The sequence below is a fragment of the Siphateles boraxobius genome, unplaced genomic scaffold (assembly GCF_051911475.1).
Source record: "Siphateles boraxobius isolate OS27281-9 unplaced genomic scaffold, OSU_SipBor_1 66, whole genome shotgun sequence".
Lineage (NCBI taxonomy): Eukaryota > Metazoa > Chordata > Actinopteri > Cypriniformes > Leuciscidae > Siphateles > Siphateles boraxobius.
In genome coordinates this window covers 33,653,401-33,777,500 of record NW_027509193.1, presented here as the reverse complement: position 1 = coordinate 33,777,500, position 124,100 = coordinate 33,653,401, and the positions used below count along the sequence as shown (strand labels likewise).

Below are 124,100 nucleotides of genomic sequence, written 5' to 3'. Positions count from 1 at the left end.
ATTTACTCACAGTTGTTCCAATCCTTTATGAATTTCTTTCTTCTGCTGAACAAGAAAAAAGGAAGATATTATGAAGAATGTCAGTAACCAAACAGTTGATGGACCCCATTGACTTCCATTGTATTTTTTATTTTTTTGTTCATCCAATGGAAATCATTTGTTTGGTTACCAATATTGTTGAAAATATGTTCTTTTGTCTTCAGCAGAAGAAAGAAATAAACTTTAAATAAAATAAAATATAAAAAAAATAACTTATTTCAGTTAAAACATTTCTCATTTTAATTTAGATTAACCTGATATACTAAAATAAATAAAACTGAAAATAGAAAAATTAATAAAACCGATTTTTTAAATAATAAAAATAACAAAAAACAAAATTACTAAAACTAACATTAAATTGAAAGCAGAAAATATGAAACAAAAACTAATTCAAAATTGTAACAAAATCTAAAATAGTATCTCAATGATACTAAAATAACACTGGCTACAATGAAGCGATAACTACCAATCGGTGATAGGCTCTTATTTTGAAGGCGGGACTTCCTTTACTGGAGATGCCATATTGCACATTGTAGTTTCGCCCAATTTAAAGTAAAACCAGTGCACCGCCTTAGTATATATACAATCTTTAGGTGCGTCCCGATTTGCATACTATTCACTGACACTTTTGTTTTAAAAAGAGTGAGTAGTGTGTACACACTGAAAATGAAAATGGGTGTGCCATGTTGGATGAAAAAATAACCTTATAAAGTTCATCCTCTAGAGTCGGTAGAGTACATAGAAAGAACATAGAGTATAATGTGTCATTTGGGACACAACTTTTGATTGGACTCATTGATTCCTATATCGTTTCATGTTAGCACCAAAATAAGGCATAACAACACATCTTGCATGCAATATTCGGTAAATTAAAAACTTTTACAACCATCTTGGATTTTTGTCAGATCACAGAGCTCATTGCAATGCATTCTGGGATTGGTTTCTCTGTGAAGGATACCTGAAAGCTGGGGCGCCATCTTAAAGTCGGCATGAAACGGAGGATATGAGAGTCTTCTCTTCCTATTGTGGTGTATATCTAAGGCTTTGTTTACACGGAAACGATCTGAAGAGAAAACGCAAAAGTGGCGTTGCGTTATCACTTTTTATTTGTGCGTTTAGACGAGCGTTATGGGGGGGAAATCTGCGTGCATATGGAGACGCAAAAGTGTGTGAAATTCGATGTAGTATGCACTCCAGACGGCTAGGTGGCAACGTGAACCACTGCCACACAACAACACCAAGTCCGCGCGCCTGCGTACAACCTTCCTTCTACTTCTCTCCCTAGTTGCACGAAATCAAAACATGGCGAAGCGAACAGCAAAAAGACTCTTGTACGTTTATCAGAGCTGCTAGGGCAACTTGAAGGTCCGACGTATGGAAATAATCCGACATTTTGTTTGTTATTTTCCTGTACTGGCGCATGCCACCGTGAGCAGATTTGCGTTTTTACCCTTGAGACGGGAACGCGACGGTGGAGCGTTTTTAAGATTTCCACTCTGGAGGGTGGTTTCACTTCTTTGCGTTTTTATGCCCCAAAAATGCCCTCGCCGTGTAAACGAAAGGCACACCTGATAAAATATTTTTACATTTTCAGCCGCGAGTGTTCTCGTGTAAACAGGGCCTAAGTGAAACGGCCTCTCGAACAAGAACAAATGTAGTGTGGGGCTTGATTTTGTCGTAGGGAATTGATTGGATGGTTATGGTTTGCTATTGGTTGATCTCATGTGAGTGACAGTTTGCCCCGCCCTCACTTCATCCTAGAAAAGAAGAGATGTTGCTGCAAAAGAGAGGGGAAGTTATGAGGGCAAGGATACATCATTTATAATAAATACTGCAATATTCCATGAAAAAATGAGACAAGATGTCATGACGGCTTTAAAAGTGTCGTAAGAAAGTGAGCGTGTCCTCGCTGAACTCACTCATGCACTCATCTGTTGTTTTTCTACCTTTTTGTCTTTCTTTCCCCCACGATGGAAGTATCAGTCCCTTGAACGTGTTCCCGTGTGACTCAGTGACATCAGCGTGGAGTGGGCGTGGGCTGGAGGAGGACGCCCACCCGTGAACCCAGCGCCACCTGTCTCCCAGTCTGGAACAGCTTGAGCCTCCTGTCTGTGGGCCACCGTCCCCCAATGGGCCCCATGGAACCTCTCAAACACTCATTTTACACGCTCAGCATGAATCTGACAGAAATAAACCTATTTAGCAGTCTAAAAATGTTTGTTGTGCATAAATGAATATCCCAAGCATGAATACTTACCGCAGGCGATCCTCGTGGCGGGTTGCACGTAACATGACCGGAACGATGCCTGTTCGACTTATCGATTAATCCTATGATCTACTGATCGTCTCAGTAGGTTGGCGGCGATGCCCGTGACAGCTTTGTGCTCCTTGGGCTTTGTGAAAACCATGTGGGACTCTAAAAGTGAGATGAAATCAATGAGAAGTACCTCCTTTGTTCTCCACTTCTGGTGACTAATAGGTTTAAACAATCAGAGATTAACTAACAATCATCACAAGCACACAAACCATTGGCATGTTTTGACATATAATCAACCTACCGGGTGGAAAATTAATACTCGCTGTGACTAATGCACTGCATCTCTTCTCGCACAATTTGAAAAAATATATTGATATTCTTTTTAGAGAACTACACTGCATCCCATACCCATTCTAGGTATTATTCAAAATTAGAATTAGTAGTTGCCTCTCAAATGACGCACTATTCACTGTAAAAAAAAAGTCGCTGCCTTAAAAAAGTACAATCAAGTTGGATGTTTAAGTCATTTCACCTTAAATGACATTAAACTAACTTAAAAAGGAGTTGAATCTTGTTTAACTTATAAAAAAGTTGAAAATAACTTATTTTGATGAGTTAAAGTAATGTAAAAACATATGTTGTCATAACTTATTGATCATATATTTTTTTTTACAGTGCACACTATGCACTTACACTATGTACTTATGCACTATGAACTCAACCATGTATAGTGTATGAATTTTATACGGTTATTTTGTCATTCACTGTCGGAGTCTGATGCTCCAACATTACACACTTTGTTTTTTCCGTTAATTAAGCGCGTCATCCATGTATTTAAAGTGTACTTTTTTAATGTGGAAGTTTTCAGTGTGAACACACTACTCGCACTATTTATACTACAAAACATCATAGAATAGTGCATAAGTGGGAGAATTGGGACGTAACTAGTGTGTCCCAAATCGTAGTATGTTCAAATGAGTATACCAAAAGATACCGGATGGTCTACTTTTTCCGGTTAGAATTTGAAGTGTAGATCCGTGCAACTTATTACAATATTGCCAACAACCCATTGGACGAGGATTCGATTAGAACTACAAGCACAAATAAAAAGTGTTAAAAACTACAAACATGGCAGATGTTTGAGTCCGACGGTGGAGTAGAGAGGTTTAGATAAAGGGGTTTGAATGATTAATTATCAGCATCAAACCTGCCGAAAAAATATTTATCCAATGTTTTTATACATTATATTTCATCTGCAGCAGCATTGTGGTCTTTTGTATAGATATACGTTTAGTCATTAACGTTTCAATGCATCAGGTGTTTAAATCAGTGTTTAAATAACACTTTACAATAAGGTTAATTGATTAACATTAGTTAATGTATTAAAACTAACATGGACTAACAATGAGCCATACTTTTGTTACAGTATTTATTAATCTTTGTTAGTAACAAAAAATACAGCCGTTCATTGTTTTTCATGTTACTTCACAATGCATTAACTAATGTAAACAAATCTAACCTTTGATTTTAATGACATATTAGTAAATGTTGAAATTAATATTAACTAAGATTAATAAATGCTAAAGGAGTATTGTTCATTCTTAGTTCATGTTAACTACGTTGTTAACTAATGTTAACTAATGCACCTTATATGTTTTCTTCACAGAAATAGTACATACTTTTAGGGAATAGTATAAGTAGGTGAACTGGGAGTCACCACGAGTTTAAGAGGGCATTTGTCTTCATTTTACTTAACTTGATACTTTGACTTTGTTCAGAAAGGCAGCAAAAAATGTATTGGCTGTATCAGACTCAGTTTGTACTCTGAAAAGCAAAACAAACTAAAAATACTAAAATAAAAAAATGCTTAAATTAAATAAATACAATGTGATTTTTACAAACATCTCCAAATAAAAGTACCGAAATAAAAATACTAGGTAACACTTTAGTTTAGGGTTCAATTCTTACTATGAACTAGTTGTTTATTAGCATGCATATTACTAGGCTGTTTATTAGTACTAATAAAGCACATATTAATGCCTTATTCTATGACCATATTCTAAATCCACCCAATACCTAAACTTAAGAGCCTTACTAACTATTAATAAGCAGTGATTATGTGTTTATTGAGGCAAAAGTTGTTGTTAGTTAATAGTGAGAACTGGACACTAATCTAAAGTGTGACCAAATACTACAATAAAATACAAAACAATAATAAAAAAATACGATAAAAATACCCTACATGGAATCTGATTCTTACAGAGATCTATATGTGGTTTGAGCTTACATTAAACAGATTTTTTAAAATACATTTCTGTCTTTTTTTAGGACATAACATTTAGGACATAACGTGATTCTAATGTTATACAATTAGAGCAGTAGTGGCATTCATTACACTTTGAATGGTGAATGAGAAAATAATTTCTGACACATCTTATAACAGCACCGCTGTGAGATGTCATCATGGACATGAACACAGGGAAAATATTGGGTTTTTGCTCTCGTCTATCCACAATAACAGCCACTCTCATAGTCACTATGGCAACTGGTGTAGATATAGATATATACTGCACGGTCTAAAGCAACAGATGCCGTTTCTTTTATTACCTGCAAAATTACAGTCACACCGTCAGATTATATTTGATTGGTTGCATTGTGAACGAAGCCTTTGAAACCAGTCAGTTAAAGGGACAGTTCTCCTGTTACTTTCAACTTCGAATGTCTGAATTTCCTACTTGGAAAAAAAAAATGCAATGAAACAACGCTTAGAGTCAAATGAAATGAATTTTGAATGAATGCAGCAAAAGTGTTTTTGTTTTTTTCATTAATTGGAATATAATAAAAACTAATAACTGTAATTAAAAAAAAATGAAATACGATCAACACATTCGTATGACAATTTGTAAGTTTAAGTTCATAAAAACTGATACAATCTCATTTGTATGATTTATATGATCTGCTTACATCCCCTGAAGGTAAGTAGCAGAATCTTAGCAATGTTGCCAAGTCGGTGCTGTTCTTTTTACTTTTTATTTATCAATTAATCCTGAAAAAAGTATCACAGGTTCCAAAATATATTAAGCAGCACAACTGTTTGAATTATCAGTATCAAATAATAATATAAGGATGATTTCGGAAGGATCATGTGACACTGAAGTAATGATGCTGAAAATTCTGCTTTGATACCAGGAATAAATTACATTTTAAAGTATAATAAAATAGAAATGTTCACAATATTACTGTTTTTTTTTCTGTATTTTTGATCAAAAAAATGTTTCCAAACTTTTGATGGGTTTACATAGACACAAATCAAAACAGTCCTTGCATCAGTAACATCCAGAACACGAGTTCCACCATTAAAATGTGATTTAGACACTTTATAGATCGAAAAACACACATTTTCGAATGTAGGATGGGACTCGGGAATGTCTAGACATCCATTATAAGTGCATTACAGCATAAACACAATCATTGTTTTCTTTCATAAACTGAGGGATGAGTCTAAATTACTTTCAGCCCTAACAGACGTCGTGCCACAGATGCTGTCAACAGGGACTCTGGAAGACGTTCAGGACAGCACTCAGGACACATCACCCTCTGCTGGCAAAACACAACACCACAGGCCCCACGAGAACGCACGGTGTTAGTGTTCAAAAGATGCCGGTGGTTTGGCACGTTGAGGCTCACAGTAATGAATTCCAACAAGAAGAACTCCTCAGAGAGCCAAATAAACTTCTGCCGCACAGTGATAGACGATAATATATGCGGGATGGAGGAGTATGACATGAAATGAAATCCTGACTCATGGATCATGAGAGACGTCAGCTGGAAGCTTTATTCGTGTTTCTTAACAGCAGCTGCACTCGCTCATCACGTCTCCAGTCATGTGACTGATTACAAAAAGCACTTTGTTTGAAATCCGAGGCAAATACACAACAGCGAACACGCTTAGCGCTGAAAACGCAAGCAGTTTCTCTCAGAATAAGAGTTCTGGAGAACAGTTTTGTGTGGAATACTTTCCAGCTGTGCTTCGTAGACTTCAGTGAACTAACCCTGAAATACAGTCTTGTTTTTGCTCAATCTCATTCCGAATCCAAAACCAGAGACGGGAACTGAACGCCTCCCTCCGCCAGAAGCGAGTAAAGACCACGCAGAGCCACGGCACTGGGTCGCTCGGCACCGGAATGAGCGTCCCAGGAAGACACAAGGTTATTGGACATCGCCTGAAAACAGAAAAATAACGTGCTTAATACAATGCAGGTTGTTTCAAAGCAGCTTTACAGTGGTAAACAATCAATTCTGCTGTAGAGAGGCTCTAAAAAGACAATATTATTAAGCTGAAATCAGTTCAACGTTGATTCAGTTTTCAAAGTTTGTTCAGAGTTCAATTCAGATATAAAGCAGCTCTACAGAAAACAATAGTGTCGATATTTAACAATATGATGCCTTATAAGACATATTTTTTTGGCCAAATGAAGAAAAAGGTTATCTACTAGGGGTGTAACGATACCCTCATCGATACATATCACGATACTGAACTCACGATACGATATTGTTTCCGATACTTCAAGACATATGATAAAAGGTTAACAGGAAATTTACTGTTTATTAAAATGCTACATTTGATATTACATTATGGGTGTAAATGAATAGACTTGGACATATTCATGATTCTGAAGCTGAAAATACAGAATTATTTTAGACAAATATGCTTGCACTGTCAATGACTAGACATATTGAAAATAATGTTTTATAGGTAACATAAGACATCTGGCATTATTGGGACCCACAAATATCCCCCCATTGCATTATTATACATTACATTCAACATTATATATAGTAGTTTAATGTATTTAATGTAGTACTGACACTAAAACTCTGAAAATTAGAATTATTTCTCACACAGAAATTTTCATTTTGGGTGAACTATACACAATACATATTGTCACTATCCACGATACATATTGATTCATCTTTGTATTGCGATATATTGTGACACGATATATTGTTACACCCCATAAAGCAGCTCTACAAAAAAACAAAAGTGTCGATATTTAACAATATGATGCCTTATAAGACACCTTTTTTAGGTCAAATGAAGAAAAAGGGTATCTCTTGAATATGAGGCGGCGAGATACCTTCTGAAGACGAAGGGCCTGCTGAAGTTGTTCTACTCTGAGCCTTTGGTTTTCCAGCTCTCTGAGTTCAGTCTCACTGCTGTAGGACAGGATGGGCGGCAGACAGGAACGATCTGGGTCACCCCAATCACCTCTCCGCCGGATGGGACACAAAGCTCCAGAGCTACTCTTATCCCACCTCTCCCAGTCTGAGAAGCACAAGGCAGTTTTGCACTGGATTTAGATCTACGTCCAGATTATCAACCCATAAAATCCAGATCTAGCTGTGTGAACGGGATAGTGAACTGAATTCACAACTGAACTGCACAATCTGTGATAATATCATTTCTTAGTAACATTCTAATGATACCAAATGCAACTGGTATAAGGCAAAACATTGATAATGTGCAAGCGTCGACAGTACATTAATTGCTTTCCCAAGAAGCAAGAACATGGGAACTCTGGTACATGGATCCCTTCGGAGTCGGGGGATTTCTATGGGGTTGTGGTGGATGAAGTTTCAAAATGATGAACCATGTGTGAGGCTTGTTGATGTGTTACCCGTTAAATCCAGAGGGAGCACTTCAAACTTCATGAGAAAAATATAACAGCTAACAACATTGAGAAAGGGGATGTGAGTTTCGACTTCTTGGATAATTGGATGGTATGTCACTTGTAGAAATCGAACATGTGAAACTGAGCACAGAAACTCAACTAGCACTGTTTAATGGAGGGAGAACAGATAAAAGACTACTGACACCAAATTAGACCCAAAATAGACTGGAGAAGTTTTCGATCACTGCAAATACCATGTGAACACTGTTGTGTTCATGAAAAGAAATGTACATTGTTGACTTGTGTAATGACGTAATGTGTGTGAGAACAGAAGTGAAAAGAGTAACGAAGATGGATGAAGGTCGCTAGTCCTGTCTGGTGTGCTTCTTTACATATAAAGTAGAACGGGGCTAGTTGTCACAAAAACTACAATTACACAAATGTGTGGTTTTTCTAGCACTGGTTTCATATGTTGGTTTTAAACACCAACATTTTCTTAAATTAAAATCTGTGTTTATCCTTAAGTAAAATTACAATAAAAAAGAACAATAAAAACACACTGACATATTCAGACAAGAGTCAACTCTACAATAAATGAACTGTCTTCTCAGGACAAGAGGATTGTTAATAAATGTTAAGATGCAAGTTTTTGCATGTGCCAAATAGAATGATGATTAAATAAATAATATTACAATTAAAACAATAATACATTATAATTTAATAATTTAAATAAAGTAAATTGACATTATTAATTAAGCAGATGCTTTTATTCAAAGTGTCTTAAAAATGAGTCACAACATAAGAAACAAACTCTCCTTATGAACCCTGACCTGAAAATCATGACGTCAAAATGCTTGGGCAACTGGAGAGAGATTGTGAAGTACCTTTCTTCCGCTGCTCAGCACATGTAAGAAGATCTGCCGTCATTCTCTCCAAACCCTCCAGCATCCGCAAGGACTCATATTCTCTCTCATGAGACGTCCCTGTAACCCACACACACACAAACACATTTCTCTTGATCTCTATCTACTCCAAATGAGCTGCCCGCCTGCGAAATGTCCTGTGACTCAGAGGAATAAAGACTAGATGACAGTGTTTTCCTTGGACGGATTCTTATTGTCCAGATGCTCATTTCTCAGCCCCCTTCTTCCTCCCACACACTTCTGTCTTCCTGCAGCCCTCTATCTTTCTGCCCTACCTGAGACTGAGTGTGTGAAGCAGTGCGTCAGGTCAAGACAACGCTGTGAGAGCCCGTCCAGCTCCGCTGTGATATCAGCAGGACATCTGGAAGGCCATTCGGATGAAAACTGATACAGCAGCAGATCAAGAACATACAACAACAAGATAATATTTGACCAAAACAAAAGAAAGGGAGAGTAAAAGATGACAGGATTGTACGTTTATCCCACAAAGCTTTATTTTTAAATGGTCGAATTAAATATGCCATCTATCCTGACGAGGCCTTTTGAACAAATAGCAAGTAGAAAAGAGTGGTGAAGGCGGGATGACGTATTTTTCTAGGCTAAAACCCGGACACAAGTTAGGATTTTAGCACTTCCGGTGTCTATGGGATTTTTGAATGTGTTTTTGGTTAAATGCTTGAAATAAGGTCTGTGGTGTGTTCAAGATATTTTCATGGTTTAGCCTCCTGTGATGTTTTTTTTAAAGCTTTTTACTTGTCTTGTAAAAGACGGTTGCTAACAATTGGCTCAACGGGACTACAGAGGTTGTCGGAGACATTAAAGGTAGGGTAGGCAATTTTCGGCAATGTCACGCAACATAAGCTCATTATTTTGGTTCAGGAGGATGTGTAAAAGGCGGCTGCTGTTTCGTTTGCGTTGCTCGGTGACTGACGTCTGTCTAACTCTGCATAGCATGAAACTCACTGATGACGTGTGATGTCTGCGCGAGCAGCTGCGCGGAAGAATGGAAATACATACGTTGACAGGCAAGTAGGTTATCCCTCAAAGCTTCATAAAGTGTTTGTCCAATCATTGCATTCGGTCCGAATGCAATGATTGGATGAACATTTTATGGTCCTACGCCTTCCACAGATGAAATTCTTGCAAACTATTATGACTCGAACTTTCATTGAAAATGTTTTTAATCAACAATGATGGTGACGTTGAAGTCATGCAACCGTGGTGTAGTGCGTTTATAGGATTTAGCTTTTGACTTCTACCGACTGCATTTACGCTTCAAAGTTCATAAAAGTTGTGTTCATTTGTGAATATTTTCACAATGAACAAAACATGTGAGAATCATAGAGTTTTGTTTATCACAGAGTTTATTTTCTGCAATAATCCAATGGAAAAAATACTTTTTTTTTTTTAGGGAACCAAGGTGGCCTACAAAAACACGTCATCCCTGCACCACTCTATAGTGTGCCGTTTAGTCCTGGATCAGGATTAAACCCACCAACAGGAGAAACGATGATTGCATGGATGCATTGATAATGTCTGATCATATGCAACAGGCCAGAAGTGACAGGATTGAACTGAAGGATACAGTCGCCCGCAGTCTCTCCGTAAACTGAGTTCTCTGTGGTACTGGCTTTGATTGCTGGGTTAAAACTTTTTTCCACAATCTGAAAGAACACTTACACTTTAAAAAAAAAAAAACACATTGTTTTCCCCTCCTCACAATAATAAATGTGATTTAATATTTTGCATATATACATTTATAACCATTTGATTTAAATAAATATTCTGTGTTGACTTCCTTTTTAAGGAAAAATCTTAGTTAAAGTAATGCATGTGCAATGGAAGTCAAAGGAGCAAGGTGTTTACATGAAGCACTTCTTAAAAATGTGTTGCTTGAGTTATTGTGATGCTTTCTAAATTATAATTTTGCTCTATAACTACTGTTATAACTACTATAACTATATTAGTCACTCACTGATGATATTTATGTGTTCAGATGTTTCTCTGTGTAAAAGTTTCAGTTCTCTATGTGTGTATTGTGTGAAATTGACAAGATTTACCTGCTTTAAATCTTCATTAATTATATGATGTTTCACAGACAAGGTTAGCAAGCGATTTTTCTTATACTAGTCTCATATTAAAATCTCTAATGCTTAAGTCTTGTTGCTTTAATTACACAACATTATTTCAAGGTTTTACTGCATTGCTCTGTTTACTTCCATTGTACTGTGGCATGGTTTTAAAAAATGAGTCATTCTAATCAATATTATGCCACAAATACAGCTGATAGTGCTTAACCCAAAATATTCCATTTATTTAAAAGACAGTATTAGACTGACCGGATCTGTTTTGTTCTTTGTGCTCGCCAGACTGGTAACAAAGGAGAAGGTATCCTACAGCAACAAACACACGTCATTAAAGCTACATTTGATGGCCAAAAATATGTAAAATATAATAGCCTACATATACATTACCATTCAAACTTTTGGGGTACAGTAGGTAGGATTTTAAAGTTTTTGAAAGAAGTCGCTTCTGCTCACAAAGACTGCATTCATTTGTAAAAACAGTAATATTGTGAAATAACATTTTTATCATATGTTTTCTATTTGAATATATAGTAAAATGTAATTCATTCCTGTGATCAAAGCATTATAAATCATTCTAATATGATGATTTGATGCTCAAGAAACATTTTTGATTATTATTAATGTTGAAAACAGTTTGCTGCTTTATTTTTTAGTGGAAACTGATTTCAGGATTCTTTGACGAATAGAACTTTTTTAAAATGGAAATCTTTTTAACATTTAACTGTCTTTTCTGTCACTTTTGATAAATTCAATGTGTCCTTTCTGAATAAAAGTAATAATTTCTTAATTTATTTCATACTGACCCCAAACTTTTGAAAGGTAGTGTACGTATTCAATTAAAGTTATATTTCATATTTGGCCGCGACAAAGATGAATATCTGATCATATACACACCATTGTGCATTCTGCATATTTCCTGTTGTGAACTTCCCATCTTTACCAGACACTTCTCGGCAGGACACTGATGGGGAAGACTCTTCAGCATTTGTGTCTTTGACACACATCTTCTGCTGGGATGAAGAGATCTTCACTGGAGCGCTCTTCGGGACAGATGGCCTTGCTTTGAACAGTGGATGAGCATTCGGCCGCTTCCGAAGCAGAACGGCCCCGTGGGTCACGTTCCCTCCGGCTGCTCCTCTGTGATGATTAGGTTTTTTGCAAGTCTCTGAAGGGGGGAAATATTTCACTGGTTTCCTTTTATCTTCTTCTTTAACAGTAACATTAATGAGCGGCTTATGTTTGCTCTCATTGGGGTGTTTTCTTTGGTTGCTGTCAGAGTGAAGTTCTTTATGAGCCTCAGATGTGCTGCGGATTCTCAGTGCTTTTTTTAAAACCTGCTCCAACAATTCAATTTCTGTTTTTTCTTCAGCTGGAATATCTGTTTTAGAAAGCAGAGACAAATAAGTATTGTGTAATATATAACATGGGATTATATGACAAATAAATACAAATAAATAAATTATTTTCCTCTGACCATCTTTAGTACCAATGGCTGTGGCAGTTTCCAGTTCACTGGCTTCTGTAACGCGTGTTCTCCTGCATAAATATGATATGATCCGACAAAATTTAACTTTTTACACCCTCTATTTCAAGACAGGTAGGGTACATTGGGGCTAAAGGCGCACAGGGGTAAAAGGTGTCTTTGATTTTATTTTCGTCTAAACCACTAAATGGCACAAAAACCTGCCGAAGCACTTTCCAAAACATCTGCTTTTCAAGATGTGGAAATTTGGAAAAATGCTTATTTGATCTAATATTTGATGTGTTTTTTTAAATATTGTAGATTTAAAAAGCAAATGAGAATTTCTAAAAAATTATTTAATATATTTTAGGACAAAGGCCTTGTTAATGATTTTCAGGTTTGTTCAAGCTAATTAAAGTAACATTTTTTCAATAACGGAAGAATATGTATGAGTATAGTATTTGGGGTAAAAGGCACAATAATTAACATGATAATAAAGAGTTGGCTGACTTTTCCGTTTGTTGACACGACATGGTTAGATTCAGATGGTAAAAATCATAGATTAAGTTGGGTATCCACCAAACCATATTAATAATATCATATAATAAAATATTATTTATTGTTACTAATGTAAATCTAAATTATGCTTTCAGAATCTTTACTTTAATTCATTTTGTAATTTTTATATTAACAATAACCTATCTTTATTAAAGAATATTTACTGAAGAAAAATGAATTATTTTATTCATCAAGATGAACAGAAAATAGTACAAACTTTGCTAAAGTGTTTGTTTAGAACATGTATTAACTTAGACACTATTAAAAACATTATATTATTTCAGCTAAAGTATTTGTATCAATACTCTGTGCCTTTTGTCCTGTGCTGGTTTTACCCCGTGTTTGGGGTAAAAGGCCCCCCTCGCCACCTCATACATTTATAAGATTTTTAAACAAAAATAAACCACTTTTATGATTTATTTTCACCAAAATCTGTTGCTCCATTAATGTTCAATACAAACATAATTTTTTCTGCATACATACACTATGGGAGAAGTGAAAAGCACATTTTTCTTAAAGGGACACTGTGTAGGAATTTCTCCCATCTAGCGGTGAAATTGTATTTTGCATTCAAACGAATTGTGCTCTCCGGCACCTCGCTTTTTCAAATGCGTGTTGCATCTACGTGTTGTAAGCGCCTCTCACTGCTCTGCTCCTCCAATTCTGCTGCTTTCAGTTACGTGACGCTGGCTCTGAACGAAAGCGCGTTGTGGAAACGCGTTGGTCTAGTACTTTTTGACCCTCTCTGCTATTATAGTTTTTCAAAATGACGGAACGACATGAAAGCCTCCGTGGACCTACCCGTAACATGTATATAAAGATAATAGATTCTTCGTTAACGAGGATAAGTCAGATAATTGGCAGAGGTATTTGTACACCATTGAGGACATATTTATGAATAAAAATATTGATTTTAGATAATAAAATACCTAAAAAGCTTCACATTGTCCCTTCAAGGTGTGCCTTTAGCCCCTTGGTTCCCTATGCCATAGCAAACAAACAAAAAACCTTAAAGGGGCAATTCACCCAAAAATATTAATTCTGTCATCATTTACTCACCATCAAGTTGTTCCAAACCTGTATGTGTTTCTTTCTTCTGCTGAACACATAGTATATAACAAAATAATATGGAAGTCAGTTGGGTCCATCAACTGTTTGGTTACAAACATTATTCAAAATATCTTATGTGATCAACAAAGAAATTATTTCATACAGGTTTGGAACAACATGAGGTAGAGTAAATGATGACAGAACTTTCTTTTTTGTGTTGTGAACTATCCCTTTAAATACCTTACATTGAGCGCAATATCTCCTTGCACTGCCTGATGTTTTCAGTGAGTCTTGATTCTTCAGCTTTGCACATCTTGACAGCTTCTTCAACAGCATGAAGAGACATGCTCAATATCTGGAAAATACACAAGAACTGTAAGCCTAGAACAACTGTACTGTGTATAGTAGACAATATAGGTGCGTGTGATTTGAGGTTCAAATGAATATGTATGCAAGCATGCAAGTTATAGATGCTACAGTTATACATTTACACATGCACAAATATTACAGGTGACACTAAGTTCATTAAGACATTAAGTTCAGGCCTCAAACAGCCAGTTATAATGGACATTGCGTACTTAAGTGCATTAAATCAGTAAACTTATACTTTGATTTGGTCAATATGTGTGTCTAACAGTTAAATATTCAAGACTCTTATCATCATGATTCAAGTTACCCGCCCGGAAGCGCACGTTGCTGTCTAAAAAAACAGTTTTCACTTTCCTTTATCCATCCTTTGTGTACCGTCAGCTTGCCGAGGGATTTAAATGAATCGCATGTAACTCAGACTGTCAAAATAATGTCAGAGTCAGACAAACGAAGAAAATTCTGCGTCAAACTTCCGAGCTCAGCGCGACTTCTCACAAACGCCCGCTCGTCTCAACTCTCAAATATCGCGAGACTGACACGAAGCGTCGTTGCTGTGGAAACAAGTGAGCGCTGAGCAACAGTGTCGACTGAGGAGAGAGAAACTCGTTTAGTTTTTCAACATGGAGAATCACAGAGAGTTTGGGAGAGCTGTTCCAGTGCAGATCACTGTTCTCTCTGGAAATAATTTGGTAAGTCACTAAAATCATGTTACAATCACTTAAATGAAAGCCTTAAAATGATTGTGACAAGATATCTCCTGCATTACCGTGGAAACCATAACCGGGGTTAGTTGTCACACGAGGAACTTATATCTCACTTACTGTAGGGTCTTAAATTCTTGTTCTCTTTTGCTATATGGTTTCAGTACCTAGTTCAAACTGTCTTACATTAAAGAAAAAGACTTTCAAATAAACCTACCCTGAGAAATATTCACTGCAGTAAATAGTGTGACAACTAGCCCCGGTCTCCCCCGACTGTTGCGACAATAAAACGATGGAAATTAAATATAGCCTAATGATAAAACAAACATGGCACTAGCCACCACTGACTTGGAGAAATATGAATAAATAAATAAACAAAAATACAGAGGATTCTGAGAGCCTCTTCCTCTTCTTAAATAGCAGTAGTGTGATAGGCTTATTTTGGCACTACTGTCTGTGATTAATTCTTTGTGAGAGGTTGTTATAAGGTTTACTATAATAAGCATGTTCATTTGTGATTATTTCAGAGAGGCAGTAGGACTGATTCGTGTCTCAGTTTTGTTCGGGTGGAGTTCAATGGATCTGTGCTGGGAGACTCACAAAAACTGGACATTGCTGTAGACAAAGATGTGGTTTACAACTTCACCTGTAGTTTTGAATGTTCAGAAGTAGCACATACACTGGATGATGTGGCACATAAACCTGTCATACGTGAGTATCGATCATTCACAACGATGTGTTTGTAGTTTTTGCTGTTTTACCTTTTTTTGATCAGGTGCTGCTGATTATGTTTCTCTAAGCCCCACCACACTGCAAAACAATATTTTCCTACTCAATATTTTTGTCTTGTTTTCCAATAAATATCTAGGTTGATTCAAGATACATTTACTTGAGAAGCAAAATTACTCAAGAAATTAAGTCTCGTTTTCTAAAAAAAAAAAAAAAAAATTAGAAGCGAGTTAAAAAATTATGCTAGTTTATGCTTAAAACAAGAATAAATATCTGCCATTGGGATAATCGTGTCAAAAGTATGTTTTATGTGCCTTATTCCCTACTCCACTGCTGCTGGCAGCCTGTAGTCAGTTTTGATACTTTTGGTGGGCGGAGTTAGTGTAAAATTTTCAGAGTTTTAGTGTAAGTACTACATTAAACTACTACAATATTGAATGTAATGTATAATAATGCAATGTGGGGATATTTGTGTGCCCTGATAATGCCAAATGTCATATGTTACCAGTAAGACATTATTTTAAATATATCTAGTCATTGACAGAGTAAGCATATTCGTCTAAAATAAATGTGTATTGTCTACTTCAGAATCATGAAAATTTTTATTCTGGTGTGACCATTGTCCTGTGTATTGGGTTTCAGCACAAAATCCAAGCCTATTCATTTTTTTACACCCACAATGTAATATCAAATTTAGCATTTTAATAAACAGTTCATTTCCTGTTAACCTTTTATCATATGTCTTGGAGTTTCGGAACAATATTGTATCGTGAGTTCATTATCGTGATATGTATCGAATCGTAACATGAGGGTATCGTTACACCCCATACTACAAATTGTAAGGCCAATTCACACGACTTTGTCTGGTTTTGTCCGATCGGTTTATTACTGTCGGCAGTGTTGGGAAAAGTTACTTTTAAAAGTAATGCATTACGATATTGCGTTCCTTCCTAAAAACTATTTGCATTGGAAAAGTTACTTTTTATGGAAAATAATGCGTTACGTTACATTTGTATTACTTTTTCTAATCTGGGCTGGGCTTGTTTATTTATTTTACTAAAACAAATGGCAAGTGTAAAGGATCTTTCACACCAAAAGTGAAAAGAAAAAGCCTCAGGCTGATGGAAATGCAAATTCACTCCGCTCAAACAAACCTTTCAGATGTTCTGCAGAATAAGACACTCATGGTGCGTTCAAGTCCTCCTGGGAAGTTCGTACGTACGAGGTGGGAAGTCGTGTTTACGACGTCAAGTCCGTTTCGTCGGAGCAAGATGGCAGTGTTTTTAATTAACTTATGAAGCCAATGTAAACTGTTAGCATTTTCTTGTTGTAATTCATTAAATTGCTGCTTATAACAAGATTAATGATGATCATGATAAATGACAGTTTCTAGGACAAGTAAATATTGAAATTCAATTAAAATTTACCAACTACAGATGTTGCATCCATTGATCCCGCCATGTTTCTCACTGACACGCACCCAACTGGTACAGATCGGGGCTTAAAGAAAATCCTGAGCTCCCCACTGGTATTTACGACATTGTGGTGGCGTTCAAGTGCATTCAACTCGTAATTACGATCTATACGAGATGACTTGAACGCACCATCACTGTTCAACACTTATATTTCAGCAATACAAGTAAAAAAAGGAAACACTAATGTCATTTTATCTTTTTGCTCATTGTTATGGTTGGATTGGATCATCGAAGTTCAGCAGCAGATACTGGTTAATAAAGTGAGATTAAATACATAAAGTATATCTGTGTTATTCAACATATTTAACAAACACATATTTTATTATTGCAGGTTTATTTAATATTTTGAGTTCGCATTTCACTGTTTTTATTCATTTAGAGGAATACTGAATCTGTTTTTGTGCAAAATGAGTAAATGCCTGCTCACATTAAGTCTACTACAATATTCATGTTCACATACAACGCCTCTGCCTCTTACTCCCGATCTTTTTCAACATGGGGACAGGAGAGGAGTCTGTACATGGGAAAACAAAATAACTTGAGTTATTTGAAAAAGTATCCATTACTTTACTTTACAAATCCATTACTTTACTACTTACTTGGAAAAAGTGATCAGATTACATAACTCTCGTTACTTGTAATGCGTTACCATCAACACAGCCTGTCGGCATCCGTTGGTCATGTTAAAACGGTGTTTATCGAGTCTTGTCTGAGAAGTGAAGACTGTAATCTGGTGGTGACTGTCAGCATTGGTCGGCATCTGTCAGTGCAGTGTGAATTGGCATTTAAACCTATTTAGACTACATTTCATTAGTTAAATCAGTCATGGTTAAATGTAAGCAGAAATGTATTTGTGCCCTCAGTAACGGTGCTCGAGACCTTACCTAAAGAGAAAAAACAAAAAGAGGAGAAAACCACTGTACTAGGACAAGCCGTTGTGGACCTTCTGCCACTGCTACGAGGTTAAACCATTTCATTTTATTCAAACTTGACACATTTTATGCCACTTTTTATGGATTCTCATATTCTTGAGATTTGAGGCAGTGCTGTTTTTATTCTAGGTCAGTGTAGCTTCTCATCTACTGTGCTTCTTCATGACGTTGCTGTGCATGAGGACGGCGTAAAAGTAAGAAAGTCATTTTTACACCGCTGATTTAGTATGTTTTTAAATACATGTTTTATATTTTGTGTGTGTTCGCATGTACAGTCCACACTAGATGTGACAGTGAGCGTTCTGGAGCCGTTGCTCTCTGATGGCCAGCGCTCTGACTCTAATGTGCTGATGGTCACCGTTGAGACGATGTATTCGGTTCCTGAGGTCTGGAATCCTGCCTCCACTCCTCCCTCCAGCTACGTGGCTGCCCTGCAGATTCCCACCTCAGCCATGGTGAGAAACAAGTGTTTGCATTTATTTGGCATTTCAAGTGAGTAGTGGATTCTCCAAATCATCCAAGAAGCAAGACACTTTAAGCCTCTGGTATTCCTTACTTAGGGGTCACACTTGTGAACCTGTGATCAAAACATACAGGCCTGGTTTCACAGACAGGGCTTAGATTAAGCCAGGATTAGACCTTAGGCAAGGCAAGGCAAGGCAAGTTTATTTATATAGCACATTTCATACACGGTGGTAATTCAAAGTGCTTTACATAGAAGAAATGAAAATAATCAAAAGAAATCAGAGTAATTAAAACAGTTTTGAATAAAAAATAAAATTAAAATAAAAAATATAAAATACAGTAGGACGAACAGTGGCACAGTGCTCATTCAGTAAATGCACAGCTAAACAGATGTGTTTTGAGTCTGGATTTGAATGTGACTACTGTAGGAGCACATCTGATCTCTTCTGGAAGCTGGTTCCAGCTGCGGCTGGCATAGTAGCTAAAGGCTTAGAGTGAACCCTTGGTATTTCAAGCTGATGTGCTCCTAATGATCTGAGTGATCTGTTGGGTTTATATTCAGTGAACATATCTGCAATGTATTGAGGTCATTGAGTGATTTATATACCAGAAATAATACTTTAAAATCAATCCTATATGTAACAGGCAGCCAGTGTAAAGACCTGAGGACTGGTCTGATATGTTAATATTTTCTGGTTCTGCTCAGAATCGTGGCAGCAGCGTTCTGTATGTTTTTGGGAAGGCCAGTGAGGAGTCCATTACAATAATCCACCCTGCTGGTGATGAAAGCATGCACAAGTTTCTCTAAGTCTTGACTGGAAACAAAGCATCTAATTCTTGCAATATTTTTCAGGTGATAGTATGCTGATTTAGTTATTGCTTTGACGTGACTACTGAAACTAAGGTCTGACTCTAGAGACACACCCAGATTCCTGACTTGATTTTTAGTTGTTTGACCCCTAGAGTGAAGGTATGCGTTCACCTTGAGAATGTCACCTTAGTTCAAATAGGACATTTAAGTAGCTTTTATAAACGTGCCTTAGAAAAAAACATTACTGGTGTGGAGACGAAACAATGGCATTGACATATTTTAAGATATATCAGTGCAAGTCTGGGATTATCTTAAACCTGGTCTGTAAAACCAGGGAACAGAAGACAAGAAGCGTACTTATTAGTGTGGTATTTTTAATGAAATTAATGTACTATATTTTGTTTCACTAATATTTTTTCTTTTCTTTTTTGTATTTTCAAGGAGTTTCATGGTACTAGACAATATTCAACCTCTAAATGATGCACCATTTATTTTTAAATATAAAATAATTCAAATGTTAGATAAAATATGTAATATTATTTTCAATAAAATTAATACAGTTTTTAGGTTCTGTTTACGTAGCAAGTTCCACAAAAGCCATAAAGTTTCGCACCATTCCGATGAAGTAAAACATTTAAAAAAAAATTCAAAATGTAAAATTGTCTCAGCCTAAAATGACAGAAGACCACCATAGGGTTAAATATATGTAAGATATTTTTATGTTTAAAGAAATAATTCACCTACGTATAAAAAGTCTGACATTATTTATTGTTTTTCCAGAAAGAGCAAGTGTTGTTGTTCTCCAATGGCATCTTAAAAATGGGTGGTGAGCAGGAGCCAGTGCCAAGACCCAAAAAATGGCCCTTGGGGCCTCTTCTCACACCAGGAGCCGAGGTCATTCAGGGCCTTTATATTGACTCAGAACCCACAGACACGGACCACGGAGACCTTACTGACATAGAGGTGATCTGAGCCATTAATGGACAGTGATGGATGTGAAAGGAATATGGAGCATGTCACCACATTGATTTGTGTGTGGGTTGTAGGACAAGGATTTCAGAGAGAACGCAGAGTGTAACGAGAATAGGGTGAGCTGGGATACGGCACGTCGATGCTTTATTGATGCAGGAGGCGTGGCCTGGTGAGTAAACACCTCTTTTAATCAATGCACTCAAATTTATTTTCTCATTATTTGTCACGTCCTTCAATTATTGCTTCCACTTTTTTTTTTTAGTCTGTCCCACAGGATTGCAGAATGCAGACTGTGGCCTGTTGAGGTCATGAAAGCCAATCAAACGGTACCAACCAAAAGTGGGAGAACAGCCAGAGACAAGCTGGTGAGAAACATCCTGAACTTTAACATCTCAAGATGGCCCTCAAAACCCAAAACATGACAGCAATAACTTATTGATAATAACAATACAATTTTGCCTGTGTGTGCCGTAGGGGGAGGAAGAGGCACAGATCTCATTTCATGGAGTGGTTTACATGGATCTGGTGCCGTTGTTGTACCCTGGAGTACGGCGTATACACGGGGTGTACAGAGTCTACCCGTTTTATGAGTCTGATCTACTAAACAAGGCGAGTGAATAGAAGTCATATGCACATGAAGACAATCATGCATCAAATCAACTATATTCCAAGGGGAAAGAAGTTTATTTTTCTTACCCACTTGGCAGAGTTTTTTTCTTTCTTTTTTTTAAGCAGAAACTAACTGTTTTAAAGTCCCCCTGTAGTCATTTTAATCCCTTAAAACTCATCTTTGATGAAAAAAAAGACATATTTAAGCGTTTTTTCCTTGAAACCCGTCGTGCCTTAAAATAGCTTGAATGTAACTCTACACCCTTGCCTCATTTAGTATATGCGGTTCTATGAATATGTAAATGAGCCCCGCCTCCACTCACTCCAGCTCATAGATCCACTCTTTGATGATCACATGTTTGTCTGATTGGTTACAAGGTAGTTTATGACGTCAGAAACACCAGTGATTTCAAACCGTGTTTTTGAGATTGTCTTTGGTTCACTGCAGTTTTAAGATGAAAATACTCAGTAATGCTGTTGACTTATGAATTTACACATGGTTTGTCTTAAAGCATATTAAAAACACCACATAGACATATAAACAACTTTAAAAGCTTGATTTTCACCACAGGGGGACTTTAATATCTTAAGTAATTTTGCTTATTATGTAAATGCATCTTGATTTAAAAATGTTTAGATATTTGTAATGAAAAACAAGACAAAACTACTGAGTAAGAAAATCATGTTTTGCTGCATCTTAAAGTTGCTTGGTGCTTAAAGTTGCATTAAACTAGTTTTAAATTAGTATAAGTTTTACACCCAAACATTAATTGTACTTTTGGCCAATGCTTTAAAATGGTCCACTTGATATCCCAGCCAGCACAGCCATGTGGGGCCCACATGGGTTTGGTCTGGGCTATCTAACTGGGACCCAGACAGTTTTGCACCCGGTTACCATGTAGGCCCCACATGGGTTTGCCCAGATGAAAGGAACACAGCTCAGTGTGCACACTACAGGCTGTTAAATGTAGCACTGATCAGTGTTGGAGTTAATGAGATAATTAAGTGATTGAATAATGATTGAGCATTATTGATGAACACCTGCTGTTAACAAGCAGAATCACTGAAGAAAAGAGAAACACAACTTACACAAGAGCTACTTCCAGTCACAGCCTTAGATGAAATCAACTGAAGATAAAATACACAAAATCTCCCAAGATCTGATTAAACAACTCCACAAAAGCATTACCAGCTTCACTTATTATAAACTAGGTTTACTTTATTTATGTTAGACGTCTACAGAAGTTCTTATTGAAAATTAACAGAGGTTAAGATGTTGATTATTTATTGAAAATAATAGTTTGGTTTGATGTCACCATTATAGTGATCAGTGTTTGCTTTAGTTGGGATATTGACTTTTTAACATCAGTTTTCTCTGCTCAGTTGTATCAGATTGTTATGTTGAGAACAGCGAGAGAAAATGCAATCAGATGCTATAAACTGATTGATGATACGATTAAAATCATTGTGTGTGAGATTTATACGGGTGATTTGTTATTCATTTTGTTTTGTTGTGATTCTACAGCAAGAGGTCCAGCACATTTTTATCAGAACATCAAATGATTTTTAAAACACCATTTTCACATTTTGGACTTCTGTGGTTTTTACTCACACACAGACATCAAGAATCAGCATATGAATCTCAACAATGGTAACAACCTTCATGGTGCAATGCATTCTGGGTGCATCATACGAAACTTATGCATGGCTCCCAGAATGCATTGCACCATGAAGCATGTCACCATTGTAGCGATTCATATGCTGATTCTTGATGTCTGTGTGTGAGTAAAAATCGCAGAAGTCCAAAATGTGAAAATTATGTTTTAAAAATCAATTGATGTTCTGATAAAAATGTGCTGGATCTCTTGCTGTAGAATCACAACAAGAAAACAAAATGAATAACATATCACCCGTGTACAACGCTCACACAATATTATATTCTAATCATCAATCAGTTTATAGAATCTGATTGCATTTTCTCTTGCTTGCTCAACATAACAATCTGATACAACTGAGCAGAGAAAAAGTGATGTTAAAAAGTCAATAGCCCAACTAAAGCAAACACTGATCACCATAATGGTAACACCAAACCAAACTATTCTTTTCAATAAATAATCAACATCTTAACCTCTGTTAATTTTCAATAAGAATTTCTGTAGATGTCTACCAGACATAAAGTAAACCTGGTTGGTAAGTGAAGCTGGTAATGCTGTTTGTGGAGTTGTTTAATCAGATGTTGAGAGATTTCGTGTATTTTATCTTCAGTTGATTTCATCTAAGGCTGTGACTGGAAGTAGCTTTTGTGTTTCTCTTTTCTTCAGTGATTCTGCTTGTTAACAGCAGGTGTTCATCAATAATGCTCAATCATTATTCAATCACTTAATTATCTCATTAACTCCAACACTGATCCGTGTTACATTTAACAGCCTGTAGTGTGCACACTGAGCTGTGTTCATTTCTTCTAGGCAAACCCATGTGGGCCTACATGGTAACCGGGTGCAAAACTGTCTGGGTCCCAGTTAGATAGCCCAGGTCAAACCCATGTGGGCCCCACATGGCTGTGCTGGCTGGGATGGTATCAAAAAGCTTCTGATGCTGTGTCCAAATCAGTAGATGCCATTATAAAGTCAATGACCACTTTTGAATCAACAAGAGAAACATCTTAAAAATACTAAGTGCATATTAATTTAAGATTGACTCTTTGACAGTGAATCTTAATTGGATGTGCTGTTCCAGACTCAGAGAACCTACAGCGTTCTGAAGGAGCTCAGCAGAGCACCGCCGGCACCGGGACGACCTCGAGACAATTCCTCCGTCGACTCCTTAAGGGCGTTTCAGAGTAAAACCTTGGACAACCAGAGAGGAAACAAAGAGGTTCCCAAAAAAGTATAGAAAAAAATCTGATTTTATTAATATATCAATACCTTGTCCTTTATGTGTTTGAAATTTCACTGCCTCAAAAGTCTGCTCAGATAACAAAAAAGTCAGAGATTTCAATATAAGCTCAAATGTTTCTCATCAAATTCTCCATAATTAAGTAACCTAAGCTGCTGCTATCCACATTCATTTATAGCTCAATACTCTTTCTGGTTGACAACTATTTGAGTTTATTTTGATTTCTCCCGAGAAACTGTAGGAGAAATATCTGAGACAAAGATGATACTTGACAGAACACAACATTAAGTCACTTATGAGCTGTGAAAAACGACTTCAGAGCAGTACAATGTTCCTCAAACTCACAGCTTTCAAATATCACGCACACAAAGCATACGTTTCACCCAAACGAGACATCATAGAGTCGTTTGGAGCAGATGCCATCTCTTCCCCTTTCCGTACGGCATTGGGGCTCGTTTTTGATCCCCCCCTCATTTGATCCCCCCCCCCACCAATTAAATCCGGATCTGTGGCCGAGGCACGCTTCCCAAACCTATTAGCTGTAATGGCAGCAGATTGCCGGCCTCGTCGCGGTGCGGTGAATCATCTCCTTTGCTCATCTACCCATCTCTGACGCCCCGCAGCAGACGGAGAGAGGCGAGCAACACACAGCCACTCCACCAACGCAGCTGCCCGCTAGACAAATAACAGCCGCTCAAACAACACACACAAACACACACACCTTTGATCGTATTCACAGAAGACATGTCATTACTCAGAGGTCTCATTCATGGCTCAATGACGTTTAATCCAGATCTCCAAATGTCGATGGAGAAACGGTATGGAGAAGCGAGACAACGGTGTGACTTTAGAGTTATTAGATGAATAAGTTTTTTGATCTTGATAGAATTTGATGGGAAATTTGTGAGTTTGAATTGAGATCTGAGACTTTTGATTGACTTTGCTAGCTTGGCAAATCTGAGCATGGTTTGAGACGCTGAGATTACTGTAGTTTTTTTTTTTCTAATGAGATTTGAGAATCTGTTTCCATTTACTTTCCATTTTGGGGGGCATTTCACACAACACTGTTTAAAAAAAAAAAATTTAACTATGCGTTTTGGTAACTCATTTGCATGACTACATAATTTTGAGGGCCTAAAAAAGGCAAACTTTCGAAAACAGGTTTCAAAGTGCAAGTTTTTGAAAACGATACCATCTGAGGGTGATGTCACGCGCATGTGTATTACATGTTCAGTCCTTCTTTACAAAGTGACATCGCTAACTACGGGCCTTACAGTAGTGTACACCACATTGCGCAAGTGAAAAAGTTTTTGAATGCCGTTTCATTTTTATATTAATACACAACTTTTCAAATAAGTTTAGATAGTAAGTAATGGGACTACATAGGAAAGAATAATGATTTCCTCTTTTATAGCCAGACTTCCAGGGAAAATCTGCTCAGTCTGAAAGTGTGACTGGACTGGAGCCACCGGTGAACACGGAGGGACAGGTCAGTTCATCTGTCACGTACAGTATCCATCAAAATAAAGCAGTTAAATATGAAAAATAGTCTTGGGAAGGTGCGATCTTCCCTTTTGTTATTGTCTCAGATGTATGCCGATTCAAGATCGTACATCATTATTGAAATTACTGTGGAAAAGCCGCTGGTTCCGAAGAGACCACCGGAGGAGCTGGCCAAACGGTAATAGGAAAGAGTTTCTTTCAAATACAAAGCCTTGTTTTGTCTTCAAAATGTGTTTACAGAGTGCTTCAGATTAATTGATTCTGTCTGATACAGTGTGAAGGAGTTGGTTCCTCCCAGACCTCCTCTGCCTCGACGGCCAGCAGGAGCAGAAAGAGTAAAAAACAACATTTTTTCCTGTTTTCTCACTATTTCTGTCAGATATTTTCCTCTCACAGTCAGATCTATGGGAAATCATTTGTCTATAACAGTTTACACTATCATGGCAAAAGAGAATGGCTGAAACTTGCTATGAAATGCCTGGGTCATATATCAGGAAGAAATATTTTTCAATGTAACAATATTTTCATGACAATCAAGCACTTTGACCCCAGATTTCAAATGTATGAGTTGCATTATTAAACAATGAAGCACTTGCTGCTGTTCTGAATATGTAAGAACAAATAAGCAAATTGGCATTTGAACGAACCAGTTGAGTGATTCAATGACTCGCTCATTCAGACAGTTATTTTTGAGTGTGTTTGACTTGAAGTGGCGCAGACCGAACAGTGTATGACATCAAAGTATTGCGCAGGAGCCGTCAGCTCTCTAATCGCTCTCGCGTTTCTTTAATGTCATACACCGATCAGTCTGTGCAGCGCCGCTTCATCAAACACACCTGTTTTCTTCCTGAATCAATCAGCGTGTTTGAGTGAATCATTAGATTCAGTGCTTGTATATATATACTTGTATCGTTCCTGTGCTTTTGAATGAATCGGTTGAATGAATGAATCAGTGGCTCGCTCACAGAGACGGTCATTTACAACCACCTACTGACGTAAATATTAATATAAAGATAAAGATTTTGGCTGTGAAATATGACCAATTTTTCATAAGAGTCATCCAAATAGCTAATACATCATATGATTAATAATAAATGTGCATGATATTATCAGGCAGTACAGGAATACCAGTCTCAGATAGCGAGTGTGGCCGCCCAGGTGTTGGATCAGTACCAGCAGCTGTTCGGGACGGCGTTTGTGCCTGGAGGGAAACCTCTGGACCCCGTCCTGCAGGAACAGCGCAAAACACAGCTGCTCGGAGAACTCAACTGCTCTGGGAAATACTTTGCCTTCAAGGAACAGATGAAGGTGAATTTTAATCATGTTAAATGTGTCATTTTTAATTGACTCTGTTTAATGTTATTCAAGGTTTCATGCTACAGAAATGATATAATTTAGTGTTTATTAACCATTTCCTCCCTCTTTCCTTTAGATTTTAAGCTGGCTGTTTTCAGTGTTATTTTAATGTAATATAATTACACTATAGCATTTAATATACAGTATATACTGTATATATATATATATATATATTATAGGTTTTATTTTTATATTTTCAGTTTGAATTAATTTCATTTAATTTTATTAATTTTATTAATTTTGTTATGTGCTTTCATCGTTTGTATATGTTTTTTTAATTTATAGTTAAAAATACATTTAAACAAATTTCTATTTCGCTTTAATTTTATTTTGGTTATAGTAATAGTAGGTATTTCGAATGTAGTAATTTTAGTACTTACATTTACTTTATTTCAGTCACAAGCTGCTAATAAAAGTTTTGTATCACCTTTATTTTCAGTTAATGAAAACAATTTTAAATAGTTTTAGTACTGTTGTACTGTAGCATTTGATTAATTTCATTTAATTTGAGTAATTCTTTATGTGCTTTTTTAATGCTCATTCATGTTTTAAATATTTTTCTTTAGTTTTCATTTATTTTTTACCTCAAGGCAACATTTCTATTTTTTTTTTTAGTTAATTTTTTCATCTAATATTTATATTTGATTTTACTTTAATTAACGAAAATAGTTTCTAATGGTTTAAATTAAAAATAACAACACATAAGTGTTTTGGACTTACATGTAAGCAACCTTTGTTATGATTCATGCTGTTGTTTATCAGGGCAGACTGATTAGCATATATGTTGATGAGCTCCTGGTGTTTGTTGTATGTGTCAGTACTCTGTGGTCCGCATCGTAAGAGAGAAGATGTTGAGGACAGAGGCGTTCTCAGACCCCGAACAGCTCCAAGCGTTCCTCAGTCAGCTCTACGTGTTCCTGGTGGATGAGATGCATGCTGCTCTCAACAAGGTGAGGCCTCAAAATATACATTTGTGTTATCTGATAATTCTCACTCATGCTGAGAGTTACTGATCTGAACATTGAACATTGGTGCTTTAGGGTCTGTATTATCAGTTGTGTTTTCATGCACTCCATTGAATCAGAGCCTGTCAGTGGACTCACAGGACACGCATCATGAGCCTCTTCTGAGCTGCGCTCAACTCAAACACTTCGCCAAAGAAGCTCAACTCAACACGGACTACCAGCTGGCAGCACAGTGCTATCAGGAGGTAAAGCATTACAGCGCTTTTGATGCTTCAAAATAACATACTATTATACTATCTTGATCATCTTAACTCATCATACTATACACAGCATTTTTTTTTCAGTAGTTTATAATATTATAGTGTAAAGCAGTGTTATTTTAGTTTCATTGAAATACTATTATTGTCAGGTTTATGTTTTGTTTTCGTTGACTTTTAGGAGCCGTTTACACAACACCGTTTTCAACGAAAAACCTTAAAAATGCGTTTTGGACATTCATTTACACGACGAGAGCGTTTCGGGGGCCTGAAAATGCAAACTTTTGAAAACTGGTTTCAAAGTGCAAGTTTTTGAAAACTACAGGCTACCGTTATCATCTTCATGTAAACTTTCAAAAAAATGTGAATTTTTGAAAACAGTGACATCATGCGAATGCGCATTACGTATTCAGACTATAGGTGCGTAGTGTTTCTTCACAAAGTGAATAATACAGCTTTTTTATTAGCTGGTAATAATAATGCTGTCATAATACTAAAAATCATACATTTTCAAAAGATCAAATGGGCTTTGGAAGCGTTTATGTACGAATGCATTGCAAATCTGAAATATGAGCGCACAATACACAATAAAATGATAAACCATTATTACAGTATATCCTGAACGCTGCTTTTTTCAGTAGTTTAGGATGTTAGTGTAAACTACATAATGGTTTTATACCTAACCAGTAAACAACATGTCCGGTCATATTTCACCCAGAAATCAAAAGAAAGAAAACATTTAATATGTTATCTGTGTCTATATGTGTTCTCTATGTTTCGCTGTCAATTTATTTGTCATTTCTTTGTAAAGCGACCTTGAGTTTGCAGAAAGGATCTATATAAAATAATACACAATGGTTACTGTCTGTATTATGCTGGTTTTAAAAAAAACCCATTGTCTAACAGTAATGAGAATGAGATTAACCATTGAGAATAATGAGTTGACAACAAACCCTGCCAAGTGAAACCCCTTGATGTTAATGAAATGCTAGGAAAAGATCAATTTGGCATTTCAAGCATGAACATTCAAGCACTGTATTTTGTGAAATATGTAGTATATAATTATGTTATCTCATGCATATACAATAAACTCCTTCCAATGACTGTGTGCTATTTCAAACAGAGCTTTAGCAATCATTTGTGATATGACAGTATCATTGGATGTGACTCATGTCTCTCTGTAGTGTTTGATTCGAGAGCGCAGTGACCCGTCCCACTGGTTTGATTATGGAGCGTTCCACATGCTGACCGCTGACCACCTGAAGGCCGAGGAGTGCTTTCAACAGGCCTTGTCCATTGAGCAAACACACATACCCAGGTTAGCAGACAGAAATGACTCCGAATAGGTTTTTTAAAAACTCTTTTCTGACTTCTTCTGTGGTGTTTGGTGCAGTTTGCTCATGTGCGGCGTTCTGTCTGACATGAATGGACGCTATGAGGATGCAGAGACCTTCTTTGAAAGGGCGACCAGTGTGGAGCCAAACAATGTGGTCGCCTGGACTTTATTTGGTGAGAACAGAATTAAACAGCACATACACTACTGCTCAAAAGTTTGGGGTTAGAAAGGTCAAGAAATTAGTTCTTATTGAGCAAGGATGCATTCAATTGATCAAAAGTGACAGTAAAGACATGTTTAATGTTGCAAAAGATTTATAGTTCCAAAAAATGCTGTTCTTTTGAACTTTCTGTACAACAACGAAAAAATATATCAGTTTCCACAAAAATATGAAGCAGCACAACTGTTTTGAACATTGATAATAATCAGAAATATTTTTTGAGCATCAAATCATCATATTAGAATGATTTCTCAAGGATCATGTGACACTGAAGACTGGAGTAATGATGCTGAAAATTCAGGTTTGATCACAGGAATAAATTCTGAACATTTTAACATATTAAAATAGAAAACAGCTATTTTAAATAGTAAAAGTATTTCACAATATTACTGTTTTTACTGTATTTTTTGATCAAATAAATGCACATTAAAAAATCGTACATACCCCAGCTTTTGAACGGTAGCGTTTTCTTTTTAATATTGTGATATCATATTCATTAATTTGAGTTCATTTTGCAACATTATATAGTTAGTCTGCACAATACTTTTGAAGAAACTATGAAAATGTGTGTCAAATTGTTGTCAGGTGTGTTCTGCCAGGCCCAGGAGAAGTTCATCCAGGCAGAAATGACTTTTCGGGAGGCCAATAAGCATTTTATTTCAGTCATGAAAAATGAGCAGACATCTAGAGCAAAAATAACCTCAGAGACTCAGTCTGGTCAGGAGAAGGACCAGAAAGATGAAACGAGTGAGACAGGTGACCACCTCATTTCTGTCTGCTCTGTGACAAATGCCCTTTCATTTATAGCTCATATGGAATTTTTCCCATTTGCTTTTAAGGTGGCGCTGGCGCTTTGCACGAAGAAGACATCCCACAGAACTGCCAGGAGAGAAAACAGGAAGTACAACACCAAAGCACTATCTTCATGGAGACAGTGTGGTTTCTCCTGCAGAACTATGCATTACAGGTCAGCGGATGGTCACGTCAGTAGATCCTGTGCACACATCAGTCTCAAATTACTCACTTTTACATTAAAGGAGCCTTTTTTAACCCAAAAGTCCATTTATAATGTTCGTCAAAGTTTATTTCATCAGAAACAGTTCGATTTTTTTTTTACACTTAAAAGGCTGTTTTGCTGCTGTCTTTAAGTTTTTTAATGTCTTTTTTTTTGTCTCATGCTCACCAAGGCTGCATTTATTTGATCAAAAATACAGTAAAATTGTGAAATATTATTTCATTACTCCAGTCTTCAGTGTCACATGATCCTTCAGAAATTATTCTAATATGCTGATTTGATGCTCTAGATTTTTTTTAATCAATGCTGAAAACTTCATTTTTTTGTGGAAACAAAATTCTTTGATGAATAGAAAGTTTAAAAAGAACATCATTTTTTAAAAGAGAAGGATTTCATGTTTACATTTGTAACATTATAATTGTCCTTACTGTCACTTTTGATCAATTTAATGCATCCTTGCTGAATTTCATTAAAAAAAAATCTTACTGACCGCAAACTTTTGAACAATAGTGTATATGTTTTATAAATACTCTGTACGTTATGATCGATTAACCTCATGCTGTCTCATCTGGACAGTGTTGCAGAATGTGGGCGTGACTTTTTTCTGAATTATCAATTTTTTGCCACTTAGATTCAAAATGTGGACTGAAGATGAGCTTTGAGTTTTGAATTTCCACATAGTACAGCAAACATTTGAATGTGTATGTTAATAGTTAATGCTGAATTGTGTCCATCCAGATGTCCCAGCGGACCCTGGCTCTAGAGCTGCTGTCTCCAGGCCGAGGATCCATCAGCTCGTATCATCTCGCTCTGGCCCGACTTCATCTGCTGAGAGGAGAACATGACAGCGCTGAGGCCAGCCTGAAGGAGGCGCTGATCGACAACTTCCAGGTCTGCACAATCCATTCCCTGTACTGGGTACTGATAGTGATGGGAGACATGTAGCCTCTAGAAACTTTGAATCAACTGAACCAATTGTCCGAAAACGATTCACTGTTTGGAAGTGCTTGAAACACCACGCGCTGGTGACCCCTGCTGCTCAAAATGGTGTAAATGCAATAGAAACACAGCCCAAACATGCATGAAAACAAATCATCTAAAACCACTAAATATGAAGTGTCTGTATAATATGTTGTTTTATTATGTTTTCATGGAGAGCTTGTTTTTTGGTTATTCAGTCCACTAAGAGAATATTAACTCTTCTTTTTATTATACATCATGTGACTTTGGCAGTTTAGGTGCGTTCATGTCGTAATTAGCATAAACACAAGATTTCAACTTGTGAAAACTTGTTCACATCCTCGTAATTACAACTTGTAAGCTGAGAAAACCTCCTACTTGTACCACCTGACGGCTGAAGATTCATTTAGGCGTTGATAGTGTGGCCATAAAACTGCGTAACAGCTCAGAGAGGAACGTCACATGTTCCACATTACAGTAATTACGACATAGCATTTCAACATCGCATTTGATACACGCTCCAAATCACTGCTTCAACACAAATGATTCGTGTTTTGAAAGCGCCCATCACTAGGTTTTTATATGCACCTGGGATTCATCGCTTTCTCTTGGTATTTGATCCCGGCAGAACCCAGACACGTGGGCCCTGTGGGGTCACTTGCATCACGCGAGGGCCGATTACGCTCAGGCTCAGAGCTGCTATGAGCGGGCGCTGGATTCTGTGCTGGACGCTTCAGACACACACTCTGTATACCTCCGTCTGGGCTCCATCTACCTGCAGGAAGGAGAAGTGAGTCCCGATCAATCCTTTAATCTTCTTTAGGAGTTATTTTCACTTATTATCATGTGTGTTTCATTCCCTCTTTAGTATGGAAAAGCCAAAGCTGTGTTCCTGCGCGTCTGCAAACGCTCTCCGTCTTGCCTTACTTGGCTCAGGCTGGGAATTGCCTGCTATAGAGTGAGTATATACCCATAAGGCATTTAGAAAATCCGTCTGTGTTTGTAGCATGCCAGTGTAAGCTGAAGAGCTTCGCTGGAGCCACATTTGAAGGAAGGTTTGTGATTGGTTGAGGATTTTGACATTATGTAATCACAGATCATGTCACTGTAAGCAGGATGTTCAATCAACATGGAGTCAAAATTGGTCACTTTCTTAATAGATATCCCTAAGAAGCCCCCAAAGAAAAAATATAAGATGGGAGGGAAAATAAATTTTTCAGAACTTTTGCGTTCCCACAAGTATGGAAGCTGGTTTCTACCACGGAATAAAACAATTTAAAAGATGAAACTTTTTATCTCACAATTCTGACTTTTTTCTTGCAATTGTGAGTTTATATGTAGCAATTATAACTTCAGATTTGTGAGATATAAACTCGCAATTGCGTGTTATAAAGTCAGAATTCTGAGAAAAAAGTCAGAATTGCAAGTTTATATCTCACAATACTGACTTTATAACACAATTGCTTGGGGAAAAACATCAGTCACAATTACCTTTTTTAAATTGTTTTATTCAATGGCGGAAACAAGATCCATACCCGAGAAACTTTACGCTCTCTCGCAAAAATTGCATTTCCAGGCACACGATTGTTCAGTTTAAAATTGTACATCTTCTTCAAGCTCCTGCTACTTTATATCATATGTTTTGGTCATGTCCGAAATTGCTAGAGTACTGTGGCTAAATTTTTGAGACCTTTTCTAAAATGTTTGGTAAATTCATTGCTCCAGCCATGTCGACAGCAATATTTGGAGTTTGTTTGTAGATTAGAATCTAAGGATATCCCAGTCTGATGTTATTGCTTTCTGTTCACTTCTGTTAATTTTGTACAAATGGAAAGACTCTTCACCTCCAACATATGGACATTGGATTAAAGATGAAAAAATATGCGTTTCCCTGAGAAACATTGCATTCACTCGCAAAGAACTAAAAAAAAGTTTTACAAGCGAACTCAAAGTTTGCAAAATTGTTTGCGAGAGAACGCAAAAGCATTGGCATATATTTTTTCCTCACATCTCATTTTTCTTTTTTCATCACCATGTCCCTTTAGGGGCTCCGTATATTCCTGGTCTTCTTTTGTAAAGGAGCATGTTATTCCAAAGAAGAAGAAAAAGAGGGTTTTCTTCCTTAACCACCCTTAACCCTGTAAAGCCTGACATAAGAGATATTAGTCAGAAACTTTATTTTTATTTTTTTTAAATGGAACTGTTTATTGAATAATTAGACGATATATATATGGCACTGGCATGGTACAGACACAGACGGATTTTTTAAATGCAATTTTGGTGCAGGATGGCCAAAAAGTAAAATGAAAATCTGATAGCTTGTAATATAAATCAATGAGATCTTTATACCAGTCTAGCAGATACTTACATAAAATGCATAAATATCAGCTGTGACTCTATATCTCCCGATAATATGTCTTAAGATGGTATTTAAACGCTTAGTTTTATTATCAAAGCTCTGCAGTTTTTAAACATATAATGCAATTCAATTCAAGGAGGCTTGAGAGATGAATAAATAAGCATTCCTCAAAAGCCTAATGGATCATATTTTATACTTGCAACTAAACATGATTTTTCTACAAATGATGTATGGATAATCAAGTAAACCTAAGTTGCTTCAGTCCTGTAAATGTTCATCTTGAAATATCACTAACAATATAACAGTTATTACTTTATAAAAATCAGTAAAGATGTCTCAGCAAAAAGACACTTAAAGGGTCATGAAACCCCCCTCTTTCAGCTCAAGTCTAGCTCACAATCTTTTTGAAAAATGCAACTTAAATGGGCGTGGATGGCTGTGAGAAGAAGGGAGGGATGGTGTTCAACACACATACCTCTGTTAAAATCTCAGAAAATTTCGTTTAGGGTTTCATGACCCTTTAAACCTCAACCTGGTGGATGTTTTTACAATTACACTAATAAAAGGCTTTTACTTTCTATAAAAGTATAAAGTATCACTCAGATGATAGAAGGCATGAAGTAGTTTGTGTTTTGCTGTATCTCCAGCTGGAGGAGCTGAGTGAGGCTGAAGAGGCGCTGACTGAAGCCAACGCTCTGAATAACAGGAATCCAGAGGTGTGGGCGCACCTGTGTCTGGTCTGTTTACAGGTGAGGGACCTTATGCTTTCTTTCATTCAATCATTCCCTCATGTGAAATTACAGTTACTACTGTTCTAAAACCTACTGTAGAAAGTAGAGAGCAAAGCAGCTCATTCATTTTTTTTAACCAGGCAACAGAATGTGCATTTAATATTGCATTTTTTTTACTTTAGATTTGACTTTAGTTGATTTGTCTTTCCAGACTGGCCGAAAACTAGAGGCAGAGCAGTCGTATAAATACGCCATTAAGGTTTGTATTGTCTAATCTTGATGTGTTTGTGAGTATATTAAAGTCTTTGTATCGAAATACGTTTAATTTTTGCCTTTTTTTTATGCTTGGTTTCACAGATGAATTTACAAAAAGAGTCACTTCTACAGGAGATCCACGACCTGCAGTCACGCGTTGGGTTCGGAAACCCTTCCTTCTGATGTGCCTTTGCCACAGAAATGAAATTTTAAACCTTAAAAAAGGTTAATTACTTAATCCTAATATAAAAACGTGTAAATGATAATAAAATATGACTTTTAACATAATCTATTGTAGTCTTTCGTGTACATCGGGTGATCTTGGTGATATTTGCTACACAAGGCCTGTTCTCACCAAGGACAGCAACTATAAAGTTTTATTAATAATTAATAATTCTATGTGAATAAGTCTACAGCACAACAATGACAACATTGATGAACGATATCGTTGGAATCACTTTCAGAACGATTTTTCCCAGCTGAGGAATGATAAAAACGCTGATAGCTTATCAGAATCCACCCGACATTAAAGAGTTGGAGCTTTTAAAGCAGCAGACAACAGAACTGTAGCGCGCGATTAGCTATAATAAACACAACATTATCATCCTAATATAAGTATTGTTATAGTTATAGTTATCTTTGTCATTCTTTGTGTGAACGGGCCTTTATTGTTTACATTAGGTAGTACACATGCACAAATCAGGATTACTGATAAAAATGAAAGATTGAGAAAGGTATATAGATATGTTCAGAATAGCATACTACCATAACATGCACATGATCCCAGAATGCAACACACTGTACCTTCCATGAGAAATGTATTCCTCATGATTTGACCCGACTGCAGAAGTATACATTTTTAAACAAAATTGAATTAAAAATGCAAAAGCAGCTTTTTATTTCTGTGATAGATGGAACATAACTTTGCTGAATTAAACATACAAAGTTTATGGTTGTTCTGTTTGACAAACTATTTTAAAAAGTATGGCTCCGTTTGAAATCACATATGAGTAGGTACTAGTTTTGAAGTCATACTTCACAACGCTAAAAAAGTATTTTATTTTCTATATAGTATGAATGTGTGTAGTATGAATATAATCCGGATGTACTACATTCGCCATGTTGTCATTATCATGTGATCTACCAGTGTCAGTTGCGTTGCTTCCGGTTGCTCCACTCTGTTACCATTCATAAATCCTCTCCCGTGGCCTCATAGGAAAGTAAAGTGTCCATCGCAAACTTATTATCTTGTAATCTGGGTGATTTTTTGTCCTACGCTTATGGGGACCGTGAATTTGGACATATTTTGTCACATACTGTTTTTCGCTTACTACATATTAGGGAAGTGTGCAATTTCGGACGCAGCCAAATATCTATCGGGCATTATGCATTTAATGTTCGCTGCGCCTTTAAGCATAAGCTCGGAGAGTCACGTGGTTTCATCCTGCAGCTTCCTGAGTGAACGCCGCAGACAAAAAAAAAAAACCCACGAGCATCCGACTATTGATCATTTCAATAATCAGTTATCAATCTATTATCATTCCTACGGCCTGGACAGACCATTTAATACTATTATTATCTGGTCTAAAGCAGGATTTGCTGAAGAGCTGATTGTAAGTATTAGTGACGTTATGATGAGTGCTAGGTTCGCTTTGACATATGATAAGTCAGCACTTTAGTAAAAACTGACTGAGTTAATATAATGACACTAGAGTGGGTTGATGCTTTTGGAGCTGCTTGTAGGTTTTAAATGGATGCTGATCACAGGACAGTGAGATTAGATTAGAAAACACCAGAATGCTCATGACTGCTCTTTTGTTCTGTGTTTTCATTTAACGTCACCCTGCAAACAAACACAAATGCTCTTGAAACAGCCTCAGTGTGTGCTGGATGAATAGAGGCTCACTGTCAGTGTGTCAGTGTGTGTGTGTGTGTGTGTCCTCAGAAACAATCACCTGACTGGATGCTGAACTATTGTCATCTGCTGTAGGGACACTGACAGTTGAAGCTCGTGCTCAGGAGGTTTGAGGTAAGAGGTTTTCTTCATCATTTCTGTGTGTGTGTGTGTGTGTGTGTTTACATTATCATAGTTATTAATGCTGAGCTGCATATATCACACTTTGATTAAAAGCTAAAGTCAAAACATGTACAAATCTGAGGGATAGCGGCTTACAGAATAATTTTTACATAATGAAAAGGATGAATGAGCTTCCTACTTTGTGTTGTATTGTGTTAAACTGTAATTTGCCTAGATAGATCGTTAGGTAGCAGTGTCCATTTGCTATTATTAATTTAATAGAGTATTTATTCATAATTTGAATGAGCTATTTTTCTTATATTTTCACTTTTCATGTTAATTTCAGTTCAAAGTTCATATTAATTTCAGTTCAAGTAATTGCGCTTTTGTCATTTTTATTAGTTTTTGTTTAAATATTTATTTTTGGCTTTATTTTTTATTTAGCATTAGTAATTTTTGTGCTTACTGATGGACGGATAGATAGATAGATAGATAGATAGATAGATAGATAGATAGATAGATAGATAGATAGATAATGTATTTGAACAGCCAGGATATTCTAGAATATTGTGTGTGTGTGTGTGTGTGTGTGATAGATAGATAGATAGATAGATAGATAGATAGATAGATAGATAGATAGATAGATAGATAGATAATGTATTTGAACACCCAGGATATTCTAGAATATTGTGTGTGTGTGTGTGTGTGTGTGTGTGTGTGTGTGTGTGTGTGTGTGTGTGTGTGTGTGTGTGTGTGTATGTGTGTGTGTGTGTGTGTGTGTTTAAGAAGGAAACGCTCAGTCATGCTCATGTGTTTGAGCAGTCAGGACAGATTGAACAGAAGACAGAGGGATGTCTGCTATGAAGACTGAAGAGGATGCTAACGGGACGAGCACAGCTAACGGAGGAGGAGGAGTGTGTGAGGAGGGGGGCGTCACGGTCCTCAGGTACATCATACATTCAACATTTACAAGAGCAGCATTTCCTGTCATCGCTTTCTTCCTTTAACAACATGCTTGAATTATGCTGTTATTGTTTACTAAAACTATTAAAAATGATTTTGTTAATGAAATAAAGCCGAATAATATTAGATGACAAACTGAATAAAATAAAAAAAATAAAAAAAATTAAGCTGAAGTACTAAAATTATTCAAACTAAACCTGAAGGAAATAAACGAAAGTCAAATGGCGAGATGTAAAAACTAATAAAAACGACAAAATTACTAAAACTAAAATTAAAAGGAAATTGAAAATATAAAAAAAAAGCTCATTCAAAATGCTAATAAATAATATAAAAGTCAGAGTTATTATTGTTAACTTAAACTAAAATAATAATAATAAAAAAAATTGTATAACTTGGAAAAAAAAATTCTTTAATTTCAGCTAGTTGCCAAGACATTTGTTGTTGTGTTTTTCATTTTCTTTTAGTTTGCCTCGAAATACTAGAATACCTCAAACTGAAAATAAAAAAAATTCATAAGAAATAGACATATTAATTAAACAAAAACTAATAGAAAGGACAGAAATGATCTAAAATTAAAACGGAAAATAAAAAAAAATCATAAGAAATAGACATATTAATTAAACAAAAACTAATAGAAAGGACAGAAATGATCTAAAATTAAAACGGAAAATAAAAAATATTGTTATAAAATCTAAATATTAATAAACATTATAAAAGTAATATTAATAATATAATAATAGTATTAAAAACGTATACGAATGACAAAATTAACTAAAACAGAAAAAATAAATATATGTATGTATAAACATTATAAAAGTATATCAGTTCTACTAAAATAACACCGTTTGAGTGTGTAATTGTTTCATGAACAAACCTTCAATATCATCTCAACCCTACAGTCCCACTGATCTATCAGAGATGCTGGCAGCAGGAACCAAAGAAGTTCACGAGAAGGCCGAAAACACAGAGTTTGTCAAAGACTTCCTGAAGGGACGCATCCACAAGGAGCTCTTCAAGGTAAACGGATCAGTCAGTCGTGATGTCATCAGCCATAATGGGGCATATTTCTGATTGAAACATGAGCTGCTGTGATTTGATTGATCATTTCATCACATTAAACTTTGGATTGGATTACATGTATGATATTTTTGTGGCAGATGATTAAAAGGAAAAGAAATCTCACACACTTAAAATGAAGGTATTGGACCAGTTATTAACCACATAATATTGTTAGCTAAAGCTAAAAAATAAAATGGTAACAATTTACAATATGGCCACATTTGTAATTTTATGTAATGCATTAATTAAAATTAACTAACAATGAACGACACATTACAGTATTTATGTAAATACAAGTTCATACAAATACTCTTTATTGTTAGTTAATGTCAACTGAGGTAATTAAATTACAGAAATATTTGCTTGTATATAATGTATATTATAAATATTTTATAAATAAATAACACATGTTTCTTAAATGTATACATGCATGTGTGTGTATTTATATATACAAAGTAATTATGCACAGTACACACACAAAATACATTATGTAAACACAAACTTTTATTTTGGATGCATTTAATCAAGATTAATTGTTGCACAGCCCTTGTTTTTATTAATCTTGATTTTTCCCAACCTGTGTGCTTTTTCTGGGCGAGTCTGATTATTATTTTTTTAAATGAATAAGAACTAAATAGACATATCTTTTAAGAAACAAATATAAATGACAAAAATAGGCAACAAAATAAAAACTACAATAGCATCTCATTGATACTGCACACAGCAAGATAAATGTGTTTAGTTCTCCTTGACTATGATTTCTGGATCTGTGTTTTCAGCTCGGCCATGTGGCTTTATTCTTCACGTACTCCGCCATGGAAGAGGAGATCGAGAGGAATAAAGAACATCCTCATTTTGCTCCGCTCTACTTCCCTCACGAGCTCCACCGGCGCGACGCTCTGGCTCGGGATCTGGAGTTCTTCTACGGCGAGGACTGGCGGAGTCAGATCCGCATCTCTCCCGCGGCTCAGCGGTACGTGGACCGCATCCGGCGGGTCGGCCGGGACCAGCCCGCGCTTCTCGTGGCCCACGCCTACACGCGCTACATGGGAGACCTCTCAGGGGGGCAGGTGCTGAGGAAGGTGGCCCAGCGCGCCATGAAGCTGCCGCCCACAGGAGAAGGCCTGAGCTTCTATGAGTTTGAAGGCATCCACAGCGCCAAGGCCTTCAAGCAGCTGTACCGCAGCCGGATGAACGAGCTGGAGCTCGACACACACACCAAGAGGAGCGTCGTGGAGGAAGCCAACCTCGCCTTTCAGTTCAATATGGAGGTGAGCAGTGCAGAAATTTAAAGGGGTCATATTTTCTTGTTGTTATTTCAGGCAAGATTTGTTGTACCAACTGTAATATTTCTTTATGCTTTTTTTTCTAAAGAAGGAGGAGTTCACTTAAGAAAAACAAAACAAAGGATTCAGTGATTCAGCTTAATAATTCAAAAATCACTTTTGATAATTTTTAAATTGTATTTATATTATTGCTACATTTAAGTTCATTTTAAAATCATGAATATATATATAATATTTCCGTTTAAATATTTTTTAGTTATTTTATTGGCAAATGGATGTTTCTAAATAAAATGTTCTAAATTCAATTTAATTCAACTAATTTAATTAATTTCTAAAATTGCATTTATTTATTTTGTTACATTTATCTACATTTTAAAATAACTACTTATACATGCACGCACGCACGCACTCACATACACACACACACACACATATATATAAATAAATATATATCAATTAAATTAAATGCTTTTTTCTTACTTTTTTCTATTTGTAATAGCTTATTATTATTGTTATTATTACCTATTTTATTGTTAAATAGATGACGTTTCCAAATACAATTTTCTAAATTAAATTTTATTATTATTATTATTAATGATTTCATTTCTAAAATTACTTTTATTTTGTTTTCTTATTTTTATTTATTTATTTTAAAATAATAATTATATATATATATATATATATATATATATATATATATATATATATATATATATATATATATATGTGTGTGTGTGTGTATATGTATAGAGAGAGAGTGTGTAATAAATTAATTTGTTTTACATTTTTCTTTTTGAAATAATTTATTGTTGTTATTACCTATTTTATTGACAGAAAGATAAAGCAATGCTTTTTTCTAAATGAAGTTTAATTAAATGAGACAAACTTAAAAAAGAAATTAATAGTTTAATTATTAATTACAATTGTTAAAAATTAATTAAATTTAATTATTACATGGCTTGGTTGAATTCTAATGTAGAATGTTAAGTGTAACACACCATTGCCATGAAAAACAAAGCGTTGCCATGGATTCTAACCGTAGAGACGGAACGGACTATTTTCTTTAGCGGAAGCAATACATTTAATCGTTTTTAAATCGATAAACTCAATATTTTATACTTAAATATATATTTTGTGTCAAATTATGGATTTATTTGGTAGGTAGCCATGTAATAAGCGGGATAATGTAGAGTGAGGCGGTTGTTATAGCGAATACAACCCCTTCAGGCTGATTCAAGACCCCTCCGCCTGTCGTAACCTGTCCTAATCAGCCTGTCGGGATTGTATTCGCTATAACAACCGCCTCGCTCTACATTATCCCTTACTTAATGTTCTCAGGTTCTAAAAGTTTAATCAATAATATTTTGATTCTTCATTATGAGTCCTTTAAAGAATGATGTTGATGACAATTAATTCAAGATGTGCAGATCATTATCTCTGCACTCAGTCTGAGATCCTTCACGAACACCGAATGAATTAAACTAATGGCCCGCTCATAATCTCTCTGTGTGTGTCTTCACCTGGAGGGCTTTGCAGTCGCTCTATTAGAACTGAACCTGACGTCTCCGTGTTCATATCAGTGAGTGTGTACTTAAAGCTCCGTGTGGCTTGAGTTTCATCCGTCAGCAGATGGAAGAGTCCTTTGTCCTCATGGCAGATCACAGATGAGCTCTGAAATTAAATGGACAAGACGGGGTCAAAACAATGTCTCGCTTCTCACCAGCATCTTTTAACATTGCGTTTGACTGTGACATCTAGTTGAATGTGTTTATTTAATGCTGTCACTGTCACACACATGACAAAGAGCTTTTCATTAAATGCTTGTCATTTCCTCAGTGTTCCCTCATTGTTTCCTGTGATGGTGATGTGTTGCATGCAGATTTTTGGAGAACTAGAGGAGGTTGGAAAGACCCTTCAGGACGATGTTTTGGACGCCGCTCCGGCTCATGGAGAGATACAAGGAGACGTCAGTCAGTGTCCGTACCACGCTGCCAAAACAGGTCAGCTTCACCAGACTATTCATCTTCATTACACCTTAAACCAGGGATTCACTATTACTTTTCTGTCAGCCAAACCCATCAGATATTTATTTGAAGTACAGATGAGCTTCTAATTTGAAAACGGCACATTCAGACATTCACCGTTCTCTGATGATGGTTAATGGTCACATGACTTGCAACCAAGCAGATAAAATATTTAATCTTTTTAGTAAGCTAAATCTTTATATATATATATTGTTACAAATATTTAAGTGAAATTATCATTATTAGTTTTAACTGTAATTATAAAAAATTAATAAATAATAATAATAATATAGACTTTTATTTTGTCACAATAGATTCAGTGTTATTTTAGTAATATTGAGATACTATTATAGTTATTCATATTTTGAATTGGTTGTCATTTTTTAATTTTCTATTTTTATTATCGTTTTAGTTAAAGTTTTATTAATTTTGTTGTATGTTTTTGTCATTTTTATTTGTTTTATTTTATTTTTTATTTATTATGTCTTTTTTATAGTTTTTATAATTTTTTTTAATTTCGGTTTTAGTTATTTAGTGCATCAAGTTAAACTAAATGAAAATGAGAAATTTGAACTAGAATAATAATAGTAATAAAATTAGTTTAAGGTTTTTTATATTTTATTTCAGTAAACATTTATTATATTTCAAGTAACAAACATGTTTTTTGTTTGTTTTTAATTTTAGTTAACTGTAATAACCCTGAATAGATTATATATTACTTTAAATTTCAGCCTTTGATTTGATAATTACTCTGATCTATATCGCAATTACGGTTTTATTTCGATTAATTGTACAGCTCTATTTATTTAAATTTTATATTTGATTTTATTAATCATTAGCTTTTCATCAACCTCTACAGTTCTCCTTCAAACCCCTGTTTGGGAAACCCGGCCTTAAACCCAAGCAAATTACACCGTTTACATGATTATTTCATTCTTTCTGTTTCAGCTGCCAGCAGCGGATCATCTTACATTTGTCAAGTGGCCATGACTGTGCTTAAAAATCCCTCCGGTCAAGTCCTATTGGCCGCCTGGATCGCTGCTCTAGCCGGATTGGCTGCATGGTACCTCATGTGACCTCCTGTGGCCCAGTCTTAGTGCATCCCATTTGCCCCCTCGTCCTTGGGTAAATGTGATTTAAAATAATAATGTATGAGCACAGACTTTATAAACGCAGGATAGCATAGTTTATTGTGGAAGTCGTAACTGTTGCACCTGTTAGTGTTGATGAAGTTAAGGCTGGAGAAGAACTACGGAAATATGCAGTGTTGTTTTTATAGTTTTCTCGCAGTATCGAGTCATTTGGTGCAACAAGTCAAATGGGCCAGAAACATTCTACGCAAGTACGCAAACATAAACGCAAGATTGATTACATGCGTCAAGTTAATTGTGTTGAATTATCCTTCATCACTATAAGGGGCGCTATAGAAGATATTAGTGCAAATTGTCTCTACAGTCAGTTTTATTGGCCCATTTGTCATGCGTGCTTTCAAATGAGATATGCTATGCATACATGCAGCATTTACAAAGAAAAGCAGTACTTCTGCAGGGCAGACTACTGAGATGTCAGGTCAAAAAATGACTGTCACAACGGTTAATGAAGAAAAGCCTTTTTGAAGAGGTTTGGAATGTAAAGATGGAAGAATTGCACATTGAGGCCATTTTTGTCTAGTTACACAACAGGATGTGTTACAGACTCGGCATTTAGGGATTTTTCTACATAGTCGGTTTAATGGGGCCAGATTGAACAGTTTTTACTAGTGAATTGAGTTTTTCAGTGATGATGAAGATAAATATCTTTTATACATTCTTTATTATTGTGTGTACATATTATTATCTGACATATATGTATACACAATTATATACAGTATGTGTATATATAGTAACACTTTACAATAAGGTCTAGTGTATTAGTAAATGTTAATGTTTACATTAACCAAGATCAATAAATGGTGAAGTGTTTTTACTATATAAGTATTTTTAATATGTTCCTTGAGGTTCAATCATAATGTTAATAGAGGGTTTTTTTCACAAAAAGCAAATATATATGTGGAAAAAATATTATTTTCAACCTTCATTCTGACTCTCTGTCTGAAATGATCAGTTTTTAAGGCACGGCTCCTTTAAGGCTTGTCAATATACGGCCACTGTTATGATTGGCTAATGTCGTTGTATAGGAAACGGTATCAACAGCCACTCGCTATTGCACTCGAGTAAATGTTTTGAAAACATTCATAATTATATTGTTATAATGGTTATATAATTATGATTATACAGCATCAGCAATTATATTGTTTTTTTGTTTGTTTTTTTGCTTTTGACATGACGCTCACATCCGGTGTAGGCAAACGTCAGTTGTTAAGTGACTGAACTCCAGTGGGCGGGGCCTGTGATGCAATGCTGTTTAACTATTCGTCGATGTCTTGCTCTGGAGGCAGGCATGTGCAAATTAATTTGCCCGTGTGACATCACAAATCCTGCAATATCAAAACTTGATTAAATAATTACTTTGTTTATGAGGAGGATGTTTTATGTTATGAAACTTGCTGGATGTTTGAATGGCACAAAGATCTCTTAGATGTCAAAAGATCAATGCAAATTTGATTTTCTCATTTCATGACCCCTTTAACTTGTAGTTATCTAATGTTAACAAATAAAACCTTATTGTGAAATGATACTAATATATATATATATATATATATACACAATAGGCTGATATATCAGTCCATCTCTTATTATCACCAGGGCTTTACTCAAGGCTCTGATGAACAATTGTCAAACATATTAAGTATTTGAATGCAATTTAAACAAGGGAACAATTCTAAATAATTAGTATACTGTATATGTACAAGCTAGACTTAACCATAGTGTTTTTCTCTGAAGGTGATTCATTGATATGACTTGCAGTATGAAATTATTAACATTTATGGATGCAGTAATTTCTTGGTTTTATGCAGATCATTTAATTTGTTGGCTTATTTTGTGTTTTGAATAACTGACAGCTTATTTTAAAGCACTGGGAGACATTAAGAGTTGTGTGGATATATAGTACTGTTGGTTTGTGTAGTTCATTTTAAATTTCTTTAATCTATTCTTTTTAGGGTTTAGAAAGGGTTTTTTTTGGGGGGGGGGTTGCTTTAATTTAGCAATTTAATTTGCTTTTTTTTATTTGTTTAAATTGTTCACTTCAGCTGTATGTTCACTGTAATGAGTAATAAATTCACAACTGTGCTTCATTCACTGTTCAAGTTCATGTTTTATTTAAAGAATTTTGTATTTGAATAATTCAGATTTTATGTTAACCTCTTTGCATGCTGTAAGTTACCAGAGAAAATAGAAAAAAAACACAAAATAATTACAATCTAAATCTTCAGATTAAATGAGGCAAAAAAATAATTTTGACTTTTTAATGTCTTAATTTTTACATTTCATTTATTACTTTGTCTTAATTTGGACTTTTCTTCGCAAACCTACTATGTCATAATTTCTAATTTTTATGTCATAATTACAGGGCTGCCAACATTTGGGTTCAGGTTGGAGAAAGAATCATTTGGGGGAGAATCATTTTTTATGAAATGTCACTTTGGTTGTCATTTGGTTGTCAATTTTTACATTAAACGTGCAAAGGTTCTGATATGAACTTTTGTATACAAAAGAAATGCTATTAAACTGTTTATAACCACGCTATGTAAAATAACTGTTGAGTTAAAACGTTAGAGATCAGATCTAAGGAGGCGGTCTTTACTTACCGCCAATGAACAACATGTAAAAGAAAGTCATGCTGGTCTATGCCTGGAAAGCTCTTTGACAGACGTACAGCTCCTTCTCAAAAAATTTGCATATTGTGATAAAGTTCATTATTTTCCATAATGTAATGATAAAAATTTAACTTTCATATATTTTAGATTCATTGCACACCAACTGAAATATTTCAGGTCTTTTATTGTTTTAATACTGATGATTTTGGCATACAGCTCATGAAAACCCAAAATTCTATCTAAAAAAATTAGCATATTTCATCCGACCAATAAAAGAAGTGTTTTTAATACAAAAAAAGTCAACCTTCAAATAATTATGTTCAGTTATGCACTCAATACTTGGTCGGGAATCCTTTTGCAGAAATGACTGCTTCAATGCGGCGTGGCATGGAGGCAATCAGCCTGTGGCACTGCTGAGGTGTTATGGAGGCCCAGGACATCCAGAGTGTTGGGTCTTGCGTCTCTCAACTTTCTCTTCACAATATCCCACAGATTCTCTATGGGGTTCAGGTCAGGAGAGTTGGCAGGCCAATTGAGCACAGTAATACCATGGTCAGTAAACCATTTACCAGTGGTTTTGGCACTGTGAGCAGGTGCCAGGTCGTGCTGAAAAATGAAATCTTCATCTCCATAAAGCTTTTCAGCAGATGGAAGCATGAAGTGCTCCAAAATCTCCTGATAGCTAGCTGCATTGACCCTGCCCTTGAAAAAACACAGTGGACCAACACCAGCAGCTGACATGGCACCCCAGACCATCACTGACTGTGGGTACTTGACACTGGACTTCAGGCATTTTGGCATTTCCTTCTCCCCAGTCTTCCTCCAGACTCTGGCACCTTGATTTCCGAATGCAAACATGCAAAATTTGCTTTCATCCGAAAAAAGAACTTTGGACCACTGAGCAACAGTCCAGTGCTGCTTCTCTGTAGCCCAGTCAGGCACTTCTGCTGCTGTTTCTGGTTCAAAAGTGTCTTGACCTGGGGAATACGGCACCTGTAGCCCATTTCCTGCACACGCCTGTGCACGGTGGCTCTGGATGTTTCTACTCCAGACTCAGTCCACTGCTTCCGCAGGTCCCCCAAGGTCTGGAATCGGTCCTTCTCCACAATCTTCCTCAGGGTCCGGTCACCTCTTCTCGTTGTGCAGCGTTTTTTGCCACACTTTTTCCTTCCCACAGACTTCCCACTGAGGTGCCTTGATACAGCACTCTGGGAACAGCCTATTTGTTCAGAAATTTCTTTCTGTGTCTTACCCTCTTGCTTGAGGGTGTCAATGATGGCCTTCTGGACAGCAGTCAGAACGGCAGTCTTACCCATGATTGCGGTTTTGAGTAATGAAACAGGCTGGGAGTTTTTAAAAGCCTTAGGAATCTTTTGCAGGTGTTTAGAGTTAATTAGTTGATTCAGATGATTAGGTTAATAGCTCGTTTAGAGACCCTGTTCATGATTTGCTAATTTTTTGAGATAGGAATTTTGGGTTTTCATGAGCTGTATGCCAAAATCATCAGTATTAAAACAATAAAAGACCTGAAATATTTCAGTTGGTGTGCAATGAACCAAGTGTGCAATGGGATGCAGAGCCGATCCTGACCTCCCTGGGGCCCTAGGCAAAATTCTGTTTAGGGGCCCTCCTACCTGACCCATGAGTCATGTAAACCATTTGACATTGCCACACAGTCACACCTGACACCCCAGTGCTCCCACTCCTTTCACTAGTACTAATGAAAATGTAATTCCTGATATCAGAAATAGACATTGTTACTCGAAAAAATACATTCTTAATATCAAGAATTCACATTTTAAATAGTACAAATTAAATTATTGATTTAAAAAAATGCATCCTGTGAATGAATAAAAGCTAAAATGGCTTGTCATAGCATGTCACTGTGTTTTAAATGATAAAAGCAATACTTGATGGTTATTATTTACTGAGAAATGTGCATCCATATTGACCAATATGTCCAGCCATACATTTACGTCAACATTTTAAATGCAATATAACCTTTAAATCAATAGTCAATGTCAATACATTGCTTTCCATTTTGCTTTATTGCAGAGTTGTTACTGACTTGGAGACTAGATAATCATTTACTGTTCTTTGCTGACATCAAACTTGGAGAGTCTAGCTGATTGCTGTTCACTCTCATGGTGTTTTTTTCTCTCTTTCGTGAACGGAAGGATAGTTCCGCCTTATTTTCTCATCGATATTGTAAACTTTGATTGACGTGCTTTGACACAAGGGGGAGGCGGGGCCCTACGCAACTTGCGTAGTGTGCGCATAGGGCTGATCGGCTCTGATGGGATGCTTGAGGAGACCTGCTGCTCAAGCCGGCAGTGGTCAACCCGAAGCTTTCGCCTGCACAAGCTAAGCAGGGTTGGCTCTGGTCAGTACCTGGGTGGGAGACCTCCTGGGAAGACTAGGTTGCTGCAAGAAGAGGTGAGGCCAGCAGGGTGTGCTGCTCATCCTGTGGTGTATGGGTCCTAACGCCACAGTGGTGTTCAACTGTACTGTAAAAAGGCACCTCTGTGGTAAATATAAACCCTGAAGTCTTTCTCGGAAGTACTAGGGTTGTAACCCAAGTGGAAAATCATCCTTACATCACAATCACTGCAGGTAGTTCGTTTCACATCACAATTGACATAGTTCTTTTAGTTCTTGTGACACGGTTCACGTAAATCCAACATTAAATTTTTTTTTTAGTGCAACAATATTCTGGGAATAAAGCCTGTAAGATCATACGCAAGCACAGAATAAAGCCTGTAACATCATACACAAGCACATACTCATTCTGAATATATCATGTATTGATAAATCAGTCTGTACCTGCGAAACTATAATTGCTAAGTTCAGCCATCAGTCAGAGCATGATTAAACGACTCCAAAAACCACATTACCAACTTAACTGCACAAGATTTTTTTTCACTTGTCCAATAAACTTAAGTCTCAATTTTATCAACCATGTATTTAAAATTCTTTGGTTTGTCAATTAACATAATTTATCAAAGGGCTGCCACCGGTGCAAAAACACTTTAGGTAGAAGATAGTATTGAACCCATCAGGAATTTTTTGGCAAATTCAGATAAATTTAACATCAAGATCCGCTATACACCAATCACTGATATTTTCAATTCAACTTGCCACTTTTAATATACTGCAATGTAGTGAACTATGTATTTCATAATGTAAATTGTCTGAAATATGGAAACACTAAAAGGTTGAACACCTAAGAATTAGTCCCGATCATGACAAGGGAGAGCAGAAAAAAAAAGGAAATTAGAAAATGTAAAACTGCACGCAAAGCGGAGCGGGGGGGGGTTGGCTAATTGGGCTTAAGCCCCGAATGGTTTGTCAAAAGCCCCGAATCTTTTAGGTTTTTTAAAATAACTTCAACTTTGTTTAATTTCCTCTCAGAATTTCTGATGGAGCGGCAAAAAATTAAACAATGTGCGTAGTGGCGGACGGTAATGCATCGCGCATCACTCAGCTTGTTTGCCAACTGCCAATAAAAACTAACGAAGAAGAATATAAATTAATCTTCTTCGCCGTTGTCATCAGGGGTTGGCCGCTTGCGGGCTGTTGTATGTTTAAACCGGCGTCGTAGCGAGCTTACTGGCTAACCGGCTGAAGTTATTATGGACATCATAAAGTTTTTTTATACGGAACACTAACAGTAAACCTCACCGGCCGGAGAGAGATTCAGAAGCAGCGTCAGACGAACCGCGGACAAGTGTTACATGTGAATCTGCTGTTGTAGGCCTAACACTTGAGTTAAGTGATGACAACAATTCCAAGTACAGATGCATCAATATCGTCAATAAGTTATTTTTCCCCCCATACTTTAATTTAAAAAGTAAATCTTTAATATATTCTAGATTCATTACATAAAAAGTTAAATATTTCAAGCCTTTTATTGTTTTAATCATGATGATGGGCTTACAGCTCATGGAAATCAAAACTCCAGTACGCCTATCTCAAAATGTATTAGAATTTTAGAACAAAGAATTTTTTATACGACCTAACAAGATCTCTAATCAGCTAATCAACTCAAAACACCTGCAAAGGTTTCCTGAGAATTCAATCTGTCAGTTTTGTTCTGGTGGTGCAGCACAATGACCTTTTCCACAATATTAAATTTTTTTGAGATGCGCCTGTAATAATGTAATAAACATATTAGTATTTACATAATTAAAGGAATTGTTATGGTGAACAGCGATAATGAATAAATGGTAGCAGCAGAGTATTGCTAATTAAATGAATATCACTGTCCACAATTTTATATGTAAGCTTTTTGGGCAACGCATCATTAATTTACTGTAACATATTGCACAATATCATCAATATTTAATGCAGCAATTCTGAACAAAAAGTATACATATTTAATAATAAGACACAGGTCTTTGGAACTTTTATTGCACACATGAGACTTAAATTATTCTCAGCGAGTTATGGTGGCGTTTTGGCCCCAGTCTAAAAGGGCTGCTATATAAGTTTTACACGCCACCAGATACCACTGTGTTTTACCTATTTAGGCAAACTTAAAAATAGTCAGATAATGGTTGCCTCTTTTTAGTTGCCAGGGGTGAAAATGAGTCATCCTTAACATTTTTGGTGTTTTGGATTCACTACAGCTGGAGAACAATTACATACAAAATAGGTTGTAGGCTCTACTCTGTGATTTTTTTTTTTTTTACTGAGTAGGCCTAACTATCATAATTTTCCCAGGTAGTGTATAGATTTTTAGGCTTTCTAATATCTCAAACAGCCTGAAAAATAGTGCATTTAGCTGACGTAAATGGGGAAAAAATCTCCAAGGGAGTATGCCCCTGCCTGGACCGCCCCTAGGTTTGGGCTAAGCCCCGAATGTTTACATCGTCTGGCTCCGCCCCTGATACCAAGTACTCAAACTTTAGTTAAACAGTCAATGCCTACAAAAGTGTCAGACACAGCAAATCACTCTTAACCAATTTTGCACACAACCCTAACAAACTCAAATAGCATGGAGTTCTATCCTTCGAATGTAGCTTAAAAACCCACAAGAACAAGAGCATGGTCACAAAATGCTCAGATATTTGGTTACTGCTTGAGTCAAAAGGAGCTTGATATGAGGGTCTAGAGGGTCTTTCAACTACACCAATGAGACCCTGGGTTCGCAGTGTAGGGTATGGACCAATCAGACACATACTAATTATTCATTATATACAAAGGTTTATGAAACTCCTCACACAGCCCAAATGAACAAACACAAGGGCAGAAACAGTGTCATGTTACAGGGCATGACAAGGAGATTTTACGACCTCCGAGGAATGTGGCCACATACTCAAGAGAGAGACTATGAAACAGAAACCCTCTTTAAAACAGACTTTGCTGCATTAATCATAGACTAACTGATCTATAAATGAACATTCATAAAACTGTGAAAGAAACAGTGTAAATGGTTTACTGTCTCGTGTACTATTAGGTATATATTATGGTATGTATCCTGGTATACAACAAACTAACGATCAATGTAACCTCACCTGTATAATGCCTCCTACCTAACTAATCCTCATTTAATGACTCACACTTTGATGTACATCACCTTCTTCTAGAATGCAGTGTGGATGTGTTATAGCTATTTTAGCATTAATGAAGGTATAATCTTGCTAGGGACAAAGATCCATAAATCAACTAAGAGCCCACTTTCCCTCTCAGACATGTCCCCTTTCTGATTGGTCGAGTTCAACCCTTAGGGGAGGATCTTCTCCAGGCCTTATTAGAGACAGTCCACATGTGACCTCCCTCTCTTAGTTCTTTCATCCAGCCGCAACACTGTTCTGGTGATTCTGGGGAACCCCCTCCCCCTCCACGGGGGCCCCAGGGCCCAGCAGGCCTCAATCCAACCAGATATGGGCACAGGCAGGAGAGAGATGACTCTCTCACAAAGAACCAAGGATAATCTCAAGAGTTTTGGAACAAAGACTCCAACCAACAACGACTCCAATCACCCATCCTTCCGACTTCCTCACTTCTCCTGGGTGCTCGGCGTGGCCTCAACAGAGTCCCAGGCCTTCACCAAACCAGTCATGCGTTCCTGGAGAAAGAGAACGCTCAACCAACTTCCACTTGACACTGCCGGAACCATCAACGACTTCAATTTTCAACAACTTCAAGAATTGTTCCCATTACAAATGCAAGTATTCAATTCAATGAAATGTGAAAATGAAATTCTGATGGTTCTTCTCATAGACCCTCTTCCGGTTTCCAATTTCATCCTATCACTAACCTATTTATGTATTCATGTGTGTATGTTGTTTAGTTTATTTATATTCATATAAATATCTATATTTAGTTAATAAAACTTGTACATAATATGTATTTGGTTCTGTTTTGTTTGCAATACAAGTCACTTTACGATCACGGTTTTTGCTACTGGCTCAAAGTACTGTACAGGCGAAGAAATAATTATTCTTCGGTGGCCATGGAAGATACCCTTTTCTTAGAATAAATTAATAATCAAAAGAGTTCGTTGGAAGAACTGATTAATTGATTGTAATATTAATTCAGCCATATCAAGTTAATCCAATTAACTGACCCAAATATTTATAATTAATAATAACAAGATATTATTGATTATTAATATTTCCAGAAAGCTGAGTTCCTTACAGCAGAGAGTCTGAGCTATACAGGCCATTTGACCACTTATCACTGGTAGACTGGCTAGAAACAGCTAGGGGAGAGGAACCAAGATTGGCATATGCATGAGACCCAGGGGTGTACTTGCTAGAGGAGCTTTGAGAATGAAGAGAAAAGCCACCATATCTCCTGCTACCACCCTGTGCAGAAACAAATGGTCCAGGATCTCCTGAAGATGAGCCTCCTGCTGATGACAGGGAAGGAAACAAACTCTGCATTGGAGAGATTTGAGACAGAGAGATACCCTGTAATGCAGCTGCACCTGAGGTCTGAATACCTTGTGAAGGTTGCCATCTTTGAGACTTCTGGCTTTGGGACACAGAATAGCTTTGAAAAGCTTGGCTGGACTGGTCAGCATCACCTTGGGGTGAGGACAACGGTACACAAATGACAATTATAGGAGGAGGGAGACCCAGAGGCAAACTGAATTGTATCTTGAGGCTGGAGTGATCCACCATAAGTTGTGATTCCCTGCAAGTTGAAGGGAGCAGAGTGCCCTTCCTGGGTGCCAGAGTTGCCTTTGAAGGTAAACTGCTTCCGTGAACTCTGGACTGTAGCAGACTGACTGGCAGGATGTTGGGGTGAGAACAGTGATACACTTGGATAGGAGGATGGAGACCCAGAGGCAAACCGACTTGTGGTACCTTGAGGCTGGAGTGATCCACCATAAGTGGTGCTTCCCTGCAGGGTGAATGGCTTAGAGGACCCAGACTGGGTGCCATAGCTAGAGGCAAACTGCTTCTGTGAACTCTGGACTGTAGCAGACTGACTGGAGGCACCTTGGGGTGAGGATAGTGATACACTTGGATAGGAGTATAAAGACCCAGAGGCAAACTGACTTGTGGTACCTTGAGGCTGGAGTGATCCACCATAAGTGGTGCTCCCCTGCAGGGTGAATGGCTTAGAGGACCCGGACTGGGTGCCATAGCTAGAAGCAAACTGCTTCTGTAAACTCTGGACTGTAGCAGAATGACTGGCAGGATGTTGGGGTGAGAAGAGTGATACACTTAGATAGGAGGACGGAGACCCAGAGCCAAACTGACTTGTGGTATCTTGAGGCTGGAGTGATCCACCATAAGTGGTGCTTCCCTGCACGGTGAATGGCTTCGAGGACCCGGACTGGGTGCCATAGCTAGAGGTAAACTGCTTCTGTGAACTCCGGACTGTAGCAGACTGACTGGAGGCACCTTGGGGTGAGGATAGTGATACACTTGGATAGGAGGATAAAGACCCAGAGGAAAACTGACTTGTGGTACCTTGAGGCTGGAGTGATCCACCATAAGTGGTGCTTCCCTGCAAGTTGAAGGCAGCAGAGGGCCCTTCCTGGGTGCCAGAGATGCCTGTGAAGGTAAACTGCTCCCGTGAACTCTGGACTGTAGCAGACTGACTGTAAGCACCTTGGGGTGAGGATAGCGATACACTTGGATAGGAGGACAGCGACCCAGAGGCAAACTGACTTGTGGTATCTTGAGGCTGGAGTGATCCACCATAAGTGGTGCTTCCCTGCAGGGTGAATGGCTTAGAGGACCCAGACTGAGTGCCATAGCTAGAGGTAAACTGCTTCCGTGAACTCTGGACTGTAGCAGACTGACTGGAGGCACCTTGGGGTGAGGATAGTGATACAAATAGATAGGAGAATAAAGACCTAGAGGCAAACTGACTTGTGGTACCTTGAGGCTGGAGTGATCCACCATAAGTGGTGCTTCCCTGCAAGGTGAATGGCCTAGAGGACCCGGACTGGGTACCATAGCTAGAGGTAAACTGCTTCCGTGAACTCTGGACTGTAGCAGACTGACTGGCAGGATGTTGGGGTGAGAATAGTGATACACTTGGATAGGAGGACGGAGACCCAGAGGCAAACTGACTTGTGGTATCTTGAGCCTGGAGTGATCCACCATAAGTGGTGCCTCCCTGCAGGGTGAATGGCTTAGAGGACCCAGACTGGGTGCCATAGCTAGAGGCAAACTGCTTCCGTGAACTCTGGATTGTAGCAGACTGACTGGAGGCACCTTGGGGTGAGAATAGTGATACACTTGGATAGTAGGATGGAGACCCAGAGGCAATCTGACTTGTGGTACCTTGATGCTGGACAGAACCACTGTTAGTGCTACTCATTCCCTGGGAGGAAAAGCCAGTAGAGCCCCTAAACCAAGCACCAGAGCTACTTTTTGACTGGCTATAAACAGCTGGGTGTGATGACATGGGGAAACTCACATATTTGGTACGGGACGCAGGGGCATGCACACCCTGAGTGCCCTGAGGATTCAGATGTAAACTAGAAGTAGAACTACCTCCCTGCACAGGAATAAAAATAACTGGAAGTTAGTTGAGTGCCAGAACTGCTCTGGGTGCTTGTAGGCACACTAGGTGAACTTTGAACGCTTGTGGACTGGCTTGAAATGCTTTGAGAGAGACTACCCTGTGTGTCTAGAGGTGAAGCAGGACCTGTTGACTGTGGATCTGAACTGCTCTCAGAGCCAACCATAAACAAGCTGGGAGTGCTTTGATCATTAGTAGACTGGCTAGAGACCTCCAAGGGTGAAGGTAGAAGCTGACTGGAGTTGTCTTGTGATTGGGGAGACAGGTCAACAAGAGAGCTAAGCCCTGCCACTTCCCCTTGAAAAGAACAGCCAGAAGCTTCCAACAAAATGCCCGAACTTCCCTGAAAGCTAGAACTATACAAACTGGGGGTACCCTGATCACTGGTAGACTGACTAGAAACAGATGAAGAACTGAGCACGTTATACGAGCCTGGGTTATATTGACTCGAGGCACCTTGAGACTGAGACAAGCCACTGTAACTGCTTTCACCTTGAGGGGAGATGGATTGACCAGAGCCTTCTGAAGCCAGTACTGGGCTACCTTGAGAAGTGTACGTGGCACCTGGAGCAGATGCACTGCTGTAAGAGATACTCCCCTGAGAGAACGCAGGCAAAGTGGCTTCTGCTGATTCTGCACCAAAGTGGCTTCTGCACCAGAGGTTTCCAGGGAGCTGGACATGTACAAACTAGGGGAGCTTTGATCACTGGTGGACAGGCCAGAAGTGCCAAGTATGGCAGGGAAGCTAGTACTTTCTCCTTGTTTAGAAACACTAGTAGTATCTGTATCGGCTGATCCGGAGGAGCCCTGGAGCGATGTCAAGCTGCCTGCATACTGTTCATTTAAGGGAAGAGGCAAGGAAGCTAAAACAGAGCTGCTTGGAGCCATTTGGGCATGGGACGTTGATTCATGCCTGCTGGAAACACGACCTTCAACAAACCGGAGTAAGTTCAACCTTTTCAGGGGTCTGTTAATGAATAAACTAGAGCCCACTTCTTCAGGCAAAATCCCAGTTTCAGGGACCTCTGACACAGAAGACTGGACTGCACGAGGTGAGAAAGTTTTGTCAGAAGGTTGGCCCCACCGGTGGTGAGCATTTGAATGAGCTCCACCTGTGAATTAGACAAAATAGAAGACTTGTAGAAAAAGAAACCTAACAATTTAAGATCCTTTGAAAGAGAGAGAATTTTTTTTTCCAACAAACACATTCCTCCTACCTTCAAACCCATGAGCATTACTCAAAAAGAGCAGGAAGATTACAAACAAGGGTAACCTAGACGTAAATATATAAAATGCATGAAGTAAATTAATTATTTGCTGAAACATTCACAAACAGAGATTGATTGATTAAACTCACTGTGTCAACTCTTTATCCATGGCAAACAAAAAAAAAACTTGTGATGTGACGTTAGGCACCGAGGCTTCGAAGCTTGTATCAAAAAAACGAAACATCTCACATGAACCACTGTACCGGAGCTTGATTCCTTTTGACACAACCATGTGACCAGTGACGTCCGAAGCTTCGTTTTGACACACAGCCACGTGACTGCTTCATATTCTGATTCATAAATAGCGCGAACCTTGCGCAGGTTTAGAGTGTCATGCGCTTCGGTAGTGAACTGAGACCGACTGAGACTGAAACAGAGAGTGACCACTTTTGAATTTTCATCATGGAACCAGCCAAGCGTTTTCAGGTCGTATCCACAAATACAGTAAGCTAATTATTATTCTTATTATTTTGTCATAAGAATATGATTTTAAATGAATTATGATTTACGAATGTATATAAAATAAATATAATAATGAATTATGTAAATTGATATTTACATGTAATTTTATGCATATTCAGTGTATAATAAACAGTATATAATGATAGGCCTACATTATGTATATGAAAAAAAGTACTCAAGTTAATGTGACCTCCTTCTGTAGGTTGACTGCCTAATATGTTCTCAACAGCTTTCTTATAATAACAACACATCGTCAATGTTGAGACATTATAGAGCTAAACATGAAAACACATCTTCTGGAAGTGGACCAACAACTATAAGACTTCTGATCAGTCATTAATTTATTCGTTTGTCAATTTCTGTATTTATAATGAGATATCTTACATAGTGCATAGTTATACTTATTCAGTTATATTTTAAATACTTTACTGTATTGCAGGGATCAGAAAACAAATGATTGATGAGGCTACTCAAAATGGTGTCTATCCGCATCTTCATCGTCTTGCCCTGGGATGTTTATGCACTCCTGCCTCCTCAGTCCCGCAAGAGAGAATATTCTCAAAAGCAGGGGAAGTAGTAAATAAAAAAAGAAATAGACTTAGCCCCCACCCTGTTGAACAAGTCCTGTTCCTTAATAAAAATCTTTAATTTCTTCAATTACCCAACTCCCCAGTTCACAAGCACTCACAGCACTTCACCACAATAGTTTTCTTTTATTTTGATTATGCCTATATGAGCCTTGCCTATGAACTCATAGGTTTAGGACTACGGCTAAGGTTTTAAGGCTGCATTTGTTGAACAAAGCAGAGTTAATTTGTCCTATGTATTAATTCTTTCATAAATTAATTCATAGACTCATTTGTTCATACACACTAACATTCACACACATTCACAAACACTAACACTAATGATTTTTATTGCTTTGTGGTTTTCATAGCACAAAGTGATTTATTACATAAAACAATAAAATAAAATAAAATAAAATAAAATGGGAAAGGTAGCTTTTCCACCTTTTGACCACAAGATATCGTTAGTGTACACCGTGTTGAAAAGCTTCGAGTAATGAACCAATTTACGATACAGGCCCTGTCCCAAATGGCGCACTTCATGCGGACTTTCGGTCTCGTGGACTTAAATTGCGCGTGCTCGCAGAGTACGTAGGCCGTCCCATTTAACCCTCTGAAGTGTGCTCAGCAGCGCCCCCTTTGTACCCTTGAAGCGGTCTTCCACGAAACCCGCATAGATGCAAGCTCCACGCACTTTAACTACCCAGGAATCCTTGCGAAATGCCAATCAGAAAACGGATGGGAGGAGATTTCGCTCACGGACTGTTATGGCTTTATGATATGCATACATTTTACCAGTTGTTACTTACAGTTTATACAAACATTATCGACCAGTGGTTGATATCTCAAACATATAATAATAGCGTGTTAAATAATACGATCGCATTATGATTCATTACATAAATAGAACCGAATGGCATGGCTTTACTGAGTCATATAAACGTATTATGAATATTGAAACCTATAAATTTTTCTTAAACTCATTTATACATTTTAATTTTGTGTTAAAATTGAACATTATGTATTATTATGTAGCCTAGAACTGTATTGATCATTTACATAACCATGACATATATTGTAATAAACAGGTGGCATATACAATTATAGAACTGTAAAAGCAGGCTGTGTAGTTCACATGGACATAAGATTTGGGAAAATAAAATAAATCCTGTTCTCGATGCTAAAGACTGTATTTTTTTTTTTAATGATATGAGCTGCAGAGCTGCGGGTTCAAACTGCGCTCAGCAGGGGGGCATTTATTTTCAATGGGTGGGCACTAGGTATGGGGACTTTTTTTCGGATATCAGATATAACTTATTATTGCTACTGCCTTTTCTGTTAGCTATATGAAGTGATGCAACCCATACAATAAACACATAAACCATTACACATTGTTGCAAGACATGCAACTCTTAAGAAATTTTATTAAATAAGGGTTAAATAGGCCTATACAAAAAAATTGCAACTGGACTGACTCTGACCACAGCTTTATTATAAGCAAAGCAAATGAACATGCACACAGTCTCTCACTGAGAGGATAGCAGTTTAACTGCTATCTCACTGGCGGAAGAGAGGAAAAAAAGCTACACATCTTCTGCTTTGCTCTAACATAAGCGTTTACAGTAGCCAAGCCTACTATTAAAAAAGCATCATGTAGTTACCTTTATCAAAACAGTTTATCAGTTTTTATCTGTTTGCTTTGTTTTGAACGCAGTCAGGAATCTCGCGCCAACTGAAAGTAATTATATTCATGTATTAACGTGCAAGTGATTGGGGGGGCGGCAGGTGGGTTTTCTCACAGCGCCACACTGTGGTTTTAGGTCGGCTTTATTATATTTTCAGCTAATGAGCAGTTTGTAGACATATATTTTTATTATTTCTCAGTGAAATGTGAATTAAATTAAACTGATATTATTTTGTAAATTATATCATAATTCAATTTGGGGGGGGGCATAAAAGACATTTGGGGGGGGCATTGCCCCCTAATGCCCCCCCATACCGCCGGTGTTCTGACGATTTGTGCTGCCTTGTCGAAAAATGCTTCCGTAGCGCGAATCGATAGCAGAGTCTGTCGATTTGTGCTGCCTTCGCAAAAAAAAAATGCTACCGATGCCCGAATCGATCACAGAGAATGTTGATTCATTCTCTATTGTTTCCATAATTGTGTAAATCTCACAATATTATGACATCGTTATTTCATTTAAATCAGGGTAGGTGTATGGGGAGCATATTTTGATGTTTTAAATGAACTAACAATTATCACTTTTGATATAACAAGTAAAAATGACATTATTATATGAAATACAATTATAATAAAATTCGAAGTTAAGAGTACAGTATACTGTACTGTTTTTATTTTTTAAACGGTGTGAAAAGTAAAAATTATCATCAAATATTCATCTTTGGCCTGTCAAAGTTTCCTACAAGTCTCCACAGCAAGGATGCATAGATTTATGGGCGTCGTAAGCAGAAGAAAAATTAGTCTGCACATGCGCATATCCAGTAACTAGCACATCACTATGGGTAGCATGAATCGTCAGAACACCTGCAATGATGCAGAAGTAAGATCAAAGCTCAGTTTATGCTAAACTGGGTGGAATTTAATGCTAAATTGCGTCTAAAAACAATCCTGTACCTTTTACCTACTTAGCAAGTTACATGAATATGGTTAGGCAAAACTAAAAAAAATTACAATATCTCTTATGGAATGTGTATGCACAATTGAGAGCCACCGTGCTTTGTAAAGTCCCTAGTACCCTGTTGTGCATATTACAGCAATACCAAAATTAACATCAGTCCATCAAGACGTGCATTGCTGCACTATTATATTTGATTACTTTCATCATGATCATTAATTTACACCAGGTTAAGGTTTATTTAATGAAGCAAGTGGTCACATAGTACTGGACATATTTCCAATAGTGTTCATGCATTAGGATAACAATCACTTCATTATGAATTCACTTCAAATCACGCACTGTACCGCAGTATATGGCACCAAAATAAATTCTAATAAATACATTGCTTACACAACTATAAATGACACATTGTTATACCAAACATAAATTAACTAATATAAAAAAAAATCTATAGCTCATATTTTGGATTTCTTTCTTTGATTTGATAGGGCCACTGTGCTTATCTATTCCCTTTTAATGCATTCTATGCACATTTGGCTTCCTTCTATTCTTTATAATGATGACCGATTCATAGAATACAATAAGCATCATTAATCTTGGCACTTTTGAAAATAAAGAAGCAGAAAATAAAGTTCTTCTCAAATTTCTGTAAGAACTCCAAGTACAAATATAGCTGCAAGCAGCGATGATGGGCCCAAGCCCGTTTTATACTTGTAATAACCTAATTATTTAATTATATAAAACTGTGCTGTCAGTGCACTACAAATTAGAATTAGTTCAATGCCTTTATTTTGTTATTCAAATTGATAGAAAAAGGCCTAAGAGATTTCTTGTCCATTAATGCAGGCAAAAGCACACAGTAAAACTCTAAAACCATCAAAAGTATAAAATATACTGACACACACACACACACACACACACAGAGAGAGAGAGAGAGAGAGAGAGAGAGAGAGAGGGAAAGAGAGAGAGAGAGAGAGCGAGAGAGAGAGAGGCAGAGTGAGATCAAAGGATAAGTTGGAGACTGTTTACCAGTTAGTTGAGCCAGAAAATTCAACATTTTAGATAATTATGTCTGAAAACTTCTCAGTAACAAGGCTTTTTTCAACCCTGTTTAAATATAGGCCTATGCTGCAAACTAGTGGTTATACTATGTATTACATTTTATTTTATTTCTTTCAACCAGATAGCACAAATGCATTTCATGGAAAAAGAATAAAATGTTTTTTACTTCTTATTTGTATTATTTTATATAGAAATAAATGGTGTATAATTTATTATTTAGAAGATGTGAGACTCTTCCTGTTTCCCTTTTTGGCATTATTTTATTTCATCAACTCCATTCAAGATACCCGTTCGAAATTTAGCATCTTCAATATATTGGCATCATGTTGAGAAAGTTTGGTGTGAATCGTATGAGGCTCCTTGGAGCAGTAGTTAAAAATTCAGAGCTTGATTCCAAAAATCCACATTCAAACAAAAATATCTGACTTCCTGTTGGTCCCCTTGGTACATACAGTATGTACCAAGTTTGTTGACTGTAGGTAAAACTAACCACCCACTTTAGTTAAAAGGTGATGCTACTGACCCGCTCCTACACGCCCATTTTTAAGGCTTTGCCCATGTCTACTGGTGTACTCTGATGTGTGTGTCGAGTTTCATGCAATTTGAAGCATGAGTCTCAAAAATACCCAAAATAAATATAAAAGTTTGATGCGTTGCTATAACAACAGTATTCAAGATATCAGGAATCCTTTCGCAAGTTTACATCTGCCGTGTCTTGGCATTATTCTGATGAAGTTTGAAGCAAATCGGGTAAAAATAAGAAGGTGATTTCAAAGCAGTTTGATAGTGATGTCCTTCCATCTGCCATTTGGTGGCGCTATGACTTTGACTCACAATAGTCACATCCATGTCATCGACTTCCTAAAGTAAACACATAGCTGAAGTTTCATCAAAATCTTTCAATGTTTGCTTCATGCTTCATGCTGATCGTGTTGGGTGGGATAAATCCCCTAGAAGGAGTATATCAAATTCCAGATCATGCTTTTTATAAACAACCCATTATAGCCGACTTCCTATTGGGCTGGCGTATAACTGTGCAAAAGTTGTTTGGCCTGATGAGATCTATAAGTGTATGAAGTTTGGCTATGTTAGGTAAAAAGGGGTGCGCTACAGAGCCTCTCAAATACAACTTATGACCCCACCATGTCCTCTTGTGTGGTCACTTGTGCAATCAGTGACCCTGATGGCCGACAATTTCTAAGTATGCAAAGTTTCAAGTGTTTTTAAGCAGGTTAAGGGCCCCAAATTAAGTGAACGAGTAAACTGTTTCTCTTAAATGCGACTGAAAACATAATGTCATTGATATGACAATTGAATACAATAGAATCGAGATATTAATGCCTCAATTTTAATATTCATAAATAAGGATTTAAACACATTTGTAAGTCTATAAAGTTACGTAAATAATTGATGTTAGTGCTGTCAATACATCAATATTGTAGGTTTCAGTGTCTATGGAAACGTAAGTAAATGTACGTGTGGTAAAATACATACGAATACTCATGAGAACATGTTGTCCATTTCTATCAGCAAAGTGTCTCAAACACTGAATTTCTTAAGTACAATGCCATGTTGTTTCTCCACACTTTTGCCCACTAAAATGTCTCAGAAATGGTCTCAAAAGGGGAAGACTGCCCAATGAGATTTGGGTTCTAAATCATGTAGTTCTTGGTATTAATGACCACAGCGCCACTCTGTGGTAGCATGCTGAATGTCATTTACAAGCTATTATTCATAACGGTTTTAAGCAGTGGACAAATGAAATAGAACAGTGGAATGAGAAATGTAACCCAAAATAAGCCCAAATTTATTATGGACCAGACAAAGAGGCCAGGATTTTGTTTTTGTCCTGACGTTCTCCTCTTTCTGTGAATCTTCAGCTGTAAGATGGGATGGTAAGAAGAAAACTTTGACACATTGCCCACAATCTGAATGACTTGGGTTTCTCCCACTTAAACCCTGTAGCCCCACCAACTACTACACAGACTTCAGTTTATAACAAATCTTTTTTAGTCTAGAAGCTATTTTTATCTTCAGTTTTTAACCTCGGGTTAAGTTCGGTAAAGTTATTGATCTGGCCAGTAGATTTTTTTGCAACGGTTTTTCACTTGCTCCAACTTTAAATTTGATAAACCATGTTTTAAATCCTTTATTTGAATCAATGGACAGACCAATGCATAGTAATAGATCTGGCATCAGTGCAAAAAGTATTAACATTTGAGGTGAATTCAGAAGTATAACAAACATTAGAAAAATTAAAGCTTTGACTAGAAGAGTATTGTTCCCATCAGGATTTTGAGGCAGGTACTGATCGTGTACTATATCAAACAATTTACATTGTGAAATACAACCACTAAATTAAAAGATTGAATGGCACAATGGAGATCAGTGAGATTCAAAAAGGAAATGAGATTGAAAACTGCACGAAGCCTCTACTGCTTTTAAATCCTACGCAAATTTTAGTTAAACGGTCAATGCCAACAAAACGTGATTGAGCAACTGACTCAACCAATTTGGCAAACAAAACCCTAGATGGCACCCCATTTCCAAGTTAAACAAACTCAACTAGCATGGAGTACCATCCTTTGAGTGTAGCTTAAATACAAAACAGCACAAGAAAAATCACTTTGTTACAAACATTTATTAGATTTTATATTCTGGAAGACATCACTTTGCATAATGTGGCTGTTTTATAGAGTCCCTTAGCCCTTTACGGAGTATAGCAGATTGAGGTTTGGTTGTTTGTATAGCTCCTTGGGATGAGGATAGCGCTACACTTGGATAGGAGGACAGAGACCCAGAGGCAAACTGCCTTGTGGTATCTTGAGGCCAGAGTGACCCACCATAAGTGGTGCTTCCCTGAAGGGTGAATGGCTTAGATGACCCTGACTGGGAACCATAGCTAGAAGTAAACTGCTTCTGTGAACTCTGGATTGTAGCAGATTGACTGGAGGCACCTTGGGGTGAGGATAGTGATACACTTGGATAGGAGGAAAAAGACCCAGAGGCAAACTGCCTTGTGGTATCTTGAGGCCGGAGTGACCCACCATAAGTGGTACTTCCCTGCAAGCTGAAGGGAGCAGAGGGCCCTTCCTGGGTGCCAGAGTTGCCGGTGAAGGTGAACTGCTTCCGTGAACTCTGGACTGTAGCAGACTGACTGGCAGGATGTTGGGATGAGAATAGTGGTACACTTGGATGGGAGGATAAAGACCCAGAGGCAAACTGCCTTGTGGTATCTTGAGGCTGGAGTGATCCACCATAAGTGGTGCTTCCCTGAAGGGTGAATGGCTTAGATGACCCTGACTGGGCACCATAGCTAGAGGTAAACTGCTTCCGTGAACTCTGGACTGTAGCAGAATGACTGGAAGCACCTTGGGGTGAGGATAGAGACACACTTGGATAGGAGGATGGAGACCCAGAGGCAAACTGACTTGTGGTATCTTGAGGTTGGAGTGATCCACCATAAGTGGTGCTTCCCTGAAGGGTGAATGGCTTAGATGACCCTGACTGAGCACCATAGCTAGAGGTAAACTGCTTCCGTGAACTCTGGATTGTAGCAGACTGACTGGCAGGATGTTGGGATGAGAATAGCGATACACTTGGATAGGAGGATAAAGACCCAGAAGCAAACTGCCTTGTAGTATCTTGAGGCCGGAGTGACCCACCATAAGTGGTACTTCCCTGCAAGCTGAAGGGAGCAGAGGGCCCTTCCTGGGTGCCAGAGTGACCGGTGAAGGTGAACTGCTTCCGTGAACTCTGGACTGTAGCAGACTGACTGGCAGGATATTGGGATGAGAATAGTGTTACACTTGGATAGGAGGATAAAGACCCAGAAGCAAACTGCCTTGTGGTATCTTGAGGCTGGAGTGACCCACCATAAGTGGTACTTCCCTGCAAGCTGAAGGGAGCAGATGGCCCTTCCTGGGTGCCAGAGTTGCCGGTGAAGGTGAACTGCTTCCGTGAACTCTGGATTGTAGCAGACTGACTGGAAGCACCTTGGGGTGAGGATAGTGACACACTTGGATAGGAGGATGGAGACCCAGAGGCAAACTGACTTGTGGTATCTTGAGGTTGGAGTGATCCACCATAAGTGGTACTTCCCTGAAGGGTGAATGGCTTAGATGACCCTGACTGAGCACCATAGCTAGAGGTAAACTGCTTCCGTGAACTCTGGATTGTAGCAGACTGACTGGCAGGATGTTGGGATGAGAATAGTGGTACACTTGGATAGGAAGATGGAGACCCAGAGGCAAACTGACTTGTGGTATCTTGAGGCTGGAGTGATCCACCATAGGTGGTGCTTCCCTGCAGGGTGAATGGCTTAGTTGACCCTGACTGGCTGCCATAGCTAGAGGTAAACGGTTTCCGTGAACTCTGGATTGTAGCAGACTGACTGGAGGCACCTTGGGGTGAGGATAGTGATACACTTGGATAGGAGGATAAAGACCCAGAGGCAAACTGCCTTGTGGTATCTTGAGGCCGGAGTGACCCACCATAAGTGGTACTTCCCTGCAAGCTGAAGGGAGCAGAGGGCCCTTCCTGGGTGCCAGAGTTGCCGGTGAAGATGAACTGCTTCCGTGAACTCTGGATTGTAGAAGACTGACTGGCAGGATGTTGGGATGAGAATAGTGGTACACTTGGATAGGAGGATGGAGGCCCAGAGGCAAACTGACTTGTGGTATCTTGAGGCTGGATTGATCCACCATAGGTGGTGCTTCCCTGCAGGGTGAATGGCTTAGATGTCCCTGACTGAGCACCATAGCTAGAGGTAAACTGCTTCCGTGAACTCTGGACTGTAGCAGACTGACTAGCAGGATGTTGGGATGAGAATAGTGGTACACTTGGATGGGAGGATAAAGACCCAGAGGCAAACTGCCTTGTGGTATCTTGAGGCTGGAGTGATCCACCATAGGTGGTGCTTCCCTGCAGGGTGAATGGCTTAGATGACCCTGACTGGGTGCCATAGCTAGAGGTAAACTGCTTCTGTGAACTCTGGACAGTAGCAGACTGACTGGAAGCACCTTGGGGTGAGGATAGTGACACACTTGGATAGGAGGATGGAGACCCAGAGGCAAACTGACTTGTGGTACCTTGAGGCTGGACAGAACCACTGTATGTGCTACTCATTCCCTGGGAGGAAAAGCCAGTAGAGCCCCCAAACAAAGCACCAGAGCTACTTTTTGACTGGCTATAAACAGCTGGGTGTGATGACACGGGAAAACTCACATATTTGGTACGGGATGCAGGGGCATACAGACTCAGAGAGCCCTGAGGCTTCAGATATGAGCTAGATGTAGAACTACTACCTCCCTGCACAGGGAAAAAATTACTGGAAGTTAATTGAGTGCCAGAACTGCTCTGGGTGCTTGTAGACACACTGGACTGGCTTGAAATGCTTTGAGAGAGATTACCCTGAGTGTCTAGAGGTGAAGCAGGACCCATTGACTGTGAATCTGAACTGCTCTCAGAGCCAACCATTAACAAGCTGGGAGCGCTTTGACCATTAGTAGACTGGCTAGAGACCTCCAAGGGTGAGGGTAGAAGCTGACTGGAGTGGTCTTGTGATTGGGGAGACAGGTCAACAAGAGAGCTAAGCCCTGCCACTTCCCCTTGAAAAGAGCCAGAAGCTTCCAACAAACTGCCCGGACTTCCCTGAAAGCTAGAACTATACAAACTGGGGGTACTCTGATCACTGGTAGACTGACTAGAAACAGATGAAGAACTGAGCGCGTTATAGGAGCCAGGGTTATATTGACTCGAGGCACCTTGAGACGGAGACAAGCCACTGTAACTGCCTTCACCCTGAGGGGAGACGGATTGACCAGAGCCTTCTGAAGCCAGCACTGGGCTACCTTGAGAAGTGTACGTGGCACCTGGACTAGATGAACTGCTGTAAGAGATACTCTCCTGAGAGAACGCAGGCAAAGTGGCTTCTGATGTAGCACCAGAGGTTTCCAGGGAGCTGGACATGTACAAACTAGGGGAGCTTAGATCACTGGTAGCCAGGCCAGAACTGCCAAGTATGGCAGGGAAGCTAGTACTTTCTCCGTGTGTAGAAACACTAGTAGTATCTGTAGCGGCTGATCCAGAGGAACCCTGGAGCGATGTCAAACTGCCTGCATACTGTTCATTTAAGGGTAGAGGCAAGGAAGCTAAAACAGAGCTGCTTGGAGCCATTTGGGCATGGGATGTTGATTCATGCCTGCTGGAAAGACGACCTTTTACAAATTGGAGTAAGTTCAACCTTTTCAGGGGTCTGTTAGTGAATAAACTAGAGCCCACTTCAGGCAAAATCCCAGTCTCAGGGACCTCTGACACAGAAGACTGGACTGCACGAGGTGAGAAAGTTTTGTCAGAAGGATGGCCCCACCGGTGGTGGGCATTTGAATAAGTTCCACCTGTGAATTAGACAAAATAGAAGATTTGTAGAAAAAGAAACTTCACAATTCAAAATCCTTTGCAAGAGAAAAAAAAAAATCCACTAAACACATTAATCTTACCTTCAAATCCATGAGCATTACTCAAAAAGAGCAGGAAGATTACAAACAAGGGTAACCTAAACATAAATATATAAAATAAAGTAAATTAATTATTTGCTGAATCATTCACAAACAGAGATTGACTGAATAAACTCACTGTGTCCACCCTTTATCCATGGCGAACAAAAAACCCTGAGTACTCCAAAGCCCCAACATCCACACAGACACTACAAATGCAAACATACATGTAGCTGGAGATAAGTGTATTTTATAGGCCTTCATCAGTCCAATTAGGGCAAATAACTAATTACATGAAACATCGTTCACCTGGGAAACTAACTGGCTGTTAAAAGATTATTGATGATTGTTTTATGAAGGCTCTGATTCCCTGTGCTGTTTAAACATTTTAAAGCAGATAATTAATCAAGACTTTCACTGTGTAATGTCTGCATAGGATATTCTCATACACCTTACACAAAGTCTGCCTGATCACATCAGGATGATCTTTATAAATAATTTTGTTTAATTGTCATAATGTAATACAGACTGTGCAGAGAGACAATTACTGATATATGGGGCAGATAAGTTTTAGGATTGGGCACATGCAGAAGTAAGAACAAAGCTCAGTTTATGCTAAATTGGGTGGAATTTAATGCTAAATTGCATCTGAAAACAATCATGTACCTTTTACCAACTTAGCAAGTTACATGAATATGGTTAGGCAAAACTAAAAAAATTTACAATATGTCTTATGTATGCACAATTGAGAGCCACCGTGCTTTGTAAAGTCCCTAGTACCCTGTTGTGCATATTACATCAATACCAAAATTAACATCAGTCCATCAAGATGTGCATTGCTGCACTATTATATTTGATTACTTTCATCATGATCATTAGTGTACACCAGGTTAAGGTTTATTTTATGAAGCAAGTGGTCACATAGTACTGGACATATTTCCAATAGTGTTCATGCATTAGGATAACAATCACTTCATTATGAATTCACAGTGAAATCACACACTGTACCGCAGTATATGACACCAAAATAAATTATAATAAATGCATTGCTTACACAACTATAAATGACACATTGTTAGTTGAACAGAAATTAACTAACATGAAAAAAGTCTATTGCTCAGATTTTGGATTTCTTTGTTTGATTTGATAGGGCCATTGTGCTTATCTATTCCCTTTTAATGCATTCTATGAACATTTGGCTTCCTTGCTGTATACTGTATTCTTTATAATGATGACAAATTCATAGAATACAATAAGCATCCTTAATTTTGGCACTTTTGAAAATAAAGAAGCAGGCTGTTTTGTGACGCATACTAGTAGCTTGGTCAGTTGTTCTAATATTTTTTTCAGGCTAAGATAAAAGTTTGCCTTTACATCATATATCACTTGGTCAGAAGAACACTGTTTAACACACTAAGCAACTCACAAAAAAAGTCCACACTGCAGGGCAGCAACAATATGCATAACATTTTTGCTATAATAAATAAATAAATACCAAGAACGGCAATTAAAACAACTTTGTAATCCATCAGCAGTGTTGTGCAAGTTACTTCCAAACTGTAATACATTATATATTACTTGTTACTGTTATTTAAAAGTAATTCATTACCTTACAATATTACTGTCTCAGAATTGTAATGCGTTACATTACTCCTGTATTACTTTTGAGTTACTTTCACCAAAATAACTATACAGAAGTAGAACTTAACATTCTAAAATGACTAGGGCTGTAACGATATGCGATATGAAACCGAAATCGTGACACTCAGATCCACGAACCTGCAGAATGGCGACACACCCCTTAACATTATAAAATATGTAGACCTACACCACAAAACTAGTTGAGGATAAATTATTTAAAATTTGGGAATTCCAGCGTTATGGACATGACATTTGCAGACTTGCAGTCAAAACTTATATAGGCCTAATTATATAAATTCTCAGAAAATGCATTAATACCAAAATATTGAAACTTCTGTTTATCCATAGGCTCCTCCCAGAAAGGAGTCCAGACATTAGAAAAATATCAGTCTACACATGCGTTTTATATTTAATATTAGGGAAATCGACAGTCATGTGTGACAAAAAAAATCTTTAACTTTTAGGAGGCAACGATTTTTTGTTGTTGTTGTAATTCTGTGAATTACACTGCACAAATCTAATGAAGAAGGGTTGGCTCTCCACAGAACATAAAATATTCATTTTATTTTATTTTTCGTGTTCGCATTTATGAGGAAAAAACAATGTTACAGACGTGACAGTTCTCCGTTACGGACGCGACCGCTCTGAAGCGGCACTAAAAGACTGCTTTAAAACTTTCACAGACACCCTACAGAAGACACGAAGCCTTTCTTTAAAGTGAATTTCGTTTTGTATTAATTGTACGGACCTGAAAAATATATCTATATTGAAATGTCTACTTGTAAACAGAACAATTCAAAACGAAAGAAAACAGACTGCTCTCTGCTTATAAAATGTGCATTTCTCTCTGGTGCATTCACTAGCCTACTGCGAAGATCGCGAGTCAGCATCGTCAACTTCATCTTGACTTTATTAATAAACAATCAACATGTCTCCTTGCTATATTTGACATATTCATAATCATTGCTTTTGCCGGTTCTTTGTGACAGCTTTTAGGTGCTCTATCGGCAGCGCCGCCGCCCTTAAATGAACGCGTCACCACCGCATCAAAAACATGATTGCGTGATGAAAACATGAAAAATACCACATAAACATAGCCTAACTGTTTAGAAAGAAAACACAGAACGAATAGCCTAATGCGCATACGTCCATCTCGCGAATGTAGTCTTTTCCATGCCATCTTCACCATTAGCCGCTTTCCCTCTGGCCAGCGCGAGCACAGAGGCCGAAATCATACCTCACGGCACTCCTGTACAAAATAAATCGCTATACAAATATATCAGACGCTGCCATTTAGTCTTTAATTACAGACTTGGACACCACATGCGGCTATTGACTGACCATGAACAGGTAATTTAGCTACTTGCATCTTTTATTCGTTCATGTCTGGCGGTCTTGCTGTTTTTTTGTTGTTGTTTGTTTTACAATTAAAACTAAAAGTCTGTTGTAACGCAAGCCTTACCGAACATGTACCGAGTAAAATATTACTGAAAATTGATTAGTAATGCCTTACACTACTGCGTTACAGCAAAACGTAATATGTTACTGTAATGCATTACTTTTGTAACGCGTTACTCCCAACACTGTCCATCAGTGTAGACTTGCTGCATCTCTTTGGGGAAGAATCTCAAGAGCTGCTTGCCAATGTCCAATGTTTCGAACGCAGTTCGATTCTCATATGCACCTGTGATACAAAACGTGTTAAGCTCATTCTGAAATTATATATAGCACAGCCCATTGCCATTCATGGAATCATATTACATTTGATAAAAAAAAGTTTGTGAGTGGACTATCCATTTAAGATAAGAATTTTGCATCATTCCGCAGGTGCGGTCCTACTTAACCTGGGAAATAAAGTTCTTCTCAAATTTCTGTAAGAACTCCAAGTACAAATATATTTGTATTAACCAAATTATTTAACTATATAAAACTATGTTGTCAGTGCACTACAAATTAATTAGTTCTATGCCTTTATTTTGTTAGAGGCAGAGTGAGTTAAAGTTGGAGACAGTTTACCAGTTAGTTGAGCCAGAAAATTCAACATTTTGATAATTATGTCTGAAAACTTCTCAGCAACAAGGCTTTTTTCAACCCTGTTTAAATATAGGCCTATGATGCAAACTAGTGGTTAGAATATATGTATTACATTTTATTTTATTTCTTTCAACCAGATAGCACAAATAAATGCATTTTATGAAAAAGAATAAAATGTGTTTTTTACTTCTTATTTGTATTATTTTATATAGACATAAATGGTGTATAATTTATTATTTAGAATATATGAGACTCTTCCTGTTTCCCCTTTTGTCAATATTTTATTTCATCAACTCCGTTCAAGATACCTGTTCAAAATTTTGCATCTTCAATATATTGGCATCATGTTGAGAAAGTTTGGTGTGAATCATATGAGGCTCCTTGTAGCAGTAGTTAAAAATTCAGAATTTGATTCCAAAAATCCACATTCAAACAAAAATATCTGACTTCCTGTTGGTCCCCTTGGTACATATACAGTATTTACCAAGTTTGTTGACTGTAGGTAAAACTAACCACCCACTTTAGTTAAAAGGTGATGCTACTGAGCCGCTCCTACACGCCCATTTTTAAGGCTTTGCCCATGTCTACCTGTGTACTCTGATGTGTGTGTCGAGTTTCATGCAATTTGAAGCATGCCAAGAGTCTCAAAAATACCCAAAAGAAATATAAAAGTTTGATGCATTGCCATAACAACAGTATTATAGATATCAAGAATCCTTTCGCAGGTTTACGTCCACCTTGTCTTGGCATTATTCTGATGAAGTTTGAAGCAAATCGGGTAAAAATAAGAAGGTGATTTAAAACCAGTTTGACAGTGACATCCCACCATCTGCCACTTGGTGGCGCTATGACTTTGACTCACAATAGTCACATCCATGTCATCTGTTTCCTACAGCGAACACACAGCTGAAGTTTCATCCAAATCTATCAATGTATGCAGAAGTTATAACACACTTCCTTTTTCCTTTTTTGCCTTGCCACAGCCAAACCGTTTCTTGATATCGAAAATCTGATCGCAGTTTAGAATCCTCATATCTTGGCTTCATGCTGACGGAGTTTGGTGGCGTTCGGATGAATCCCCTACAAGGAGTACATCAAATTCCAGATCATGCTTTTTATAAACAACCCATTAGAGCCGACTTCCTATTGGGCTGGCGAATGACTTGGAGTGGAAAAGTTGTTTGGCCCAATGAGATCTATAAGTGTATGAAGTTTGGCTACTTTAGGTAAAAAGGGGTACGCTACAGAGCCCCTCAAATACAACTTATGACCCCACCATGTCATCTTGTGTGGTCACTTTTGCCATCAGTGACCCTGATGGCCGACAATTTCAACGTGTGTTAAGTTTCAAGCCCTTTGAGCAGTTTAAGGGGCTCAAATTAAGTGAATGAGTAAACAGTTTCTCATAAATTTGACTCAAAACATAATGTCATTGATATGACAATTGAATTCAATAGAATCGAGATATTAATGTCACAATTTTAATATTCATAAATAAGGATTTTGTACACATTTGTAAGTCTGTAAAGTTGTTCATACATAAATAATTGTTGTAGTGCTTTCAATACATCAATATTGTAGGTTTAAGTGTCTATGGAAATGTAAGTAAATGTATGTGTGGTAAAATGCATACGAATACTCATGAAAACATGTTGTCCATTCCTATCAGCAAAGTCTCTCAAACACTGAATTTCTTAAGTACAATCCCATGTTGTTCATCCACACTTTTGCCCACTAAAATGTCTCACTTTATGTCTCTTAAACCCTGTATCCCCACCAACTACTATACAGACTTCAGTTTATAACAAATCTTTTAATCTAGAAGCTATTTTTATCTTCAGTTTTTAAACCTCAGGTTAAGTTCAGTAAAGTTATTGATTCAAATCTCTGGCCAATAGATATTTTTTGCAATGGTTTTTCACTTGCCCAATAAACTTTAAATTTGATTAACCATGTATTAAATCCTTTATTTTTGAATCAATGGACAAACCAATGAATCTGTTCTCTTCCAATGAAAACGGCACAAAGCCTCTACTGCTTTTAAATCTTACGCAAATTTTAGTTAAACAATCAATGCCAACAAAACGTGATTGAGACAGCAACTGACTCAACCAATTTGGCACACAAAACCCTAGATGGCACCCATTTTCCAAGTTAAACAAACTCAACTAGAGAGTTCCATCCTTTGAATGTAGCCTAAACCCAAAACGGCACGAAAAAACACTTTGTTACAAACATTTATTAGATTTTATATACACTTTATAAAACAGCCACATTATGCAGAGTCCCTTAGCCCTTTATGGAGTATAGCGGATTGAGGAATTTGTTGATTGTATAGCTGGACATCTGACCCAGATTCACGTAGAGCCTGTGCAGTCTGTGGGATACCAGAGAACATTCCAACAGATGGAGTTAGGTTTGAACCTGTGGGGTGTTGCATGGTCACAAAATGCTCAGATATTTGGTTACTGCTTGAAGAGTCAAAAGGAGCTTGAGAGGAGTCTAGAGGGTCTTTTAACTACACCAATGAGACCCTGGGTTCGCAGAGAGTCTGAGCTATACAGGCCATTTGACCACTTACCACTGGTAGACTGGCTAGAAACAGCTAGGGGAGAGGAACCAAGCTTGGCATATGCATGAGGTCCAGGGGTGTACTTGCTAGAGGGGCTTTGGGAATGAAGAGAAAAGCTACCATATCTGCTGCTGCCACCCTGTGCAGAAACAAATGGTCCAGGATCTCCTGAAGATGAGCCTCCTGCTGATGACAGGGAAGGAAACAAACTCTGCATTGGAGAGTTTTGAGACAGAGCGCTACCCTGTGATGCAGCTGCACCTGCGGTCTGAATACCTCGTGAAGGCTGCCATCTTTGAGACTTCTGGCTTTGGGACACAGAATAGCTTTGAAATGCTTGGCTGGACTGGTCAGCAACAGCTTGGGGCGAGGACAACGGTACACAATGACAATTATAGGAGGAGGGAGACCCAGAAGCAAACTGACTTGTATCTTGAGGCTGGAGTGATCCAACATAAGCGGTGCTTCCCTGCAAGTTGAAGGGAGCAGAGTGCCCTTCCTGGGTGCCAGAGTTGCCTGTGAAGGTAAACTGCTTTCGTGAACTCTGGACTCTAGCAGAATGACTGGCAGGTTGTGGGGGTGAGAACAGTAATACACTTTGATAGGAGGATGGAGACCCAGAGGCAAACTGACTTGTGGTACCTTGAGGCTGGAGTGATCCACCATAAGTGGTGCTTCCCTGCAGGGTGAATGGCTTAGAGGACCCAGACTGGGTGCCATAGCTAGAGGCAAACTGCTTCCGTGAACTCTGGACTGTACCAGACTGACTGGAGGCACCTTGGGGTGAGGATAGTGATACACTTGGATAGGAGAATAAAGACCCAGAGGCAAACTGACTTGTGGTACCTTGAGGCTGGAGTGATCCACCATAAGTGGTGCTTCCCTGCAAGTTGAAGGGAGCAGAGGGCCCTTCCTGGGTGCCAGAGTTGCCTCTGAAGGTGAACTGCTTCCGTGAACTCTGGACTGTAGCAGACTGACTGGAGGCACCTTGGGGTGAGGATAGTGATACACTTGGATAGGAGTATAAAGGCCCAGAGGCAAACTGACTTGTGGTACCTAGAGGCTGGAGTGATCCACCATAAGTGGGGCTTCCCTGCAGGGTGAATGGCTTAGGGGACCCAGACTGGGTGCCATAGCTAGAGGCAAACTGCTTCCGTGAACTCTGGACTGTACCAGACTGACTGGAGGCACCTTGGGGTGAGGATAGTGATACACTTGGATAGGAGAATAAAGACCCAGAGGCAAACTGACTTGTGGTACCTTGAGGCTGGAGTGACCCACCATAAGTGGTGCTTCCCTGCAAGTTGAAGGGAGCAGAGGGCCCTTCCTGGGTGCGAGAGTTGCCTGTGAAGGTGAACTGCTTCCGTGAACTCTGGACTGTAGCACACTGACTGGCAGGATGTTGGGGTGAGGACAGTGATACACTTGGATAGGAGGACGGAGACCCAGATGCAAACTGACTTGTGGTATCTTGAGGCTGGAGTGATCCACCAAAAGTGGTGCTTCCCTGCAGGGTGAATGGCTTAGAGGACCCAGACTGGGTGCCATAGCTAGAGGCAAACTGCTTCCGTGAACTCTGGACTGTACCAGACTGACTGGAGGCACCTTGGGGTGAGGATAGTGATACACTTGGATAGGAGAATAAAGACCCAGAGGCAAACTGACTTGTGGTACCTTGAGGCTGGAGTGATCCACCATAAGTGGTGCTTCCCTGCAAGTTGAAGGGAGCAGAGGGCCCTTCCTGGGTGCCAGAGTTGCCTCTGAAGGTGAACTGCTTCCGTGAACTCTGGACTGTAGCAGACTGACTGGAGGCACCTTGGGGTGAGGATAGTGATACACTTGGATAGGAGTATAAAGGCCCAGAGGCAAACTGACTTGTGGTACCTAGAGGCTGGAGTGATCCACCATAAGTGGGGCTTCCCTGCAGGGTGAATGGCTTAGGGGACCCAGACTGGGTGCCATAGCTAGAGGCAAACTGCTTCCGTGAACTCTGGACTGTACCAGACTGACTGGAGGCACCTTGGGGTGAGGATAGTGATACACTTGGATAGGAGAATAAAGACCCAGAGGCAAACTGACTTGTGGTACCTTGAGGCTGGAGTGACCCACCATAAGTGGTGCTTCCCTGCAAGTTGAAGGGAGCAGAGGGCCCTTCCTGGGTGCGAGAGTTGCCTGTGAAGGTGAACTGCTTCCGTGAACTCTGGACTGTAGCAGACTGACTGGCAGGATGTTGGGGTGAGGACAGTGATACACTTGGATAGGAGGACGGAGACCCAGATGCAAACTGACTTGTGGTATCTTGAGGCTGGAGTGATCCACCAAAAGTGGTGCTTCCCTGCAAGGTGAATGGCTTAGAGGGCCCGGACTGGGTACCATAGCTAGCGGTAAACTGCTTCCGTGAACTCTGGACTGTAGCAGACTGACTGGCAGGATGTTGGGGTGAGAACAGTGATACACTTGGATAGGAGGATGGAGACCCAGAGGCAAACCGACTTGTGGTACCTTGAGGCTGGAGTGATCCACCATAAGTGGTGCTTCCCTGCAGGGTGAATGGCTTAGAGGACCCAGACTGGGTGCCATAGCTAGAGGCAAACTGCTTCTGTGAACTCTGGACTGTAGCAGACTGACTGGAGGCACCTTGGGGTGAGGATAGTGATACACTTGGATAGGAGTATAAAGACCCAGAGGCAAACTGACTTGTGGTACCTTGAGGCTGGAGTGATCCACCATAAGTGGTGCTCCCCTGCAGGGTGAATGGCTTAGAGGACCCAGACTGGGTGCCATAGCTAGAAGCAAACTGCTTCTGTAAACTCTGGACTGTAGCAGAATGACTGGCAGGATGTTGGGGTGAGAAGAGTGATACACTTAGATAGGAGGACGGAGACCCAGAGCCAAACTGACTTGTGGTATCTTGACGCTGGAGTGATCCACCATAAGTGGTGCTTCCCTGCACGGTGAATGGCTTCGAGGACCCGGACTGGGTGCCATAGCTAGAGGTAAACTGCTTCTGTGAACTCCGGACTGTAGCAGACTGACTGGAGGCACCTTGGGGTGAGGATAGTGATACACTTGGATAGGAGGATAAAGACCCAGAGGAAAACTGACTTGTGGTACCTTGAGGCTGGAGTTATCCACCATAAGTGGTGCTTCCCTGCAAGTTGAAGGCAGCAGAGGGCCCTTCCTGGGTGCCAGAGATGCCTGTGAAGGTAAACTGCTCCCGTGAACTCTGGACTGTAGCAGACTGACTGTAAGCACCTTGGGGTGAGGATAGCGATACACTTGGATAGGAGGACAGCGACCCAGAGGCAAACTGACTTGTGGTATCTTGAGGCTGGAGTGATCCACCATAAGTGGTGCTTCCCTGCAGGGTGAATGGCTTAGAGGACCCAGACTGAGTGCCATAGCTAGAGGTAAACTGCTTCCGTGAACTCTGGACTGTAGCAGACTGACTGGAGGCACCTTGGGGTGAGGATAGTGATACAAATAGATAGGAGAATAAAGACCTAGAGGCAAACTGACTTGTGGTACCTTGAGGCTGGAGTGATCCACCATAAGTGGTGCTTCCCTGCAAGGTGAATGGCCTAGAGGACCCGGACTGGGTACCATAGCTAGAGGTAAACTGCTTCCGTGAACTCTGGACTGTAGCAGACTGACTGGCAGGATGTTGGGGTGAGAATAGTTATACACTTGGATAGGAGGACGGAGACCCAGAGGCAAACTGACTTGTGGTACCTTGAGCCTGGAGTGATCCACCATAAGTGGTGCCTCCCTGCAGGGTGAATGGCTTAGAGGACCCAGACTGGGTGCCATAGCTAGAGGCAAACTGCTTCCGTGAACTCTGGATTGTAGCAGACTGACTGGAGGCACCTTGGGGTGAGAATAGTGATACACTTGGATAGTAGGATGGAGACCCAGAGGCAATCTGACTTGTGGTACCTTGATGCTGGACAGAACCACTGTTAGTGCTACTCATTCCCTGGGAGGAAAAGCCAGTAGAGCCCCTAAACCAAGCACCAGAGCTACTTTTTGACTGGCTATAAACAGCTGGGTGTGATGACATGGGGAAACTCACATATTTGGTACGGGACGCAGGGGCATGCACACCCTGAGTGCCCTGAGGATTCAGATGTAAACTAGAAGTAGAACTACCTCCCTGCACAGGAAAAAAAATAACTGGAAGTTAGTTGAGTGCCAGAACTGCTCTGGGTGCTTGTAGGCACACTAGGTGAACTTTGAACGCTTGTGGACAGGCTAGAAATGCTTTGAGAGAGACTACCCTGTGTGTCTAGAGGTGAAGCAGGACCTGTTGACTGTGGATCTGAACTGCTCTCAGAGCCAACCATAAACAAGCTGGGAGTGCTTTGATCATTAGTAGACTGGCTAGAGACCTCCAAGGGTGAAGGTAGAAGCTGACTGGAGTTGTCTTGTGATTGGGGAGACAGGTCAACAAGAGAGCTAAGCCCTGCCACTTCCCCTTGAAAAGAACAGCCAGAAGCTTCCAACAAAATGCCCGAACTTCCCTGAAAGCTAGAACTATACAAACTGGGGGTACCATGATCACTGGTAGACTGACTAGAAACAGATGAAGAACTGAGCACGTTATACGAGCCTGGGTTATATTGACTCGAGGCACCTTGAGACTGAGACAAGCCACTGTAACTGCTTTCACCTTGAGGGGCGATGGATTGACCAGAGCCTTCTGAAGCCAGTACTGGGCTACCTTGAGAAGTGTACGTGGCACCTGGAGCAGATGCACTGCTGTAAGAGATACTCCCCTGAGAGAACGCAGGCAAAGTGGCTTCTGCTGATTCTGCACCAAAGTGGCTTCTGCACCAGAGGTTTCCAGGGAGCTGGACATGTACAAACTAGGGGAGCTTTGATCACTGGTGGACAGGCCAGAAGTGCCAAGTATGGCAGGGAAGCTAGTACTTTCTCCTTGTTTAGAAACACTAGTAGTATCTGTATCGGCTGATCCGGAGGAGCCCTGGAGCGATGTCAAACTGCCTGCATACTGTTCATTTAAGGGAAGAGGCAAGGAAGCTAAAACAGAGCTGCTTGGAGCCATTTGGGCATGGGACGTTGATTCATGCCTGCTGGAAACACGACCTTCAACAAACCGGAGTAAGTTCAACCTTTTCAGGGGTCTGTTAATGAATAAACTAGAGCCCACTTCTTCAGGCAAAATCCCAGTTTCAGGGACCTCTGACACAGAAGACTGGACTGCACGAGGTGAGAAAGTTTTGTCAGAAGGTTGGCCCCACCGGTGGTGAGCATTTGAATGAGCTCCACCTGTGAATTAGACAAAATAGAAGACTTGTAGAAAAAGAAACCTAACAATTTAAGATCCTTTGAAAGAGAGAGAATTTTTTTTTCCAACATACACATTCATCCTACCTTCAAACCCATGAGCATTACTCAAAAAGAGCAGGAAGATTACAAACAAGGGTAACCTAGACGTAAATATATAAAATGCATGAAGTAAATTAATTATTTGCTGAAACATTCACAAACAGAGATTGATTGATTAAACTCACTGTGTCAACTCTTTATCCATGGCAAACAAAAAAAAAACTTGTGATGTGACGTTAGGCACCGAGGCTTCGAAGCTTGTATCAAAAAAACGAAATATCTCACATGAACCACTGTACCGGAGCTTGATTCCTTTTGACACAACCATGTGACCAGTGGCGTCCGAAGCTTCGTTTTGACACACAGCCACGTGACTGCTTCATATTCTGATTCATAAATAGCGCGAACCTTGCGCAGGTTTAGAGTGTCATGCGCTTCGGTAGTGAACTGAGACCGACTGAGACTGAAACAGAGAGTGACCACTTTTGAATTTTCATCATGGAACCAGCCAAGCGTTTTCAGGTCGTATCCACAAATACAGTAAGCTAATTATTATTATTATTATTTTGTCATAAGAATATGATTTTAAAATGAATTATGATTTACGAATGTATATAAAATAAATATAATAATGAATTATGTAAATTGATATTTACATGTAATTTTATGCATATTCAGTGTATAATAAACAGTATATAATGATAGGCCTACATTATGTATATGAAAAAAAGTACTCAAGTTAATGTGACCTCCTTCTGTAGGTTGAGTGCCTAATATGTTCTCAACAGCTTTCTTATAATAACAACACATCGTCAATGTTGAGACATTATAGAGCTAAACATGAAAACACATCTTCTGGAAGTGGACCAACAACTATAAGACTTCTGATCAGTCATTAATTTATTCGTTTGTCAATTTCTGTATTTATAATGAGATATCTTACATAGTGCATAGTTATACTTATTCAGTTATATTTTAAATACTTTACTGTATTGCAGGGATCAGAAAACAAATGATTGATGAGGCTACTCAAAATGGTGTCTATCCGCATCTTCATCGTCTTGCCCTGGGATGTTTATGCACTCCTGTCTCCTCAGTCCCGCAAGAGAGAATATTCTCAAAAGCAGGGGAAGTAGTAAATAAAAAAAGAAATAGACTTAGCCCCCACCCTGTTGAACAAGTCCTGTTCCTTAATAAAAATCTTTAATTTCTTCAATTACCCAACTCCCCAGTTCACAAGCACTCACAGCACTTCACCACAATAGTTTTCTTTTATGTTGATTATGCCTATATGAGCCTTGCCTATGAACTCATAGGTTTAGGACTACGGCTAAGGTTTTAAGGCTGCATTTGTTGAACAAAGCAGAGTTAATTTGTCCTATGTATTAATTCTTTCATAAATTAATTCATAGACTCATTTGTTCATACACACTAACATTCACACACATTCACAAACACTAACACTAATGATTTTTATTGCTTTGTGGTTTTCATAGCACAAAGTGATTTATTACATAAAACAATAAAATAAAATAAAATGGGAAAGGTAGCTTTTCCACCTTTTGACCACAAGATATCGTTAGTGTACACCGTGTTGAAAAGCTTCGAGTAATGAACCAATTTACGATACAGGCCCTGTCCCAAATGGCGCACTTCATGCGGACTTTCGGTCTCGTGGACTTAAATTGCGCGTGCTCGCCGAGTACGTAGGCCGTCCCATTTAACCCTCTGAAGTGTGCTCAGCAGCGCCCCCTTTGTACCCTTGAAGCGGTCTTCCACGAAACCCGCATAGATGCAAGCATAGACATCATATAGATAGACGCCCTATCGACCGCTACTGCCTATTGTCGCGGCGAGCCGTGGGGCCGCCATCTTAAACCGGTCACCCGCTCCGCTCAGTGTAATCTGTTTGGCAGGTGTAATGAGCTGCCAGCGCATTTAATTAATCATATCTCACTGAATACCGAACTGATTTTCACGCGGGTTTTTTTGCTGCAAAGGTCATACACGTAGCTACGATACAGGACACATTGAATATTTTGTTCACAAAATACAACTAATAGTACGGTAATGTTAAATGTTAAATCTTACTTGTGTAAAGTAATCCCCGAGTGATGGTCCGCCGATTTGAGCAGGAATATGCTGCACAGTGCTCTGAAATCTACTGCTGCTATGCAACGCAAATAGGAGTATGACCTGCTTAATATGGCGGCCGCATTTCTTGCGCCACAGCGGCCAATAGGGCATCTAGTCTCTATATGATATCTATGGATGCAAGCTCCACGCACTTTAACTACCCAGGAATCCTTGCGAAATGCCAATCAGAAAACGGATGGGAGGAGATTTCGCTCACGGACTGTTATGGCTTTATGATATGCATACATTTTACCAGTTGTTACTTACAGTTTATACAAACATTATCGACCAGTGGTTGATATCTCAAACATATAATAATAGCGTGTTAAATAATACGATCGCATTATGATTCATTACATAAATAGAACCGAATGGCATGGCTTTACTGAGTCATATAAACGTATTATGAATATTGAAACCTATACATTTTTCTTAAACTCATTTATACATTTTAATTTTGTGTTAAAATTGAACATTATGTATTATTATGTAGCCTAGAACTGTATTGATCATTTACATAACCATGACATATATTGTAATAAACAGGTGGCATATACAATTATAGAACTGTAAAAGCAGGCTGTGTAGTTCACATGGACATAAGATTTGGGAAAATAAAATAAATCCTGTTCTCGATGCTAAATACTGTATTTTTTTTTTAATGATATGAGCTGCAGAGCTGCGGGTTCAAACTGCGCTCAGCAGGGGGGCATTTATTTTCAATGGGTGGGCACTAGGTATGGGGACTTTTTTTCGGATATCAGATATAACTTATTATTGCTACTGCCTTTTCTGTTAGCTATATGAAGTGATGCAACCCATACAATAAACACATAAACCATTACACATTGTTGCAAGACATGCAACTCTTAAGAAATTTTATTAAATAAGGGTTAAATAGGCCTATACAAAAAAATTGCAACTGGACTGACTCTGACCACAGCTTTATTATAAGCAAAGCAAATGAACATGCACACAGTCTCTCACTGAGAGGATAGCAGTTTAACTGCTATCTCACTGGCGGAAGAGAGGAAAAAAAGCTACACATCTTTATTCTGCTTTGCTCTAACATAAGCGTTTACAGTAGCCTAGCCTACTATTAAAAAAGCATCATGTAGTTACCTTTATCAAAACAGTTTATCAGTTTTTATCTGTTTGCTTTGTTTTGAACGCAGTCAGGAATCTCGCGCCAACTGAAAGTAATTATATTCATGTATTAACGTGCAAGTGATTGGGGGGGGGGGCGGCAGGTGGGTTTTCTCACAGCGCCACACTGTGGCATAAAAGACATTTGGGGGGGGCATTGCCCCCTAATGCCCCCCCATACCGCCGGTGTTCTGACGATTTGTGCTGCCTTGTCGAAAAATGCTACCGTAGCGCGAATCGATAGCAGAGTCTGTCGATTTGTGCTGCCTTCGCAAAAAAAAATGCTACCTATGCCCGAATCGATCACAGAGAATGTTGATTCATTCTCTATTGTTTCCATAATTGTGTAAATCTCACAATATTATGACATCGTTATTTCATTTAAATCAGGGTAGGTGTGTGGGGAGCATATTTTGATGTTTTAAATGAACTAGCAATTATCACTTTTGATATAACAAGTAAAAATGACATTATTATATGAAATACAATTATAATAAAATTCGAAGTTAAGAGTACAGTATACTGTACTGTTTTTATTTTTTAAACGGTGTGAAAAGTAAAAATTATCATCAAATATTCATCTTTGGCCTGTCAAAGTTTCCTACAAGTCTCCACAGCAAGGATGCATAGATTTATGGGCGTCGTAAGCAGAAGAAAAATTAGTCTGCACATGCGCATATCCAGTAACTAGCACATCACTATGGGTAGCATGAATCGTCAGAACACCTGCAATGATGCAGAAGTAAGATCAAAGCTCAGTTTATGCTAAACTGGGTGGAATTTAATGCTAAATTGCGTCTAAAAACAATCCTGTACCTTTTACCTACTTAGCAAGTTACATGAATATGGTTAGGCAAAACTAAAAAAAATTACAATATCTCTTATGTAATGTGTATGCACAATTGAGAGCCACCGTGCTTTGTAAAGTCCCTAGTACCCTGTTGTGCATATTACAGCAATACCAAAATTAACATCAGTCCATCAAGACGTGCATTGCTGCACTATTATATTTGATTACTTTCATCATGATCATTAATTTACACCAGGTTAAGGTTTATTTAATGAAGCAAGTGGTCACATAGTACTGGACATATTTCCAATAGTGTTCATGCATTAGGATAACAATCACTTCATTATGAATTCACTTCAAATCACGCACTGTACCGCAGTATATGGCACCAAAATAAATTCTAATAAATACATTGCTTACACAACTATAAATGACACATTGTTATACCAAACATAAATTAACTAATATAAAAAAAAATCTATTGCTCATATTTTGGATTTCTTTCTTTGATTTGATAGGGCCACTGTGCTTATCTATTCCCTTTTAATGCATTCTATGCAGATTTGGCTTCCTTCTTTTCTTTATAATGATGACCGATTCATAGAATACAATAAGCATCATTAATCTTGGCACTTTTGAAAATAAAGAAGCAGAAAATAAAGTTCTTCTCAAATTTCTGTAAGAACTCCAAGTACAAATATAGCTGCAAGCAGCGATGATGGGCCCAAGCCCGTTTTATACTTGTAATAACCTAATTATTTAATTATATAAAACTGTGCTGTCAGTGCACTACAAATTAGAATTAGTTCAATGCCTTTATTTTGTTATTCAAATTGATAGAAAAAGGCCTAAGAGATTTCTTGTCCATTAATGCAGGCAAAAGCACACAGTAAAACTCTAAATCCAAAAGTATAAAATATACTGACACACACACACACACACACACACACACACACACACACACACACACACACACACACACACACACACACACACACACACACACACACACACACACACACACACACACACACACACACACAAACACACACACACACAGAGAGAGAGAGAGAGAGAGAGAGAGAGAGAGAGGGGAAGAAAGAGAGAGAGAGCGAGAGAGAGAGAGGCAGAGTGAGATCAAAGGATAAGTTGGAGACTGTTTACCAGTTAGTTGAGCCAGAAAATTCAACATTTTAGATAATTATGTCTGAAAACTTCTCAGTAACAAGGCTTTTTTCAACCCTGTTTAAATATAGGCCTATGCTGTAAACTAGTGGTTATACTATGTATTACATTTTATCTAATTTCTTTCAACCAGATAGCACAAATGCATTTCATGGAAAAAGAATAAAATGTTTTTTACTTCTTATTTGTATTATTTTATATAGAAATAAATGGTGTATAATTTATTATTTAGAAGATGTGAGACTCTTCCTGTTTCCCTTTTTGGCATTATTTTATTTCATCAACTCCATTCAAGATACCCGTTCGAAATTTAGCATCTTCAATATATTGGCATAATGTTGAGAAAGTTTGGTGTGAATCGTATGAGGCTCCTTGGAGCAGTAGTTAAAAATTCAGAGCTTGATTCCAAAAATCCACATTCAAACAAAAATATCTGACTTCCTGTTGGTCCCCTTGGTACATACAGTATGTACCAAGTTTGTTGACTGTAGGTAAAACTAACCACCCACTTTAGTTAAAAGGTGATGCTACTGAGCCGCTCCTACACGCCCATTTTTAAGGCTTTGCCCATGTCTACTGGTGTACTCTGATGTGTGTGTCGAGTTTCATGCAATTTGAAGCATGAGTCTCAAAAATACCCAAAATAAATATATAAGTTTGATGCGTTGCTATAACAACAGTATTCAAGATATCAGGAATCCTTTCGCAAGTTTACATCTGCCGTGTCTTGGCATTATTCTGATGAAGTTTGAAGCAAATCGGGTAAAAATAAGAAGGTGATTTCAAAGCAGTTTGATAGTGATATCCTTCCATCTGCCATTTGGTGGCGCTATGACTTTGACTCACAATAGTCACATCCATGTCATCGACTTCCTAAAGTAAACACATAGCTGAAGTTTCATCAAAATCTTTCAATGTTTGCTTCATGCTTCATGCTGATCGAGTTGGGTGGGATGAATCCCCTAGAAGGAGTATATCAAATTCCAGATCATGCTTTTTATAAACAACCCATTATAGCCGACTTCCTATTGGGCTGGCGTATGACTGTGCAAAAGTTGTTTGGCCTGATGAGATCTATAAGTGTATGAAGTTTGGCTACGTTAGGTAAAAAGGGGTGCGCTACAGAGCCCCTCAAATACAACTTATGACCCCACCATGTCCTCTTGTGTGGTCACTTGTGCAATCAGTGACCCTGATGGCCGACAATTTCTAAGTATGCAAAGTTTCAAGTGTTTTTGAGCAGGTTAAGGGCCCCAAATTAAGTGAATGAGTAAACAGTTTCTCATAAATGCGACTGAAAACATAATGTCATTGATATGACAATTGAATACAATAGAATCAAGATATTAATGCCACAATTTTAATATTCATAAATAAGGATTTAAACACATTTGTAAGTCTATAAAGTTACGTATATAATTGATGTTAGTGCTGTCAATACATCAATATTGTAGGTTTCAGTGTCTATGGAAACGTAAGTAAATGTACGTGTGGTAAAATACATACGAATACTCATGAGAACATGTTGTCCATTTCTATCAGCAAAGTGTCTCAAACACTGAATTTCTTAAGTACAATGCCATGTTGTTTCTCCACACTTTTGCCCACTAAAATGTCTCAGAAATGGTCTCAAAGGGGAAAGACTGCCCAATGAGATTTGGGTTCTAAATCATGTAGTTCTTGGTATTAATGACCACAGCGCCACTCTGTGGTAGCATGCTGAATGTCATTTACAAGCTATTATTCATAACGGTTTTAAGCAGTGGACAAATGAAATAGAACAGTGGAATGAGAAATGTAACCCAAAATAAGCCCAAATTTATTATGGACCAGACAAAGAGGCCAGGATTTTGTTTTTGTCCTGACATTCTCCTCTTTCTGTGAATCTTCAGCTGTAAGATGGGATGGTAAGAAGCAAACTTTGACACATTGCCCACAATCTGAATGACTTGGGTTTCTCCCACTTAAACCCTGTAGCCCCACCAACTACTACACAGACTTCAGTTTATAACAAATCTTTTAGTCTAGAAGCTATTTTTATCTTCAGTTTTTAACCTCGGGTTAAGTTCGGTAAAGTTATTGATCTGGCCAGTAGATTTTTTTGCAACGGTTTTTCACTTGCTCAAACTTTAAATTTGATAAACCATGTTTTAAATCCTTTATTTGAATCAATGGACAGACCAATGCACAGTAATAGATCTGGCATCAGTGCAAAAAGTATTAACATTTGAGGTGAATTCAGAAGTATAACAAACATTAGAAAAATTAAAGCTTTGACTAGAAGAGTATTGTTCCCATCAGGATTTTGAGGCAGTTACTGATCGTGTAGTATATCAAACAATTTACATTGTGAAATACAACCACTAAATTAAAAGATTGAATGGCACAATGGAGATCAGTGAGATTCAAAAAGGAAATGAGATTGAAAACTGCACGAAGCCTCTACTGCTTTTAAATCCTACACAAATTTTAGTTAAACGGTCAATGCCAACAAAACGTGATTGAGCAACTGACTCAACCAATTTGGCAAACAAAACCCTAGATGGCACCCCATTTCCAAGTTAAACAAACTCAACTAGCATGGAGTACCATCATTTGAGTGTAGCTTAAATACAAAACAGCACAAGAAAAATCACTGTTACAAACATTTATTAGATTTTATATTCTGGAAGACATCACTTTGCATAATGTGGCTGTTTTATAGAGTCCCTTAGCCCTTTACGGAGTATAGCAGATTGAGGTTTGGTTGTTTGTATAGCTCCTTGGGATGAGGATATCGCTACACTTGGATAGGAGGACAGAGACCCAGAGGCAAACTGCCTTGTGGTATCTTGAGGCCAGAGTGACCCACCATAAGTGGTGCTTCCCTGAAGGGTGAATGGCTTAAATGACCCTGACTGGGAACCATAGCTAGAAGTAAACTGCTTCTGTGAACTCTGGATTGTAGCAGATTGACTGGAGGCACCTTGGGGTGAGGATAGTGATACACTTGGATAGGAGGAAAAAGACCCAGAGGCAAACTGCCTTGTGGTATCTTGAGGCCGGAGTGACCCACCATAAGTGGTACTTCCCTGCAAGCTGAAGGGAGCAGAGGGCCCTTCCTGGGTGCCAGAGTTGCCGGTGAAGGTGAACTGCTTCCGTGAACTCTGGACTGTAGCAGACTGACTGGCAGGATGTTGGGATGAGAATAGTGGTACACTTGGATGGGAGGATAAAGACCCAGAGGCAAACTGCCTTGTGGTATCTTGAGGCTGGAGTGATCCACCATAAGTGGTGGTTCCCTGAAGGGTGAATGGCTTAGATGACCCTGACTGGGCACCATAGCTAGAGGTAAACTGCTTCCGTGAACTCTGGATTGTAGCAGACTGACTGGCAGGATATTGGGATGAGAATAGTGTTACACTTGGATAGGAGGATAAAGACCCAGAAGCAAACTGCCTTGTGGTATCTTGAGGCTGGAGTGACCCACCATAAGTGGTACTTCCCTGCAAGCTGAAGGGAGCAGATGGCCCTTCCTGGGTGCCAGAGTTGCCGGTGAAGGTGAACTGCTTCCGTGAACTCTGGATTGTAGCAGACTGACTGGCAGGATGTTGGGATGAGAATAGTGGTACACTTGGATAGGAAGATGGAGACCCAGAGGCAAACTGACTTGTGGTATCTTGAGGCTGGAGTGATCCACCATAGGTGGTGCTTCCCTGCAGGGTGAATGGCTTAGTTGACCCTGACTGGCTGCCATAGCTAGAGGTAAACTGCTTCCGTGAACTCTGGACAGTAGCAGACTGACTGGAAGCACCTTGGGGTGAGGATAGTGACACACTTGGATAGGAGGATGGAGACCCAGAGGCAAACTGACTTGTGGTATCTTGAGGCTGGAGTGATCCACCATAGGTGGTGCTTCCCTGCAGGGTGAATAGCTTAGATGACCCTGACTGGGCACCATAGCTAGAGGTAAACGGTTTCCGTGAACTCTGGATTGTAGCAGACTGACTGGAGGCACCTTGGCGTGAGGATAGTGATACACTTGGATAGGAGGATAAAGACCCAGAGGCAAACTGCCTTGTGGTATCTTGAGGCCGGAGTGACCCACCATAAGTGGTACTTCCCTGCAAGCTGAAGGGAGCAGAGGGCCCTTCCTGGGTGCCAGAGTTGCCGGTGAAGATGAACTGCTTCCGTGAACTCTGGATTGTAGCAGACTGACTGGCAGGATGTTGGGATGAGAATAGTGGTACACTTGGATAGGAGGATGGAGACCCAGAGGCAAACTGACTTGTGGTATCTTGAGGCTGGAGTGATCCACCATAAGTGGTGCTTCCCTGAAGGGTGAATGGCTTAGATGACCCTGACTGAGCACCATAGCTAGAGGTAAACTGCTTCCGTGAACTCTGGATTGTAGCAGACTGACTGGCAGGATGTTGGGATGAGAATAGTGGTACACTTGGATAGGAGGATGGAGACCCAGAGGCAAACTTACTTGCGGTATCTTGAGGCCAGAGTGACCCACCATAAGTGGCACTTCCCTGCAAGCTGAAGGGAGCAGAGGGCCCTTCCCGGGTGCCAGAGTTGCCGGTGAAGGTGAACTGCTTCCGTGAACTCTGGACTGTAGCAGACTGACTGGAAGCACCTTGGTGTGAGGATAGCGATACACTTGGATAGGAGGATAAAGACCCAGAAGCAAACTGCCTTGTGGTATCTTGAGGCCGGAGTGACCCACCATAAGTGGTACTTCCCTGCAAGCTGAAGGGAGCAGAGGGCCCTTCCTGGGTGCCAGAGTGACCGGTGAAGGTGAACTGCTTCCGTGAACTCTGGACTGTAGCAGACTGACTGGCAGGATATTGGGATGAGAATAGTGTTACACTTGGATAGGAGGATAAAGACCCAGAAGCAAACTGCCTTGTGGTATCTTGAGGCTGGAGTGACCCACCATAAGTGGTACTTCCCTGCAAGCTGAAGGGAGCAGATGGCCCTTCCTGGGTGCCAGAGTTGCCGGTGAAGGTGAACTGCTTCCGTGAACTCTGGATTGTAGCAGACTGACTGGAAGCACCTTGGGGTGAGGATAGTGACACACTTGGATGGGAGGATGGAGACCCAGAGGCAAACTGACTTGTGGTATCTTGAGGTTGGAGTGATCCACCATAAGTGGTGCTTCCCTGAAGGGTGAATGGCTTAGGTGACCCTGACTGAGCACCATAGCTAGAGGTAAACTGCTTCCGTGAACTCTGGATTGTAGCAGACTGACTGGCAGGATGTTGGGATGAGAATAGTGGTACACTTGGATAGGAAGATGGAGACCCAGAGGCAAACTGATTTGTGGTATCTTGAGGCTGGAGTGATCCACCATAGGTGGTGCTTCCCTGCAGGGTGAATGGCTTAGTTGACCCTGACTGGCTGCCATAGCTAGAGGTAAACTGCTTTCGTGAACTCTGGACAGTAGCAGACTGACTGGAAGCACCTTGGGGTGAGGATAGTGACACACTTGGATGTGAGGATAGTGACACACTTGGATAGGAGGATGGAGACCCAGAGGCAAACTGACTTGTGGTATCTTGAGGCTGGAGTGATCCACCATAGGTGGTGCTTCCCTGCAGGGTGAATAGCTTAGATGACCCTGACTGGGCACCATAGCTAGAGGTAAACGGTTTCCGTGAACTCTGGATTGTAGCAGACTGACTGGAGGCACCTTGGGGTGAGGATAGTGATACACTTGGATAGGAGGATAAAGACCCAGAGGCAAACTGCCTTGTGGTATCTTGAGGCCGGAGTGACCCACCATAAGTGGTACTTCCCTGCAAGCTGAAGGGAGCAGAGGGCCCTTCCTGGGTGCCAGAGTTGCCGGTGAAGATGAACTGCTTCCGTGAACTCTGGATTGTAGCAGACTGACTGGCAGGATGTTGGGATGAGAATAGTGACACACTTGGATAGGAGGATGGAGACCCAAAGGCAAACTGACTTGTGGTACCTTGAGGCTGGACAGAACCACTGTATGTGCTACTCATTCCCTGGGAGGAAAAGCCAGTAGAGCCCCCAAACAAAGCACCAGAGCTACTTTTTGACTGGCTATAAACAGCTGGGTGTGATGACACGGGAAAACTCACATATTTGGTACGGGATGCAGGGGCATACAGACTCAGAGAGCCCTGAGGCTTCAGATATAAGCTAGATGTAGAACTACTACCTCCCTGCACAGGGAAAAAATTACTGGAAGTTAATTGAGTGCCAGAACTGCTCTGGGTGCTTGTAGACTCACTAAGTGAACTTTGAACGCTTGTGGACTGGCTTGAAATGCTTTGAGAGAGATTACCCTGAGTGTCTAGAGGTGAAGCAGGACCCATTGACTGTGAATCTGAACTGCTCTCAGAGCCAACCATTAACAAGCTGGGAGTGCTTTGACCATTAGTAGACTGGCTAGAGACCTCCAAGGGTGAGGGTAGAAGCTGACTGGAGTGGTCTTGTGATTGGGGAGACAGGTCAACAAGAGAGCTAAGCCCTGCCACTTCCCCTTGAAAAGAGCCAGAAGCTTCCAACAAACTGCCCGAACTTCCCTGAAAGCTAGAACTATACAAACTGGGGGTACTCTGATCACTGGTAGACTGACTAGAAACAGATGAAGAACTGAGCGCGTTATAGGAGCCAGGGTTATATTGACTCGAGGCACCTTGAGACTGAGACAAGCCACTGTAACTGCCTTCACCCTGAGGGGAGACGGATTGACCAGAGCCTTCTGAAGCCAGCACTGGGCTACCTTGAGAAGTGTACGTGGCACCTGGACTAGATGAACTGCTGTAAGAGATACTCTCCTGAGAGAACGCAGGCAAAGTGGCTTCTGATGTAGCACCAGAGGTTTCCAGGGAGCTGGACATGTACAAACTAGGGGAGCTTTGATCACTGGTAGCCAGGCCAGAACTACCAAGTATGGCAGGGAAGCTAGTACTTTCTCCGTGTGTAGAAACACTAGTAGTATCTGTAGCGGCTGATCCAGAGGAACCCTGGAGCGATGTCAAACTGCCTGCATACTGTTCATTTAAGGGTAGAGGCAAGGAAGCTAAAACAGAGCTGCTTGGAGCCATTTGGGCATGGGATGTTGATTCATGCCTGCTGGAAAGACGACCTTTTACAAATTGGAGTAAGTTCAACCTTTTCAGGGGTCTGTTAGTGAATAAACTAGAGCCCACTTCTTCAGGCAAAATCCCAGTCTCAGGGACCTCTGACACAGAAGACTGGACTGCACGAGGTGAGAAAGTTTTGTCAGAAGGATGGCCCCACCGGTGGTGGGCATTTGAATAAGCTCCACCTGTGAATTAGACAAAATAGAAGATTTGTAGAAAAAGAAACTTCACAATTCAAAATCCTTTGCAAGAGAAAAAAAAAAAAAAATCCACTTAACACATTAATCTTACCTTCAAATCCATGAGCATTACTCAAAAAGAGCAGGAAGATTACAAACAAGGGTAACCTAAACATAAATATATAAAATAAAGTAAATTAATTATTTGCTGAATCATTCACAAACAGAGATTGACTGAATAAACTCACTGTGTCCACCCTTTATCCATGGCGAACAAAAAACCCTGAGTACTCCAAAGCCCCAACATCCACTTTCTCAAACCACCACACAGACACTACAAATGCAAACATACATGTAGCTGGAGATAAGTGTATTTTATAGGCCTTCATCAGTCCAATTAGGGCAAATAACTAATTACATGAAACATCGTTCACCTGGGAAACTAACTGGCTGTTAAAAGATTATTGATGATTGTTTTATGAAGGCTCTGATTCCCTGTGCTGTTTAAACATTTTAAAGCAGATAATTAATCAAGACTTTCACTGTGTAATGTCTGCATAGGATATTCTCATACACCTTACACAAAGTGTGCCTGATCACATCAGGATGATCTTTATAAATAATTTTGTTTAATTGTCATAATGTAATACAGACTGTGCAGAGAGACAATTACTGATATATGGGGCAGATAAGTTTTAGGATTGGGCACATGCAGAAGTAAGAACAAAGCTCAGTTTATGCTAAATTGGGTGGAATTTAATGCCAAATTGCATCTGAAAACAATCATGTACCTTTTACCAACTTAGCAAGTTACATGAATATGGTTAGGCAAAACTAAAAAAATTTACAATATGTCTTATGTATGCACAATTGAGAGCCACCGTGCTTTGTAAAGTCCCTAGTACCCTGTTGTGCATATTACATCAATACCAAAATTAACATCAGTCCATCAAGATGTGCATTGCTGCACTATTATATTTGATTACTTTCATCATGATCATTAGTGTACACCAGGTTAAGGTTTATTTTATGAAGCAAGTGGTCACATAGTACTTTCCAATAGTGTTCATGCATTAGGATAACAATCACTTCATTATGAATTCACAGTGAAATCACACACTGTACCGCAGTATATGACACCAAAATAAATTATAATAAATGCATTGCTTACACAACTATAAATGACACATTGTTAGTTGAACAGAAATTAACTAACATGAAAAAGTCTATTGCTCAGATTTTGGATTTCTTTGTTTGATTTTATAGGGCCATTGTGCTTATCTATTCCCTTTTAATGCATTCTATGAACATTTGGCTTCCTTGCTGTATACTGTATTCTTTATAATGATGACAAATTCATAGAATACAATAAGCATCCTTAATTTTGGCACTTTTGAAAAGAAAGAAGCAGGCTGTTTTGTGACGCATACTAGTAGCTTGGTCAGTTGTTCTAATATTTTTTTCAGGCTAAGATAAAAGTTTGCCTTTACATCATATATCACTTGGTCAGAAGAACACTGTTTAACACACTAAGCAACTCACAAAAAAAGTCCACACTGCAGGGCAGCAACAATATGCATAACATTTTTGCTATAATAAATAAATAAATACCAAGAACGGCAATTAAAACAACTTTGTAATCCATCAGTGTAGACTTGCTGCATCTCTTTGGGGAAGAATCTCAAGAGCTGCTTGCCAATGTCCAATGTTTATGAAATTATATATAGCACAGCCCATTGCCATTCATGGAATCATATTACATTTGATAAAAAAAAGTTTGTGAGTGGACTATCCCTTTAAGATAAGAATTTTGCATCATTCCGCAGGTGCGGTCCTACTTAACCTGGGAAATAAAGTTCTTCTCAAATTTCTGTAAGAACTCCAAGTACAAATATATTTGTATTAACCAAATTATTTAATTATATAAAACTATGTTGTCAGTGCACTACAAATTAATTAGTTCTATGCCTTTATTTTGTTAGAGGCAGAGTGAGTTAAAGTTGGAGACAGTTTACCAGTTAGTTGAGCCAGAAAATTCAACATTTTGATAATTATGTCTGAAAACTTCTCAGCAACAAGGCTTTTTTCAACCCTGTTTAAATATAGGCCTATGATGCAAACTAGTGGTTAGAATATATGTATTACATTTTATTTTATTTCTTCAACCAGATAGCACAAATAAATGCATTTTATGAAACAGAATAAAATGTGTTTTTTACTTCTTATTTGTATTATTTTATATAGACATAAATGGTGTATAATTTATTATTTAGAATATAGGAGACTCTTCCTGTTTCCCCTTTTGTCAATATTTTATTTCATCAACTCCATTCAAGATACCTGTTCAAAATTTTGCATCTTCAATATATTGGCATCATGTTGAGAAAGTTTGGTGTGAATCATATGAGGCTCCTTGTAGCAGTAGTTAAAAATTCAGAGCTTGATTCCAAAAATCCACATTCAAACAAAAATATCTGACTTCCTGTTGGTCCCCTTGGTACATATACAGTATTTACCAAGTTTGTTGACTGTAGGTAAAACTAACCACCCACTTTAGTTAAAAGGTGATGCTACTGAGCCGCTCCTACACGCCCATTTTTAAGGCTTTGCCCATGTCTACCTGTGTACTCTGATGTGTGTGTCGAGTTTCATGCAATTTGAAGCATGCCAAGAGTCTCAAAAATACCCAAAAGAAATATAAAAGTTTGATGCATTGCCATAACAACAGTATTATAGATATCAAGAATCCTTTCGCAGGTTTACGTCCACCTTGTCTTGGCATTATTCTGATGAAGTTTGAAGCAAATCGGGTAAAAATAAGAAGGTGATTTAAAACCAGTTTGACAGTGACATCCCACCATCTGCCACTTGGTGGCGCTATGACTTTGACTCACAATAGTCACATCCATGTCATCTGTTTCCTACAGCGAACACACAGTTGAAGTTTCATCCAAATCTATCAATGTATGCAGAAGTTATAACACACTTCCTTTTTCCTTTTTTGCCTTGCCACAGCCAAACCGTTTCTTGATATCGAAAATCTGATCGCAGTTTAGAATCCTCATATCTTGGCTTCATGCTGACGGAGTTTGGTGGCGTTCGGATGAATCCCCTACAAGGAGTACATCAAATTCCAGATCATGCTTTTTATAAACAACCCATTAGAGCCAACTTCCTATTGGGCTGGCGAATGACTTGGAGTGCAAAAGTTGTTTGGCCCAATGAGATCTATAAGTGTATGAAGTTTGGCTACTTTAGGTAAAAAGGGGTACGCTACAGAGCCCCTCAAATACAACTTATGACCCCACCATGTCATCTTGTGTGGTCACTTTTGCCATCAGTGACCCTGATGGCCGACAATTTCAACGTGTGTTAAGTTTCAAGCCCTTTGAGCAGTTTAAGGGGCTCAAATTAAGTGAATGAGTAAACAGTTTCTCATAAATTTGACTCAAAACATAATGTCATTGATATGACAATTGAATTCAATAGAATCGAGATATTAATGTCACAATTTTAATATTCATAACTAAGGATTTTTTACACATTTGTAAGTCTGTAAAGTTGTTCATACATAAATAATTCTTGTAGTGCTTTCAATACATCAATATTGTAGGTTTCAGTGTCTATGGAAATGTAAGTAAATGTACGTGTGGTAAAATGCATACGAATACTCATGAAAACATGTTGTCCATTCCTATCAGCAAAGTCTCTCAAACACTGAATTTCTTAAGTACAATCCCATGTTGTTCATCCACACTTTTGCCCACTAAAATGTCTCACTTTATGTCTCTTAAACCCTGTATCCCCACCAACTACTATACAGACTTCAGTTTATAACAAATCTTTTAATCTAGAAGCTATTTTTATCTTCAGTTTTTAAACCTCAGGTTAAGTTCAGTAAAGTTATTGATTCAAATCTCTGGCCAATAGATATTTTTTGCAATGGTTTTTCACTTGCCCAATAAACTTTAAATTTGATTAACCATGTATTAAATCCTTTATTTTTGAATCAATGGACAAACCAATGAATCTTAATATATCTGGCATTGGTGCAAAAACATTACCATTTGAGGTGAATTCAAAAGTATAACAAACATTAAAAAAAATTAAAGCTTTGACTAGAAAACAGTATTGTTGCCATCAGGATTTTGAGGCAGGTACCAATCAGCAATATTTTAAACACCAAGAGCAGCCATATACTAATAGCTGATATTTTTCTTTCCCATGCCACTTTTAATATACTGCAATGTACTAAACATTGCAGACATTTTACATTGTGAAATACAACCACTAAATTAAAATGTTGAATAGCACAATGGAGATCAGAGAGATTTAAAAAGGAGATGAGACTGAAAACAGCACGAAGCCTCTACTGCTTTTAAATCTTACGCAAATTTTAGTTAAACAATCAATGCCAACAAAACGTGATTGAGACAGCAACTGACTCAACCAATTTGGCACACAAAACCCTAGATGGCACCCATTTTCCAAGTTAAACAAACTCAACTAGAGAGTTCCATCCTTTGAATGTAGCCGAAACCCAAAACGGCACGAAAAAACACTTTGTTACAAACATTTATTAGATTTTATATACACTTTGCATAATGTGGCTGTTTTATAGAGTCCCTTAGCCCTTTATGGAGTATAGCGGATTGAGGAATTTGTTGATTGTATAGCTGGACATCTGACCCAGATTCACGTAGAGCCTGTGCAGTCTGTGGGATACCAGAGAACATTCCAACAGATGGAGTTAGGTTTGAACCTGTGGGGTGTTGCATGGTCACAAAATGCTCAGATATTTGGTTACTGCTTGAAGAGTCAAAAGGAGCTTGAGAGGAGTCTAGAGGGTCTTTTAACTACACCAATGAGACCCTGGGTTCGCAGAGAGTCTGAGCTATACAGGCCATTTGACCACTTACCACTGGTAGACTGGCTAGAAACAGCTAGGGGAGAGGAACCAAGCTTGGCATATGCATGAGGTCCAGGGGTGTACTTGCTAGAGGGGCTTTGGGAATGAAGAGAAAAGCTACCATATCTGCTGCTGCCACCCTGTGCAGAAACAAATGGTCCAGGATCTCCTGAAGATGAGCCTCCTGCTGATGACAGGGAAGGAAACAAACTCTGCATTGGAGAGTTTTGAGACAGAGCGCTACCCTGTGATGCAGCTGCACCTGCGGTCTGAATACCTCGTGAAGGCTGCCATCTTTGAGACTTCTGGCTTTGGGGCACAGAATAGCTTTGAAATGCTTGGCTGGACTGGTCAGCAACAGCTTGGGGCGAGGACAACGGTACACAATGACAATTATAGGAGGAGGGAGACCCAGAAGCAAACTGACTTGTATCTTGAGGCTGGAGTGATCCAACATAAGCAGTGCTTCCCTGCAAGTTGAAGGGAGCAGAGTGCCCTTCCTGGGTGCCAGAGTTGCCTGTGAAGGTAAACTGCTTTCGTGAACTCTGGACTCTAGCAGAATGACTGGCAGGTTGTGGGGGTGAGAACAGTAATACACTTTGATAGGAGGATGGTGACCCAGAGGCAAACTGACTTGTGGTACCTTGAGGCTGGAGTGATCCACCATAAGTGGTGCTTCCCTGCAGGGTGAATGGCTTAGAGGACCCAGACTGGGTGCCATAGCTAGAGGCAAACTGCTTCCGTGAACTCTGGACTGTACCAGACTGACTGGAGGCACCTTGGGGTGAGGATAGTGATACACTTGGATAGGAGAATAAAGACCCAGAGGCAAACTGACTTGTTGTACCTAGAGGCTGGAGTGATCCACCATAAGTGGTGCTTCCCTGCAAGTTGAAGGGAGCAGAGGGCCCTTCCTGGGTGCCAGAGTTGCCTGTGAAGGTGAACTGCTTCCGTGAACTCTGGACTGTAGCAGACTGACTGGAGGCACCTTGGGGTGAGGATAGTGATACACTTGGATAGGAGTATAAAGGCCCAGAGGCAAACTGACTTTTGGTACCTAGAGGCTGGAGTGATCCACCATAAGTGGGGCTTCCCTGCAGGGTCAATGGCTTAGAGGACCCAGACTGGGTGCCAGAGTTGCCTGTGAAGGTGAACTGCTTCCGTGAACTCTGGACTGTAGCAGACTGACTGGCAGGATGTTGGGGTGAGAACAGTGATACACTTGGATAGGAGGACGGAGACCCAGAGGCAAACTGACTTGTGGTATCTTGAGGCTGGAGTGATCCACCAAAAGTGGTGCTTCCCTGCAAGGTGAATGGCTTAGAGGGCCCGGACTGGGTACCATGGTTAGCGGTAAACTGCTTCCGTGAACTCTGGACTGTAGCAGACTGACTGGCAGGATGTTGGGGTGAGAACAGTGATGCACTTGGATAGGAGGACGGAGACCCAGAGGCAAACTGACTTGTGGTACCTTGAGGCTGGAGTGATCCACCATAAGTGGTGCTTCCCTGCAAGTTGAAGGGAGCAGAGGGCCCTTCATGGGTGCCAGAGTTGCCTGTGAAGGTAAACTGCTCCCGTGAACTCTGGACTGTAGCAGTCTGACTGGAAGCACCTTGGGGTGAGGATAGTGATATACTTGGATAGGAGGACAGAGACCCAGAGGCAAACTGACTTGTATCTTGTGGCTGGAGTGATCCACCATAAGTGGTGCTTCCCTGCAAGGTGAATGGCTTAGAGGACCCGGACTGGGTACCATAGCTAGCAGCAAGCTGCTTCCGTGAACTCTGGACTGTAGCAGACTGACTGGCAGGATGTTGGGGTGAGAAGAGTGATACACTTGGATGGGAGGACGGAGACCCAGAGGCAAACTGACTTGTGGTACCTTGAGGCTGGACTGATCCACCATAAGTGGTCCTTTCCTGCAGGGTGAATGGCTTAGAGGACCCGGACTGGGTGCCATAGCTAGAGGTAAACTGCTTCCGTGAACTCTGGACTGTAGCAGACTGACTGGAGGCACCTTGGGGTGAGGATAGTGATACACTTGGATAGTTGGATGGAGACCCAGAGGCAAACTGACTTGTGGTACCTTGAGGCTGGACAGAACCACTGTTAGAGCTACTCATTCCCTGGGAGGAAAAGCCAGTAGAGCCCCCAAACCAAGCACCAGAGCTACTTTTTGACTGGCTATAAACAGCTGGGTGTGAGGACACAGGCAAACTCACATATTTGGTACGGGACGCAGGGGCATGCAGACCCTGAGTGCCCAGAGGATTCAGATATAAGCTAGAAGTAGAACTACCTCCCTGTACAGGAAAAAAATTACTGGAAGTTAGTTGAGTGCCAGAACTGCTCTGGGTGCTTGTAGGCACACTAGGTGAACTATGAACGCTTGTGGACTGGCTAGAAATGCTTTGAGAGAGACTACCCTGTGTGTCTAGAGGTGAAGCAGGACCGGTTGACTGAGAATCTGAACCGCTCTCAGAGCCACCCATAAACAAGCAGGGAGTGCTTTGAGCATTAGTAGACTGGCTAGAGACCTCCAAGGGTGAAGGTAGAAGCTGACTAGAGTTGTCTTGTGATTGGGGAGACAGGTCAACAAGAGAGCTAAGCCCTGCCACTTCCCCTTGAAAAGAACAGCTAGAAGCTTCCAACAAACTGCCCGAACTTCCCTGAAAGCTAGAACTATACAAACTGGGGGTACCCTGATCACTGGTAGACTGACTAGAAACAGATGAAGAACTGAGCACGTTATACGACCCTGGGTTATATTGACTTGAGGCACCTTGAGACTGAGACAAGCCACTGTAACTGCTTTCCCCTTGAGGGGAGATGGATTGATCAGAGCCTTCTGAAGCCAGCACTGGGCTACCTTGAGAAGTGTACGTGGCACCTGGAGCAGATGAACTGCTGTAAGAGATACTCTCCTGAGAGAACGCAGGCAAAGTGGCTTCTGCTGATTTAGCACCAGAGGTTTCCAGGGAGCTGGACATGTACAAACTAGGGGAGCTTTGATCACTGGTGGACAGGCCAGAAGTGCCAAGTATGGCAGGGAAGCTAGTACTTTCTCCTTGTTTAGAAACACTAGTAGTATCTGTAGCGGCTGATCCGGAGGAACCCTGGAGCGATGTCAAACTGCCTGCATACAGTTCATTAAAGGGTAGAGGCAAGGAAGCTAAAACAGAGCTGCTTGGAGCTGTCTGGGCATGGGACGTTGATTCATGCCTGCTGGAAACACGACCTTTAACAAATTGGAGTAAGTTCAACCTTTTCAGGGGTCTGGTAATGAATAAACTAGAGCCCACTTCTTCAGGCAAAATCCCAGTCACAGGGACCTCCGACACAGAAGACTGGACTGCACGAGGTGAGAAAGTTTTGTCAGAAGGTTCGCCCCACCGGTGGTGGGCATTTGAATGAGCTCCACCTGTGAGTTAGACAAAATAGAAGACTTGTAGAAAAAGAAACCTAACAATTTAAAATCCTTTGAGAGGGAAAAAACAAAACATTCATCTTACCTTCAAACCCATGAGCATTACTCAAAAAGAGCAGGAAGATTACAAACAAGGGTAACCTAAATGAATATATATAAAATGCATAAAGTAAATTAATTATTTACTGAATCATTCACAAACAGAGATTGATTGAATAAACTCACTGTATCCACCCTTTATCCATGGCGAACAAAAAACCTAGAGTACTCCAAAGCCCCAACATCCACTTTCTAAGACCAAAACCAAACAGATACTACAAATGCAAAAAAACATATAGCTGAGATAAGTGTGTTTTATAGGCCTTCATCAGTCCAATTAGGGCAAATAACTAATTTCATGAAACATCGTTCACCTGGGAAACTAATTGGCTGTTAAAAGATTATTGATGATTGTTTTATGAAGGCTCTGATTCCCTTTTCAAACATTTTAAAGCAGATAATTAATCCAGGCTTTCAGTATAATGTCTGCATTGGATATTCACGTACACCTTACACAAAGTGTGCCTGATCACATCAGGATGACTTTTATAAATAATTTTGGTTAATTGTCATAAAGTAATACAGACTGTGCAGAGAGACAACTACTAATCTATGGGGCAGATAAGTTTTAGGATTGGGCACATGCAGAAGTAAGAACAATCCTGTACCTTTTACCAACTTAGCAAGTTACATGAATATGGTTAGGCAAAAATTAAAAAAAAATTACAATACGTCTTATGTAATGTGTATGCACAATTGAGAGCCACCGTGCTTTGTAAAGTCGTACCCTGTTGTGCATATTACATCAATACCAAAATTAACATCAGTCCATCAAGATATGCATTGCTGCACTATTATATTTGATTACTTTCATCATGATCATTAATGTACACCAGGTTAAGGTTTATTTAATGAAGCAAGTGGTCACATAGCACTGGACATATTTCCAATAGTGTTCATGCATCACTTCATTATGAATTCACAGTGAAATCACGCACTGTACCGCAGTATATGACACCAAAATAAATTATAATAAATGCATTGCTTACACAACTATAAATGAAATTAACTAACATGAAAAAAGTCTATTGCTGAGATTTTGGATTTCTTTGTTTGATTTGATAGGGCCATTGTGCTTATCTATTCCCTTTTAATGCATTCTATGAACATTTGGCTTCCTTGCTGTATATTCTTTATAATGATGACAAATTCATAGAATACAATAAGCATCCTTAATCCTGGCACTTTTGAAAATAAAGAAGCAGGCTGTTTTGTGACGCATACTAGTAGCTTGGTCAGTTGTTCTAATATTGTTTTCAGGCTAAGATAAAAGTTTGCCTTTACATCATATACCACTTGGTCAGAAGAACACTGTTTAACACACTAAGCAACTCACACAAAAAAAAGTCCACACTGCAGGGCAGCAATAATATTCATAACATTTTTGCTATAATAAATAAATAAATACCAAGAACGGCAATTAAAACAACTTTGTAATCCATCAGTGTAGACTTGGTGCATCTCTTTGGGGAAGAATCTCAAGAGCTGCTAGCCAATGTCCAATGTTTCGAACGCAGTTCGATTCTCATATGCACCTGTGATACAAAACGTGTTAAGCTCATTCTGAAATTATATATAGCACAGCCCATTGCCATTCAAGGAATCATATTACATTTGATAAAAAAAGTTTGTGAGTGGACTATCCCTTTAAGATAAGAATTTTGCATCATTCCGCAGGTGCGGTCCTACTTAACCTGGGAAATAAAGTTCTTCTCAAATTTCTGTAAGAACTCCAAGTACAAATATATTTGTATTAACCAAATTATTTAATTATATAAAACTATGTTGTCAGTGCACTACAAATTAATTAGTTCTATGCCTTTATTTTGTTAGAGGCAGATTGAGTTAAAGTTGGAGACAGTTTACCAGTTAGTTGAGCCAGAAAATTCAACATTTTGATAATTATGTCTGAAAACTTCTCAGCAACAAGGCTTTTTTCAACCCTGTTTAAATATAGGCCTATGATGCAAACTAGTGGTTAGAATATATGTATTACATTTTATTTTATTTCTTTCAACCAGATAGCACAAATAAATGCATTTTATGAAAAAGAATAAAATGTGTTTTTTACTTCTTATTTGTATTATTTTATATAGAAATAAATGGTGTATAATTTATTATTTAGAATATATGAGACTCTTCCTGTTTCCCCTTTTGTCATTATTTTATTTCATCAACTCCATTCAAGATACCCGTTCAAAATTTAACATCTTCAATATATTGGCATCATGTTGAGAAAGTTTGGTGTGAATCGTATGAGGCTTCTTGGAGCAGTAGTTAAAAATTCAGAGCTTGATTCCAAGAATCCACATTCAAACTAAAATATCTGACTTCCTGTTGGTCCCCTCGGTACATATACAGTATTTACCAAGTTTGTTGACTGTAGGTAAAACTAACCACCTACTTTAGTTAAAAGGTGATGCTACTGAGCCGCTCCTACATGCCCATTTTTAAGGCTTTGCCCATGTCTACCTGTGTACTCTGATTATGTGTGTCGAGTTTCATGCAATTTGAAGCATGCCAAGAGTCTCAAAAATACCCAAAAGAAATATAAAAGTTTGATGCGTTGCCATAACAACAGTATTCAAGATATCAAGAATCCTTTCGCAGGTTTACATCTGCCGTGTCTTGGCATTATTCTGATTAAGTTTGAAGCAAATCGGGTAAAAATAAGAAGGTGATTTCAAAGCAGTTTGACAGTGACATCACTACATCTGCCACTTGGTGGCGCTATGACTTTGACTCACAATAGTCACATCCATGTCATCGGCTTCCTACAGCGAACACACAGCTGAAGTTTCATCAAAATCTATCAATGTAGGCAGAAGTTATAACACACTTCCTGTTTCCTTTTTTTTGCCGTAACTTTTTTGCCAAAAAAGCCAAACCGTTTCTTGATATCGAAAATCTTTTTTTATTTATTTATTTATTTTATTTTTTTATTGAAAGGAGTAAAGCAATATACAGTGAAACCATGAAAGTTACATTTTCCCTCCTTCTAATTTTAACTATAATAACCCCCCTCACCCCCCAAACATCCCTAGGCAGCTTAAATACAACATAATAACACAGCGTCAGGTTACAAAGTCAAAATATAACCATTATGCCACTACACCATTTCAAGGCATGTACCCATGCATACCAACCAAAACAAAAGTAATGATGATAAAAGTATCACTATTACAGTATAAATGCATACACAAAAGAGAGAGAAGAAAAAATGATAATAATTTTGCCATTCTGTGAGACAAACTACACTGAGGTCAAAGCAGCAAATACGATGACACAACAAGAAGTACAGAGAGAGATACATGGAAAATAGGTTAACTGGGTAATTCTTCCAGATTTTTTAAATATGACAAAATAGGTTCCCATTTCAAATAAAATCTGTCCACAGATCCCTTTAATGTAAATTTTATCTTTTCTAATTTTAAAAAGAACATCAAATCTTCTAGCCAAACTGTTGCAGATGGAGGGGTAGGGGATTTCCAACTGAACAAGATTCTTCTGCGGGTCAATAAAGAAGTATATGCAATGATGTCCCTCTGGGTTGCAGTTAAGGTAATTGTTATAATGTCACTGGGAGATCCAAAAATTGCTATTGAGGAACAAGGCCGCAATGTCACCCCAAGAGCCTCACTGATAGTTTTAAAAACCAATTCCCAGTAACTATTTAGAGAGGAGCAGGACCAGAATGTATGTGTCAGACTGGCTGGAGAGAAAGAGCACAGGCTGCATCTAACCCAGGATATATTCTCGCTAACCATTCCTTGCTCAAGTGAACCCTGTGAAGCACTTTAAATTGTATGAGCCCTAACCTAAGACAGGATGATGATGAGTGGACCCTTTTACATGCCTCCCTCCAAAAAGCCTCAGACAACATTATGCCCAGTTCATCCTCCCATTTGGATTTAATTTTATCGAGATTGTACCCTTTCAAAGACATGAGCTGGGAATATAATATGGAAATCAATCCTTTATTATTAAAATTGAGAGTAAGACTGTCTAAGGGCGAGGTAGGAGGAAAATCAGGGAAAGGTGGAAATTTGTTCTTAACAAAATTACGAATCTGAAGGTATCTAAAAAAAATGGCTTTGTGGGAGGTCAAACAGTCTGCAGAGGTTCTCAAAACTGTTAAATAAACCTTCAGTATATAAATCTTTGATGCATATTAGACCGGAAGTTACCCACTGTCTAAATGATGAGTCTGTTGTAGAGGGAGGGAATAAATGATTTTTGTAAATAGGACCCAAAACTGATGCTGATGTAAATTTGTAGTGACAGCGAAGATATCGAAAATCTGATCGCAGTTTAGAATCCTCATATCTTGGCTTCATGCTGACTGAGTTTGGTGGCGATCGGATGAATCCCCTACAAGGAGTATATCAAATTCCAGATCATGCTTTTTATAAACAACCCATTATAGCCGACTTCCTATTGGGCTGGCGAATGACTTGGAGTGCAAAAGTTGTTTGGCCCGATGAGATCTATAAGTGTATGAAGTTTGGCTACTTTAGGTAAAAATGGGTACGCTACAGAGCCCCTCAAATACAACTTATGACCCCACCATGTCATCTTGTGTGGTCACTTGTGCCATCAGTGACCCTGATGGCCGACAATTTCAACGTGTGTTAAGTTTCAAGACTTTTTGAACAGGTTAAGGGCCACAAATTAAGTGAATGAGTAAACAGTTTCTCATAAATTCAACTCAAAACATAATGTTATTGATATGACAATTGAATTCAATAGAATCAAGATATTAATGCCACAATTTTAATATTCATAAATAAGGATTTGTACACGTTTGTAAGTCTGTAAAGTTGTTCATACATAAATAATTGTTGTAGTGCTTTCAATACATCTATATTGTAGGTTTCAGCGTCTATGGAAACGTAGGTAAATGTATGTGTGGTAAAATACATACGAATACTCATGAGAACATGTCAATTCCTATCAGCAAAGTCTCAAACACTGAATTTCTTAAGTACAATGCCATGTTATTTATCCACACTTTTGCCCACTAAAATGTCTCACGAATGGTCTCAAAAGGGGAAGACTGCCCAATGAGATATGGGTTCTAAGTTATGCAGTTCTTGGTTTTAATGACCAAAGCGCCACTCTGTGGTAGCATGCTGAATGTCATTTAAAAAACTTGATTTATTTACAGTCACATGAACAGCCACCATAGTCGTATGTTTGCCGGGAGCCAGAGCGCCTGACATCAGAGCAAATTTAAAAGTGCTGGCTATTGCTAATCGTAAATTCTCTAAGATTATTATTCACGTTGCCACTAATGATGTTCGACTTCGCCAGACGGAGATCACTAAAATTAACATTAAAGAGGTTTGTTAACTTGCAGGTACGATGTCAGGCACTGTAATTTGATCCGGCCCCCTTCCTGTTCGAAGGAGTGATGAGATACTGTCACAGTTCTGTCACCCTTGTCTGTTTTCTCTTGGTTTAGTGACAGAGCTGTGACACTCCCGGTTTGTCATGTGTTTTTGTTTAGTCTGGTCTGTTGTGAGCACATGGCTGTCATGTTATTTCCTTGTGCCATGTGCTCTCCTGTCAATTGTCAAACTACGCCCATCTTGTTATCTCGTTATTGTTTAATTTTCCCCACCTGCCTGCCTCGTTACCCTCTTATGTTTGTTCCCCTATTTAATATCCCTGTGTTTGCAGTACTGGGGCCCGTTCTTTGTACGTAGCTAACTCACTTTACTGGATTTGATTGTTGGTGAATTGGCATGATCTTGGATTGTTTGGTTCTTCGGCATGATCTTGGATTGTTTGGTTCTTCGGCATGATCTTGGATTGTTTGGTTCTTCGGCATGATCTTGGATTGTTTGGTTCTTCGGCATGATCTTGGATTGTTTGGTTCTTCGGCATGATCTTGGATTGTTTGGTTCTTCGGCATGATCTTGGATTGTTTGGTTCTTCGGCATGATCTTGGATTGTTTGGTTCTTCGGCATGATCTTGGATTGTTTGGTTCTTCGGCATGATCTTGGATTGTTTGGTTCTTCGGCATGATCTTGGATTGTTTGGTTCTTCGGCATGACCTTGGATTGTTTGGTTCTTCGGCATGACCTTGGATTGTTTGGTTCTTCGGCATGACCTTGGATTGTTTGGTTCTTCGGCATGACCTTGGATTGTTTCGTTCTTCGGCATGACCTTGGATTGTTTCTTTCTTCGACGCTCATCTTGGACTTGCTGTCATAGCAATAGGTCCGTAATCTTGTACCTGCTCGCGAGCAGGCTCATTTCATGTTAACAGGATTAGATCGCGATATAAGCTGAGCTGGTACGGGAAGTCCTTTAGCGCGGCGCGATAGTGTTGGCTACTTTCCTGGAGATCTTCTTTTTTCTTGTGACTCGTGAGGGTGTCGTTTACATTAACTTGTTGGAAACGCATTACTTGTTGGGCTTTAACAACAGCACAAACTCTGTGCATTGCCCTAAAAATCTTTGCGAGTGGCTCTTTCCTTTACACTATTGGAGTTGCGGAGAACTTGATAAAGTGCTGTCTGTCGTGCCATTCGCAGCTGGCGCTCAAGGAGTTTAGTTTTTTTGTTTGTTTTTTTTGTGGTATTTCCAAGCCACTTAAGACAAGATTGTAATGCAAATTTTTTTTTTTTTGCCAACGCAGGTAGGCTATTATAATTTGATGAAGATCATGCAATCGTGACCATGCCGATTAGGACTTACAGTAGGTTATATGTCCCTCAGGCTTCACTAACGTGATTGGTGCCATAGACTATAGACCATAGATTGCACACACGGTCCCATCAAGGCCTCAATGAAGGGAATTTTGTGAACAGGAATGGGTATCACAATGTAATTGTGCAGCCAAGTTACTATTGCGATTCTTAATCTTCCAGATTAGTATTATTATATAAAATAAAAAGGCAGTTGACTGACTAAAATCTCTTAGATGGTGTGTGATTATGTTCCATATCACAAATGTGAAAGCAAAATGGCCAGGATCTGTGCATTACACAAGAATTTTCAGAGATTCACATTTATGCACATTATTTGAACGTGGTAAGGAAAATTCTAAATATCAAGCTCACTGTATTACATACACTTATGCTGATCCTAACAGAACTGCATTTTTCCATTTTACAGGTGATTACAACAGGATCCTGCTTGGAGACAGGTGTTTTATGACCCCATTCCCTGACCCAAACCCCAGTTAGGGCACACAATGAAATGAACTTTGGCCAACTAAAGGGAAGATTTCAGTGTCTGAAAAGCCTGAGGGTTGCACCTAACAGGGCCTGTGACATTGCATGTGCCATATTTCACAACATTGCCAACATCAGAAAGAAAAAAAACTTTCATTGTTTAATAAAAGACAACACAAATATGCTTCGTTCCTTGAGTTTTATTTTAATTGTTCTTTGTAAAGAAAAGCCAGTTGTCAAGTCATATTTTGCCTGCAATAATATAAGGTCAGCAATAGTACTCTGTGTGAAATAGCGTATTTGCACTTACGCTGAGGTTTCCTTTGAAGCAACTCTATCTCTAGTGCCAGTTTTTTTCTTTAAGTAGTCAAGTTATATTTCTCCCCCTACTTTTTGTTTTTTTCAAAATACTCTATTTTCTGTTGAAGACTCCTATTATATAGGGAACAAGCATCACCCTGTGTCATTTGTGAGATGTTTGTCACACATGCCTCTTGCAACAAATAAAAAGGAAAGGTTGTCTATACACTGCCCAACTCTGTGTGTCATTGTGACAGTGTGAAAAGGAACATGTGTATTCTGAAAATGCATAAGTCTGTGTACACTATAATATATAATTACAATATATATTCGCTATTTTGAATATGTAGAAAAATCTATACAATATAAATGTGTAGTTTAGAGTTATTCTGAGTGTACCTGAGTTTATCTGTGATCAGTTAATTGGCACGATAAGTTGGACGATCGATTGTTCTGGTCTGCGTGAAAAGTAGGGGGAGAACTCGCGGGATTACTCCATTCTACATAAAGCTTGCAGTGGAGAAACAGCGAGTGCGAGTTTTCTGGGATTTTAATCATCTTCCCCTTTTCAGGTATGAAGTATAGGCCTGATGATTAGTTAAAATACTTTGATATGATGTTATAATATGTTAAAGAGTATGCAGACGCGAGTATTATATTGATTGTGTGTTTGCGATGTTGAAATGTTTAGTTCAGAAATGCGCGAGCTCAGGACTCAATTTTAAGCACGTTGGTCATGGCGTTAGGCCTATAGAATCGCGGAAAGCTCGAGTGTGTTCGATATTTGTGTGTTTAAAGTGTAATTCTGTTTATTTGGTGCTGATTTGTTGATTTTCTGTACAAAGGTGAATGTATAGCTTATGAAAAGTGAATTGAGAATTTCAGATGCATTTTCAGCTAAAATAATTAATTGAAATAGTACATTTACATGCTTATGACTGATTTTCCATATAGTTGATATGCGTTTATGACTAAAAAGAGAAAGATTTAAAAGAGTTGATTCTCAGGTAATTGTAAAATGCTTTATTGTATTTTTTTGTATACTTTATATAGTGTTATGGTTTTCTAATAGCTTATTGTAAAGAAGTGGACTCATGTAATTAAATGTGTACGTTACAAATTGTTGAATGTATGATAAGAAATATGTCAATGAGGTTAATTTGAAAAAGAACTTTATTGTCAATTATTACAAAAAGCATTCTACATAAAGCTTGCAGTGGAGAAACATCGAGTGCGAGTTTTCTGTGATTTTAATCATCTTCCCCTTTTCATGGGTACAACATTTTGGAGGCACCGCTGGGATTCTACTCTTCGGAGGGCCGTTGTCACTTACCCGGCCGACACTTCCTGATGCAGTGAATCCCCTAAAAAGAACCCAGATCAACAGTGGAGAGTGGATAGAGTTCCTGCAGTAAAGGCAAGACAGAGGCAAAGAACCATACACCTGAGGCCTTAGAGATCATCAGGTGAAACAAAAGTTCAGTCAGTCTCAAGTAAGCCCCAACTCAGTGAAAAGGCCCACTTTATTGTCAAAATGGAGACAAAAGTGTTAGAGGAAATGCAAGTTGAAGTTATCGCCATGTTAAATGTACTACCCAAAGACAAGCTTCTTGGTGTTTGTGAGTTCCTGAAAATAGCAGATCAAGAGGAAGTTTCATTTAAATCTTGCATGTCTTTGATCTCTCATATCCTTCAACATCTCGAGGAAGACATGACGGAACTGGAAGATGGCGGCATGTCTGTACTGTTAAGCCTGAGAGACCAAATTACAGAAGTAAACACAGCCACTAAAAATGAGACTGCTGGACCAAGGGAAGTCACGGAAAAAGATAGGGAGTTAGATGAGCTAAAAAGCGCAATGAAACAAAAATTGAGTGAAATTGAACAGTTGGAGGAAGTGAACACAAAACTCAGCATTGTCCAGCCTCAGCTTCAAATTACTGCACACCCACAACCTTTAGTGAATACCCAACACCCCAGCCCACCTTGGCGCAAAGATTTCAAAATTTCTGGACAAATTGGTGACCCAGGTCAAAAAGAGAAATTAACTTTTTCAAGTTTAGCTCACAAAATTGAGAACGGTTTGAGCAGAGGCTACCCAGAATGTGATATTGTTGATGCAGTCATTCGTGCCATTTCCCCAGGCTTACAGTTAAGAAGCTATTTAGAAGGAAAACCAAACATGACTCTACCTACCTTAAGACGAATCCTGCACTCTCATTTCCAAGAAAAAAGTGCACCTGAACTTTATAAGCAACTTTCCTCTGAATGCCAAGAGAACAAAGATACACCACAGAACTTTCTTATGCATGTTCTTGACCTGACGCCAGAAAATCTTGTTTGCGTCCCAAGAAGCAGAATCAGGCCTTAAATATGATCCAGCATTAGTTCAAAGCATGTACTTACATACTGTACTTACGACAATATATTGCACCGACTCCTCGTTCCCAAGCAAGAAAGTGCTTCAATAGTCTGCAGCAAAGAACAGAGGACCGTTGCATGCATTGTTTTCGATGTGGCAGTAGTGAGCACTTTCAAGCGGGATGCAGAATTCGTGGCATTAATCCTTCAAGAGAGATTCCTTTAAATGGAGACCGGTTACTTCCTCGGGACAGGGAGTAACCAGATCTACTGACCAGTCCCGGAGATGTGCAGCCTGTGGAAGGACAGATAGGCAGATGAAGCAGTGTTCAAAATGTAAAAAGGTACTGTATTGTTCTAGTATCTGCCAAACTCACCATTGGGCTGAACATAAGCGAACTTGCATCAACTCAACAAGATCAGTGTCAAAATTCTCTATGACAATGAGTATTCACACCCCTTGCAGCACCCAGGTTAACCAGCATTCCCCGGTGACGTCATTAGTTGGGAGGCAATGTCTCGTTGAATGTTACCTGAACGGCCAACAATTTCAAGCACTTTGGGACACTGGCTCTCAGGTATGTGTTATTGATGAAGTGTGGAAACAGGAGTACTTACCAGAAGTACCATTTAGGGATGATTTCGACATTCTTGAGGCCCCAAATACGTTGAACCTTGTAGCTGCCAACGGAATTGATATGACCTGTATTGGATATGTTGAAGTGACATTCAAATTATCATCACAGGCATCTCACAAAGCTCAACTTGTCATTCCTATGCTCGTAGCAAGGGGTCAAAATCTCTCTCACCCCATCATAGGTTTCAATGTGATAGAACAAATTGTGGACTCCATTGAACAAGCACAACCAAACACCGTAAACAACAACATACTTGAGAGAACTGTGAAAACTGCATTCCCCAGCCTAAAGAGGAGCAAAGTCCAGGCATTCATTCAACTTCTGAGTGCAGAAAGCTCATTTGAATACACAGTAGGACCAAGAAAGGGCATGTTAACGTCCCCAAACGTAGTACTGTGCGGGTCTCATGCCGAGTGTATATGCAGCCAGTTAAAGAGGACAGCACACTAATTTTTGAACCTGATGTGAATCACCAGTGGCCCGAGGGGCTTGAATTTCCAGAAAGTCTAGTGAGGCTGAAAAAAGGGGCTCCAACAAATATTACAATTGGGGTATACAATGACACTGACCATGATGTAACCCTTATGGGCCAGACACCGATCGGTACAGTACAGCTTGTCTAGAATGTCTTACCTGCTAGTATGTTTGAGGTGCCAGCAAAACCTACCTCTGTTGGAGTATGTCACATTCAGGTTGCGGATAACTGTCTTGACCACACCAGTACTGATGAATGGGACCCGCCCGTCGATGTCAGCCACCTGAGTAAATACCAGAGCGGGTAGTACAGCAAATGCTAAGAGAAGAGTGCCATTCATTTTCTATGTCAGACAACGACATTGGGTCTATCAGAGATTTGCAATCGAGTATTTCACTTAAAGATGAGGAGCCAGTCAGTCGCACTTATGTGTCTGTGCCAAAACCCCTGTATCGTGAGATGAAAGAATATTTGCATGACTTCATAGCACAGGGATGGATTGAAAAATCCAACTCATCATATTAATCTCCAATCGTGTGCGTAAGAAAGAAATATGGCAGCCTTCGTTTATGCATTGATTGTAGAGACCTAAATCGAAAAACTCACCCAGACAGACAACCGATTCCGAGAGTGCAGGACATCATGGAAGCCTTGGTGGCAATTCTTGGTTTTCATCATTAGATCAAGGGAAGGCCTACCACCAGGGGTTCATGTCCAGAGAAAGTAAGCACCTAACAGCTTTCGTGACACCCTGGGGTCTATATGAATGGGTGTGAATTCCTTTTGGGCTGATGAATGCTCCAGCAGCCTTTCAGCGGTGTATGGAAGAATGTTTAGAAGGCCTGCGAGACGAGATATGCATCCCATACCTTGATGACACCTTGGTGTTTAGTAAGACCTTTGAGAACCACGTCCAGGATGTAAGGAAAGTGCTGCAACGGCTTAAGGAACATGGCATCAAACTCAAGCCAAATAAGGGTGAGCTTTTCAAACCTGAAGTCTGTTACCTGGGTAGAATAGTCTCTGCAGAGGGAAGTAAAGTTGATCCTGCAGACATAGAAGCTGTCAGATCCCTGAAAGACAAACAACCCAAAAATGTTGGTGAGTTGAGGACAATTCTTGGTCTACATAGCTATTACAGGCAGTAAATTAAAGATTTCTCTCGCATCGCTAGCCCTTTGTATGACCTGTTAAAAAGCACTCCAGAAGATAATGCCCACATGAGAGACAATCAGAGGAAGCCAAAGACAAAAGGCATGAAAGCTGGTGTTCCATCGAGGAAGCATATTACCTGGACTGATCAGCATCAGAACATCCTTGAGCAACTAATTGATTGTCTGCTCCAGCCCCCTGTATTAGCATTCCCTGACTTTTCACAGCCTTTTGTCCTGCATACAGACGCGTCAGCCCAAGGCTTGGGTGCAGTATTGTACCAGAATCAAAATGGAAAACTTTGAGTGATTGCCTACGGATCTCGTACTTTATCTGCTGCTGAGAAAAATTACCAACTACACTCAGGCAAGCTTGAATTTCTCGCCCTGAAGTGGTCAGTCACTGAAAAATTCCGTGATTACTTGTACTATGCTCCAACTTTTACCGTTTATAGTGACAACAATCCCCTTACATATGTCCTGTCAACTGCCAAACTGAATGCTACAGGCTGCAGGTGGGTGGCAGAATTGGCAGATTTCCACTTTACAATCAGATACCGTCCTGGCCGAGAAAATATTGACGCTAATACACTATCCAGATTGCCCCTTGAAATTGTGATGAATGAGTGTTCTGAGGAGCTGTCATCAGACGTGATAGGTGCAACAATTCAGGTGGTAGAAGTTCAAGAAGGACTCAGCATTCCATGGTCAGTCTCGACGAACTGCTCCTCCATCGAAGTCTGTTCAGCAGTTCCAACCATAACTCCATTGTCTGTAAATGAGATTAGAGAAGCTCAAATCAATGATCCGGAAATTAGTCCTGTATATCAATGCAAGCTGTCTGAATTAAAACCACACGTGAAACAGTTCAAGACATACAGCCTAAAAACAAAATGCCTGTTTCGTGAATGGAGAAAATTTAACATTAAGGATGGTGTCCTCTGCAGAACCACTTCCACCCGCACACAGTTGGTCCTGCCCGAGAAATATAAAGGAACAGTCTTGCGAGAGCTCCATGATGAAATGGGCCATCAAGGTACAGAGCGCACTCTCTCACTCATTCGTGAACGGTTCTTTTGGCCATATATGCAGGCAGACATTGAGCATTATGTCACAAAAACATGCAGATGCCTAAAGCAGAAGAAGCCCTGTTATGAGACAAGAGCTCCATTAACAAACATTGTTACGACCCAGCCCTTTGAATTGATCTCAATTGATTTCCTCCACTTAACCCGAATTAGTTGACTTTACTCGCAAATCGCGTGGAAACCCGTTGCCTTAACATGTTTAGTTTCAGCTTGTGTAAAAACTAAAGTGGTATGAGTTGTATTAACATGGAACCTTTAGTTTTTACACAAGCTGAAACTAAACATGTTGAGTTGTATTAACATGGAACCCTAACTTTTTACACAAGCTGAAACTAAACATGTTGAGTTGTATTAACATGGAACCCTAACTTTTTACACAAGCTGAAACTAAACATGTTGAGTTGTATTAACATGGAACCCTAACTTTTTACACAAGCTGAAACTAAACATGTTGAGTTGTATTAACATGGAACCTTAAGTTTAGTATTTATTAGTAGTGTGTTCTCAAAATCATTAGATAAAACTAGCTATTATGACTTGTTATTGCTACTCATCATTTAACACAATTACTGTATTTTCCACTAATTTAATTAGCTTTTGATTTTTAAAACAAAAATATGTTATAAAACATTTTCAATTAAATTGGATGGATGGAAAAAAAGAAACACCTCTTAATGCTTCCATGCATTTTATTTTATTTTTAAATGGCAAAACACAGCCAAACATCAGGTAAACATCAACAATCAAAACATCAATTATCCAATCTAAAATGATGAATCTTAAAAAGGTCATTTCAAATCATTGAAACAATTGTGTGTGGGTGTTGTATGTGTTTGTGTGTGTTGTCTGTGTCTGTGTTGTTTGTGTGTGTGGGTGTTGTCCGTGTCTGTTGCCTTGTGTGTGTGTGGATGTTGTGTGTGTGTGGGTGTTGTCCGTGTTGTTTGTGTGTGTGGGTGTTGTCCGTGTGTGTTGCCCGTGTCTGTGTTGCAGTGTGTGTGGGTGTTGTCCGTGTGTGTTGCCCGTGTCTGTGTTGCCGTGTCTGTGGGTGTTGTCCGTGTGTGTTGTCCGTGTGTGTTGCCCGTGTCTGTGTTGCAGTGTGTGTGGGGGTTGTCCGTGTGTGTTGCCCATGTCTGTGTTGCCGTGTGTGTGGGTGTTGTCCGTGTGTGTTGCCCGTGTCTGTGTTGCCGTGTGTGGGGGTGTTGTCCGTGTGTGTTGCCCGTGTCTGTGTTGCCGTGTGTGTGGGTGTTGTCCGTGTGTGTTGCCCGTGTCTGTGTTGCCGTGTGTGTGGGTGTTGTCCGTGTGTGGGAGTTGTTCGTGTCACAAATTTACAAGATAAAACCATAGATGTCCCCTGAGTGGTAAATCCATAAACAAAATAAAATTTACCAGAAACCCCCACTCAAATGTACAAGAAAACGCAAACAAACAGGATCTGTTTCATCTGCCTAAATGAAGGGAGGACAGAGCATGAGCCAAGAGACTATCATATCAGAACAATGGTGAAGAACTGGAACAATAATGTCTTAGGCCTATGTCTTTCTGCTACAACTCCTCTCAGTTTTAATTTTCACACAAGTCACATCCTTCAGCATGATTCCTACAGCATTTAAGTGTGTGTCAGTGTTGTTTGTGTGTGTTGTGTGTGGGTGTTGTACATGTGTGTCTGCATTTTACGTGTGTCTGTTCGTCCGCTAGTTTTACAGAAAATAAAAAGGTTTACCCCACAGGTAAGAAAGTATTTTACTAGTGTGGCAAAAAGAAAAATGTAGTCAACAGCTTCTTACAGTAGACTTGACCTCTCTTTTTACATTGCGAGCTGATTTTTCAAAGTCTGTATCTTTGGCTTTAGGTCAGTGTGGCCTAACAATAGCAATACCTGTTGCATGAACTGAAATGTGAGCTTCATGGTCTTGGGGTAGTTAAGATGGAGTGCATACATGAGTCCAAACAGAGTGCACATTGCTTTTGGCAGATCTTGAATGTTCTCCATTACAACTTCTCCCTCAATGATGATTTTCAACGAGGCTGGACTGAGATGCTTGGAAGACGTGAGCACAGCACCTTCACGCTCAATAAGAAGTATCCCAACGTCAAGGTCACGAAAATAATCATCATCATCAGATTCCTAAATAAAGAATAACAGAAGAGCACAATCATTGCATTATATTTCTCATTTGAAAAACATCTTTAATCAATATAAGAGTGTCATGGTGAAAAATAAATAATGGTAAAAATTATAAGAAAGCAAGAGCTTACTTACAAAGCCTGCTTTGAAGAAGTTTGTGGGGTTGTCCCCAAGAATGATAGGAAGCCCTTTGAGCACTTGTGTCCGGATCACAGTTGGCTCAGTAGTCTTTTGAGAATTAAACACAGTACAACAAGTTATCTAGCTAAAATAAAAAACAAATAATGATCTAAAAGAAAGCTTAAAAAAACAAGCAATGTTTTGATTGAATTATACAACTAATAGAGTAGCATTGTGATATGATGTTTATATAAAACCTGATAAAAACAATGCAAGTACAGAATGTGTATGGACTTACATTGGTCTGTTGTGAAATCTGTGTCAACAACTGTCCAACATTCCCTCTCTTGGATTGAAATAACTCGAGGAGACGAGGACTGTGCCGGTCGATGCTCTCATAGAACTCCTGTTTGAGGTTCTTGCCCACAATCCTGTTGAACTCCATGAACACCTGAAAAATACAGAGAACAAAAAAAAAAATTAACTTAGATAAACTGAACTATACAAAGCAGCTAAGCCATCTGCAAAGTAGTGCTGAAAAACATCATGAATGTCCTTTTTATATGATTTGCAATGAAAAACATTGTGCCCCAAATTAAAAATACCAATGTTTTCCTTAAAGAGGACAAGAGAAATATACATCTAGACAAAATATATAATAATAGAAAGATAGTTATTTGTTATGTTCTCTTTCTTAAACATACTTGATCTTCAGTGAAGAGGGCAGGCCAGCGTTTCACCATCGTGCTTATGGCGGGTTCCGACTCCACTACCTCTTTTCTTCTCAGAGGAAAGGTCTAATTCATCTTCTGTTTCACAAGAGGTCCATTTGGTGTTCTCTTCTGCATTTCATCAACCAAGTCTTTACAAGCCCCCTCCAATGCTGCCTGATCAAATCCATCTGGAAAGTTGGGCAAGTAGTTGATTTCACCTTTGTTTGCCTTCTTGATGCGCTTGTTAGCTGGTTGTCCTGCTGAATGCCTTCCCCGCTTACCTGCATTTACTGAAACATCAAGGCATCCTGATTGCATACGCTTTGTTCGATAATTACCCATTTTATGCTTAAGGCTATTTTTCCAACCACAATAGCGAGTGGTTGAGCCTCGCTCCTGGAGACAAGGGTGCTTGTTTATCAGTGCTGCTGCAACACTTTCGAACTGAGCAGCAGTTGGGTATGCTGTGTAGCTATACATGCTCTCTGCCAATCTTCAAGTATCTCGTGTTTTAGTTCTTTTGATACTTTAAGGTATGTACACTCACTCATAAACAGCAGATCTGTTTGCCTAAGTTTATACTCTACATCTACAGACATGGTAGGGATATCAAAAAATTCTGGCCACTGTTTCTGTCGCTCCTGAGATGAGTGTGAGAGTATTTCTGTATCTGCTGTACTGGGTGTGTCACTGAATACTTCATCAGATGAGACAAGTAACAGCTCAAGGACAGCCATGACTTTAACTGTTGGTTTTCCTGGAAGTTCTTCAGTATCTGTCAGATTGCATAGTTCGTTATTGAATTCAGGGTCTTGGTATTGGAGACTGAAGTTATAATGAAGTCAAATCTTATCAAATCTTCGACTGTAGAGGGCCTTGTGGTTAGGATGACTTTTCTTATATCCGCCTCTGTTAGAATGACCCTCAAGGTCATCTTCTGGTTTGCAGTCATCTTGGGAATATAAACAATAATTAGTTCATTAGAAATATAAATATCCAAAAGGCCATTCAATTGCTGAGCATAGAAAATAGTGACTGTCCCTTTAGATTAAAGTAACGTACCTAGTCAGGGTACCGTCTGCTGCCGAGGCCTGTGCTCGTCCCGCCAGGTGTAGAGCCTCTTGGACGCACGTGACCAGGCAGGTTTTTGAATTAGCCTCTCCCCTTCCTTATGAAACTAAACATACCAAGTTATCTCTACTAAACATGATTAGTGCAATTAATCTTTCAGCTAAATAGTACAAACAACTAATGTTGTTTAGTAATGATAGCAGGTTTTGACAAAACATAAAAGAATAAGTAATGATCACTCGTAAGTTTAATTAGAACCAAATCTGGGTTTACAGTGCGTGGTAGTGGACCATTTCACCCGATTCGCCCAAGCATACGCCACTACGTCCAAATCAGGTAAAACCACTGCAGATCGCATCTTAAATGATTTCGCCTTAAAGTTTGGCTTCCCCTCTTGCATCCACCATGATCAAGGCGGGGAGTTTGAGAACCAATTGTTTGAACAGCTCCAAAAGTACTGCGGCATCACAGGCTCCAGGACAACTCCGTATCACCCGCAAGGCAATGGCCAAGCCGAGCGTTTTAATAGGACACTATTGCAGATGCTCAGAACACTCACAGAAAGTCAAAAGTCGAACTGGAAAGACTCCTTGAATAAGCTACTCTATGCTTACAATTGTACCCGCTCAGAAGTCACAGGGTTCTCTCCTCATTTCCTGTTATATGGGAGGTCTCCAAGACTGCCTGTTGACATGCTATTTGGGCTGAATTCAGAAATGTCCTCCTGTAACCAGAAAGAGTATGTAGAAAAATGGAAGCATGGAATGGAAGAGGCTGATACAATTGCCAGAGAGTGTGCAAAAAAATCTGCGGACAGGAGCAAAAATAATTTTGACAACAAGGTGAGAAGCACCACACTGCAGCCAGGTGATCGTGTCCTTGTAAAGAACTTAACACCACGAGGAGGCCCTGGTAAACTTCGCAATTTCCGGGAAGATAGCATCAATACAGTTGTGCGACAGATGGGGGGTGAGCTTCCAATTTATGAAGTTAAGCCAGAAAGGGGAAAGAGACGATCCAGAGTCCTCCATCGCAATTTATTAATGCCTTGTGACCACTTACCTCTCGAAACTGCTCCGCATCCAAAACCCAGACAGAAACGGGAGTTGAAAAAGCCTCAAAGTAGTGATCTAGAGGCTGATGAGGGGAGTGAAGATGAATTGGACTTTCATTGTGTGTCTCCACAAGTACTTCAATCAGACTATGTTGTTGAACCTGAAAGCCTTGAACCACTACTTACCTCAGAGTCTGATGAGCATCCAAATGAGGTCCTGGAACAGGTTCCTGAGCCCATGTCTTCTGTGGAAAATGACCAAGAGGAACAAGAGCCACCTACGGGGACCGACAGTGCAGAACAAGAGTTTAACTCACCTGCCGATGAACAAGTTCCTGCTCCCATGTCGCCTGCTGAAAGTGAACAAGAGAGTCAAAGAGAGCAAATTTATCAGTTGCCTAAAAGGGAAAGATACCCACCAAGAGTACTAACCTATGATGAACTTGGTACACCATCTTATGATGTCAAGCAACTAAATGGGATTTTGCAAACACCACAACCGAACTTGCTTTACATGCCTGCACAGTGTCTGTCGACATGGTTGCCACCTGTTCAGCAATATTGCTACCAGTTGCCTTTGATGTATAGAATCCATTAAACAAAGACCATGAACAGTTAAAGTTCATATGAGACTGTGAATTTGAAATCAGAAGACTCTTTGCATTATAGACTGTTACAGTCTGGCACTTTGAGAGAACTATGGACTGTTTTGTCTGAGGAGTATTGCCTTTACACAGTCTTGAACTTTGAAATATTGAGAAAACAATGGACTTTTTGCCTTATGGACTATAGGCTTGAGAGACTGTTGAACTCATGAAATCAAAAAGGAATATGGACTGTTGTTTCATGCCTTGTTCAAAATTTTGCACTTTGATACACTTATGGACTGTTCTTTCTGATAAACTCTTGAGTTTCTCCATAAAGTGAACTTTTAAGTTCGGGGCGAGCCATGGACTGTGAAAAGACTGAATAGAAAATTCTTGCACTACAAATATTATTTTATGCGACTTACAAAAGGAACTGAGAGACTCTTTAAAGAGAATGTCGAGACGACATTTATTTTGTAGGGGAGTGTGTGACAGTGTGAAAAGGAACATGTGTATTTTGAAAATGCATAAGTCTGTGTACACTATAATATATAATTACAATATAGATTCGCTATTTTGAATATGTAGAAAAGTCTATACAATATAAAGGTGTAGTTTAGAGTTATTCTGAGTGTACCTGAGTTTATCTGTGATCAGTTAATTGGCACGATAAGTAGGACGATCGATTGTTCTGGTCTGCGTGAACAGTAGTGGGACAACTCGCGGGATTTCTCCATTCTACATAAAGCTTGCAGTGGAGAAACAGCGAGTGCGAGTTTTCTGTGATTTTAATCATCTTCCCCTTTTCAGGTATGAAGTATGGGCCTAATGATTAGTTAAAATACTTTGATATGATGTTATAATATGTTAAAGAGTATGCAGACGCGAGTATTATATTGATTGTGTGTTTGCGATGTTGAAATGTTTAGTTCAGAAATGCGTGAGCTCAGGCCTCAATTTTAAGCACGTTGGTCATGGCGTTAGGCCTAAAGAATCGCGGAAAGCTCGAGTATGTTCGATATTTGTGTGTTTAAAGTGTAATTCTGTTTATTTAGTGCTGATTTGTTGATTTTCTGTACAAAGGTGAGTGTATAGATTATTAAAGTAAATTGAGAATTTCAGATGCATTTTTAGCTAAAATAATTAGATGAAATAGTAGCCTACATTTACATGCTTATGATTGATTTTCCATATAGTTGATATTCGTTTATGACTAAAAAGAGAAAGATTTAAAAGAGTTAATTCTAAGGTAATTGTAAAATGCTTTATTGTATTTTTTTGTATACTTTATATAGTGTTATGGTTTTCTAATAGCCTATTATAAAGAAGTGGACTCATGTAATTAAATGTGTACGTTACAAATTGTTGAATGTAACGGTATGTTAAGAAATATGTCAATGAGGTTAATTTGAAAAAGAACTTTATTGTCAATTATTACAAAAAGCATTCTACATAAAGCTTGCAGTGGAGAAACAGCGAGTGCGAGTTTTCTGTGATTTTAAAGTATAAAATAAGTTATTTATGCACTTGCAGGTAGTCTACTTCTTCCAAAGGACAGTCATTGAGAAGGTTTCTTCAGTGTCCAGTGCAATGCAAACAAATGGGTATTACAAAGTGTTGCACTTTCTTCTCTTTTGATGTAAAGTTAGAAAAAGTCCACTTACTGCACATATTTCAGCCACCACATTTTTAGGAACAGATTAGTGTTGGTGTAAAACTGCACAAAAGAGAAAAACACAATGTCATTACAATGAACTACACTGGGAAAAAATGTGATCAATAACTCATGGCAAAATATTTTTACATTAACATAAGTTTATCAGTTTTCACAAGTAATAGCAATTTATGATTACACAAGATTTACTGTAACAGTTGAAATTACTATACCAGCATATACCTTTAATTTAAAGCAGCAACAAATTATTTTACAGTGTACTAAAATAATTTAAATCTCATTTAATTTAGTAGTTGCTGTTAGTGGTCCCTGGATGCGTGTCTGGAAGAGCTGAACGCAGGGATGCCCTTCACAATAGGGGCCAGTCAACCAAGGGCCAGCTCTTATTTTTTTTAAGTTTAAAAAAAAATGTTTTTATTTTTCTCAGCCTTTTTCTTGGTTGCTTTTATAAACAGAAAAACATTTATTTAACTGTGCCCTTTTAAAAGAGACTAGTAGGCCTATAAGTAGGCCTAGTAAAAATAACCATTATTGTAGAATATTCTTGTACTTCACTTTCACCATGTTCTAGTGTGGAGACTCTGACATGACAATGAACAAAGTAATTTTGAAATTATTAAAATACAAAAATATATACTGTAATAAGTTATAAAAACATATAACATGGCCATCACAAACGCATTAAATTTGCCTGCTACTTTTCCCCAGCCCTCTCTCCTGGCTTTTGCAGACTTTGAGGTGTTCCCTGCCATTTTAATTAAACATTAAAATTCAGCATAAACTTGGACTATTTCTTGCTATGCTATGGTGAAAAACTGAGCGTGCTCTTTGGCCACGGTGAGCAGCCAATAGCAGCATTGCTGATCAATGTTTCTACTATCGATACATATCCCCTTTTAAATCAGTGTATGAACGCTCAATTATCTCAGATAACTCAATCCAGCTATACTAATCATAACCGGCAGGTGTGTTCGAAGAACCTAATTAGCCGGATCATGATGAGAACGATGATATTATCTTGGATGTCTCGTTTGATCTCGGATGTTTTAAGCAAAGTACGAAGAACGGGCCCCTGTGCTGGTTCGTTGTCCATGTTATTATGTTTCCTCGTGTTTCCTGCTAAGACCTGGGGCTCGTTCTTCGTACGTTGCTTAAAACATCCGAGATCAAATGAGACATCCAAGATGATATCATCGTGCTAATCATGATCCGGCTAATTGGGTTCTTCGAACACACCTGTTGTTTATGATTAGTATCGCTGGATTGAGTTATCTGAGATAATTGCGCGTTCATGCGCTGGGTTAAAAGGGGATATGTATCGATTGTAGAAACAATGATCAGCAACGTTGCTATTGGCTGTTCAGCATGGCCAAAGAACGCGCCCAGTTTTTCTCCCAAGGAGAACAAGAGCTTTTAATGGAAGGTTATGCCGAATTTGAATCTTTAATTAAAACGACAGGGAACACCTCGAAGTCTGCAAAATCCAGGAGAGAGGGCTGGCAAAAAGTAGCAGACAAATTAAATGCGTAAGTGCTGTCCATGGTAGATGTTTCTATCACTTTCTACAGTATGTATTTGTGCATTTTAATAATTTCATATTTATTTTGTTCTTTTATGTCAGAGCCTCCGCGGGACCCACTAGAACATGGGGACAAGTAAAAGTGAAGTACAAGAATATTCTACAAAATGGTAGCCTTTAATTCTTATACTGTCTTTATTTTAAAAAGCCAATTTTTCCCTCTTTTTAAAAGCCACTGTTAAATAATGTGTTTGTCTGTTTATAACAGCCACCAAGAAAAAGGCTGAAAAAAAAAAAAACAGGTGGTGGTCCTGCACCACCACAATATACCCCAGCAGAGGAGCTGGCCCTTGGGTTGAATGAAAACCGACCCATTGTGGAGGGCATCCCTGGGAGCAGCTCTTCCTCAGACCCAAAGCCAGGGACCAGTAGCAGCAACACCTTTATTACTGGTAGGCTAAATGAGTTTTCAATTCTCTTAGTACACTGTAAAATTATTTGTTGCTGCATTAAATGAAGTATAATCCAAATGGCTTGTACAGTAATTTAAACCGTTTGTGAAAGTGAAAACTTCTAAACTTTTAGTTAATATAAAATATATTGCCATGAGTTATTGATCACATTATATTTTTTACAGTGTAGTTAATTGTAATGACAATTTTTTTTGTTCCCCTCTTTTGTGCAGTTTTACATAATACACCAACACTTTTACCTGTTCCCAAGCAAGTGGTGGCTGAAGCATATGCAGTAAGTTGTGTACTTTTTCTAACTTGCATAAAGGGAAGAAAGTGCAACACTTTGTAATACCCATTTATTTCCATTGCACAGGACAGTGAAGAAACCCTCTCAGATGACGGTCCTTTGGAGGAAGAACCTGTAAGTGCATAAATAACTTTACACTAATTTGTATATACTTGTGTACCTATTCTTTCTGTCTGCAATATGAGTTGCAGGAGTCCACACCTACAGAAAGGCCTACAGAAGAGTCTGCACAAAGAACTGATACAGAGGTGGACAGTGTTGTACTTTTACTTTTTACTTTTGTTGCATGAGGCATGTTTTGACCCTTTTTCTTTCACAAAATGACACAGGGTGACATCCGTTCCCTATATAAACGGCATCTTCAACAAAAAATCGAGTATTTTGACCTGAAAAAACACAAATTAAGAGGAGAAATTGAACTTGACAACTTGAAAAAGAGAAAAATTGCACTAGAGATAGAGTTGCTTCAAAAGGACCTTCAGAGTAAGTGCTAATACATCATTTGACACATAGTAGTATTGCTGACTTTACATAACTATCTCTTATTGCAGGCAAAGGATGACTTGCTGGCTTTTCTTTATAAAGAATTGTTTAAATAAAACTCCAGGAACTAAGCATTTTTGTCTTGTCTTTTATTACACATTCAAAAATGGTGTTCCACAATTCTGTCCCGTGCAGCTCTGCCACTAGGTTGGTCCAAGTGCACTGGCTGGAGGTCATCATCAGGCTGCACGCCCACCACAGGGGTCCTCTCCTTTCTGATAGTGGCAATGTTATGCAATATGGCACATGCAACAATTATGTCACAGGCCCTGACAGGTGCAACCCTCAGACCCTTCAGACACTGAAATCTTTCCTTTAGCTGCCCAAAGGTCATTTCAATGCGTGCCCTTGTCCTGGCTAGAGCTGCATTGTAACGGGTTTGTGGTCCAGGGTTTGGGTCAGGGAATGGCGTCATGAAGTACTGCCTGCAGGCATAGCCCCGGTCACCAAGCAGGAACCCGTCAAAATTCCCTGTATAATGGAAAAATGCAGTTTTGTTAGGCTCAGCATAAGTGTGTGTAATACTGTGAGCTTGACATTTATAAGTTCCCTTACCACGTTCAAATAATGTGCATAAATGTGACTCTCTGAAAATTCTTGAGTCATGCA

General features: G+C 39.1%; 4 protein-coding genes, 3 long non-coding RNA genes and 1 pseudogene across 11 annotated transcripts; 4 read left to right on the top strand and 4 right to left on the bottom strand.

The window, feature by feature from the left end:
• Positions 1-4,631: 4,631 nt before the first annotated feature.
• On the bottom strand, positions 4,632-14,943 carry tedc2 (tubulin epsilon and delta complex 2). The gene is made up of 10 exons (XM_077213769.1): positions 14,725-14,943; positions 14,294-14,403; positions 12,453-12,514; positions 11,873-12,356; positions 11,231-11,284; positions 10,477-10,555; positions 9,167-9,275; positions 8,853-8,951; positions 7,435-7,622; positions 4,632-6,519 (listed from the first exon to the last, which is right to left on the bottom strand). Exons 2-10 carry the CDS (start codon positions 14,392-14,394, stop codon positions 6,379-6,381), a joined length of 1,317 nt encoding a protein of 438 aa, XP_077069884.1. The 5' UTR covers positions 14,395-14,403; positions 14,725-14,943; the 3' UTR covers positions 4,632-6,378.
• A 16-nt stretch (positions 14,944-14,959) lies between these two features.
• cfap70 (cilia and flagella associated protein 70) lies at positions 14,960-35,248 on the top strand. The gene is made up of 26 exons (XM_077213768.1): positions 14,960-15,106; positions 15,646-15,829; positions 18,186-18,284; positions 18,384-18,448; positions 18,530-18,709; positions 20,311-20,493; positions 20,577-20,671; positions 20,765-20,867; positions 20,977-21,111; positions 23,848-23,997; positions 25,421-25,495; positions 25,596-25,687; positions 25,784-25,844; positions 26,623-26,817; positions 27,684-27,815; positions 27,950-28,075; positions 29,272-29,405; positions 29,481-29,596; positions 30,229-30,399; positions 30,483-30,610; positions 31,397-31,549; positions 32,247-32,408; positions 32,487-32,576; positions 34,625-34,726; positions 34,920-34,967; positions 35,066-35,248. The coding sequence occupies exons 1-26, from the start codon at positions 15,038-15,040 to the stop codon at positions 35,144-35,146; spliced, it is 3,129 nt and encodes a 1,042-aa protein (XP_077069883.1). The 5' UTR covers positions 14,960-15,037; the 3' UTR covers positions 35,147-35,248.
• Positions 35,249-36,430: 1,182 nt separating this feature from the next.
• hmox2b (heme oxygenase 2b) lies at positions 36,431-44,988 on the top strand. Of its 2 annotated transcripts, XM_077213767.1 has the most exons (7): positions 36,431-36,576; positions 36,909-36,992; positions 37,803-37,926; positions 38,843-38,960; positions 39,782-40,273; positions 42,168-42,288; positions 43,261-44,988. In XM_077213767.1, exons 3-7 carry the CDS (start codon positions 37,832-37,834, stop codon positions 43,386-43,388), a joined length of 954 nt encoding a protein of 317 aa, XP_077069882.1. In that variant the 5' UTR covers positions 36,431-36,576; positions 36,909-36,992; positions 37,803-37,831; the 3' UTR covers positions 43,389-44,988. The 2 variants fall into 2 exon arrangements, with proteins under 2 accessions (XP_077069882.1, XP_077069881.1); XM_077213766.1 differs by lacking the exon at positions 36,431-36,576 and having other exon boundaries at positions 36,908-36,999; positions 43,261-44,986.
• A 9,411-nt stretch (positions 44,989-54,399) lies between these two features.
• On the top strand, positions 54,400-64,441 carry LOC143722352 (uncharacterized). Its single transcript, XR_013196867.1, has 3 exons — positions 54,400-54,455; positions 64,128-64,175; positions 64,374-64,441. It is a non-coding gene; the product is annotated as an uncharacterized LOC143722352 (long non-coding RNA).
• Positions 55,712-67,756, bottom strand: LOC143722351 (uncharacterized). Its single transcript, XR_013196866.1, has 3 exons — positions 67,694-67,756; positions 67,558-67,613; positions 55,712-56,172 (listed from the first exon to the last, which is right to left on the bottom strand). It is a non-coding gene; the product is annotated as an uncharacterized LOC143722351 (long non-coding RNA).
• A 5,760-nt stretch (positions 67,757-73,516) lies between these two features.
• LOC143722445 (uncharacterized) lies at positions 73,517-92,274 on the bottom strand (annotated as a pseudogene). The gene is made up of 5 exons (XR_013196884.1): positions 91,938-92,274; positions 91,802-91,857; positions 78,407-79,090; positions 77,778-77,868; positions 73,517-77,283 (listed from the first exon to the last, which is right to left on the bottom strand). The product of XR_013196884.1 is annotated as an uncharacterized LOC143722445 (transcript).
• Positions 92,275-96,248: 3,974 nt separating this feature from the next.
• LOC143722350 (uncharacterized) lies at positions 96,249-100,319 on the bottom strand. 2 transcript variants are annotated; one of them, XM_077213764.1, is made up of 5 exons: positions 100,251-100,319; positions 100,111-100,166; positions 98,561-100,019; positions 97,377-97,537; positions 96,249-96,959 (listed from the first exon to the last, which is right to left on the bottom strand). In XM_077213764.1, the coding sequence occupies exons 1-5, from the start codon at positions 100,307-100,309 to the stop codon at positions 96,508-96,510; spliced, it is 2,187 nt and encodes a 728-aa protein (XP_077069879.1). In that variant the 5' UTR covers positions 100,310-100,319; the 3' UTR covers positions 96,249-96,507. The 2 variants fall into 2 exon arrangements, with proteins under 2 accessions (XP_077069879.1, XP_077069880.1); XM_077213765.1 differs by lacking the exon at positions 97,377-97,537 and having other exon boundaries at positions 98,616-100,019.
• A 21,702-nt stretch (positions 100,320-122,021) lies between these two features.
• On the top strand, positions 122,022-123,562 carry LOC143721317 (uncharacterized). Of its 2 annotated transcripts, XR_013196710.1 has the most exons (7): positions 122,022-122,193; positions 122,289-122,356; positions 122,455-122,638; positions 122,872-122,933; positions 123,015-123,196; positions 123,278-123,431; positions 123,500-123,562. It is a non-coding gene; the product is annotated as an uncharacterized LOC143721317 (long non-coding RNA). The 2 variants fall into 2 exon arrangements; XR_013196709.1 differs by having other exon boundaries at positions 123,015-123,431.
• Positions 123,563-124,100: the final 538 nt, after the last annotated feature.

Coding starts and splice junctions, on each gene's coding strand:
- tedc2 (XM_077213769.1), bottom strand. CDS start 14,394: ATGTCTCTTCATGCTGTTGAAGAAGCTGTCAAGATGTGCAAAGCTGAA. Junction 9,276..10,476: donor CGGAGAGACTGCGGGCGACT/GTATCCTTCAGT, acceptor CTGCTGTATCAG/TTTTCATCCGAATGGCCTTC. Junction 6,520..7,434: donor AGGCCCTTCGTCTTCAGAAG/GTATCTCGCCGC, acceptor TTCTGTTTTCAG/GCGATGTCCAATAACCTTGT.
- cfap70 (XM_077213768.1), top strand. CDS start 15,038: ATGGAGAATCACAGAGAGTTTGGGAGAGCTGTTCCAGTGCAGATCACT. Junction 21,112..23,847: donor AGTCTGATCTACTAAACAAG/GCGAGTGAATAG, acceptor GTGCTGTTCCAG/ACTCAGAGAACCTACAGCGT. Junction 27,816..27,949: donor TGCATGCTGCTCTCAACAAG/GTGAGGCCTCAA, acceptor CCATTGAATCAG/AGCCTGTCAGTGGACTCACA.
- hmox2b (XM_077213767.1), top strand. CDS start 37,832: ATGTCTGCTATGAAGACTGAAGAGGATGCTAACGGGACGAGCACAGCT. Junction 38,961..39,781: donor TCCACAAGGAGCTCTTCAAG/GTAAACGGATCA, acceptor CTGTGTTTTCAG/CTCGGCCATGTGGCTTTATT. Junction 40,274..42,167: donor CCTTTCAGTTCAATATGGAG/GTGAGCAGTGCA, acceptor TGTTGCATGCAG/ATTTTTGGAGAACTAGAGGA.
- LOC143722350 (XM_077213764.1), bottom strand. CDS start 100,309: ATGTTGGGGCTTTGGAGTACTCTAGGTTTTTTGTTCGCCATGGATAAA. Junction 100,167..100,250: donor ATGGATAAAGGGTGGATACA/GTGAGTTTATTC, acceptor ATATTCATTTAG/GTTACCCTTGTTTGTAATCT. Junction 100,020..100,110: donor TAATGCTCATGGGTTTGAAG/GTAAGATGAATG, acceptor TCTAACTCACAG/GTGGAGCTCATTCAAATGCC.